The sequence below is a fragment of the Chionomys nivalis genome, chromosome 13 (assembly GCF_950005125.1).
Source record: "Chionomys nivalis chromosome 13, mChiNiv1.1, whole genome shotgun sequence".
Taxonomy (NCBI): domain Eukaryota; kingdom Metazoa; phylum Chordata; class Mammalia; order Rodentia; family Cricetidae; genus Chionomys; species Chionomys nivalis.
The window spans coordinates 64,357,375-64,501,553 of NC_080098.1; the positions used below are offsets into that span (position 1 = coordinate 64,357,375).

The window sequence follows — 144,179 nt, forward strand, 5'->3', positions numbered from 1 at the left end:
TGATCTATCTTCATACAAAGTCATGTGAATATAAGAGACACTGTGCTCAGCTGGGAGGACACTTGTGACTGAGCATTGGCCACTGGGTGAGGCTCTGGGTTCAGTTTCAACAACCAAAGGAAAAGTAGGGAAGAGTAGAGGGAAAAGGGGAAGGAAAGGAAGGAAGGAGGGGAAGTGGGAGTGTGTCTGCAATAAAACATCCCAGAAATATCAATAAGGCTTTTATGTGTAAGGACAGAAGTTGTGTTCAAGTCTTCTATATTCTCAAAGGCAGCCGTGGTCACTCCCCAGACACAGGATGGCTCTCTACCCAAATGCTGTCTGGATATTGAGTGCGGTGACCACATGTACACACACACACACACACACACACACACACACACACACACCCAAGAAGACACAAAGAGGCTTGTTAACCCCTAAAATGAGGCTTTCTAGAACAGGATGCCTTCATAGTAAGTCCCAAGTTGACAGGACAAGGAGAAAATACTGGCTATGGGCTTTTGCAGTGGTCGGGTCAGGGAAAGCTGAGGACATGTAGGAGGGGGCCATATTTGATGGGATCCTTTACTGCTACCAATGGGAGAAACGGTCATGCTGTCCTCTCAGCCTTCCCAGATAGGTGGCAGAAGGAAAGAAGGAAGAGGTGAGGCATTAGACAGTGGGCCAGACTCTTGGTCTGGTGTGACTTCTTCTTGTCCTGTTCATTATTTTTTTTTAAATATTTATTTATTATGCATACAATATTCTGTCTGTATGTCTGCAGGCCAGAAGAGGGCACCAAAACCCATTACAGATGGTTGTGAGCCACCATGTGGTTGCCGGGAATAGAACTCAGGACCTTTGGAAGAGCAGGCAATGCTCTTAACCACTGAGCCATCTCTCCAGCCCTGTCCTGTTCATTATTAAGCTGGAAACCAAAATGATTATCACGGATTTCTCTTTGCAGTTTGTCGGTTTTGCTCACATAGTTGGAAGCACTGTCATTAGGCACCCGGACATTTGGAACTTAGTGAGTTGACCCTTTTGTGATTGTGAAATGGTTCTTTTAACTGGCAATAAGAGTTACTGTCAAAACTGCATTGATGAGAACCACTCGTGCCTCCTCCATTTGGTTAGTGTTAGGATGGTATGACCATGATCGCCTTTTACTTTTGTGTGTCCATCTACCAGAGCCACTTCCACCTCCCCTCGTTGGGATGATGAACCCGTGCTCACCTTTACCTTATCCTTTGTCTTTATATTTGAGGCATTTTTAAAAACTATAGGCAACATGTCTTGAGTCATGCTGTTAATTTTTTAGTTTTCCAGACAGGGTTTCTCTGTGTATCCCTGGCTATCCTAAAACTTGCTCTGTAGACCAGGCTGGCCTCAAACTCACAAAGAACCACCTGCCTCTGCCTCCCGAGTGCTGGTATTAAAGGTGTGCACCACCACCACCACCAGGCTGAATCCTGCTGTTTATTAAATCTAATATTTCTTACAATATATGTGTATGTATGTATATATATATGTATATGTAATTCCAAAATTGGTCATTACTAACCTATCACCTTGCTATTTGATTTTGATGTTGTCTACTCTTTGGTCCCCTTTTCCTGTGGCCCTGTGACCTTAAATTCTAAAACAACTTCTGTAGCCCTTGGTGCCTGTCTGGCCAACTGACCCACGTGCAGCTGGCTGAGTGGGTGACCACTGCTCATGGTCCTGTGTAGTCTATGATTCTGCAGGAAGAAGCTGCATGGACTCCACTTCATGTTCCTATGTGGGGGCTCAGAGAAGTTGTTCCTTGCTCCGAGTTTACTACCATTGGATTTCTTCCTTCCTCCTGTTCTCTTTGTAGAATTGGTTGGTATTCACTTGTTAGCTTTAAGGTACAAGTAGAGACAAGTAAGTACAGATGGTCTCCACCTTACAAAGGACCAGTAAGCCATATTCTATATACTGAAAATTATATTCTTCTAAATTCCTACATTGAGGACCCATTCACCATGTGACTGTATGGGGAGATGGGGACTTTATGAAGATCAAATGCAATCCTAAGAGTGGGGTCCTTGAACTACTTTTACATGGTACTAGTAAAGAGCGATCAAATGAGGCTGCTATTATGTTATTGCATTTTTAATAAAATGAAAACCTTGAAATCTTAAAAAAAAAGTGGGGCCCTCATCTGCTAAGACTAATATCCTATGAAGAGCACAAATGCAATCTTTCTGTGCAGAGAGAGAGGTCATGGGGGTGCAGAGTGTGATGGGCACTATGTACAAACCAAGAGAGCAGCTCTACAATTTAGCTACTACGTAGGCACTTGGTCTCAGATGTCCAGCCTCTGGAACGGTGAGCGATACACAAGTGAGCTAACCAGTCTATGGTATTTTATATGGCAACCCTGAATGACCAAGTCATCATTTGCTTTGGTTTCCTACAAGTCAAGGCGGTGCTCCCAACGCCAAGTTGCTGGTGTACATGACACAGATGTACAGTCTCATGACCTTGACTGCTGGGGATGTTGGCGGAATGTGAAGCTCTGTATGCCGAGGTTTCCTGGCATACTTTAAATCTCAGGAGTGGAGCACTTGGTCATGATGGATGTAAGTGACATCTAGAGATGCCAGAAACATCCTTAATGTCACAGCACTGTTTGTGGTCCCCAGTGGTGACACGTCTGAGTATTGTGAACATACATTCCCATGCTTGGCTGGAGCAGTCCCTGAACTGCAGCTGTAGATGAGCAACACCTGGGTCCAGTTTTGTCGTGTTTTGATGTTCAAAACCCTAGGAGCTCTGTCTGAGGCCCATGTCTGTGGGCTGCTGGGTTACGGAAAATTATCTCCACATGTCAAGGCAACTCAGAGGTCACCAGCACTTCTTTGAGGGTGCACACGAATTCACGTGTGTAGAGGCCAGAGGACACCACCAGGTGTGATTCCTCAAGTCTTCTCCACCTCTCTTCTTGTGTATATATATAGTGTGTGTGTGCGCGTGCACTAGTGAGATGATGCACTTGTGGGGTTAGAGGTCAACTCCGGGTTATCTGTCTCTATGGCTCTCCAGTTTATTTGTTCGGACAGGTCTCTGAACCTATAGTTCAGCATTTTGGGTCGGCCGGATCAGCAGCAAGCCCCAGGGATCTGTACTCAAGTACATAAGCTCATATAAGCAAGCATGTTGCTCACTGAGCCATTTCCCTAGGCCTACTTATCTGTCCTAGGCAGTCTCTCACTGGCTTCGAACTCTCCAAGTAAGCTAGACTGTCTATCCGACGATTTCCAGGGGGTCCTTCTGTTTCCACCTCCATAGAACTGGGATTACAAGGTGGGCCACCACACCTGACCTTTTGAATATAGGTTCTGAAGATTGAACTCAGGTCAAGTATTACTGACTGAGCCACCTCTCCAGCCTGTTTTTCTGATTTTCCATACATGTGAGCTTTGGACAAACCCTGCCATGGGGGAATATAACTCTTTCTGAAGCTAGCGGTCCTGTTCTCCACCCCCAGGAGGCTTCAGGTTTCATGTTGGCTGGGTCCTTTCCTGATGGTACCCACGAGTTCTGGAAAGCAGGCTCACTTTCAGACTTCCACCATGCTCTTCCTTTAATGGGAACGGATGACTTTGGGCCAGAGAAAAGCTGAGTAGGCAAAAGGGACCTTGAATCTGTGCCTGAGAAGGGGCACTGGGTGATGAGCCTCCAGGGCCTGGCAGAGAATGGGCTGAACCCTCCCCCAAAGCCCTCCCCACCCTTATCTATCTCCTGCCTGCCCCCATGACCAGTGGAAAGGAGGAAGTTTGAAATACCAAAGTCCTGTCTCCCCCAAAATATGTTTTATTCTTGCATTACATTTGTGTTTCCAATTGTGAATAAAAAATGGTTAGAAAGTGGTTACAAAACAGCGTGAGTGGGCTAGAGAAGTGGCTGCCCTGGCGTCTGTCAGTTCTTCGCCTGATGATGCAGTGTGGGCCTGGCGTAGAGGCCGGCTCAGTCGGGTTTTTCACTCTCAGGATCTAGAAAACAAAATGGCCACAGCTCACTATAGGCCTCGGAGGCACTGGCCTCACCCAAGGCTGGGCCCTGATGCCCCTGCACACAGCCCTGCCTAGGCACCTTTCTCAGGGGCCAGAGCCATGCCGGGACGAGACTGTGTGTTGTACAGCGTTCTGTTCTCTGCACAGAGCATGGCTGTCACCTGGTTGTCTTCTTCTAAGAACAGCTAGTCACTTAGCAATGATCTAAGTCCGGAAAGACAAGGCCTCACCCCTGTCCCACTGAACCATCCTAGATTGAGCTGGCCTTGGCCTGGGAGCAAACAGTAACCTTCAATTTCTGCTTCTGAATAGGGCCCATGCCAAGATGAGGTACAACGATACAGCTGCGGGGGCCGAGTACAGGAAGGAAGCCTAGAGCTGTGTCTCAGGACAGCCACCTCAGCAGGATGTACCCCTGCTGTCAGGGCCAGGTCTGCAGCGCACCCACACAAGGCTGTCCGTGAAGCACTTGCTGGACAACTTAGCGCAAGTCTTCTCCCTAAACCATCGCCTTCCATAACGCCCTGGGCTCCCTGAAGGCCAGTGCCTCCCTCTCATATGACTACGGTCGGTGCCTGCCCAGCTCTACTCAGCACACCCAAGAGCCTGAAAGAGAAGCCCCAACCATGAGGAAGGTGGTAACCAGGAGCTCCTAGGACTCATACGAACGAGGTTTTCTAGGACCTCGTGACAGCTCTGACAGGACTGGAAATGCAGTCTGCTCTCTGTGAGACTCACCCTTTCTCCCTGCACTTCTGAAAGCAATGCACATGCAGTCTGGCTTGCAGCCCAGCCAATAGTCTGCAGAGCAGGCTGCAATGTCAGGTTTGAGATAACGGCCTGGTAACAGTGGGCCTGGGCCACCCCCAGCAGGCGCAGTGCTGGGAGACAGGCAACCCCACCAGAGGTTTGGCTCTTGTCTCCCAGCCCTATGAGCTCCACCCCTCGGGTACAGGACTATGGCTGCTGGCTCCAAGCAGAGGCCATGCAGGCCCACCTGGACGACCCATACCTATCTTTTACAAGGCCATAGTTTGGCTTTGGTATGAACAGAGGGCAAGAAAAAAGCTGTCATTTCACAGTATTTTCAAGCAAACGTTTATTTTTCTCCTTCGCACATACAGTCTCTTAGAGATCCCATGCCACTAGCGTTCTCACAGTAGGAAAGGACTTGGGCGCAGGAGTGAGAGAAGGCAGGCTCCCCTTCACTAAGAAGTGGGCCTGTGTGGTTTTCAGACCAGACACAGAGAACAGAAATCTCTTATTGCAGTATTGTGGCCCGGCAGATGACTCTGCTCAGCCCCCTGAAAATTCAATTCTAACTGAATTGATGGCATAGTGTATTTAAACCAAAATAACTGAGCTGGTTCTTATGAGTACAGCTTAACTGTACAGTTCACAGCAGGGTCACCCCAGGCAGCCCACCCTCCAATCGGAGGCGTAAAACATTTGTTCAGAGGGAGTCAGGGGCTTTCATCTCCCCCCCAGAACAAGTATCATGGAAACCTCCAGAAATGCTCCACCCCTTAGCAGGCAGGCCTGAGGACGGCCTGGAGAGGCATTTGCAGGGAAGGATGGGCAGATCACAGGCTTCTATGAAAACCATGGACAAGGAAGAAAGTGACTGGGGACCCCTGAGCTGAATGGTGGTGTTTGCCTGTAGGTGCTCCTAACAGCCTCCTGGCTATCAAGGCATTCACCCGTTTGTTTCTTGGCAGGATCCTCACGGCTCAGCAAAGCTGCAGACTCTCCTCAGAGGGGGTGTCAACTTCAGGTGGGCCCTGTGGCTGTTACTGAAGACACCCAGGGTGACCTCACTCTATCACGGACTGAGCAAGGTTCATCCAGCATTTGCAGGTCACATTGTCAATGTTCACTTTAGTTTCTGTTTTTAGGCATTTACACTAGAACTATCTATTTCACATCTGTACCCCATTCTCATCTCTGCAACATAACACAGCAGAGACAGCAACGCAGCAACGCGCATGTCAACCGTAATGAGATCCACCTTTGCTTTTGGATCAGTGGCCTTTTTAAACATGTCTTTCCATCAGGAAACAGAAAAGCTGGAATTCAAGGCACTGGGCTGCTGCAGGGGAATGACGAGGTTCTAATCCTCAATCAAGGACAGGCAATGGGGTGTGAAGACTGCCTGTGTTGACTGCAGGGACCTACGGGTGAGGGGGTCTGAGGCAGCGGGGGAAGTGTCTTGCTGCCCTCTCATGCCCCCTGGGCTGGAGCTCTCTGCCCTGTGCCCATGTGAAGGAGTCATGAGGAGGCCAAACCACAACTGGGTTCTTCCACATGCTTCCGAGTGCTCCATCTGGCCAGGGCATGGCAGAGGGCTACGTGATGTGCAGCCGGGGGCCTGGCGTGCTGATAACAGGTGGCCGCAGAAACACTGGCAGCATAGGGACCTTAGGGGGGCTCTGACTTCCCCAAGTGCCCTGTGAGTTCCCTGAGGCCACCCAGGGCCCCCAAGACACAGGAACAGGGATCAGGCCTCCATACTGACTCAGAGGCAGTGCACAGGGAGGGCCTGAGAGGCTGGAGAGGACAGTACCTGGTATGGGCACAGGCAGGGCTGGGGCGGCTCCAGGAATGGTTGTGGCGGACAGAGGGCCGGGTGCTGGGGCCAAACACGGTGTCCCCACTCCTGCTCGAGGCACAGTTGTCTATGAGACACAGAAACAAAGAGGAAGGCACAGGGGGCTGCAGTCAGTCGGTCTCCTTGTGTAGTCCAAGTGCTGGTGTGGGAAGCAGCTGCCCTCCCGCCCCTGATCACTACACTGAGGGAGAGGCACCTGTGGGCCATATGCTCCAGCTGTCCACAAGCCAGACGGAGTTTGGAGCAGAACCTGCCGGGTGTGGAAGGGTACATGAGTAACTCGCACACTTCCACCCAGGTGACACCATGGCCTAGTAACCACTATGCATCTACAGTAGCCCAGGAGGCGTGCGGGAGCAGGAACTCTGGGGCAGCCCTCTGTACTCCCAGCCAGGCGCAGTGGCCTTAGAGGCAGGGAAAGGAGTGGTTGATGGGTTCCAGAACCAGCATCTCTGATGTCCGGACTGGATGTGACTACAGTGAGAGAGATCAAGAACTGGCAGTCCACAGCATCTACACAGACATAGTTGGGAAACCGAAGAAAGTAACTACAAAGGTTTGGCATCCCAGTCCAGTGGGTTTTGCTGCCTCACAGAGACAGGAGAAGCCCCACTGGAAGGCCTATGCTGGAGTTCCCTGGTGAGCACATATGAGGCCCTGGCTTCTATCCTCTGACCACAAACACATACATGACAACACACACCCCAGCTAGTGTTCTCCACACAAGGCAGGATGGAGACTCATCAAGCCCCACACCCTTTACAGAGGCATGATCAGCAGTGAAGGCCTCCATGGAGCCAGCAGCCGTATCTACAGAGGGGTAATGCTAGGCGCTTCCCCAAAGTGCCTTCAAACTTCTGGTCAACATTGTGAGGGACCCAGCCAAGGTAAGACGAGAAGAAAAAACGCATAATAGCAGAAGACAAGACTATGTGTAGAGAAACCCACAGGAAAGGCTGAACAAGCAAATTTCGCAGGATCACAGGCTTCTAGGCACCAGAATTGGTTACACTTCTGCATACTAGAAACACTCAATGGGGACACAAAGTTTTCAGGACTGCACAGTTAGTAGCACTCCCAATCATCAACCACCCGGGAGGGATCCTACAAAGATATAAAGAAACAGATGCCAAGTTGATGGAACACTCAAGACTGGTAATATGGCGAACCTATTCAGTTCACTGAAAGACTTAATCCACTGTTAAGAGAGGCTCCAGTGGGTTACCTTAAGAACTGCAAACATTTAGGACCCAGAAAAACCAAGAGACTCTTGCAGTTCAACAGTGGATGTCCTAGCCCACCAAATAGTAAGCTTATTGCAAAGCTGCAGCAGGGCAACGAGAGTGTTGTTCCCATGCTGCTGGGACTGGAAAGGAAGGTACTGCAGTAAGTAGATAAGCTATGGCCCAGACAACAGCTAAAACAGCAAAACTCCTAGAAGAAGAAAAAAAAAAACTACGAAAAGACTTTTGCTTCATGCTTAGTACCAAAAAGTAGAAGAGGAAGTTGGAGATCTGTAAGAGTTCCTGTGTAGAAGTGTGGGGACTCGCGCGCAGACTCCTAGTGCCTGCAGTCTGGTGTGGTAGCACACATCTGTGACCCTAGCACTGGGGAGGGGCAGAGAAGGGTGGATGCCTGGAAAGAGAGAGAGAGAGAGAGAGAGAGAGAGAGAGAGAGAGAGAGAGAGAGAGAGAGAGAGAGAGAGACCCTGTCTCAAAAAGGAGAAGGTAGTGAGGGAAAGAGAAAACACTAGATGTTGGCATTTGGTTTCATAAACATGCCTACATATAAGCACGTGCACACATACAATACACTACACACATGCGTGTGCACACACACACACCTGGCCAGGCACTCTACAGAAGATGCCTGTTAAAAATAAGAACGTGTGCTCAAAGACAAATCAAGACAATTAAACTCTAGATCTCAAATTATTTTTATAATTTTTTCCAACACAATATCCTTCACACAATATTACAACCTCACAAGGCGAGACAAGGAACCAAGGAGTGAAGCTGTGGGAAGAAGGAAACCAGGGAACCGGAAGAGACTGTGTAAATGAGATGCATCACTGAGACATTCGGCTGAGAATTTTAAACTTTTTTTTAATTACTTTTTATTTATGTGTATGTGTGTGTATATGTGTCTCTGTGCAGGTGTCTATGAGGGCAGAAGAGGGCCCTGGATGCTCTGGAGCTGGAGTTACAAGCAGCTGTGAGCCTCAAGACATAGGTGCTGGGAAATGAACTTGAGTCCTCTGCAAGAGTCAGAAAGGCTACAATTAGTGGCCCGGCCAATTTAAGAAGTTTTTCTGTTTTACTCTAGTGCTGGGGGCCCAAACCAGGGTCCTCACTAACACGAGGCAAACACTCTGCCAACAATTCCCAGTCAAACCTAAGAATCTTTCTAGAGAACATCAAGCCAGAGAGAGAGAAAGAAATAGTAAGAGTTAGAAATGAAGGAAATATACAGCAAAGAATATCATCAAAGATAATAAAGTTCTTTGAAATGGCTCATAAAATTAACAAAGCCTTAAGATATAAGGACAAAAGGCAGGAAGGGAAGGAAGGACAGACACACAGAGGAACAGAGACAGAAGAACACAGAAAGAAGTGGGGCATAAATCATCAATACCAGGAACGACACACAGCTTTGGGATCGGGCAAACAGCAACAAAAGGCTTACAGTGATTAAGTGGCAACTGATTTGAAAGTTTAGGCAAATTTAGGGAAGAAGTAGTAACTACTAGGGCAGCAGAATTTAACAAGACTGTCAAGACAGAACACTCAAATGGCATTAGGACTGGAAAAGAAACCAGATTCTTAAGGAAAGCCTTCCCCAAGAGATGGACAGATGTGTGATGAGTTCTGCCAGCATCACCTATTGTAGGAGGTAGCAAGCAATATTCACAGCAGGCTTCCAATTCCTTGTGTGTTTGGGAGGATTCAAAGCCTAAGTTCACAGAGGGATGTTTTCCACACTGAAAACAGCACCCACAAGATACTTCAGCCCAGATGGATTCACCCATGAGCTTCAGGAGTCACCAATCTTCCACAAATTCCTCCAGAAAGTTGGAAAAGTGGGGACACTCCGACAGCTAGCTCTCCCAAAACTGCAATGTGCGCCAAGACCTGCAAGGGTGGCTACTTGTCCTGCCTCATGTTGGCCCCAGTTGGATGCAGCTGCCACTTAGGAGTGAGGGGTACACCTGCCCTTCCTATAGCCTGGAGACAAATGGATGTAATGCAGATGGAGGTGTGTCTGTCCACAAAGACGGTGTGTGGCCTACTTGGGACTGCCTAAGGATTCTGCTGTACCTGAGTTCTAGGGTCACAGGCATAGCCTGTCCCTGCTGGCCACAAGGACCACAGGAAGTCACTTTTACCTCCTACTCACCACAGGACAAAGGCCTACTTCTTTTTTTTCTTCTTCCTTCCTTTTTTTTTTTTTTTTTTTTTGAGAGAGGGTTTCTCTGTGTAGCCTTGGTTGTCCTGGAACTCACTCTGTAGACCAGGCTGACCTCAAACTAAAAAATCCACCTGCCTCTGCCTCGTGAATGCTGGGATTAAAAGTATGTGCCACCACCACCGAGCAAGGCCTAATTCTTTTGGAGAAGATGGACCCTGATCATGAAAGTCAAGTCCTTAGCATGATGGCCATCTGGCACACGGGATCCCAGCAATAGCTCATAACCACTATGCCTACCATTTCCCTCCCAGTAGAGCCTGTGCCCCTGCTCACTCACAGCCCGTGCCTCGCCAGAGGCCTCCATGTCATGCAGCTTCTGCGTCTGCTTCAGCTGGTTGAGTGTGGGCTTCAGTTGCGCCGCCCCCACCGTCTTTGTTGTCCACTCGTCCACCAGCTTGTGCAGATCGTCGGTGAAGGTACCTTTCTTGTTGTTGCTGTTGTTCACCTGTGCCTGGACGTGCAGGGTGGGCTGGGGACCTGGCTCAGGGCCTGGGGCCAGGCTGCTGGTGGAAGACCCTGGGGAGTCATATAGGCCAGGATTGGTGACGCCACACACTCACTCAGCACCACTGACAGGCTGGCCGCAGTCATTCTCACATGATGGCTGGGACAATCAATGGCCTCACTCTGGCCAAGCAACACCTTGCTTCAAGAGGCGGTCTGCATCAGTGGGCCTTGCTGCCCAGTGTTAGGCACCATGAGGCTCTGTGTAGGCTATGGGTGACTGGGCTGTACCAGGCAGCCTCACTTGTTTCTTAAGCCAGGCCAGGAAGACGACCCTGAGCAGGTGGCAGTCTCCATTAACAGTCTCCCATAGGCCTACCACAGCATATTCCATGAGACTCACACATGTGAGAGCATGGGGAACTCACGGCACAGCCAGATACAAATGGGCACTGGCATCCCAGGGGCAGGGGCAGAATCTCAGGGTACTCTCTGGCCTACTTTGTAGAATGTTCAGCATGTGAGTGTCACCACCAGCCTTCCAGCACCCCCTGGGCAGACTGTTCATTGTGCTCCTGTGTATTTTAGCTGGAACCCAAGACAAGGAAATGGTGCCTTTTCTTATCCGAGCACTTGGAAAGGTGGTAATAAAAGATACCACACCTAGAGTCCCTCGGGTGGGCTCCACACCCTCCAAGCCACAGCTTAGTGATACTGGGATGCTGGGAGCCAGGAGTCACTCTGCAGACTAGAGAGCTTGCCTGCTTCTGTGAGAGATTGTTTTTACGGCCCACACAGGACTTATTGAATTGCCTCCTCCCTTCCTCCCCTACCCATGCACGTAATTCCACCTAGCAATTTTGAATAAGCCAATTTAAAATGTTTATACACATCACCAAAAAAAAAAACCCAGACAGCTAATGACCATCTCTTCAAACAAGCTGTTCCAAAATGTAGTGAACTTTAGTGGCCAGCAACGGGGAAGCATAAACAAAGGGTTACACATTAGTGATGAGACTCAACACACAACTATTGCTACATGAGGTTTTCAGCCAGGGGGGAAAAAGATGAAGGGGATTAAAAAACAAAAAGACAAGAAAGAGCAAAGGGGTGTGTGTGAGTGGCCCAGGTCGACTAACAACCTTCCAGTCTTGGTCTCACTCCTTGGGAAGCACTCATCATTAACACTTCAAAGAAGCACTGAAGCCTAAGGTTTTGGAAGGACCCAATTAATAAACAGTAATATGCGGACACTGCGGAGAAGGACAGGCCTATTAAGAAGTGACTGGCAAGATGGCACAAACTCTAGGAAGCATGGAGACACAAAGAGGAGCTAGGAAGAAGCAGTTATCCAGACAGGCAGAAGCAAAGCAGAACCCTGAGGGTCAGGGGCAGAACAGGCCACACGTCCGTGGGAGGCCCTGATACGCACTAGCCACGACAAAGCCCATGCGATGAGAGGGGACAGAGGGGGTAAAAAAAACACAAAAACCAGATAATTACTACTGCTGTGTTCTTTGCCTAGGCAGAGACGCTTCAGGGCTGACCCTGTAAGGGAAGAACAAAGGACACAAGACCACAGGGTTAGGCAGAACAGCACACACCACATGTAAGCAAAAGTCATCAGTGTGCAGGGAGGGACAGACACAGGCAGCAGTCGGAGAGGGAGGCCAGCCTGGCCTGGGAGAAGGGGGTGACGTCCCCAGAGTTCGTGTGCAGGCTCTTATGGCCTTCGCTGAGGAGGTAGAGGTGCCAGGGCAAGCCCCCAAGCTTCAGGGAGAAGTGTTTTGTCTCTAAAAGCATATTCCAGAAAAAGAGAAAGAAAAAAGAAAAACCAGAAAAACAAACCAAAAAAAAAAAAATTGCAAAGCACACCGCATGGGTTTCAAACACCAGGCCTTTGTGAGTCCCACTGGTTGAGGCAGGGAAACCCACTGAAAGTCAGCCATGGGGTCCCCGAATGGAGCCAGGCTCAGCCTGGGCTGGCCACCAAGGCCACCAGAGGTTTTCCAAGTGCAAAAAGATACATTGTTTTGCAGGTCTGAGGCCAATTCTGGATCCCAGATGGCTGCCTTGGACTAGGTCAGACGGGCATCTAGAAGGGTTATTAGCGAGTCTATCTTGGGGTTGATAAGGATTTGGGGAGACATCGTGCCTCTTCTCTCTGCCAACTCACTTTCCCCACGGGCATGGGAAGCGGCCTTACTGGACGATCACTAAAATCGTCCCCACTCTAGCCCCACTATCCTGAGTTTGTCTGGGGTCCCATGGGCAACATACAGAATGTGACATCTGGCAGTGTAGAGGGGTAGAGTAACCCAGTGACCCAGGGCCAGCCTAGGCTACAGCAGGTGCTGTGATTGTATCTTAATCTATGGCCACTCTGGGACCCACAAGGAAGAGCTCAGACTTCCCCAAGGTCACTTGGCAAAGCCACACTAGCATAGCAGGTCTGTATTCCAGCCCCATCTCCCCTCTCCGAAACACATGCTCCAGGAAGGGGGTGCTCTCACACAAGGCACTGGCTCATAGGCCTGGTACTCTTGCCCTGAGGGATAGGATAGTGCATAACCGCTGGCCACACCTCAGTCAGAATTAGCCCGTGCATTGTTCCTGAAGCACAGCTGCAATGGATTTATTCATTTAGATTTATTCATTTGGATTTATTAGTTTATTCTGTATGGGTTTCTAAGGTTACAGTGGGGCAATGGGGTATTTGTTGAGTAATTCAATTTTCAAATTGAAAGAGGGGAGATAAACAGGAGGGATTTGGAAGATACTGTGTGTTGTGGGGAGGGAATCTAAATCTACTTTTGGAGGAAAAGGGGCTGTGAATAGAATGCCAGAGGGACTGCTGTGGTTGGCCTTCCTGGATTCCAGACTCAGGTGACCATGGCCATCAGCTCCCATCTTCCATATTGCTCCTGGATTGGTTCTAGATGACCAGAGTAGGCAATGCTAGTCTCTGGACAAATCAGCCGGTGTTTGTCATTTTATGTCAACATTTAGGCCACACCGCTCTCTGGCAGGACTTGGTGCAAAGTCTCAGGGGAACATCTAGGACTCCATGTTGAAAGTCCTGCATATCCCTAGATGGCTCCCAATATACCAACGGACAGGGTCTCTATTTAGGCATCTGATGCACAAGCTTGGCCCCCATCACTACTATGCCAGGATAGGTACTTTGCAGCCTCCTGCTACTCAGGATAGCACTAGGTGAGCAGATAAAACCAGCCAGAGGCAGGATGGTTTCAACCAGTCCCAGCCTGATCTCCCTGGATATCCCATTTGTCCCTGCAGTGAGGTGAGGGCTTTGGTTCAAACCATGAACCACACGGGTCAACAGCACATCCTCTCCAGAGTCTCACAGTCATCACCCTGAGGACCTGAGCTGGCAACAAGGACTTCTCAAGCATGGCAGATATAAAGCTCAGGAGGAAAGACAAGGACAAATACTTAAAAGAGGGGCTCCAGCCTCACATCTCTTCTCTGCATCCCAGTATTCAAACATTGATGAGGTTCATAGAACAGGCCTCCTCGGGGAGTCAGCCCTCCTGGTACCAGGTCCCCTATAATCAGCCCTCCCGGTACCAAGTCCCCTATAGTCAGCCCTCCTGGTACCAGGTCCCCTATAGCCAGCCCAAGTGTTTCAGCTTCATCCCCATCCCAACCTTCCACAGGCCAGCTCTAACTACAGACTACTAGACAACCCCCCCTCAACCTCCACCCAATTCTGATGTCAAGGCTAATATACCCCCAGAGCTGTTTCTATATTGAACAATCCTTATTCTCAAGTGGTGACAATAACTGAAAAAAAACTACCCAGGACGCATCAGTTCAGAAACAAGATATGGTTTAGTCCATCATGAAACCATTTTTACTAGGCCTTGAGCTGTATAGTCCTGGGTCTTACAGAGCCTGGAGCCAACATGCCCGCTTTCACATCCCTCTATGGTAAGCCTAGGCTACAGAGTGTGTAAGGGGTCTCCTGTGTGCCCTGCTGGGGGACCTCACTGGACTCTCTCACCACCAGCAAGAGATAAGAACAATGCAGAGAGAAAAAGGCTGGAAAGGCTTCCGAGGGTTCCCGCACCAGATCTGAGGCAAATGAGAACAGGATGAAGTAACAACACATTGTGAGACCTCATGTTTCCTATGGTACAGAAAGAAACAAGAGGTGCCCATGCCTGCCTGAGCATGGGTAGGATAGGGCACAAAACAAGTGTCTCAATAGGCTGTACCCACAGTTTCTCATGAGCAGACACCCAAGTTCAGCCTTGGGTTCTGACTTGAATTTTTCCTCCTCAGTTCCATGGCCATTGTTTTTTTAGAACAAATATGGCTGACTGAATGCCACTGTCTACCACAGGAAGGGACATGCAAGTGAGTCAGCGGATCTGTGCCAGGACCCTGTCCAGACGGGAGGCGGAAACTGATAGAGGTCCACACTCCCTGGAGGCCTGTGATGGGTTTGAGTAAGAACGGTCCCCACAGGATCATACATTTGAATGCTTAGTCATTGGGGAATGGCATTACTTGAGAAGGATTAGGAGATGGGTGTGGCCTTGTTGGAGGAAATGTGTCCCTGGGAATGGGCTTTGACATTTCAAAAGCCCAAGCCAGGCCTAGTATCTCAGTCTCTTCCTGCTGCCTGTGGATCTGGATGTTAAACTCTCAGCTCCTTCTCCAGTACCGTATCTGCTTGCATGCTACCATGCTCCCCGCCATGATGATAATGGACTAAATCTCTGAAACTATAAGCAAGCCCCCAATTAATGTTTTCTTTTATAAGACTTGCTGTGGTCAATGGTGTCTCAAGAGAGCTCTATGACAAGGCCTTTCCACCCACAGCCCATCTCTACCTGACCCTTGTCTCACGTCTACCTCTGCCTCTGGAGCTCTCTAATGCTCTTCCTGACTCCACCTGAGACAGGTCCTCCTGCCCACCTAGTGACTTGAGCTCAACTTACCCTCCTGGGGCTCTTTTTCCTTCTCTGGGCTTCACAGAAGCCCAGATATTTCTGTACTAAAAGTTTAAGAATGTTTTGTTTTCTTAGTGCCTTCTCTCTCTAGGAAGTAGGGGTATCACACGCCAAAGACATGAACTGATACCGTGTAGGTTTGAACAAGGCCACCCGGATCACACAGCTTCCGAGGCAGGCATACTGTAGCATCTTACCAGCCACCTGTGCACTCTGCCCTGAGGGCCCTTCTCTCCTCTCAGCCTCACGGCCAGGCTCCATCCTTCCACCATTTACCCTCTCACACTCATGAAGCACTGCCCCCTGTCCCCTACTGACTCATACTTCATGCTCGATTCTCACATCTCCTCTTGAAGACACTCTGCAGGTTACCCAGAAACCAGCACACAGACATACAAACGGATGTCTCAACGAGAGGCTAGATCCCTAAAACTCAGAGGCCAGCAGCCTGCAGGATAAAAGAGCCTTTAGGGCTTCACTTCCAGAGTGCGCTAGCCCAAGATTCTCCATACAATGTACCACAGTGAGAGGTGCCAGAGTAGGGACTCACCTAAGCTCTGCCTGACAGCCACTTGAGAACATGTAAGGGTCAGAGGATGCTGAGCCAGCCCAGCCTGCCTTGATAGGCCAGGCTGTAGACCAGCAATCCATGTGCAGGCAGTGTAACAACTGAAACCACCCAGTCAAGCCTGCTCAGATGTCCCCTCCTTCTGGTCCTCTCTCCCCACTGTTTCTTAGTCTCAGGCCAGTAACTCACAGTGAAACCAACGAACACCATTCAAAGACATGACCTGAACTAGAGAAGCTGCCCTCAGGAGGCATGACTGTGCTCGCTTTGACAAACTGTCATGTTCTCTGTTCCAGGCACAGGACATACCCAGAGTTCCAGGTGCTGTCACACCTAGTGACCACCCTCTTATGAGTTGTGTCCCCACCAGCCATAGTCAGAACAGGCATCAGGCAAGCAGGGGCCAGAATGAGGCTAGCGGGTGGGTACACAGACCGCCTTCTGCAGAAATATGGGGGACACACAAAGGGAGCCCTCCCAGCCCTTTTCATCCTCAACTCAGTAACTGACCGGAAGCTAGAGAGACGCACTGCAAGTCAGATGTCACTGTGCCACAGCGGGCAGACTACTGAACAGACAAGAAGATGCTGGGAAGCCCCTGGCACTTCCGCATAGCCATGTGCCCTTGACCCGTCCACCTGGAGGAGGTGGCCCACCATGGGCCTCTGATGCAGGGAGTAGGGAATGGCAATGGTCACCTACCACAGACATGGTCTCTGGGTCCCCACAAGCACAATGTATCTTTATTGTACAAGCAAAAAGTCATGTGCCCCAAACCAGCATCTCCAATCCAATTGTCAAAAAACCTTATTTTCTTTTTTCAGTTAAAAAAGACAAAAACCCTAAAAGCTCTACAACTTTGGGTTGATTTGCCAATCATCGTGAGGGTTAAAAACAAATCGCACCAGAGTGAGTTGGTCCCAGCAGGTGAGCATCCTGGGTACTAGAAACGTGTCCCAGTATATGTGAAGGAGGCTGGCACTAGGTGTGAGTCTGGTGGAAGGGGGAGGAGCTGCCTCACTGGCTTCATCCCTCACGTCACATGGGTCAGCTGAAGACTTACGGAGCAGAGCGCCCCAGCTGGGTGGGAAAGAACAGGGACCCAGGCAGAATGCAGGCTCCAACGTATGAACTACGTGGAATGGGGCAGGTATCTATTAATCTTTCTAGGTTGGCGTGAGCAGAGGGTAGGGAGAGATGGCAGAGAGGACTACCCTGCATGGGAGGGTAGAGGGTCAGGAAGCCCTAGTTGGAACAAGTCCTTTGTTTTGCAGTTCAGGAGATGGGACCCGGGGCCTGTCTTTTGCATGCTAGGCAAGGGCTGTGCCACTGGTTTATACCCCCGAGACCCCTGAAGCACATTATTAGCATCTCCACATGCAGGGAGTGGGAAAGAGGGTGGAGATGGGGCTGGGTGCTAGCCTTTGGCCCTACACAGAAGTCACACCCTCCAGGGATATCAGAGCTGTCATCTGTCTGCTATATGCATTTTGTGGGAGTCCAGGTATGTGTGTAACACACTGGGTATCTGGAGAAGGTTGGGGTTGTCTTTTTGTTGTCATTGGAACTGGGAGACAGCAGACATGTATGCTGGCCACAATTACAACAGAAAACTACGTCCAACATCCAAAGAAAAGAAAAGGTATGAGGTGATGGGAAGGGTGCAGAATGCCCTGGTGTACGTGGTGGAGGGGCCACGGGGGAGGTAGGTATGCTATTGCGCATGGTTTTGGTGCCTGGGCGCAGCCAAGAGCATGCACACAGCTGACTGTAGTTGGGTGACTATGGACACTGTGTACGGTGGAAAAGGCTTGTGGGGTCCACCTTTTTACATGGAGGAGGTGACTTCAAGGGCTGGAGTGGCATCCTATGAAATGTATGAGAGGTAATGAAGACGGGGTGGGGAGGGGAGAAACCAAGGGCCAGGAGGTGGGAAAATACAAAAGAACAAATACAGACAGATGGACACAGATACGGGTCCACTGAGGAATCGAGCACGAGGCTTGCTACTAGACTTATAGGCCCCTCTCTCAGACGTTGGGTGGTAAACCGTCCAGCCTGCAAATGAATATAAAGGGAAGAAAACAGAGAGACACTTATCAAGTACAGGTTGCTGCGATTCCTCCTCCACACCAACAGCCACACCAGCCTTGTAACTTAACATCCATGGCTCCATCTAGCCCAGCCCAAGCACCAAAGCCACTGGCCACAGAATGGGAGGAAACAGTAGGAGCAGAAGAGAAGCGGCCCGGAGGAGGAGGTGGGGTGGGGCAGGTGGGGCACCTTTATCAGTCACCATGATTTCTCTGGACAGAGATGGTGAGGACAGGAAAGCGCCTTATCGAGCAGCTGCTGCCGTCCACGGCAGTGATGAGCAGACATCCCAGCCTGAGAGCTGAGCCCTTGTCCCCTAGCCGTCCTGTGGACTTTGGAAGGACCCGGTGTTTACCACCGTCTGGCTCTGCTGTGGGAAGCGGGCAGGGCAGGGTAGCCAAGGCCTAGGAACAGGCATCGCAGAACACAGCAAGATGCCAGGCCCTGTTCCCTCCCCAGTCATCGGGCTGATCCCTCCTGGTCCTGGCCACTTCCTGAGGTCCACTTTAGCAAACCCATCACCTGCCTCTGAGCCGCTTACATGGCGGGACAATTCCATTCTTTGTGCCCAAAGACTACACCTTTACATTTTTTTTCCTTTTTTTGTTTGTTCTTTATAAAGCTCTGGCCCCCTCTACACACACAGACGTGCTCCTGGGACACCACTGAGGCCCTACGTGGCTGGCACATGCTTGGAGACAGGCAAGCTGGAAATCACCTTGGCCACGCGCTCCGCCTCCATCACTGGCTAAACCGGAGCAGATGTCTGTGGACAGGGAGGCCCGGACGGAGCAGGGCTGCTGGGTCTGAACTGCCTTGGTGCCCGGGGGCGTGCTGGCGTGGGCAGGGTCCTTAGTGGGAGGGCCTCTGCTGGAGTCAGACAAATGACCTGGGCGAGGGGGGGAGAAGAGGTGACAGGCACCATGAGGCGCCAAGGGGCAGGGAAGGAAGGGTGTGGCTGGGGTGGCTTCCGACTCTCTGGCTGGGTGACCTTGAGGAAGTTGAGCCTCCTTAAGAAAACCAGTGCACAGACAAGATCCTAGTCTAAAGTGCTGGGGCTAATCAAAGAAAGTATCCCCTTTACTAACCCCCAGTGCCATGCCAGACCTATGCTGTGGAAGGTAATAGGTGTGGGCTCAAAGTAGCCATTGTGTGAGTCACTGCAGAGCCTCCTCTTAGCTTTGGGACCGGCACTGGGTTTGTATCACTTGTACAGGTGGCTCAAATTAGGGAGCGCTTGCAGGTAATTCACTAGTGCCTTCCCATCTGTCATACTTGGTACTGGGGCTTATGGGTCCTCCCCGCTCAGAGCAGACCCTGAAGCACAGCTCTGGAAGCCTCAAAGGAACCCCAACATGCAAAGGGTATGGACTGGTGCCTAGCCCCTACAGCACCTGGGACTGGGTACCACTATGGCAAGGCCTGGAGAACAACCCATCGTCTTCCTGCCCACAAAGGCAGCCACCTGATATCCACTAAGCAGGAGGTCAGAGGAAGCAGTCACTTCCACCCATTCCAGGCTGTATCCTGCATGGAAGTGCAGGGATGGGGTGCCCTGGGGCTTCCTAGGTATAACGTGGCCCAGGACTGGCTCCTTCCTTCCAAATGGGGCCGAGGCCTGGCTCTGAGTAGCCCCCTATTCTCACATGGGCCTTTCCATCTGGCACTAGTGTGGAGGCCTGGGGCTTCCGTGGGCTTGCAAAGACCCTCAGCTCCAGTAAAAGAGGTGCAGGAAAAAGAAAACCTACACACTCTTGCAAGTTTGAAGATATTGCACCAACCCATAGCTAGCCTCTCAGGCTAACTTGGGGTCCCCGAGTACCCTCCCTCCTCAGCCCAGGTACACCCTCCCCTAGAAGCAGCAGACCTGTGCTGGAGGCCACGACCTTGAGCTGTTGCACCAGGGGGTTCAGTAGCTTGCCAGCCTTCAGTTTGTTCTTGCTGGTTTTTCTCCTGCGGCCCATGGGAGGTGCTGTGTGGAAGAACCCCACATTGGGAGGGAGTGGCTTGCCCAAGCGGCGGTACAGGGCTTCGATCTCCTGCTTCTGCTGGCTCTGTAGCTCAGAAATTTCCTTCAGATGCCTGGAGCAGGAGAGAGGAGGCAGGGCAGGTGGGCTTCCCCTGTGGGGAAAGGCGGGGCTACCTTGTCTGCAGACTTTCAACAGCACTAAGCCAGGTGGGAACAAGGTGAAGGACATAGCTCAAGTTCAAACATCCAGAATCATGACCACTGAACTGTCTCCATAGTCAAGGGAGGCAGGCATTACTCCACACTCACACTTCCACTTGCAATGAAAACCCTAGGTATCAGAGCAGACAGGGAAAATTAGTATATGCCTTGAATCACAACTGCCTTCATCTCTTTCTTTCTTACACAGGTCTCCTGTACCCAAGGCTGATCTCAAATTTGTTATGTGGCTAAAGATAAGCTTACTGACTCCTGATTCTCCTGCCTCTAGCTCCCAAGTGCTGGGATTATGGGTGTGTGGCACCATGCACAACTGGCCTACCCCTGTTTATTGGGGCAAGGTGTGTTATTTCTGCCATGCAAGGCAACTGCAGAAGCAGGAAGCTGACTTAGAGGAGGAGGGACGGCATCATATGAGATTTGGGATTGGCGTATAGTTTCACTGGGCCACTGCGGAGGGCTACCATGATGGTTATGACATAGGTGGAAGGCAGGTAGATTGCTAGTGGAACAAGGTGTAGGCAGGGAAGTCTCTAGGACAGCTGTAGGGAAGGATGCAGTGGCCACCTCTCTTGCTACTCTCCTGAAGTAGCTGAACTTCACTGCACTTAGGAAGCCTGGTACCACCCCCAACATGGGACCTAGACTATGTCTTCCATCTCTTGTGTTGGGGAAATAGGTGTTTTTCACAGTTGAAATTAAGAGGATAACTTCTAACCTCTCTTCTGTATCTTCAACGATGGCCAATCTTTTGTTTTAAGAGGGGGTTTCTCTATGTACTCCTGGCTGGCCCGGGGCTCAATATGCAGCCTAGGCTAGCCTTGAATTTTCAGCAATCCTCCTAGCTCAATCTCCAGAGTACTGGAATTGTAGAAGAGGTGTTAAGCCTAGTTCTCTAATATTTTTTTTTTAAAAAGACTTTAGCTCAAAAACAAACAACAAAAAATCCCACAAAAATAAATATCGAAGATCTAGTCAGTAAAATACGTGAATGAAAAAATAAATACTCAACCCCCACACACAAATAAACAAGCAAACAAAATAAACAAAACATCTAGGATCTAGTCAGTAAAATGCCTGCCATGCAAGCATGAAGGCATGCGTTTGGGTTGCCAGCACACCTGCAATCCCAGCACTGGGGAGAGAGACAGGAAGATTCCCGTGGCTTGTTGGCCAGGCAGTCTAGACAAATTGTGAACCCCAGGTTCAGTGAAATGCTAAGGGGGGGGGGAGGCGTGATCAAGACACCTGATTTTGACCTCTGAGCTATTCCTTTGCACATACACACACTAACACATCCGAGTGCACACACACATGAACACTCACACATACACAAACCAACCAATAAACACCAAGTGCAGGTGGTCTTCTCCCTGCAAATGCGAAGAGAGACAGCAGTATTTCCAGAGGAAGGCTGGATACCTATGGGGCTGCTTGGGTCAGTGGACACGACCCCTTCTTCCAGATTCTGAGCACAGATCTATTCTGGGGTCTCAGGTGGCATATCCGCTCCTCTACTTTCTCACCTCAACAAAAGTTCCACTATGGTCACTTGAGATGACCTTGCCATGAGTCCCAAGACTGCAGTCTCCAAGCCCTGCCCTCCACAAACTTTGTAGGCTTACTGTCTCCTCCTCTCAGGGTACCTGTAGTTCCTGAGCTCGTTTAGACAGCTGCAATAAACCTCTGCTCTTCAGTCATTGGCGGGGTCTCATGGGCCCCACCACAGGAGCTCCCGTTAAAATCCACCTTCCCTCCCCAAAGGAGAGCTTAGGGCATTAGTGATCCCTGACCACAGAGGGGCAGAATGAGTACTTTCTGGGTGAGAGACAAGCAGAGAAGACAGATTATGAGATGGGGGAGGCAAATCAATAGAGAGGAAGGAGGGGAGGGAGGAAAGGGTTTCCTCTTGAAGGTGACAGAGGAAGGAGGGGTGATTTGCTACCCAGAGGAGCCAAAAACCATGCAGGTGGCAGAGCGTGGCTGCCCCATTGCAATGATATCCTAGATGGGGCCTCTTTCCTCAGCTTGGAAGGTGGACAGCCTCTGCACTGTTCCCTTGCTCTGATTAGCACCCACCAGTGAACACTTCATGGCCAGGACTAAACTTCAGCCAACATTACTGACCAGGCCCAGCCTAGCCAGATGAGCCCTTCCTAAGCATCCATCCCTTCCCAATGCTGGCTGGGTGAGCCCCACTCCAGCCAGATGAGCCTTGCCCCCAGATGATGGCGAGGCTCACCATTGCATACTGGTCAAGGGAGCTGTGCCCCTCAAGCTATCCTGGTGAGCTCCCTACATGCACACCTGGCGGGGTGAGCCATGCCCCCCAAAACGTACTTTTCCCGCAGACTGCGCAGTTCCTTCTTTATGTCTGCGTCCTCAAACTCTGAGTCATTGTCACTGCTGATGTAGGATGACTGGGAGTGGAAGGAGGTGATGCTGATCGTAGGGACTTTGACACCTGCCCTGCTGGGTGTCTCAGGGCCCAGCGAGCCAGCCCTTGAAGACCTGTGCAGGAAGGCAGTGGCCTTCTTCACGAAGTCACTTGCCACACCGCCACTACCCGGCAGGGAGGACTGCTTCTGCACCTGGGGCCTCCTTCTCGGGCACTCATCTCCAGAGTCACTGGAGGCAGGCTCCTCAACGCCAACCTCAATGGAGGAGGCTGTCTGCACCCGCCGCACCGCCAGCTTGACATCAGGGCTGGAGGGGATCTCGTCCAGATAGACATCGGGTGGGGCAGAATACCGCAGGCTGTGAGGAGATGCCAGAGTCCACTCATCCTGCGTGCTGACCACGGAGAAGCGGCCCACAGTTTTGGCTGGAGAACTGCTGTCCGGCTGTCCTAGCCTCTTATGAGGGGACCCGGAGACCCGAGCGCCACGCATCTGGGCTGGGCTGCCTTCTGTGACGGTCCCCTGGCAACTCTGCACAGACGCAACCAAGGCTTCTCTGGGAACATTACTGTTCTGATCTTTGGGATCCATGTGTGTAGGGATGGAAGCAGCAGAAACATCCTAGGAAAGGGTGGAAATGAAGAGAGTGCATGAGAACCAGCTGAGGTTAGAAAGCCCTGCCCCCTTGTGGCCAGTGTGTGTTGCGTCACCTTTACCTGGGGGACACTGGGTGCTGAGGGGGAGTCTGAGGCCACCTGCCCTGTGTCACTGTCACAGCCCAGTGTGTTGCTGGAAGATGACTCTGCTGTAGGAACATGACAGCATTACTGAGGGTAGAGAGAGAATAGCAAAGGATGGCTTACAGCCCAGAGGCCCACGCGGTCAGAGTGTGGCTGCTGGGCAGGGAGGGGTGACATTCCAGGGGTCCTGAAGACTGAGAATGCATTGTGGTGCCCTATCTTGGGGTCATCACATCCTGGAGGACATCCACAAGCCTGGGGAAGGGAAGAGGTGTCAGATGGAGCACTCTTGCTTTGGGCACTCCGACTTCGGTGGATGAAACAGTTTCTAGATCTCAGAGGATGCAGTAGAGCAGATCCCAGCCCTACATCTGTGGGGTCTAGCTAGGGAATACCTGCTACATACGTGCACACGCACACACACACACACACACACACACACACATACACACACACACGCACACCCCACTCCCGTTTTCAGAGCGGGACAGTACAATGTTTCTGGCAAGCTTTCTCGGGCTGCTATGAAGAACTATGGAGAGAAGTCCAGAGAGAAGTGTGTGTGAGCAGAGACCCTTTTACAGTAGAGGAAAGTAATAGACAGGGGGAGGGGTTAGAGTTGGGTCACATGCTACAGGGGTTGGGGGGTACACATATGCTAATGAAGCCTCCAGGGGGACTGGGAGAGCCACCACACACCAAGACAGACCATAAACTGACACAAAGACTCACACAAGTGCTTTGTATACTCTATATAGGAACGGTACATTTCTGGGAGACTCCAATCCAGTCTCTGTTATGTCCTCAACTTATAGGCAAGACTTAAGCCTCTTCCTCATCTCTGTATACCTCCAGGGACAAGGGGCTGACTGCCAACTGCATTCCTGTTATGAAGTTCACCTGATTGGACTTGAATCATGAGTCAGTCTTCTGGAACAATCCCTCTACTGCCTACCATGACTTCTGAACTCTGAGAAGCATGTGGATTTGTGACTGGTAACACCCCTTATATGATACAGAGGCTCTAATATCTTCTATAGAAGATCTGGGATGCTGACCTCAGCTCAAGGCTGGCACCAGGTTAAGGGCAACAGAAACGCTACATCTGATCTCTTAAAGCACTGGCCTAGGAATCAACACAGCTGCCCCTTGGGTCCACCAGGTGGAGCTGAACTGCACCTCTCACTACGAAGGCGGTTTAGATCTGAGGGGGCCACCTGGTACCGACAATAACTCTTACCTTGCCAATCCCTAAGAAATCCAGATGAGGAAATTTGGCACCTTAGAAGGTGGATCAGACCCTAGGGTGAAGACTCAAATGTTTGGTAACAAACCAAGAACCATGTGATCTCAGGAACTCGGAAGGCTAAGGCAGGGATCAATGCAAGTTCAAGGCTAGCCTGGGCTACACAGCTATTTCAAAAGAAAAAAAACGCTGGTGAGACAATTCATTGGGTTAAGATACTTGCCACCAAGTCTGATGACCCAAGACTCCCATGATGGAAGGAGGGAAGCCACTGCCACAAGTTAACCTCTAACCTCTATCTATACCACACAAACCATGAACCTAGACAACAGTCCCCCTCAAGGGGTACAGAACAGAGGAAAGCAGTGGGGTCTGGGCTGCTCTCCACAACCTTAGCTGCCCAACTAGCACCCCACTTCCTTATTCTTCTTTCACTTTCCCAGACAGGGACAGTGAGAGCAGTTCCTTCTGTGGGCTATTTCATCCCCCAAAGCACGAAGGCTCTGGGCTCCAGGAGGACTGCGGCACCTGCAGAGTGTAGCTTGCATTACTCTGACCTTGAGTTGTTACCTGTCATTGGAGAAGACGCACCCTGTTCCCGCTGGGTCAGGGCCCATCCTGCAGGGGCCGTTTCTGACTTTTCCAACTGGAAGAAGAAAAATGGAAGAACTGTGAGCTTGGCTTATCAACATCAGGTACTACACCCTAAACCACTGATCTGTGACCCCTCTATGGCTGGAACTGTCCCTCGCCTGCCCTGCCTCTTCCATATGAACAAATTGAGCTGAGTCGTTTGGCACCACACACCACGGGTGCGTCACCAAGAATCAGTCAGGCCCTGCATAGCTGGGATGCCTGCCCACATCCAGTCCTAGCCAGTGAGGGGATATTGGAGTGAGTCAAGCTACTCACTGAGGGCTGGGCCTGCTGGGTGAGGCTTGGGGTCCTGTCACTCAAAGCTGAGGGCAGGTCTCCTCGCAGGGGCTCCAGGGTGAAGTCTCTATCACTTGCCTCCATGGGAGTCCCAGCCGAGGCCGAGGAGGTGGGCACATGCTCCTGATAGAGCAGAGTCCGCAGTTTCTCATCCAGGCTCTTGATGGTGTTGTCCACGAAGCCCACCCTAGGGGGTGGCCCTTCCCCATCTGATTCCAAGGCTGAGGGTGGTGGTGGGGGAGCAGTAGGCCCTAGGGGGGGACTGGGGAGCTGGGGCGCTGCCAAGCTGATAGTTCCCACCGTGATGGGCAGTGAGGGTGGTGGCTGACCCTGTACAGACTGTGTAGCCCCAATGGGGGGGCTGGGCTCTGGCACTGAAGCAGGCAAGGGCTCCCCTAGAGTGCTGACATCCCTGGTTGAGATGGGCTCCCCCAGACCTGCGGAGCAGCGAGAGGCTTCTGGAGCTGGGGTGCAAGGTCCTTGACCAGTACTGAGGGGTTGGGCAGCACACTGGGTATGGTGAGTCTCGACCAGTGGTTGAAGGGTCTCGTGGATACTGGCTGGTCCTTGATGAGTCCCTGGACCCCCTGCCTGCACGGCAGTCCCTGATGCTGACTCTGGCACGGTGCTGGTGGCTGGTGCTACCGGGATTACAGTAGTCACAGGAGGGGAAGATGGGGCCAAGGGGGCTGAGGCTCCACCAGGAGGGTTGCTGGAGCCTGCCTGGCTCAGGAGCTGCTGAGCAGCTGGGAAACTAGGTTTGTCCTTCAAGGACAGCTGGTCTGGATAGGGCGCTGGGTCTAGAAGAAAAAAGGGAATGATTGGCATCACTTACCCTGATCCTATTCAACCAGTCCTTCCCTGCCTACACTGACTACCTGGCTGGGGCTCCTGCAAACTCATCTTTGTTCCAGTTTACCACTCAGTTCCATCATGACCACTGTCATCAGCTCTGAAGGGATGGTTCTCACCTATGGATCTCAGCTCCTACAGAGTAGCCTATGGTGTTCCATAGCATCCCTTTCCCACCATCTGGCTGTAGCACTTGTCAGACATGGTCTTTTCTCTACCACCTGTATGTCCACACTGTTTGTCTATGCTGGACAAAACTGGAACATGAATTTAGAAAGTGAAGGGGTTGAGGAAAGCAGTGAGTTATCCATGCCCCAGAGCAATGTGGAACCCAGAACCTTCCAATCCATCAGATGCCCAGTGTTTGGTACATTCAGAACATAGAATTGGAAAAGAATTTGCGGAGTGAAGGACCTGGGGATTGCTGTGGAACAATCTTTGTACACTGTAAATATGTATTGCTCTTATTGTTAATAAAAAGCTGATTGGCTGATAGCTAGGCAGGATTTTCGGAGCAGAGAGAATGCTGGGAAAGAGGAAGACAGAGTCTGAGAGGTTACCAGAAGGCACAGAGGGAGCAAGATATGCTGGAGAATAGTTAAAGCCATGAGCCATGTAGCAATACATATATTAATAGAAATTGGTTAATTTAAGTTGTAAGAGCTAGTTAGTAATAAGCCTGAGCTATTGGTTGACCATTTATAATTAAGTTTCTGCATTTATTTTGGAGCCGGGAAGTTCCAACAAAAATTCTGCCTACAGGGGATCACATGAAGACACAGTTCACCAGTATTCTGCTAGAGCACCCAAGGCTCTAAAGGCAGTCACAGGGACTATGATGGGAATTAAAGAGAGGGCACATAGTGAGGTATGTCTCAAGTCTATATTGTTTGAAGCTCATCATTTCTCACCTCTACTCACAGAAGCCCTGTGCCCGTTTTATAGACAGGACATAATGTGGAAGACTGTAGTTAAGGAGCTGCCCCCATGGATAAAGTGCTAGTCATGCATAAGAACCTGAGTTTAGATTGCCAGCATCTACCCAGAAACGAGCATGGTGGCATGCACCTATAATCCCAGCACTGGGGGTATGGGGAGACAGGTAGATCTCTGGAGCTCATTGAACAACCAGTCTAGCTGAACTGGAAAGTTCCAGGTTCAATGAGAGATCCTTTCTCAAAAAATAATATGGATGCCTTAAAAAAAAAAAAAAGTGGAGAGTAACCAAGGAATGCTCCCAACATCAACCTCCAGCCTCCACACACAGACATAGGTAGACTCCCACATGGACATGCTCAAACATCATACCTACGCATAGTCTCTCATACACACACAACGAAAATCATAAAAAGGTAGTAGGAGTAGGCTAGTTACCAGGATCCAAAGCCCCTCTCCTGTGCCCAGACCCATGCAGATCCTCCATCCCTGCCCCACCAAAGGTCAATAACTGACAAGTTCTCCTTCCTGTTGTCTTCATGGTACTGGCATGTCTTCTAAAGAACATACTTGTTTCTATGGTTTAGAAGGTTCTTCTATCCATGGGCAGAGATACAGAGGTGCCCTTGTCCAGCTTGGTGCACATTCAGAGATGCTGCTGGCCATAGAGAACCTCTGGTGTCAATAGAGGATGGTGAGATACCTCCAAGGTGGGGGATGGTGTCCCTTCTATGGCAATCTCCCAATGCTCATGAACCTTCCTTCCCTCGTCCCTGAGGCAGTGGAAAGGCCTTCTGATTGTGGTAACCTTAACATGAAACCAACTCTTTCAATGCTCAAATACACAGCATGGTCCTGGTGTGTGTAACCAAATGAAACCTTAGACCTGATGCACAGCCACTGTTTGCCCTGTCAATCTCTACTCTGCTCTCTCGTTCTGACTATACAGAAACCTCCCACAAGTAGAGTCGCAACATATCTGTGCTTCTGTGAATTGCTTATTTCATTCAACATAACACCCCAGGCATATTCATGTTGCCAATGGCAGGATTTCCTTTTTAGTGTCTCAATAGCAGTCTACTGGGTATACACATTTTTCTTTGTTCAATCATCTGCTAACATTCCATTTGTTTCCATGTCTTTGACTACTGCAAACGATGCCACATGAACACAGAAGAGCAGACGCTTCTTCCGGAATTTGTTTTCGATTCACTTGAACACACCCAAATATGGGACTGCTAAATTATGGAAGAGTTCTGCTTTTGACTTCTTGAGGAACCTGCACGCCGCTTCCTATAATATCTGCACTAATTTACACTCTCACCGATTGTACAGAGGGCTTCGCATTTCTCCACATCCCTGCCAAAACTTTGTGTTTTGTTTTTACATCTGGTGCGAGCATGCACACATGCCGTGGCATGAGCAGGGAAGTCAGTTCTCTCCTTCTACCATGTGGGTCCAGGATCTAACTTGGGTCACTGGGCTTGATGACAAGCACGTATAACCACTGAGTCATCTCAAACTGTGTTTTCGTGTGACTAAATGGCTGTCTCAATACCAGTCATCCAGCATCTCCTGTGACATGCCTGCCCATCAATTGAGCTGCCGTGGTTTGCCTTTTCCTCTGTTAGAGCTCTTCATGTCTGCTGGGTGGGAATCGTTGCTGGTCATATGCGCTGCTGGTAACTTCTCTCTGGTTTGTGGATTTCCTCATTTAGAGTAAAAGGCTTTAATTTTGATATTGTCTGATTTGTCTCTTCTTCTTCCCCTTCTTCTTCCTTCTCTGTCTTCTGAGAGGGAGTCTCAGGCTGGCCTTGAACTCACTAGATAGCGAGGATGACCTTGAACTTCCCATTCCCTTGCTTCTGCAGGCTGAGGATTGCAGGGAGCACTACCACATCTGCCTGGTGCATGCAGTCCTGAAGGTTAGCATTCTAGAGGATGATGCTGATCTGCTCAGTGACCTGAGGTTTTTCCCTTTGAGATTTCTTGAAGAGATCTTGTAGAACTGGCGTTACATCTTGCTAGCGTGTGGGGGTGTTTGCCTGGGCTTGAGAAGTCTTTGGGGGAAAATGTGACCTATAGATTCTCTCCTTCTAATAAATCTGGGGTGGTATAACTTTTCCAGAGTAGATGAGTTTTAGCAATTGGTGGATTTTGCAGAATTAACTAGTCCTTTTCATTTCAGTTCATTTGTATTCATTTCACTTGTATTTGCGTTCATTTTAAATGTCACCGACTTCTGCTCTTTATTGTCCTGGCTTCGCTGTCTCTGGACTTATTCTGCATCCACTGTCCTCATTTCTCAAAGCAGAAGGCTGTCCCGTTAACTTTGTAGTGCTATAATATTTCCTTATAACTTTAGCCACATCTTATTCTGTGTTCATTCCAAATTGTCCTGACTCTCCTTAGGACTATTTTTTTTTCCACCATAGATAAACAATCACTCATCTCTCAGTTATGTTCTATCAGAGACGGTAATCAGTACAATGTTGACTTTTTCCATGTTGGATTTCTTTTTTATAATTCAGGGTAATTGCTCTACATGTCCAAGAAAGAGTGCATTCCACCCACACAGAATGATCTATAAAGTCAAGTAGGTCAAGCTGGCTATCACAGCTGTTTTTTTTCTTCCTGAGAGAGGAATGTGGAGGTCTCTACTACAGCGGCAGACTGTCTGCTTCTGCTTTTGGTTCTGGTGGGGTTGTTTCCTGTTAAGATTTTATTATTTTGATTTTTTTGAAGTAGGGTTGCACTACCATATATAGCCCAGGCTGGCTTCAAACTAGTGATCTCCTGTCTCAGACTCCCAGAGCTAGGATTGCCGGCTTGTGTTACCATGCCGGGCTTAGTTCTGTTAGGTTTAAGTTCTGTTACTAGATGCACTTGTGTTTAGGATTCTAAATGTGCTTTGGAAAGCGATCCTTTAATGAATGTGAATCATGACTTTTAAGCACTGATCATTTTCTTTGTTCAGAAGTCTATTTAGTTTGAAGTTAAAACAACAACCTCTTCGAGTTTATCTTCTACCACAACCTTCCTTTTTTTTTTTAAACTATTTTTTAAAGTTTATGTATACATTTGCCCACATGTAACACAGATGTAAACCCCAATGTGTGTGCCTAGTGTCTGTGGAGGCCAAACAAGGCTGTTGGATCTGCTAGAACTGAAGTTACAGGCAGTTGTGAGTCACTGTGTGGGTACTGGGGACCAAGCCTGGGCCTTCCGCAAGAGCAGCAAGTGCTCGTAACCACTAAGCCAACTCTCCAGCCCTCATCCACCTGTTTACCTACATATATATACTATTTAAGTTTTTAGTAGACACAGAGGGCCTGGACTTTATCTCTTCTCTCTAGGTGACACTTGCAACCTCACTCAGACACTCCTATAGGATGGGAGATGCTCTCAGTGGCAAAGGGGCCAAGACTGGTCTTATATCTAATTTCTGTTCCCTACTAACTAGGATCTGATACATTTTCACTATCTTCAGATTTTCAGTGCCTTCAAAGTGTAATTTTCATAACTTATCAAGTGTTTTGGTCCTTCTCTGTGGATAGTTAATTCAGATTAACACATCTGCCACCCATTTCTCTACGCAGCCCCCCCCCCCACCATATACAAACTTGCTGTGAATAGTATCCAGGGTCATTCAGCATGTAGATGAAGGGTGAGGGTTTACCTCTGTGCTCTTAGCCCCTATCACTAGCCATGAAGACATACCATGGCCCACTGAAATTTACCCGCCTTGTAACAGGGCTTTCCTTGGATCAGGGAGTGTGGATAAGGCAAGGAAAATGGAATGTGTAAAGAGACCCTCATTTTGAAAGTAAGCCTTCCAGGTAAGGTCACTAGACCCTGGCTTCTCAGGCTAGGTTGAGCACATCTTCCTGGCCAGAACACAGCTTCTCCCAGCGTATATGTCACTGGATTTTACTATTAAGATGACCTTCTTCCAGTGGTAACAAATCTCCAAAAGTATGAAGGTATTCACCAAAAACTATGATAATGAGAAAAACTGATTTACATATCCTTTTCATGAGTGCATCATGATGGAGAACCAAATTATTTTATGATCAACTCTTTCTTGCCAAGTGATGAAGAATTAAACCTTAAGTTTGTTCCAATGACTCCTTTATCCTTCTAAGTATCATAAAAAGTCAATAGTGCTGACGGGTAGGTTTACAGACATCTGTGGGGATAGGTGCAGGCAGTCTCGGGAGCAGGTGAAGAGTTACCATGACCCAAGTGACAACTGAGAATCAGGTGGTCTCAGAATCCCACCTCCCCATGCAAAGCAGGGTTCCGAGAGCCTGTTCACGTGGATGTACTCTAAGGTGACAAAGACAGGCTGGGTCACTAGGCAGTACTGAGCAGGAAGGGCCCAGAGCCCATCAGCACACAATCACCTGAGTGGTGAAGACAATAGGGCCAGCTCAAGCCAATGCTGCCTGGTGGCTGATCCAGAAGAAAACAGGGAGAAATGGTAACATGGCCCTGTCGTCTGCCCTGAGCTTTGGGGTGACAGTATAGGGCGGTAGCCCCTTGCACAATGCCAGGTACCCAGCATATTCTAGCGCAGGGCTGCACAGGGGGAAGCTTCTAGGTTGCTACAGAGAGGGGTCTGGGCTCTGTGTACTCCTACCTTGGCTGGCTTCTGGCTGCAAAGAGCTTAGAGGAAGTGGGGGTGATGATTCAGAAGTATCTGTTGCTGGGTGTTCAGCCACTGGACAGATGATAAACCACCTCTTCCCCGTGTGTAAGACTGAGAAACAGAGCATAAAGAAACGCTGAGCGGGACCAGTACCTCTAGGCCAGGGAACCCTGCTACTGTACCAGACCCCATTAGGAGCTCTAGGAAGCACACTCCACCTGTGGAGTTTTCTCCAGAAGGAGTAGGCAGGGGGTTCAAGCTCTCATTTATAAGCCTCAATGGCTTCATTCCATGACTCAGGTGACTCTCCAAGCCCCTTAACAATGAGGCCTTAGGGAAGGGCTTCCATCTGCTCCTCTCAACCAGAAGGGCGTAGGGTAGACACCCAGATGAGGGGGCCTCACTGGCAGCTGCAGACTCTCAGAAAAGCCTTATTCAGTCCTTGGGGTGCCTGTAGCCCCCAAGATGGCAGCTAGTAGGACAGGGTAGCCATTACCAGCTGAGAGAGTCTCATTACCACTCCCACAATCCTGGTGCAGTGGCCAAAGTCCTTGTTGTTATGCTCAACAGGGACCTTCAGTCAAATGCCTGCTTCAGAGCAAGAGGGTGCAAGGAAATGAATGGCTCTTCCTAAGGCTGGCTACTAGGCCAGGTACAGCTGTCGGGACAGGCTTACCATTCTGCTGATAGACAGGGGCGTTGGCTTGAGACTGTCCATTCTCCTGCATGAGGGAAAGGGATTGCAGGTCAGCAGCCTCACTGAGAGCTTTTTTTCTGAGCCTCCTGCCTGCTGCATCTACCAGCATGCCCTGGGGACCTGGGCTCTCACCTCCCCCATGGCCAGACCACAGGTACCCAGGTGTGGAGGGCTGGTCCCTGTATCAGAGCCATGATCAGCATCCGTGTCCTCGCTGAGCATGTCTTCCGCTTTGTCCATGACATCCTTCATCTGTTCGATGAATGTCTCTCGCTCAGCAGGCAGGATGAAGTCATGTTCTACCTGCAAAGGGACACGGGACTGCTGGTGACATCCTTCCATAGATCATGGGTATATGGGGGCTCTAACAGAAATATACATACTCTATCCTGCCCTAGATCCCACAGAAAGACATGACAAAGTTTGTGTCCCCTGGTCAGGGAGATAGTTAATGGCCCCAGAGACACAGGAATGATGTTGAGGCTGAAAACGCTACTCTACACAACCAGATAGCCCCATGAGGACTGCTTTCCTGGAGCAAAAGCTGGTCATGGAACCTCAGGCTAGCCCAACAATCTCCAAGAAAGATAGGTGCACTACTACTGGGTCTAGGGGAGAAGGCCTAATTGGAACACAGCACTAGACAATGAGCCACAGCTATTATTTTAAGACAGAGTCTCACTGAGTAGCCTGGCTGTCCTGGAACTCACCATGTAGACCAGGCTGGCCTCAATACCCTGCCTCTGTTTCCTAAGTGCTGAGATTAAAGGCATGCACCACCATGACTGGTTCCCCAGAAATCTTTCCAATTCACCTTCTTCACAAGTCATCTTCACAGAGCTCTTGCCCTAGAACCACACGGCTCTTCTAAATGCTAAGTCCAGACAGATCTTTCAGAGTTGGCCAAGCTGGACTAAGGTGAACTGGCACCCTAGTCCACCATCTACACCTGTGCTTCCCCTGCAGCCTCCTGATGCCTCCATCCCTGAAGCAGGGAGGCAGCAAGGCAGAGAGCCATCAGGAAGCATGGACTACACATGGAAAGTCTGTGCACGCACATCTTGCTTAGCTGGAGAAAAGCTTTCAGATAACTTGACTTTAAAATATGTGATTCAATCCTCTACCCAGTTCATAAGAGAAAGCACAATAGAGAGAGAGAAGGGAGGGTCTGGGTATCCAGAGGACCTGAGATAAAAAAGATACAGTTTACAAAGCTCAACAAAATAATAACTGGCTGGGAAATTGCGTAGGGGCTTTGCCTGTGTGTGTATGCTGGAGAACACATGCACATACACATGGGGGGGGGGGAGATACTGAAAACATGACATAAACACATGGATACATAATTCCTAACCATTGTGCTGTGTGAACAAGAAGGGAACGGCAGAGCAGGGTAGGTGGGCAGCAGGGCAGCCAGGCTGGGGACTTCTGGAGCATCTGCATCATCATGCATCTATAACTCAGTCTAGCAATGTTCTTGCCCTGCAGGTACAAAGACCTGAATTTGACACCCAGGACCCACACAGAAAGAAACAGATGTGATGGCATCCTTGTAATTCCGCTCTTGAGGAGGTGCCTAAGGAATGACACCTAAAGTTGTCTTCTGGTCTTCACACCCAATGTGCACACGTGCATAAATAACACGTATGTACGTATGTTGTGGAATGCTGTCCTCTCAGCGTAACAATCACCTCCATCTTAACAAGAGCGGTTGTGACTACCCACACAAGTCTCTCCATCTGATCGGGCCAGTCTACATCCCACATGTTAGGAAGGTTTTGGGAGGTCATTAGAACCTTGAGATTCTGGCCACTCAGCTTCCTGAATCCCAACCACCACATGCCTTTGGGAGGTGGTGATATAAGGCTAAGAGCCATGGGGAAGCATCTAGTGATGTGACTATTTGGGGATCACCCATTCTATAAGTATGCCCAATACATCCTTCACTTTGCCAAACTAGCCTTGGGTCTGTTGTTGGTACCCTACTGGGGGTATGTTGATATTTGGACATGTCTCCCCATGTGACATATAAAGTCACATGATACACATGTTGAGAAAACCCACCCTAACTGTGGGCTGTGTCACCATGCAATGGACTGGGTTATATTATAAGGAGGAAGCTGAGTGTGGCTTTCACTTCTCCCTATTTTCTGACTGGAGACAGTGTTGCAACCAGCTGCCTCATGCTTCCCCTGTGGTGACTTCCCCATCAGGTAGACTGTACCCTAGAAACGTGAACCAATCAAATCCATCCTTGCTTATGTCATTTTTGTCAAGACCTGAGAAATTCTCTCATACCCTTATTTGTCACAGGTACCCTGTTTGGTGGAGTGTTTGTTAAAGTCTTCCGATAGTCTGTCTTTACCTTATAGTGGGTTTATATGAAGATAACTTCAATGTGAAATTCAAAAAAATCATCCTCATTACAGGATATCTGTAATAAATTTAAGTGAAACACACACACACACACACACACACAAGTCAAGAGAGGTGTGTGGTCTCAAAGTTTGGGTAATAGAGTAAGAAACCAGTCAGATACTTTGTCCGAGGGTCCCTCTCTAACCAAACCAGATTCAGGCATCTCCCACACTCCTCTCCAGGCCTTGGTCCCTTATGCTTTGGGCCTAATTCAGTTAGAACAAGAGTCCCATTCAGTCAGTCAAGAGAGAGACCCCCAGCCGCCATGTCTGACAAAGATCCTTGTCACCAACTTTGATGTTAAAGCCTCTGACACGTCCCCCACAAAGATGAGGTTAATGGGTGTAGCAGGGGTTTTCCTTTGGCTACAGAGTGTCTGATGTCAGTTCTAGAAGACTGATAGCTGTAGAGGCGCCTTTGAAGCCAATGAGATGAAGGCAGGGCTCACCCCAAGTGTTAATGGGCATCTGTTCCAGGCAGGAGAGGGCCAGGTGACCCTCTCTGACCATCCTGGACATCAGTGGCTGGAACATAGGGCACGCATGCTCAGTGTTCTCATAACCTGACCATCCAGTTGGCCTTGGCATTCTGCTGTTTTCCTTACTTTCCTAATCCTCACCCTGTTTCTGGTCGGTATGTCTTGCCCCCCCTGCCCCCGCCCCATTCCTGCTTTGTTCAGAGCAAATCCGTTCTCTGTTGTCTGCTGCAATAGTTCTGGCCGGCCTTCCCAACCATGGTGGCAGGCATCAGAATCATCTTTTCTCTCACCCTGAGGGGACTGTGGTCTGCCTTGGCCTGAGGAAGAGCTTGTCAGAGGAATCTCTGGGGAGCAGACAGCAGGATTTTCCTGAGAAACTCATATCCACACTGAATGAAGCCAGGGCCAGGGTGGCCAGGTGATATAACGGCAGGACCACTTATAGCTGACATCTAACTAAGTTGTTCGTGCAGTAGTCACTAGTCAGTGGGGCTATTTACACTATTTTAAGTTAAATTTCATATTCCCCTACATAGTTACACTATCCTACTAGATATACTTGTATGATGGCCCAATGCCAGCTGCTTCCTTAGGAACACATGAACATATGTGACTGGGGGTCTAGGACAGGTCCTGCTGTAGGACGTCTGTGGTCACAGATAGTTCAGGGAGTCTGGTAGATACAGATGGGTCCTTTCTGCCAGTGTCTTCTGTCTTCATAGACAGTTTGAGATCCAAGTTCCCCTCTTCTGGCAGAGCTAGGTACTGGGGACAGAACAGTATTTCCTGGGAACGTAGGCAAGGAATCTAAAGAAGTCTGCAGGTAAGAAGGAGTTCCCAGGGGCTCTCTCCAGCAGAGAGCTAGCGCCAGGTGGAGGTGCTGGCAAAGTTACAGGGATCAAGGACCCAGGGCCTGGGTCTATACTTCCAGAAGCTGGGGAGGCGGACAGACAATTCTAAGCAGGGAGCACAGGACCTTAAACACAGGGAACATATTTTCCATTTGCTTATCCAGGTCACTCAGCAAGTTCCTCCTTTTCCTCAGAAGGGCAGGAAAAGGTGTGGCTAACATTCCTGAATTGTCCTACACAGGAGCCTGGGGAAGGAACCCACAGAAACCCCCCATAGGTGATGTTCTACCTGGATACCCACAGCTCTGGGGATAGCTGCTAGGCTGTAGGCCTAGCACTGGCCACCCAAACACCTCCATGCAGGACTGAATTCAACATGTTAATTCCTACAAGGGTCTAAGGACCTCAAGGAGGTGGCCTCATCTCGACCCAGCCTTACCATGTATGTGGCGATCTCATCGGGAGCATCCCCATCAAGATCGAACTTGAAGGTCACCATCTTATGGTTATGCGTTTCCAGCTGACACTCCACCATCTTGTCCCCCGTGTTACACACCTGCAGGAAGCCACCATCAGATTGCAGAGGACTTCACACCCATGTACCCCAAACCACAGCCACTCACATTCAGGATAGTGAGCCGAGGCCTGCTGGCCCTCTCCTGCCGGGAGCGTGCACGAGTGGACCTACGGTGGTGTTTCCGGGCAGCCCTGCCCTCCAGCCTGCCCCCTCCAAAGGTGCCTTCAAAGCTATCACTCAGGTCTCTTCCAGAGGTGACATCGGAAGCTCCAAAGCTGAGGGGAAAACCAAAAATTTTAACAGCACACCTGGAGAACCAGAAAATCCGCTCTAGTCAGTCTAGCCTTGGGGTTTTAACTAAAGTTGGGACCTGCAGAGATGGCATCCAGCCTACAAGGGGATCCCAAGATGCTCTTCCTCCAGTACCCACCCTGTACCACCCATACCTTCCCTTTGGTGGGCTGTATGGCCTGATTCTCTAGGCCCTTGGCCTGTGAAATGGGTCTAACATGCCTCAAGGAACCAGGAGCTCTAAGCTGTTGTGAGGATGTGGAGTCTGCTAAGCTTCCTGCATCCACAACATCCCGGTCCCCTGGGATGATGGGATCCATACCCACCTCTGTAAGAATGACACTGCCACCCCAGAGCACAGGACCTAGGCATACCCGAGGGCATTGAGGCTCTGCCCACGGCCTTCCCCTTCCGGAATGTCCTCGGCACGAGGATTAGTGCCAGGACACACAGCTCATCAGGGACCAACAATAACCAGAACTCAACCTAGATTGACATAGATGTGCCAGGCGGCATAGCTCAGCAGGGGCTGATAGCAAACAAGAGGTCCCTGAGTCACTATTGGGTCAGATTTGGAAAAGGGGGGTAACACCTATTAAAATCCCGATGGTGTCCTGGCAAACTGAGCAAAAATGCCAAGCAGTGCTGGGCTGGGCAGAGCTGGCTGCTGAGCCTGCGCCCCCCACAATCCATCCTGGAAGCAAGGGAGAAGAGTACCTCTCACTCGTTGGTGGGGGGCCAGGGGGCTTGTCTTGTGAAGCCTGCTCCTAAAATAAGAAGCGGAGTACAGAGAACAGGGTTACATTGTGCTGACCTACCTTGCCTCGCCTCAGTGAGGTCAGACACAGCATGCAGCTGCTTCCCCGCCTCCTCTGAGGCTCTCTCCATACAGGGCCCAGTGTGTGGTTGCTGTGATTTTGAAAGGCTTAGAGGCAAGCAGATTCCTGAAACCCAGGGTGGCTTCCTTCCACAAATCGCTAACCTACTTTGATCATTCCCCCCAAAAAGAACACACAGAGTTGTGAAAGCCCTGGGCAACCTGTATAAACTCTCTGAGGAAAACCCATTTCTGAAATTCATGCTCTCCCTCCTGATGTGGGCCAATGTAGACAAAGAGGCAGAGCAGCTTGGAGTAGCTGTCCCAGAGCACACTGTGCCTTCCTCACCTCTAGAGCTGAGCCGCCCCCCCCTCGCCCCCCCCACCCCGCCCCGCTGGCTTGAGCAGGGAAAAAGGGCACACACCTCTTGAGCCACTTCCACCGTCAGCTGGACAGCAGGGGAGGGACCAGCGACCGCAGGACCAGTGGGCAGAGGTGGGTTTGTTGGCGGGAGTAGCATAGAGGTCTGGGTGGGTACACTTTGAGAGGCTGCGGCCACTGTGGGGGCCAGGGAGCTGGGGAGCTTGGGCAGGAGCTCAGGGGCAGGAGGCAGCAGAGTGTCTGGCAGAGGAGGGGAAAGGACAGCAGGCGGCAGGGACACAGCAGAGACTGGAGCAGCAGCAGCGACATCTGCAGTGTACGAAGGAGGGTGGCCCAGCAGGACCTGGGGGCAGAAGGGATAAGATGCAGGCTGGGTACCAGGGAGCAGCGGCAGAGGCTGTGCCCAGAGGCACCAGTGAGCACACAGGTTTGGGAGGATAAGGACTATCTCTCTGATCCACACATTCCCCAAAGGTAATCCCTGTCTTAGAGCACATCTGGAATGCAAATCTGGAAGAGGTAAACAGGCATGAGCCTCCTCAGACACCTCCATGTGGGAATAGACAGACCTACACTCCCAGGAACTGCAGAAAAAGCCCAGGCAAACAGTCAGAATGCAACACACACTTAGTAACTAGGCTGGACTCTGGCTGTTTCCCTGGGACATCAGCGTCCTGCTTTCCTGGCCTTCTACCTAGTTCACAGCATGGGGTAGCCATACCCAGTCACCCTGATGGTGCTCAACACCACTTGAAGAGCTCACCAGTCTGTAGCAACCGCAGAACCCAGAAAGGTCAGCAGCAGAAAACAAGGCCCAGAACACAGAGATGGTGCTAGACCCTGCTCTCTTGCTGCTTAGCCTCACCCTACCTAATCAGTGAGCTTAGCAGTCACTGACACCTTCTCGTTCTAGTAGCTCACTCCATGAGAACACAAGACCAGTATGCTTCTTCCCACTGGCTTTTTAGACAGATGCTTTCTGCTGGACAATAAACACCACTCCCACCCCATCTCCAAGCACCAGTGCCTCCAGAAATGAGTTAGAGCACACACTCTGAGTGAGCAGCTCCAAGCTGAGCAGCACAAAACTGAGTCACATAGCACCTGGCACTTGGGTGTTCCCTAAACCCTTCACTCTTTGCAGCAAAGCCAGGAGGAGGAGCTGGTCCACATCAGAGGAACCTGAGGTTCAAGTGGCCGGGGCTATGCCTCAGTTTCAGAGCTGGCAGGGCTTAGAGTTGAGGTGACATCAAGTTCAGAAACTTCCCCCTGCCCAGATAAAACTGTCAGGCAGGAAGATAGATACTCAAGTATGTGTGTTGGGAGGGGCTGCCAGGTGGAGAGAGCATCTTCACCTGGCATCCGGTGGGAGACACCCAAGTAAAGAAGGCCTCTGACGAGCGGACTCAAGTGGGAAGCATCAGGTCTGTTCTTCCTTGCCCTCATTTGGGTTTAAACAGAATAGACCAGGAACTCCAAACATGAACGTCCTGGGCAGGTATGTGAAGCCACAATGGCAGGCCTCCTGACACAAGGCACATAACCCTACACTCCACAACATCCCTTCATTGGCAACTTGGCACCAGGGCAGTTACCTGTCTGGCAAGAATCATCTCCCACCCGGCAGGCAGCCCATTGGCACGTATACCCCCTTACTGCTGTTTTGTTTCCTCTCTGTTCAAATCAGAATATCCATTCTGCCTTGTTTTGTCTTCTGGTCAAGGTTAGCCTGGGATACACGCACGTATCCACAGAGGAGCCACTTCAGGCCAATAGGACTGCCAGCACTGGCACGAGGTGAGGGAGTGTTCAGCCACAAAGCAGAAGCAGGGAAGGAGCATGGAACACATCAGCCATCCTGATGGTCACAGCTCCTGAGAAGGCAGCGGATGCTCAGCATTGACTCAGGCCTCTGTCCCAACATTCTTTTCATAAGAGAAATAACCAGGGGCTGGAGAGATGGCTTAGAGGTTAAGAGCACTTGCTCTTGCAGAGAACCTGGATTCAATTCTCTAGCACCTACATTGTGACTCACAACCATCGATAACTCCAGTTCCAGGGAATCTGACACTCTGTTCTGCCCTCTGCCAACACCAGGCAGACACACAGATGGTACAAATACATCATACATGTAGGTAAAACATTCATACATATAAAATTAAAGATAAATCTATAAACAATTTTTAAAAAAGATTAAAGGTTAACCACAGGACAGAACTGTCCCTGAGTCTGGGTACTAACAGGAGCCATGGCCCTGTAAAGGAAACCTGGCCCTGAGGGTCTCCAGGCAGTGAATGGTAAGTTCACTCCCACAGGTGAATTACCTGGGTACCTGAGGCAGCAGTTGGAGCAGCCTGCTCAGGTAGATGGACGACAGTGGGCTGGACAGGCTGAGGAGGCACAGGTGAGACCAGCTGTGGAGGGGTGGCCCGTAAGCTCTGCACCGTGTGGTGGGGTGAGGGTGGGATGTCTCCAGATGCCATCTGTGGAAAGGCTGCTGGGTACACAGGTTGAGCTGGGAGCTGGGCCGGGATCTGGGCCACTGCTGGATGGATGGACAGTGCAGCCACACCCTGCGGGGCCACAGCCAGCAGGGGGATAGCAGCTGGTGCATTTGGCACGATGGTCTGGCAGGGCACAGTCAGGGGTGCTCCTGGGGGGTGAGGCAGCTTGACAGCCTGCAGAGGCAGGGCCGGTGATGTGGGCAGAGGTGTCGTGAGGCTTGGCAAGATCACAGCAGGTGAGAAATACTGAGGTGGTGGCACGGGGGCCACATTTGCAGCTGGCAGATCAGTGAGGGTCTGAGGGAGGCCATCGAGTCCTGCCAAGGGAGTGATGGGGGGAACCACAGGCATTTGAGGCATCTGTAAAAGGTACAGTGGCGTGTTAGTCAGGCTGTCATCCAGGGGCCCACAGCATCAGGGGGAAATGGCTCAGTCTCTCAAACAGTTGCTGGCGATGAGATGATCCCAACAAGTCACTGTACAGCATTATAAACGTGCTCAAGCAGAATAGGCAACCTGCCTGCTGGACTCTCTCCCTTGGCACCAGCATGGAGGTGCCGGTGTGTCCAGGTTTCCAAGGGGCTGGTGGCTCCGAGGGAGTCAGGAGCGCTCAGTTAAGAGGAACCAGAGAAGTGCCACAGGGCTCTGGTGCTTCGGAGCACTTTCATTTGGGAGGACTGAGACTATCCAGGCTCCCGGGCTGGCCCAGTCACCCAGCGTCTCATCAGCCTGAAGGCTCATCCTGTGAACTCCACGGAAGCCAGCCCCTTGGAGAGCTCTCAGTATAACCTTCTTTGACGGACGCGGCAATGTCACTCCCTGTGGCATTCAGCCTCTCAACAGCAGATAATCTAAAACCTTCTGTTTGCTCTCACAGTATCGGGTGGTTCCTGGCGGGGTGGGTTAAACACTTTCTACTCTATAGCTATCCGCTAAGCAATGCTTTCTTTCTGCTTGCTTACAAGCAGCGTGTCAACTACCCCTCTGTACAATTATGAGGGCACAAACATGTGCAAACCCACTGTGATGCACATGGCAAACAGATAAACGCCACCCGCAGTGACAAGCACACCTGTGAGGAGTTGTCCTTTCCGCTGGATAATCATCTGAAGCAGATTGCTTCTTATGCCCACTCAATGGTCACAAGGAGAGCTTTGTCCTTGGCTTGGACTAGCCCTTCCCCCATCCTGGACGGCAATCCAGTAGATGGCAAAATGACAGCTGTCCCACCCACTCCTTGGGGGACCCTATATACACCACCCTCATACAGAGACATCTCAGCCTGGGAAGACAGCTTGCCAGGGTAGAGAAGAGGTGAAGCCCCAGGACGAGGGAAACCAGACAAAGGAGGCTGTCCCTAGGGTCCCTGGCCTGCTGTAGTAGTTACAGGAGTAGATGTGAAACACTAGACATGTAATATACAGGGTATGACACTATGCTCCAAGTCTATGTCCCTAGCCAGTAGCCCCTAGTGACACACATAAACAGGTCCAGCCCATGTCCTGGTACCCACCCAAGGTGAGCAGGTTATGGGCCAGAAGTACCTGTGGAGGGACTTGAGCGAGAGGCTGCAGAGGTGGCTGCGGCATCTGGAGAGGCTTCAGCTGAGCAGGGGCCACTACCTGGGAGGTTGGAGCCAGGTATGGAGGCAAATGAGAGGGCACTGGCTGGACAGTGCCCACCGGCTGCGGGGCCAGGACTTGTGGCAGGGTAGGTGGTTGGGCCATTGGAAGAGGCTGGAGGAAAAAAGGGAGCCTTGTGCTCAGACACAAAAGAAATCCACAGTGACCCCCGCATGTGTGCTCATATGCTCACACTCACTCATCTGCATATACACTCCCACATACACACTCGGATTTACACGCACAGCCACATCAACTGCATAAACACCACCGCATAACTTCACGACTGCATGTTTTCACACATCACACTCACATACACACAGTGAACTATATTTACAACATAAGTCTACACACCGCTCACACAAACACCATGCAGACTGCCAAGCTCCTGCTAATCTGGAGCCAGCTTATAAAAACATTCTGAATAAGCAGAGTTTTCCATGAGCAGGCCTTGAATTACAAACTATAGATCTCTCTCTCTCTTTTTCTCTTTGACTGACACACACACACACACACACACACACACACACACTAATGCTCGCACAGGTACATCCCTCACCCAAGCCATAGGCTTTGGCTGCAGAACTATCCCTCATAAGGGAACAATTTAAGGGGATAAAATGAAGTGTCACACTTACCTGCTGGACTGGGGGTGCTGGCTGGCTTGGGCCCATGGGCACAGGGGTACTGGGTGGTGGTAGTACAGGAGTGAAGCTCATGGAAGGTTCTGGAAAATGCTGCTGAATGAGTGGAGGGCGCGCAGGGGGTGGCACAGGGCCTACTGACAGGCCAGGCTGCAGAGAATATAGAGGCCATATTCAGCGGCTGCCCTTGTTCCTTCTTGTCCCTGTGCCCAGCCCCCTCCCCACCAGGAACCTTGTTCCCAGGAAGGTGACTCAACAGAAGCCAGGCGTGGTGGCCCTACAGTGCCATCAACAATACTGAAAAGCTACATATGGCCACAGTTCCCAGCCAGGGAATGTTCTAGAACACAAGCCCATGGAGTATTATACAGCCATGTAAAAAGATCATCATAGAGGTTTTTCAGCACTGTGGAGAAAGGCTCCTTAGGCTATAGTCCGTGGGCAGCTCATTTACAGTGACGATTAGGACTAAGAAGGATGAGCCAATACGTGTGGAGAAATGGGATCATACAGTTTGTGGCTGCTGGGGAGGACACACAGCCATGGGAACAAAACTAGAACAGTGAGGCAAGGAGAGGCCCTCTGAGACCCAGTCACAAGGGGACAGAAACAGGGAGGCACACGGGGAGGGCACTGGTCCATACAGCTAGCAAAAGAACAGGAAATCAGCCCAAGAATGCCGAGGTTAAGGAATGGCTGCTACTTTGTCAATATTCTGTGGGGGTTTTTTGGAATTTGTTTTGTTTTTTATGTATATGATATTTTGCTTGCATGTATGTCTGTGTACCACACGCATGCCTGGTACCCAAGGGGGCCAGAATTGGGTATGAGAGCTCATAGGACTAGAGTTACAGATGATCGGGAGCCACCATGTGAGTGCTGGGAACAAACCTCATGTCCTCCGCAGTCCCACGTTACTAAGTTCAGCTCTCCAACCATATTCATTGTGCAGAGACAGACCCTGTAGTACTTATGGGAAAATCTCTGATTGTCCTGGATTTACTTCACAACACTGGCAGTGGAAGGCTGTGGGGAACATATCTGAACACAAGTTCAGGTTCGGAAGAGGGACTGATGTCTACTGCTCTCCAGCGGACTTCTCTAAGATGTGCTGCATGGCACAGAGGCAGGGATCTCTAAAACACACTCTCGCTTCCCCTTTCCTGGTGCTCTGTGCAAGAATGTGGGGAGCAGGCACGTTTGGGATCCCGTCTCAAAGCTGGGTTCACCTAAAACCTAGACAGATGAGTTGGTCCAACTAGACCAGGCCAGGACAGACTGTCCACTTATGAGCTCCGGCCACTATCCATGGTTCAGGAGCTAAGGCAGGGTCTAGTGACCTCTTACTCCTGATGGTCTTCCATTTCCTCCTCCTCCCGACACATATCACCATAGTGCCCTTCTCCAGAAACACCAAGAGGTCGGGATGTACCCTCCACGAGCCATCCTTCCTGTGTAAGTTGTCTTTACATCAGGAGGCAGGGAAAGGGAACTAAGAACCCTGGCGTGAGTCTGCAGTTGTGATCTCTCTGCTCAGTTTCCTGATTAACATGTGGACAGTAAGATCAGCTAGGTCGATAAGGGAGCATAGGACAGACAGCGTGGGTGGGGTGAGGACCAGGGCAGTTAGTACATCCCAAGGCCTAAGGTAGCACTAATCATGACTGAAGGTGAGAGAGGCAGGCAGGACATTCTGGCTCAGCCCTAGCCGAGCAGCCTCTGGGGCAGCAAGTCCTATTGCATGAGGTCTTCTGGCCATTTAAAATCAAACCTCATTTCATTCTGGGAAATGAATAAAATTACAAATAAAATTGCAAATGTGCGCATCACGGTGAATCCCAGGGCTCAGAGAAGCAGAGGCAGACACGATCCACGGTGTCAACTGCTTTTCCAAAAGGCCTGTTGGGCCTTTTAACTGCTCAATCCGATGTGGACATGGGGAAGAGGAGTGCCTGCGTGTGCAGAGGACAGAGATCTCAGCACTAGCGTTCAGACCGTGCCAAGAAGCCACCACAGTCCAAGACTGTGAGACAACAGGGGCAACCAGCTGACCAGGTGGGGGCTCCCAAGTGACCCTGGAAGACAGAACCCACCCAGGAGGGTCTAAATCACCCTCTGAGGACCCAGATCCACCACCCAGGTTACAGGCATATTCTCAAGCTGAGCTCTAAGGGTTGTGAAACAATCATTTTTCACTATTTAGAAAAAGGGCAGCAATTGCAGACAGGGCCTGCCATGGGAACACAAGAACTTGAGTTTGGATCCTCAGCACCCAGGTAAGAGGGCAGGTGGCAGAGTACACCTGTGCTCAGTGCTGGGAGGTGGAGACAGCAGGACCTGCTGGCCAGCCAGTGAGCTCCAAGCTCAGTGAGAGACCCTGTCTGAAAAATTAAGGTATAGACTCCAGACATGGGTCTCAGGCCTCCACGTGTACATGCAAGCGTGTGTGTACCTGCATATGCCACAGACACAAACATAAAACAGAATAAATGTCCTGCTTGACCCCTTCTCCATCATCCACTTCCCAGATCTCACACACTGCCTGTCAGACATCCTCAAAGCCTGAGCCTCTGGTGCCCTGTGCAAATACTGAAAATACCTCCCTGCTTCAACCCCATTTTTATCCCCAACTTTCAACAGCTCCGCTACCTGAGGGAGACATGCCAGGGGGTCTCGGCTATTCCTTAGGAGAATGGACAGAGACAAATTCCAAAGCTCCGTTATCACAAATGATACATTTCTGTCATCTCTGGGATAGGACCAGGAAAGACCCCAATGTGCCAGCATCATGCACCTGTGTGGTACCGGTGACAACCTCAGGATAAGGTCGGTTGGTTCTACCACAGTTCCCCAAGTCACGAGTACCCTAAGGTCTGTTTCCAGATATTCCACACTCTTTATTCAGGGGTTCTTCACATCTAAGACCCCTCAGCCTATAGCTCTTCAGCTCCCAGCAAAGATGGATTGCATCTTCAGGTCTCCAAGGGAAATGTGGCTGGGAGTCGACCATAGGGCACTCTAACCCGACCATAGCACAGTCCAGACAAGAGGCAAAGAGGACAGAGCAGGGGTGGCTCTCAAACTTACCACAGTGACCGGCTGCTGGAAAGCCCCTAGTGGTGGCAGGTTGTGGGTCAGGCCAGGCCCCTCACTCACAGGAGGGCTGCACACACACGAGGCTGGGGTTGGAGTCGTGTCCACAAGGGAGCTGAGCACCATGCTCTGCTGGCTGCTCTGGGAGTCCGAGTACACAGTGGAGCCCTGGCCACTGTCGAAAGTGCTGTCCGCTGGGAGGACCAAAGTAGAAGTTAGTGTGTACACCTCTAAATGCCACCTCCCTGGCGCTTCAGGCAAGTGGGATGGCTTGTTCCCGGATTCCTTCATCAAGACTAGGTCTGGGCTGCTTTCATGAATACTGTTTAAACTGTTACCTGCTAGGCAGCAGCATGAGGTCTCAGGCCTCCTGTGCTCCTGGCCTGACCCTGGGGTAGGCAAGGTTAGCTAGCTCACTGGAAGCAAATCCTGTCATTCCCTACCCACTCTGGTTTGCAGGTGCAGGGGCTGCCCTTCTTGGATGGTACTTGGCCAGACAGCCTGCCCACATAGTCAGCCAGTGAAGAATGAAACCCGGAAACCCAACTGAAACAGCACTTTGAGGTTACTGCTTCCAGATTCCAAAAGCCACAGGCTTTACAATTTGCCACCAAAACACCCAGCTATTTGCACAAGGGGTTGCCTTTCAGAGTGAGTACTCTGTCCACTGATAATTTAAGCCAAGTGAGGGGTGAGTCTTGTGGCTCTGCACTACCAATTTTTCCAAAGAGTGATTTTAACTTAAGAAAACATAAGGAAGGCTGATGCTTAATTGGGCAAAACCAATTAGACAAGCAGCTCTAGTTTTTAATGAGCCAACTGCTCATTAGAGTGACCATTTCTACTTAGACAGACAGGAAGGGAGCGGGGAGAAAAGGGAGTGGAAGAGGGAGGAGGGGAAGAAAAGAAGGTGACCCTCAGGCTAACAAGATTCAAGAGGCACCATCTCCCGCCATGTGTGCAATGCTTTAAATACTGCAAGTAATTTGTACAGATGACTTGTATAATTAAAATTTCATTTTTGGAGATGGCTACTGCCCTCCACAATAGCTGTGCTGGCAGGGTCCTCAACACAAGTGTTATGGCAGTAGAAGCTACCTGCTCAGCTTAGGTGGGGCCGCTGGTGAAAGAATATTGAAAGTTCATGTACCAAGGTACTGCCCAACACAGGTGTGTGTGTGTGTGTGTGTGTGTGTGTGTGTGTGTGTGTGTGCGCGCGCGCCTGTTAGTGCAGGTCCTGCTCAGTCAATGTGTTGTCTGGTGCCCTTATCAGCCATGAAGCACAGAATGGTCAGCCACTTGCAGGAAGGTCAAACTCTTGTAGCCAGGTGAGAAAATGCAGACAGAAAGTGCAGAAGAGCATTTAAGGGTGCTGTCTATGACTGAAGAAATGGGAATGAGGGTGTGCATGTATGTGTTCGTGTATATATCTTCACATCACATATGCAAGGACAGACGAGTATATTCATTTTTGTTTGTTTTTATTGTTTGAGGCAGGGTTTCTCTGTGTAGCCTTGGCTGTTCTGGAACTTGCTCTGTAGACCAAGCTAGTCTCAAACTTAGAGATTTGCCTGCTTCTGCCTCCTGAGTGCTGGGATTAAAGGTGTGTGCCACTACCGCCTAGCAAGTATATTCATGTATGTCCACATGTATATTTCCATGTGTGGAGGTGCACACATATTCTCACCTGTGTATGTGAATGCCTATATACTTATATCTACCTGTGTCAGTATGATGTGTGATATATGTATGCTTTTATAAGCGTGGATTATCTGTATAGACGGGTATGCACACTGGGTATGCATCTGTACATACATGCTATCTGTCTGCCTGTGTGTGTGTGTGTGTCCACATGTGGATGATACATGCAAATCATCTCTGGAAGGCAGTGAAAAGACTTGCAGCATCTGTTGCCTCTGGGAGGGTAAGTGACTTGCCTGCAAGCCCTTAGGGGTTTAAAATTCTGAAAGATAAGCACCAGCCTTCTATTTTAAATTCTGAAAGATAAGCACCAGCCATCTATTTTAAAGAAAATATAGTAGGTGAGCCAAAGCCCTCTGAGAAGGCCAGCCATGGCCTCTGTGCTTAGCCCTTGAGTGTCCTGAGTCACATAGGAAAGGGATCTGGCGGCAGAGAAGTCCTACACCTAACATGAACTCATCGCCTTCTCTCTCTCCATCTCCGTGGGATTTTCTCATATTGGGTCACCCCGACCTTCAGCATCTGACCACAAGAGGGACATTGTTTAGAGATCCCAAACTGGGTATGAGAGGCAGAGCTCAGCTTGGAAGGGAGTAAATAGTGGGCAAAGCACTTCAAAGTGAGGGCTGCTCATTTGCATCTCAGTAGTCGTCTTGGAAGCTATTGGAGCCATGAATGAAGGGGGCTGCATATTAAATAAACCAGGGTCTCAGTCTTTCCACATGAACAATCTCAAATATTGGCCTGGGCAGGTCACTGGGCCCTGCCGATCTGTTCCAGGCTGGTTCACAAAGTGGGCAAAGCCATGTCTCCTGTCTCAGCTCATTGCTGAGTTTTCAAACACGGAAGGCAAGCAGGGCACTGACCGCCTATCCTGAAAAAGTCCTGGATCCTCTCAGGATGGCCTCCGATGAAGCCTGCATCCAATCTACCTCAAGAAAAACAACGTTTTGTAGAGGGACAAACAGTCTCAGAGGTTTCTATAGAAGATACTAGCAGAGATACTCTTATCTCTTATCTCTGCTAGTATCTCTGCTAGTATCCTAATGATAAGCACCCTAGTTAAGACAGCCACCCACTTCAAAGACTGGGTGATGGTACCTCACTTGACCTAATGAGGCCAGAACTGATCCTCCCAGAGAATAAAGAACCAGTTGCCAGTCCACAGATTGACAATGTGAAGCCGAGGTGGAAATGGCTCCCTCAGAGTCTACGAGGCCATGGACATCTGACCTGAGAAGCCAGACTCCAGCAAGCTTTAACCCCTCTGGTCAGGAGTCACTGAGGAATGCACTGAAACCCAATCTTTTCCCTGAAACAACCATCCACACCCTAAAGGGCAGGCAGGGGGAACAAGCCTGGCCTTGCCAAGGACCAGCACCCATGTGTCCTAGCACCTAGGGGCCATCTGTTAGCCCTACATTCCCCCTTAAAAGATCACTATGTGCCCTGGCACCAAGGTGGCTAGCAAGAAGTGACCTTGGAACAGGAGACCAAAGCTTCAGGGGACCACCTATAGCTAAAACCAACAGACCCAGTTACCTGAGAACAGACTGGGGCTCACCAGACTGAGGCAGGAGCTTACCAGGTACCTGCCTTTCTCACAGAGTTTTGTAAGAAAAGATAAGGACTCTGTTTGGTTTTGCCCTGAAGTTGGTTATGCTGGTTGTGGTAGAAGGAAGGACATACTTGGCCATGGTGACCACATTCCAGGTACTCACAGGCTAAGGAGGTAACGCTAGCTGGCAAGGTAGGGGGTAGGAGATGCTGGTCAGCCTCAGGTTCCTCAGGTTCTGGCAGTCCAGGCTGACCACTCTGTGCATGGTAGGTCACCTGGACCTGCAGGGGTGCTGGTAGACCCTTGGCCTTGTCAGGGCTGCCTGAGTCCTTTGGCTCCTGAGACTGCAGCGCAGGCCAGATCCTCTCACGCCGCCACTGAATTAGTGCTACCCGGTCACGGATGGACTTGGCCACAATCTTCACATCACTCTCATGGAAAAATCCAGAATCAATCTGCAAAGGTAGACACACGGTCAAGCATCCTGGGAATCAGCCATCCTGCACACACCACTTACACACACGTACACACCCTACTGCCTAGGATTACCCTACTGTCTACCGTCGTTCTCAGTTCCCTCATGAGTGCCAACTCCCAATGCCTGCCTTTGAAGCTAACAGGCTCCAGCTGCGGGGTGGCAGTTCATGCCCAGCAAATATTCACTGACCTCATAAACCCTGACCTGGGAAGAGGAGACTCATTTGGTCATTGGAAAGCAGTATGGGGACCATATGGGCCTGGCAAAACCCTAAACCCCCTCCACCAGCAGAGTATTCCATGATCTCCAGGAAACATGGTGAAGAAGACCAGAGTTCACAACCGCACAAGAATTCCAGCTCCAGGGGATCCACCACCCTCTTCTGGACTCTGGGGGCACTGCACACGTGTGTATTACCACTACTGCCACCACCCGGCCCCTATACACATAAACTAAAAATAAATCTTTTTTAAAAGAAAAAAAATAGATTTTTTTTTAAAAGACAAGGTTTCACTATGTATCCCTAGTATGTGACCTTGAACTCAAGAGATCCACCTGCCTCTGCTTCCTGAGAGCTGGGATTAAAGGTGTGTACTCCTATGCCCAACAAGAAAAATAAATTTTAAAAGAGACTAGGTGGGCTCTTGACCGGAACATTGCAGGGTAGGGAAACAGGGGTGTCCTAGTGTGGGAACTGGGCAATACAAAGAACAAGTGTGATGGGCAGCACAGTCAGAGGGCGGTGACTGCGTGAGACAGCCAGGCTCCTCCCAAACAGAAAGGCCAGAATGTGGAATAGACCCATGGTACTGCTTGGTCCCCGCACTATCAGTGAGACAGTCATGGATGAACCCAGAGGCACACGATGGCACTTGTGTATGAACATGCAGATAACATGTCCCCGTCAAGTGTGTCTACCCTGAGGGCCCAGTAACAACATCCACAATCCTGAGAGGCCACAGGAAACCAGAGCTGCCCCTGGCACCGTAGCTCAGGGCTGGGCAGGTCAAGGAAGATGAGCCAACTGCTTGGACATGCTCAGGGAAGGACAGGGACGTGCAAAGTGGCATGGGAGCTGGTACTGGGGCAAATCCAGGACATCGGAACATCAGAATGAGCAGCAACACAGTGATGCTGTAAAGGGCATTCCTGCAAATCCCAGCACACCGCCTGTGGGAGCAAGAAGGACATCTACCCTATGGAATAGGTAGGGAAGTACGGAGGGTCTCACTCACCCCTTCTGTTTCTTTCTTTCCACAACTGTCTCTTTGCATGTCCCTAAACCTCCTACACCTCTTTTCTCTCCGGCATTACTGCTCGGGGTGAAGCAGGGAACTCTGCTACACGGGCCACCATCCCTGGCTGACACCTGACTGTGCCTCATGAGAGGCCCTAAGCCACCCGCTCCCCCCAGACTGAGGACTGCACAGGCTGGAGAACTCTGAGCAGTATGGCTGGGGTAGTCTGCTGTGAGGTTGCCAACATGCCAGTAGAACTGTACGTGTTCCCTCAGAGCAAGTATCCTCCACAACAGAGTGAACAGAAGCATGTGCCCCCAGGCAGGCCGCAGTGACAAAGATTCCTAGGATGTATCACCTATCCCAGGGGGCATCTGAGTTCTTCCCAAGTGTCAGGCCACAGAAGGTAGGGGACTGAAGAGCTGAGGAGCCCCGTAATAGTGGCCTAACGCTTGGACACCAAAGATCTGTGCAGCCCGGGGAAGGGATGGTGGTGGCGTGCTGATGACATTTAGGTTCTGAACACAGGAAAACCCCTGCTTCATAGGAAACAACAGGCAGAAATGCACTCGGGGTGATGGGCGCTAAGCAGCAGCTCACTCTCAAACAGTACGTGGTAGAGGTGGGAGTCCTCCCAGGGAGCTAGTCCAGATCATCTCAAAGCAGTTTATTTTGAAAGACAACTGTGCTGGTGAGAGAGATTCCATATGAAAATGCCCCAGGTGAAAGCCTCACTGACCCCAGCATGGGCATAAGCAGTCTAGGTATGTGGCCAAGGAAAGGGTCCAAAGCGGGGAGGCCAGAGGACACAGAATCCTCTGTGGGATCCGCCTACTCTCAGGGCCTGTGGTTCAGCCGCCATCTTCCCAACAACAGGACAGTCCATACCCCCAGAGATGAGGCCCCAGAGGAGACCAGACGAGGGGTCTTCTGTCCTTAGAACTAGCAGCAGCCTCTTTCCAGGGACTTCAAGTCCGACCAGAGACCTTTGTGAGGCAGCTGGGGCTGGACAGGCTAGAATGACCCAAGTCAGTTGTGATCCAGAGTGAGTGGCCCAAGGCAGGTGTAGTAACTGTTGCTGATCCCTGGAGCAGGTCTACAAAGGGGCCAAGGGCAGGAAGCATGCCATCTGTAAAGTCCCAAGCAGCCTCAGTTCACATTAAAGACAGGTGGCCACTCTTGCCATTTTGTAGGATGCTTACTCTGAGGTTCCATGCCTCTACTGGGCAAGGACTACCTGACCAGGGTTGGCAAAGAGAACACCCCTCACATATGCCATAGTTTTTCCATTTTCTGCAACACTTCCGTCACCCCTAGAACCTGCCATACTTAACCTCATTTTGCCATGCGGACCTACATCCCCACCCTATAACACATCTTCATCTTCATCCCCCTCCTGGTGGCTCCAGGAGGTCTCATCTGGATTCTAGGGTGCCTGCGGCACCTCACACCTGTGTAGCCTCTGGAGTCTAGGATCTTAGCCAGACTCACGTGTTGCTAACTGGTGACTCTCTCTGCAGCCCAGGGAGGGACTGGTGGCCTGGACAGTAATGACTTAGGGTTTTAAACACGCAAAATGAAGAAGGGCAAAGTTGGAACCTTGACAAGTTTCCTAGGGTCCAGGACCCATCCTAAGGCCCAGTAAGAGCATAGCAGAGCTATGAGATGGGCCATGTGTGGCTGTTCACAAAACAGAGCCCTCACAGGGAGAATGTAGAGCTTTCAATTTGCAACATGTGGCAACAAGGCTTGTCAGAGTGGGGATACACACTGATTATTATTATTATTATTACTATTACATTATTTTTTGAGACAAGGTTTCTCTGTGGAGTCCCAGTTGTTTTGGTACCTGCTCTGTAGACCAGGCTGGTCTCAAATTCAGAGATCCGCCCGCCTCTGCCTCCCAAGTGCTGGGATTAAAGGTGTGTACCACCACCATCTGGCATTTATTATTATTCTTTAAGTTGATACAAGTCATATCTTTTCTACATGGATGCCCTTTTTATAGATGCCATGCCTTATAACAGAAAGAAAATACAGTTCGAGGCAGGAGACAGAGATAAGGTGTGGGAGGGGAGAAGATTCACGAGAAGGTGCTGGGCCCAGGGACTTCCCTGGAATTAATACAGGAACATAGCCTGGGACTTCAGCCAAAAGGCAAGGACCAGCTAAGGTGACTGACCCACAGTAGCCCTATCATGCGGGAAGTCCTGTCCTCCACCTGATGACAAGCAGAGACAGGATAGAGTCTTGGGTGTCAACTGCTTCGGAAGCAGTAAAGCAGCATCCAGGCAGGGTGCACAGGGTTCACCTGGGTTTAGGACACTGTCTTTCAGGGAACTGAATACAAATGAGAAGCTGAGGTCTGGGCAAAGCCCAGACACTCAGAATCTACCTGCTGGGGATCCTGGGCATCATCCTGGAAGAACCATCCATGCTGAAATCAATTACACTGAGCCCCAACAGCCCCTTATCACACTGTAGATATCCTGTAGCCCCTGATCCAAGGCTCTGCTCCCAAACACCTCATGCCCTGCCTGGCCCAGTCCAGAACAGGCAGAAGCACATTTGTAAAGCAGCACTGGCCTCATTTATGAAGGCAAGCGTGTTATTTTACCTAAGGAGACTTTGTCATATTGAAACTACAATAACCAATTATGATCCCCGTTCTTACTCTAGTGGCCTCAACAGACATTCCTTGCAAGGCCAGAACAGTGTGGTTTCCCCAGGATTTCTTCCTTCGACACACACAGGAGACTCTCCCTCCAATCCTCCTTCCCATGTCTATCATTCACAGGCCAGTACCAAGGACCAGCACAGTGTCCACAGTAAGCTCTCAGGAAGTAGCTGACACTTAACTCCAGCTGCCACACTGTCTGTAGGGGGCATGCTACTTCACACGAGGCCTACTGTTCTCAATAAAAAGCATGGAATGACAGCCGTTAGCATCAGTGAATAGAAACGTGTGCTGGTAGCCAGCTGAATGTATAGTCACTCTTGATGACTGAATTGGAAAAAAATGTGTACCATATCTAGATACTACTGGCTACCACTGTGAGCCACCGAAGACCTCCAAGAAGCATAGAGCTAAAGAGTCCTGTGAGATGTGTTCACAGCAGAAGCTCTTCTGCCTGGAATGGGATCGGAGGTGAGCTTTGAGAGAGTGGCTCGGCCTGGTCACACGGGTGACTGCTTTGTGTATCTTGAGATGATGGTACAGCCTGCCCCAGAGAAGCCAGCCTAGACCTTCAGCTCAGCAATAATGTGTCACATCCATCCTCATCCTTACTACACCACACAGTTGCTGCACAGGGGAGATACAGCCCTGTCTAGCACACTGGCAGCCCTGGAGGTCTGTTTTCCCTCCAGAAGCTGGAAGTGAGACCCTGCACTCAGTTGTACTTCAGAAGACCACATCGAGAGGGTTCACCAGGAACACTCCAGCCTGCGGCTGTGGCACCAGGACCTTAGCTCATCCTGAGTGTCTCCTTTCCACCCCAGCTCCCCTGGAGTCACGGATGCCGAGGCCCTGCTGCCAGGCCATTTCTCCTTCCTACATTGACCTCTGTCCAAAATTTAAACCCACCATGTACCCTGGGCCACATGCTGTAGAAATGTAGTCTTAAGGCGGAGTGGACACAAGGCCCATGGAGCCCCTCCCTCTCGTCTGACTCTGAGCACTCACACTTCCAAGGAAACCAGCCTCACAGGGACGTGCCCACTTCTAACAGGAGAAACAAGGAAGCCATCATTCTGTGACTTGAATTAAGTTTTCAACAGATGTGCTCTGTTCAGTAGAAAGCTCATTTAGGAGCTGGGCATAGTGGTGCAAGACTATATACTCCCAGTTGCTTGGGGACTTGAGACAGACGGATCAAAAGTTCAAGGCCTGTCTGAGATAGAGTGAGTTCAAGGTCAGCCTAGGCAAACTAGTGAGAAGGGTTTCAAAATAAAATGTCAAAAGGCAACATGGCACTGTAGTAGAACACTTGCCTAACTGGATTCTAAGGCCCTGGGTTCAAACCTTAGCGGGGAGTGGGGGGTATAAAAGTAAAAGGGGGGCTGAAATACACTTTAGAGGCAGAGTGGCTCTAGGTTCAGCCCTCAGTACCACCAAAAAAAAGAAAAAAATCTTATTTTAAAATAAATTTAAAGAACACCACCTCTGTGACAGCCATGTGAGGGTCTGGTTCATGCCTGCTGTCTTCCCTCTGGATATTAGTGGCATCCTGACTTCTATTTGCCCCCTCCTTTACTGCACCTGGAGGCCTTTCTGGACTCCCGTCCCCTGTGGAGTGCTTTTGCTGCTTACACCGTCCCCACACAGTTCGTCACACCTGCATCCTTCTACTCTTATCTAAGTTGATTCATCCTTTGTAACCAACAGCACTTATGTTGGTCTCCTGGCCAAGCATGGTGTCCTCAGCCTGTTGTAAGCCTGAAACCAGGCGACCAGGCACTCACCAGCAAACACATTCCTCAACCTGGTAAGGACAGACACGGACACACACACACACCTCCCCCGCCCTGACTTCCCTCAGACCCAGAGCAGCATGTCAGTGGCACAAGTTTATAATGAAAATGTCCCACGTTGTTGAAGAGCCACCCACCCATCTTGTATGGTATTAAACACTTGAAATGTGGCCAATGAGACCAAAGTTTAAACTGCAATTGAATTTTAAACTACCTAAATCTTAGCAGGTACTTGTGGGTCATGTCTACCATTCTGGATACTGCTGGTCCAGAGAACTGAGTAGAACAATCTAGTCTGGCATCCAGGCCCTAGAAATCCCTACGCCCTGGCCACTCACCTCTCTAGATGTTAGGGTACTGCAGCAGTGCTGCAGAGCCTGGGCCTGAGCTACGCCTTGCCCTGTAAGGGCTGTTCTGTTCCTTCTCGTTCCCTGGCACCCCGCCAGGCTCAATGTCCCTTCCTGAGGCCCAGTCTGACATTCCAAGCAGAAAAAGGGGTCTCCCCTCCTCACCCACAGACAGGTAGTGGGACACACCTGTGTTCTTCTATCACCCCTTGAGGTGTTAAAGTACCAAAACCCAAAACAAAACAAGAATATCCCCAAAGCAGGAGGGACAAAACCCCATGTTCAAAGCTGCAGTCCTGGAGCAAACTGGCAGAGTTTGGTCAAGGCAATCAGGGCCTATCACTCCCCCCTTTGCATCAGATGCCTTCCCTGGACTGTGTCCCAGATGCTCATCTTGTCTCCCAGGGCCTGTGCAGTGGAGATCCTTAGCCCTCCCACTGTGCACACACACCTGACCGACCACAGGGACCCCAAACCCTTTCTCAGGACTGCCTCCAACCCTCCCATGATGCTGGCCATTCTCCCGGGGCACATGCCCTTCTGGAAAAGCCATTGATTTGTGATTTTTTAAATTTATTTTGTTTTATCCCAAATTTGTCCATGGGTATTCTGAGCCCCTTTGTATGCACATTACCATTTCCTGGGCCACCTCATCAGGGGTCTCCTTCTCCAAGTCAAAGGTAAACTCTATGGCTCCATTGTCTTTGGGCTTGCCCTTTAGCTTCTTGGGGTCTTCCACCCAAAGCCGCAGGGCGATGGTAGACTTCCTGCCATGGTCCTCCTCCGCAAGTTCCACCCGGACGCCCGTGTCCTCCGCGAAGAAGGCATGGCTCAGCAGGTCCTTGATCTCATACCTGGAGAGAAAGTGACTCCCAGGCAGGGCTCAGGGACAAGGGGCTTCCACACCCATCTACAGGTACAATATCGGGTCAGCACCCAGCCCGCTGAGCAGGTTATGCTACAAAGTTCTTCCACTTCATTCCTGGTTGGTAGCCTCTGCCCCCTGGGGTAGGACACAGGTGTGCACATGAGCATTCCTTAATCCCCAGGAGATTCTGAGAAATTAGGATCTGATATGCTTTTGTTTCTTGTTGCAATCATGTTTTAAGATAGCCCCCCCTTATAAAAAGAAATCACACTCTGTGCCAGGCCACCTGCTAGGCTAGAAACGGATCCTGCAGGTACAGGTGAGTGTTCAATCCTCATCAGAGACTCCTGGCTCAGGGTAAATGAGAGGAAGTAGAATCCTCCACACACAGAGAATCCATGGTCCCTGAACACACAAAGAATCTATGGTCCCTGAGCCTCATTGCAGCAGCGAGGTCAATAGGGAGGAAGGGGTGTGGAAGAAGAGAGGCACACAGAAATAAGTAAGGACTTGCTAGACCTAGGGGTTTGGAGCCAGAACCCAGCCAGCCAGGTCATCTGGCAGCTAGGTGTTGCTACATGATCATTTCTAGGCCCAGAAAGTCATGCCTCCCAAACACATGTCCCTAACCACTGGGTCCGGACTTTTCTCCAGTAGAAATGCAGTTAATCATACAGCATCCTCTATCATAAATCTGGCTTCCTCTGGGCATCGTGTTGATGGCAACGAACACCAGCTACCCACCCCTACCAACCCCTGAGGATGTCATGTGGATGGGTGAGTACATCCCAGATTGTTTTGAGGGCTAGGAAGGCTAAAAGGCAACCCTAGCTTCCTGGCTGTCCAGCTGGAAAGGCCAATCCTGTTCTGAAGAGGAATTGGGTTTGTAGAACAACTCGGGGGTCCAGAGGTGAAATCTGCAGCCTGAGAGACGGCTGTAACAAGTACACTCCCATGTACAGCCTGCTGTTCAGAAGGGCTGACAGGGCTGAGGCTCATGAGGAACCTGAGTATGAAGATGTTCCTTAAGGGGACGTGGGGACAACTAGAGAGAAAGCAAAGGACAGAAGGACAGAGCAAAGGTCTGGGTGCCCCAGCACTTGAGGCTGGGTTAGGAGTCAGGAAAGGATGTGAGTGCTACACAGCTCACAGCAACTCTCAAGCTCGGTGTCACATAGCTTGAGTCAGCCTGCCTGACCTGGGAAGTTTGCACAGAGAATGTGGCCCAAAACGACAGCTGGAGAACCCCCGAGCCCAGGGTGCCGGAGCTCACCCGAGTCCACGGTGCTGAGCTCACTCAAGCCTATGGTGCTCACCTTTCCTCTTTGTTCTTGCAGATGCACTCGCCAATGATCTCCTTGATCTCAGGATCATGCACCTTCTCAAAGCTGGCTGGCTTGATGCCCTGAGAACAGAGCAGAGTTATCTGGCATGACCCAGAGCTGGAGGAACCATCAACACAACCCAGTGCCTCCCCTGGCTCAGCTTGCTACCCAGGGCACTTCTCAGCCTGAGTCCTGAGACCCAGTAGAGCCTGGGGCCTCAGTGAGTTGAGGGTGGAGCTATGTTCAGGGAAACTGAGGAGGCTATGAGGCAGAGTTCTGGAAAGGAAAGAGTGATAAAGAGCCCATATGTCTACAGTCTCCTCAAGCTTTTGCTTAAAACCAAGATGAGTACCTAGTCAGCACCACAGATCTTGGCAAAGAAACATCAAGGACCTTCAGGCTGAGCCATCCCTACAGCTTACACAGAGCAGGGATGCTGGAATGGTACAGGGTGTCACGATCAAACAGAAACTAATGGAGATGCTAGGATGCAAGAAAACACTAACTCCTCACACAGCAGAAAAACAAGTCAACAGAAATGAGAGCATACTACAAGCTGGAGACATGGGGCCGGGGTAAAACTCATAGCATCTGTGCAGTAGATGAAAAAAAAAACATCTGGTGACAAGCAGAAATTATTTATACAAAGGACCAACTAGAGATGAAAACCTCACAGAAGAGAAGGCAGGGCAATGGGAGCTATTGGGCATGGAGCAGAGAGACAGACAGACACACAGTTCTGTTCCCTTCCCTTCAGCATTGGTGACACTAATGAGGTGCAGGCTGGCACATACTACAAATAAAAGCAAGACCCCATAAGGACAGGATGGGAGGCAGTGAAGGAAAATGAGACGTGCTTGAAGACAGATGATGGCTTAGGCAGTAAATGATTGCTGGGGAAGCACATGGACCTGAGTTCAGATGCCCAGCACTCAAGGAAAAGTCAGGCATGTTGGCACATGCCTATAACCCCAGCACTGGGAGAGGCAGAGATAGGCATATCCCGGGAACTCATGGGCCAACCAGTCCTCAGATCTAGGTTCAGTAAGAGACCCTGTCTCAAACATAATGCGGGGAGCCAACTGAGGAAGACACATTGGTAACTTCTGGCCCCACACACGCCTGCATAGGTGAACACACACAGAGGAGTGGGGGAGAAACCATAGGCTTGTAGATGCAACACACTCAAGCCCTAGGCTTGAAAGCAGAATAGGGAAAAGCCTTATGACCCTCTAAGCTCTTCCCTTCAGCACAAGGTCAGTAGCCATTGTTCCTCCTACTCGGGTCTGAACAGAGGACATCTTGGGGGTGTAAAGCATCCCCAGCTCAAACTCAGGCCAAGGCCCCCATCCGTGTTGTCACTAGGATCACCATTTAGCAAAAACATGCAGCACAGCCTTTGCCTGCCCTGTAGATGCCAATGCTGATGCTTCAGATCCAGCAGTGGGCATCCGCAAAGCTGTCCCTCACCTGCCCTGTAGATGCTGATGCTTCAGATCCAGCAGTGGGCATCCACAAAGCTGTCCTTCGGCTTGGTTGCAGAGCCTCTGGACAGAGCCCCCAGGCCCTATCATACAAGCTGCCCCTCCCCCTGGTGAAGACCCTCAGCTACAGTGAATTCCACACTTCCCAGAGTCAGGCCTTTCAACCCACACCTGGGCTTCTTCTCTACACCAGCCCCTCCCCCAGGGAGTCAAGAATACTGTTTATGGCCACTGCTTCTGGCCACAGGCCAGGAAGAGATTTGCAACGGAGAGGGAACCAGTGGCCACTCAAGAAAGCACAGATATCTCCCCTATCAGAAGCAGGAGCTGGCAGGGTTACTTTACAATCTCCTCAGTTGCAGGGGGAAGGAAGCAACTAATTACAAAAAATAAAATATACTGAAAGCTTCAACCCTCCCACGCTTCATCCTTCAGCAAGATTCAGCCTTTAAAATCCCTGTCCTTTTTGTTTTATCTGGAGAATATAAAACAGAAAGAAGGAAGGGAAGAGCGGAAGAGGGGAAGGAGAGAGGGAGAACTAAGGGGATGAGAAGAAGAAAGGACAGAAATACTGCTCTGAACCTGGTTGCTGAAGTCCCATTTGGGGCAGACAAGAGTAAAGAAGCCCAGAAGGACCAGCTCTCTGCTGTCTGCTATCCAGAATGTGCAGTTTTCTGCCTAAGATGCCCCTTCCTGTCCCCAGGCCAGAGGATAAACCACCACCTACTGTGTACAGGACAAGCTTGAAGCCCAAGGTTCCTTTCCCATATGCCACACAAATACCACCAAGATCTCTCAGGCCTTCAACACCCTGCTTGGCAGATAGCCCCTGCCTCCCTGGAGTAACTTTATACCTGTGTGGGCTTCTGGGCCAGGGCTCTAGCCAAGAACTCTCGCCTGTCACCACCTATCTATAGTGCACACAGGGGAGGCTCAAGGCAGCTAAGTGACATACGCTGGATCTAAGGGCAAAAGGCAAGAGCTGCTTACCATCTGCAAAAGGGCTCATTAAGGTGGCTGGGCCCAGGATGGAGCTACAAGGGTGCCTAAGGCCATGCATGGCTCCACACACACCTGCAGAGGTAACCTCTGCCACCCAGGCACCTGGAGTAGAGACAGAGCACAGGGTCCCACTGGGTTGCCTGAAGAGGATGCAGGAAGGACGGGGTATCACAACAAGCAAGGTCAGAGAATACCCTGAGGGCCTGCTGGCCTCTCCAAGAGCACAGAGATGACACACCATGAGAGCCAGCACAGCAGAGCCCTGACCCAGCTGCTCCACCTCAGAGGCTGTGTTTGTTCCACCAGCCTAAGGGTCACCAAAGAGAGAAAGGACAGCCCAATCTGTTTGCACAGCTGAAGCCTTCAAATCAACTCAGAAATCACAGTGACAGCAAAACAGGGATTGAGGTTCCAGGCTGCCCAGTGCTGACAGCTGCCCAGAGACGTGCTTGGCTAAGACGATGGTTTGGCAAAAAGGAAAACAAACTGGGATTCTAAGATAAAGAAGATGGGGCTTGCTCCCTGAACGGAGGCCTCAGCAGAGCTACGGTCTCTCAAGTCTCAGTTTTCTTCTTCCTGGGTCTCCTGGTTCCACACAGGTAACAGCCTCCAGGGCTAAGCACCCCCCACAGTACCATCCTTTCACTGGACTTCTCACCCAGGCAAGCCTGGGGTCCCCACTCTAGGGTGCCCATGCTCACCCTTTCTCTTACACAACTGCCCAAAGGACTAACCAAGGCTGTGTCCTTACTAACAAGGTGGCTGAGTGGACTCACACAGGTGACCTTGCGATAGATCTGGGCGGCGTTCTGGCACTCCGAATAGGGGTACTCTGAGGTGGCCATCTCCAGCATGCACATCCCGAAGGCGTAGACATCGACCGACTCGTCGTAATGCTCCTCGTACATTTCAGGCGCCATGAACTCAGGGGTACCTGCATCAGGAGCAGCAGACAAAGCGATTACTGATCAGACCCCTTGGCCACACAGATGCTCCCAGCCTCCTCCTCATCTGTCCTGTGGCACATTCTGGACACTAGAAAGGTTGACAGCCCCCAAGGATTCAAGCAGATTTTCTCAACAAACTGAAGCGTCCAAAACCTCACCGTATGGCTAGGGCCAACCACCATCTTTCAGTGCCGTTGCAAGCCATAGGGTTAGAGAATATAGCTTCGGGGGGGGCATACCTACTCTCTGAGCACACACTGGCTTGTGTGTGGAGGTTGTACCTCTGTAAAGAGGTCAACATCAGCCATTTCTCAAGACTCCCCAGAGATGACAAAAACCTTTGGTTACCCCAAAGCTGCCTCTAACTGCAAACACCCAGGAAGGCCCTGAGGATCCCCAGAGAGGGGAATGACTGGGTCTTCTGGATCTAAGTATCAACAAGTGTGGCATGCAACTATCACTTTGGCAGTGAGCAAACGGCATCCATCTGACACACCCCACAGAGACGTTGAGATAAGGACTACTCGTAACACATCAAACACAAGGAAAGTGAAATGGTGCCTGTCGTGGCCACCATGTGCATGAGCATGTATGTACATGCATGTGGAACCCAGAGGATAATCATGGCGTCATTCCTCAGGTGCAGTCCCCTGCATCTGCTTTTCTCCTTTACCTTTGAGTCAGGGTCTCTCACGCCTCTGGAACTGAGTAAGCTAGACTAGTTAGCCAGTGGACCCAGAGATAGACAGTAACCAAGTATTTGTTTCAAAACAGTTTCGTTAAAATTCACCTATCTGGCTAGCCTGCACGCTCTGAGGATCCCATCTCTGCCTCGAAGCTAATGGGATTACAGGCAGGTTGCCACTCTACCTGGCTGTCACTGTCAGGTTAGGGACCTGACCTTCAGTTCTCAAGCTTAGGTGGCAAATGCTTTAACCTCTAAGCAGTTTCACGTTGGGGTCTCTTGCCCATTATTTCAGTTTAATATGCATTGTGAGTCTACCTAAAAACTACATGTTTGGGTTTATGTAAAAGAACAAAGAAATGTAGAAAAAAATCCATGAGAAATGACAAGAGACCAAGACGAGACCTCGTGCTGAGAACTTTGATCCTCTTGTCTCTTGAAAGTCTTTGGCACTGCTAATTTTTAATATTTTTAAGTTTTGTTCCATTCCTTGTCATAGGGTAGTGAATGAACCTCTTAGGCCACAAAATGCACGACAGAGAAGTCCCAGACAGGGGTAGCCTACAAATGGATCAGAGCCCAGGCCCTCTCCACCCCTTCATATGTCTTTGGGACCCCAGCACATCCTGAGGGGTTAGTGAGCCTAAAACACAGTGACCACTGAGGAGGGTCCACCGTGGTGGCAGCTGGAACACAGTGAACAGGGCAACTGACTTGGCCGGAAATCAATAGTTTCAGGAAGGAAGGGCTCCCTCCCCAGGGCCACCTCTACTGCCTATAATGCCCCCCCCGTGATGCCTCTGCCAGAGACTGTGTGGGACAAGCTGGATGTGATAACAAGGGAGAAACCACAAAGCCCTTTCCTGCTAGAGGGGCCAAAGAGACTGCAGGGTGTGTCCTGGGCCCTAGAGAGGACTGACAAAAGCCAGGCTCCTAGGGCTTGGAGCTGGGCCAGCCATTTCTTAGCACATGCAGGGACCCCAACTCTTCTAGCAGAGACTCTACTTATTAGCTGGCCACACGGCAGCTATCCCTGGGCTTGAACTCTGTAGGGACCAGCAAGAACCAAGGACCCCAGACAGCCTGGCTCTGGGAATCCGGTTGAGCTGGAACTAGTCCTGATCCAGGACAGGAGGCCCCAATAATTCCTGAACATTGGTGCATTTTGACTCATTGTTCCTTTTCGTCTCACTAATTAGATCTGAATTTTAGGAATAATTAGTACGTGTGCTCATGCACATACACCTGCGACTGTCCAGGTGTCTGCCCCACCCACCCATTTCACGCCTAGCTGCAGAGAACCTACCTCACCCTCGGCCCAAGGCTGCCTTGCACATCTGCCAGGAATCCCCTGGTCCCCACCCCCGCCCTGGGCCCAGCTGTTTTGCCAGATGCTAGGGAACTTTCCTATACCACTGTTCTCCAAGCTCCTCAAGCCAGAGTCAGGCAACACCCCTGTGGGCACAGCCCCTGGCCACCTTCTCCTTTCCAAAAGAGAAGTGACTTCGGCTGTGGCTTCATGGCATCCCTGCCCCCTAAGGAACAGGAGAGCGTATGCTGAAGCCTGGCAGTGGTGGAGTAGGTAGGGACCCACTTGAGCGTAACACTATAATAGTCCTATAGCCCATGAGAACTGTACCCTGAGTCTGTAAGGAAAGACAAATTATTCCCTTCATGGGACTCAAAAGCTCTATTTCCTAGATTTCCTTTATTGTCTTGGTTTTTTTTCTATAACAAGAACAAATTAACAACTGACCCTTGCCCATCTCCTCAATGGGCAGGCAGAATCCACCTCCCATCTCCTAGGTGGACCCTACGTTGCCTGGAACTCATAAGTACTTGCTGTTAAATCCACATGGTACCCAACAGCCCGGCCTCCCTTCTCTCCACCTGGCATGCCATGCCCATACAGGACTGGCCTGAGGCTCTTTTGAGAATGGCTATCCTCCGTTCGCACTGGCTTCTTTCCCATGTCACTCTTTGAGGGCAAATTTACAAAACCTGCTTGGAAACTGCCCAAAGGTCAGGACCAGGGTGTGTCCCCAGAGGCCTGAGCCCTGGTCTCCAGGATAGAATACCTAGGCCTTCACCTGGCTCCACTATTTCAGAGATCAGCAAAGCAAGGGCTCAGTCAGTTCCTGCTCCCTACCACCTCCAAGAAGGCCCCTGTGGGTCAAACACCTCTGCAGCACCAGGGCTCTGCCTGGGACAAAACACAGGCACTACTGTATCTGCTTTATTCTCAGACCATGCAAAGGGACCACGGGGATCTCCAGCCCCACCAAAGCAGCAAGAAATGCACTGTGAGGGTGTGAGCCCATGTAGCCTGTAGTGCTGGGTTTACAGATGCACTGTGAGGGTGTGAGCCCATGTAGCCTGCAGTGCTGGGTTTACAGATGTATATGTAACCAGGTCTGGCTTTTTAAAACTATATATTTAAAAAATACAAAATAAAGACAATAGTAGCCTGAGGTAATCGCAGTCCTAAGCTGAGGATGGCACCTGGACTTAGGGACACATACACAGTGCTCCCAAAGGAGCAGGCAGCCACTGGCCCCAACCTGAGCACTCAAGGGAAAAACCAAGGGCCTGCAGGGGGAAATGCCAAAGCCCGCAGCAGAAACAGGTCCACAGCACCAACGGCTCCAGGGTGACACACACACATACACACACCCGAGACAAACTCTAGCCATGTCTGTGAAGAGGTTTCCGAATTAAGTTCACTGAGTCCGGCCTACTCTAAATTTGGACAGCACCGTCCCATGGGCTGGCACCCTAGATTATGTAAGAGGAGAAAGTGACCTGAGAACCAGCATTCATCTCCTTCTAACAGGCCGAAGGAGAAGCTCCAGTGAAGAACCTGAGGATACCTGGGTAACAAGCCTGAGGGAGCCCCCACCGGGCCTCAGCCTGCCCAGATGCTGGCACTTGTGGGGAACAGGACTCCCCAGTCGGTGTCCATGGGAATCCCCATAAGCCTTGCTTCCCCCTGCCCCACAGAAGCATCTGAGTACCCTCCTGATCCTAACCTCTCTAGCTTCCTGGACTCCGATAAACAAAAGCCAGGGTGACAAGGGACGCCCCACACGGTCGCATACTCGTGAGGCACTTTCCTGGTCCTGCCAGAAATACACGGCCTTCATCTCAACTCATTCTTATCACCCAAGAACAGGAAGGAAGCCTTGTTTCCAAAAAGGCAAAGAGCTCACAGGGACATGGGGACTCAGCTTCCTTAAGTGGAGCGAATCTTGCTCTGAATGTTTACTTCTGAGGTAGGTGACCTGAGGGGTCCTCCTGTAACCTGTCAGAGTCTAAGGCCTGCAATCAGGAGTCACATCCAAGGCAAAACAAAACCTGGCTAGAAACTCGGCAGAGCTCAAAGCCAGGGTTAACATCCCCACAGCCCTGAGCCCCCACCCATTTCTCTTTGTATGTGAAGGGAAGCATATGTGCGGCGTCTGTGGTGTATGTGTATGGTGTATGTATACATGTGTACATGCATGCGTGCGTGCATGTGGTGTATGTATATGGTGTATGGATATACACAAAAATAAGATGATGTCTGGTGTGCTATCCTATCAGTCTCCAGTATGTGTGCGTGCGTGCGTGCGTGCATGTGTGTGTGGGGGTGTATGTGTATGGTAAGAGTAAGATGATGTCTGGTGTCCTACCCTATCAGTCCCCACCTAGTCCCTTGAGATGGGATCTCTCACTGAACCTGGAACAAGGCTGACGGCCAGAAAGTCCCAGCAATTTTCTCACATCGCTGAAGTGCTAGGGTTATAGCTGTACGTGTAACCATGTCTGGCTTAAAAATACATATACTATTTATTTTAAATCGTGTGTGTGTGTGTGTGTCATGTGTGCGAGGGTGCTCACAGAAGCCAAAGCCTCTGGAGCTGTAGTTACAGACGGTTGTAAGCCATCTGGTACAGGCGCTGGAAACTAAACTTGGGTCCACTGGAAGAGCAATACATGCCCTTAAACTGCTGCGCCATCTCTCCAGCCCAATGCCTGGCTTTTTATATCTAGCTTCTGGGGATTTGAACTCGCATCCTTATGACTATGCTTCAAGGGCTCTTACTAGCTATCTTCCCAGCCTAGCCCCACCTATTTCACTGACAGGAAACCCGAGACTTAGGTCAGTCCAGCTCCCTACCATTCTACTCTTCCAGGATAAGGAGACCAGAGATCTAGGTTCCAAAGGGCCACTGCCCAGAGAGCTACCCTAAATATTACATTCCAAAGACACTACTGCAAATAAAGCAGTTCTCCAAGAACTAAGGCCACCCTAGCTCCCCAAACTATTCATGGGGCCCTGAGGCCAACCACTCCTTATCCTGTTTGTGTGGGTAAGCAGCCTTAATGGTAATCAGCACACCTGATTTCAAGACAGTTAAGAGTCCCAAAGCAATTGCTACTGCAACCCCTCTACATGTTCTTTCTAACGACCACGAAACCCTCCCTAGTATCTGGTAGATACTAGTGCCAGGCCAGTCACTTCAAAGTTGGGGACACATGATTCAGAACCCCTTATCCTTGCATGCAGCTATAGGCTATTATCCTCAGGACTGAGAGCACCATCCCCCAAAAGTTGGCCAGGGATATCTCTCAGAGGAGGAGAGGCCTGGAGCCAAGGACCCAAATTCCCAGCATCACCTTCTAACACCACGTAGACACCATGCTGGGCCTCTGATCCATCTTTCTGTTCAGACATACTAAGTTGTCATTTCTTTGCATTGCACAGCCTTGGGGTACTCCTCTCCCTGACTGCTGGGAACAGCTCCAATGCCACCTGCCACAAGCAGTGTAATTCCTCTGTGGCAATACTACTTCCTTCTCCTGAGCAGCCACTGCGTCCACCACAGCTCTGAAGTTGGCATCTGGCCCACCACCCTTGGCGGTACCCAACACAGCCAGGAATATGGTGCAGAGACCGCGCCAGCCTTGAGTCTGACAGAAGGGGTCTCAGTGGGAAATAGAGCCAGTTATCTCCAGGCAAGCTGGAAGCGTGTTTCCCACCAGGCAGGTCCTCTGGCTGAGTTACCAGAATCCTGGGACTGCTTAGAGAGTCTGTCTGTACCAGGTCTGAGCAAAACCAGGTAACAGTGGCTCCTCAAATGCCATGTGGTTCCCCTCTGGGTCTAGGGAGAAGAAATAGGCTCACCTATCACACTTTTGGCAAATGATGCTCTTTTAAGGGTGGCCAGGCCTAAGTCACCAATCTTCACAGAGCCGGTGGGTCCAGTGATGAAGATGTTGTCACACTTGAGGTCTCGGTGAATGATGGGGGGTGTCCTTGTATGTAGGAACAGCAGGCCCTTCAGGATCTGCCGGCACCAACTTCTCAGTACCTTGGGCTTCATCACCTTGAACCGCTTCAGGTACCTGGGGGAAGGGTAGAGCTCACTGAGCAGCTCACCTGCTGCTACCCTGGGAAGCCCCTGTCTGGCAGAGCCCAGCCACATGCATTTGGCAGCTACGTAGGACAGACTGCGAAGGAAAAGGGAAGACGCCAACAGCTCTTCCCCTACCCAGGGTGTCTCAGTGGGATCACCGCCCTCCACTGGCCCTTTGCACTGAAGACCTTGCTACCAAACTCATGCCAAGCACAGCCCTAATCTCCTGGATGTGATAAGAGGCCACCAGACATGGCAGGGTCCTAGACTAATGTATGAGCGACAGAGGAATACCTACAGTCAAAGGTCAAGAAGGCCAGGCTACAAGGTACCTGTAATAAGCCTGGCTTCACTCAGGAGGAAGTGATAGGTGAGGGTGGGAACTAGGATTTTCCTTACTGAATCTTCACATGAGAGCGACGCTCTCCAGAAGCAGGTCCTACTTAGGGCCTCAGGATTAAAACGACTCAGAGGAACCCAAGCTATGGCCACCCAGAGGGGACATCCCCTACCCCCATAGAACAGACATCAGGGAAGAATGACAAACTGACATGGCCACCTAGCTCCCAACCCCTTGCTGTATTGTGTTTGGCCCTTAATGTCGGCATTATGCTTCCAGGACACTGGAACGTGCCAGGCTGGCCTCTAGGCAAACAGACATTGGCCAGAAATGAGGTCCCAGACAGAGCAGACAAAAGAACCATGTCATTGGGAAGTAAACAGCCTTCCAGTGTCCCACACGGGAAGGGAGAGTGGGAACAGTCATGTGGTCATGAGAACCAATCTCATTTGTCACGAGAAACCAGAGGGAGCCAAATACCAGGAAGACAAATCAGTTTGTGTCTTCTCACTTGGGGAACAGGCTTCCCATGGCCCAGAGAAAGAATATCACTCAAGAGAGACACTCTGAATGGACCCTGGGTCATAGACACGGTCAAATCGGCCCAAGTGTTCCAACACCTCTGCCACTCTAGTTGTTGCAGCTCTGGACCCAAGGCTACCCCAGCCCACATGCGTGCAGCACTTACGTCTTCAGTGTCCCGGAGGTCATCAGCTCTGTCACCAGCACGATACATCGCTTGCCCTTGGCGCTGGACTCCCAGAAGTCATAGAAGCGCACGATGTTGGGGTGCTGCAGGCCTTTCAGCATCTCCGCCTCCTCTTTGAACCGCTGCCGTTCAAGCTTGGTGAGCTTCCGGTCCTAGAGCCAGAGACAGGTGCACTGGGTAGGTGGAGCTATGGGCCTTAGCTGCCACTCTCCCTCCTACCAGGAGAGTGCAAAAGATGTGTGTGGGGAGGGGCAGCAGGAGAAGCCTCAGACGCATGGCGTCCCCCAGCAGTGACATGTAGCAGAATCCTTTCTACCCACAGTGACAAGTGGCACACCACTGATAGCCCCCAGAGCCCCACAACCCCAGATTCAGCCCCTGCCTGGGGCCCCTTTGCTAGAGATGGCTCCAGGAAGCCAGAAGCAGCTCACGACCCATGCCGCCAAGCTTTTGCAGTTTTTCCTTCCAAACACCTCGGAAGCCTCTGCTCTCTGCAGTGATCACTCATTCTCAGGGTACTTCTTAAAGGGATGAGAGGTCAGTTTGCTTCTAAAGTATACACAATGGGGGGAGGAGGCCGCAGTGGACGGGAGATGACACATGCCAGAGACCAGCACCAAGATGATGGAGAACCGACTTGGCAAAGCCAATCCCGAGAACAGGCAGCCAGGCCCTTGGAGCAGGAAGAAACACACTCCACCTGGCCTTGGGCCACGGTGCCTGGCCAAGGCATCAGAACTAATCTGCTGTCCCAAAGTTTACAACAGAGCAGTAAACACATATCACTGTGGTCTAGGGATGGAGCTCAGTGCACACAGGGCTTGCCTGCCATATACAAAGTCCTGTTGTTAACCCGCAGTACTCAATGAACGCAGCCTGATGGCCCACACAGTACTTGGAAGCTAGAGGCAAGAAGATCAGAAGTTCAAGGTTATCTTCAGCTACATAGCAAGCTGGAGGTTAGCCTGGGCTAAGTGAGAACCTGTCTCCAATTAAAGGAAAAATGAAAAACAAAAACAAATCTCATTGCTATCTTGGAACTTTCATCAAGTGTGTGAGTTCTGCCCTCTTAGCTCCTGCATCATTAGCTCCTGCAGCTTACCTAGACCCTGGCCTTTCCCTTCCCCAAATCCATCAATGGATTCTTACCTTGGGGCACTCAAAACAAACCCAAAGAGCTCACAGGCCCCTAAGGGCTGATCTTTGCATCCAAGATCATCTCATAAGATGCCACTGGCCATGGGCCTCAGGGTGACCTCTTCCTACTCTATAAGCACAGTGAGATCTCAGCTCCACCTAATTGGTGCCTAAAGTCACCTTCTAGTCCTGACTCCCCGGGCTCACACCCCAGAGCCACAGGAGTGTGAGAAGAGAAGCGTTTCTATTTCCAAAGGAAACTGTTAACACAACTAAACACAGAAACCTGGAGGAATTCCAGGAGACAGGAAGCAGGTGGTTTGAGATAGACCAGGGATGATCAGAGCTGAAAGGAAATATAAACAAAGATCCCCAGGATCCTTTTGGAAGGCCCCACAATGTCATCAGAGTCCAATAGAAGCAGTGGCCCATCGGGTCATGACAAGGGTCACTGTGTTAAGAAATTATTCCCCACATGGCCGCTGTACCCATTCAGTCAGACCCCTGCCCCACAGCACAGACCCTTGCCTGACCCTTGGCTCATCAGTGGGACTAGAAAGTAGCCATCATCAACAAAGCCAAACAGCCAAGAGACATCATCACTGCAGCCAGCATCAAAAAGACAGAGATGTCAAAAACATCTAATCCATGCTCTTCCCATGAAGACCCAGGAAGCAGACCAGCATATACAAGAGCAAACTTCTATTTTAAAAGGAACCATCCAGAAAGGAGTTCTTATAAATTCTGAAAGCTGGGCTGGCCTTGTTTAATATATAAAGCATCCCATAATCCAATGAAATGTAAGTAGAAAAAAGTTAATCTCTAATCTAGACAATAAAATGGCAACCTGTTCTGTTCATTAAAATCAATGTTTGTCTAAGATAGGGAAAGCAAAGCTACACTCTGGGAGAAACCATACCCAGTACACAGCATCTCCCCTGCATGGAGAGAGAGATTCTACAACTGATGCCAACAGACAGATGCTTCACCAAATAACCTACAGAAATGGTCAAGATCCCCCAGCAGCTTCCTACCAGCCCTGGGTTCCATCATCCCCTCCTAGAGAAGATCCACAGAGAGAAAGGAAACACGAGTCCTCAAAAGATGGGCACACAGACAGCTTCACCACAGCCCCACCCAGATTTGGCTCAAGGATCCCACTAGGTGAACAGAAATATATTGGTCCGTACTCCAACAGTTTACACCTCAACAACTGGAAGGAAAAAAACATTGATCAAAAAAACCATTCTGTGTGAATCTCAAAAGCGTCAGCCTGAACTAAAGAAGTCAGACATAAGCATGTATCTGGTGGGAACCCATTGATAGGAAACACTAATAACAACTTTCTGTTACCTTCAGAACAGGGGCTGCCTTTGGAGTGGCCAGGATCTGGAACTGAGAACCTGGGGGGTGGGTGGCAGGCGTGGGGTGGTGAAAGATGCTTTTTGTTAGTTTGGGAAGAACTGGAGATGGAATCATTCCCAAGAGCAAGCCTTAACTTGCTACTCAGGTGCCCCACCACTCAGCTACAGCCACAGCCCAACTCATGCTTGTATAGCATGTATATGTACATGTGTCCAGGTATGCAGGCATATGAAAACCATCTGCTTTCTTTTGGGAGTGGGGTGGGTTGAGACAAGGTCTCTCTATGTAGCCCTGGCTGGCTTCAGGCTCACAGAGATCTACCTGTCTCTGCCTCTGTGAGCACTGGGATTGAAGGGGTGAGCTACTACACCCATCTGGCCTTGGCTGTCTTTCCCAATCAGGGTCTCTCTCTTAAACCCAGCGCTCACTGATTTGCCTAGTCTAGCTAAGCAGTTTGCTCCAGGGATTCTGTCTCTGCCTCACAAGTACTGAGATTAAAAGCAGGCTGTCCCACCCACCCACTTACTAACCACTACACTGCAGATGTAGATTCCTTTCCTAGCGCTTCCAGGACGAGTATTTAAACGACGGAGCCATTTCCCCAATCTCCAGCTTGAATTTTAAACATGAGTATTTCACTGTTTATAAACTGCGATTCAATTCTTAAAATGTAACAAGATATTAAAAAGTTTAAAACTATCCAAAGACCAAATGAGAAAAGTAAGTCTTTCAGGAAGAATTTTTAAAACGAGAAATATTAAGAGCCATGCAAGAATTACCTGGGAGACGATTATATAACTGTGGCTCTAAGAGGAGACGTCCTGAAATATACACAGCGGAATAGCATTTCCCCGAATTAAAAGGAGAATGACTTAGGATGAAAGGGCCTACTGAGGCCAGGTCAGTAAATGAAAACTGACCCACCCTCTAGATCTGTCCCAGTGAAACTTCAGAATCCTGAGGCCTGAAAAATTTCCTATCTGCAAAGAAATGGCCCCGGCGACAGCGAGTGGAATCAGCGATACTGGTTGTGGGGAGGGCAGCAGCGTCCTCAAAGTGCCGAAGAGGAATTCTAAATCCAGCCAAAGGCACACCTATCCAGACTCACTTTCCCACGTGCAGGGACTCAAAGGTGACTTCCCATGCCCTCTACATGAACCGAGCGACTGCAAACAGAAATGGATGTGTCCGGGTTGGGGAAACAGCTCAGTAGGCAAAGGGGCTTGCTGTGCAAGCATGAGTTCAAATCCCCAGCACCTATGTAAAAGGATAGCTATGGTTGTATGCATCGGGGCCCCTTACACACCGTGCTATGGGAGGGTTAAAAAGCTTGTTTGTCCATCAGCCTAGCTCCAGGTTCAGTGAGAGATCCTTTCTCAAGTGAATAAAAGAGAAGGATAGAGCAAGACACCAACATCCTCCCCCAGGCTCTACAAGGGCATGTGCACCTGCATGCAGAAACACGTGCAGAAACCACCACTCACACATATGCAAACACATACAAAAGGAATGCAGCCGAATTGATCTTTGGGGTCACTGATGAGGCAGCTGAGAAGACGATAGATCCGGGGCCAGCTCGAAATCCCCATAAAGCCTTCTCAGGGCAGCAACAGTCTGTCTCCAATTCCCTTCCCATGGGCCTAGTTAGTGACTTGAGAGAAGCCTGAGAGCACCATTAAAGTCTAAGTTATCTTACAGTATCTGACATCGGCCAACAGCAGCATATGGCTCAAAGTAAATAACGAAACCAACACAAATAGGAAGTGGGAGACGGCTGCCTCGCGTAGGCTACAGTCTCCATTGCTGTCTTCCCCATGTGAGTGTGTGCATGCATGTATGGATGTTTATGCATGTGTGTGCATGCATGTGCTGCTAGTTATAGAACCTAGAGCCTGGCACACTATTACTGATGCCAAATAGCTAGAAGCGATAAATTAAAGACACCTAAGTCAAAGGCTGTTAGCCTGGTGCCTCTAGGAGTGAGACAGGAAGCGGGACAGAGACCGTATTACACATTTCACACCACCAGCAAGTTTTACCAAGGTGCTAAATACCCCTTGGTCATTTAAGATTGGGTCTCACTGGTCTTCTGAGCATGGCCCATTCTCAATGCATTATGCAAGTCATCCTCCTCCATTGCTCCGCCACTGGTAGGCAAAGCAAAGGAGAGACAAAATGGCAGTCTCCAAGGTGGGGAGAGGGCCATTCAGGGGTGCTCAGGTCTGATGGGCTTAACCCACACTTCAGGGCAATCTGGAGACACATACCAGAGGGGGCTTTTGGTATTAAGAAGGTCAGAGGTTATTGGCAAACACCTTTAATACTCCAGCACTTGGGAGGCAGAGGCAGGTGGATCTCTGTGAATTTGAGGCCAGCCTGGTCTACATAGCAAGTTCCAGGACAGCCAGGGCTACACAGAGAAATCCTATCTGGGACGTTGTTGCCTAGAAAGTACAGTGTCTACAGGGCCACTCCTGCAGCAGCAGCCCGGGGCCACAGTGCCATCACAATAGCCCCAGTGGGTAATGGCTGAGGGAGTCAGGCCCAAGAGGGACACCTCTGCTGTTCCTGGAAGAGCACAGTGTCTTTCTGTAGCAAGGGAAGAGAACCAAGCCTTCTGAGGACCAAGAGAGGGTGAGAGAACCATACTCAGGCTGTGTGGCAGGGTGCTGGCTAGCCCTGGCTAACACTAGCTCAGTGCAACTGCTGGCAAGCTTCTTTCCAAAGGATGTGCTTATGGTCTGAGTCAAACCAAAGGAATATGAGAGGATTCTTTTTAAGCCATACAGAAGAATGAAGGTATGTTATTTGTAGAAGACTGATATAATTAGAATAGTCATAGAATTATGTCTTCACAGAAAGACAATATTACAGGTTTGCTCTCATTTGTGGGTACTCAAATTCATGCAGACGCATAAAATCATGTACACACAGGTGAGAGAAAAGGAGAAGCAAAACTGTCTAGGAGAACAAAGGGAACCACTGGGAAGAGAAGGGGCCCCAAAGGGAAGTATGGGGGAAATAAGCTCAAAGCGTATCATATACTTCCATGAAAATGACCTCACGTAACCCAGTACAATAATTTTTAAATTTTAAATTTTTAAATAATTTCTTCATTTTACATGTGTGAGTATTTTGCTGTGTATGTTTGTCTGTGTACCATGTGCAAGCCTGGTACCCACTAAGATCAGAGGAGGGTGTTGGAGCCCCTATACCTGGAGTTACAGATTGTTGTGAGCCATCATGTGGGTGCTAGGAATTAACCCAGGTCCTTTGCCAAAACAAGTGCTCTTAACTGCTCAGCCAACTCTACCGCCCCAATAATTTTTTTTTTTTTTTGAATTTTTCGAGACAGGGTTTCTCCGTAGCTTTTTGGTTCCTGTCCTGGAACTAGCTCTTGTAGACCAGGGTGGCCTCGAACTCACAGAGATCTGCCTGCCTCTGCCTCCCGAGTGCTGGGATTAAAGGCGTGTGCCACCACCGCCCGGCCCCAGTAATTTTTTTTTAAGCAAATAAAGGCTCTGGAGTCTGGGTCTAGAGCTATCCTATGTAGGGAGATTGGACCCCGTCTGGGCTCCAACTAGTTTCACAAATAGGGTTGGAGGTCCCTGAAAGAGCTTCAGGCCTACTCAAAGATCCCTCTCCCTCAGGTCACTAAGTGTGACACCCAGTGGTGCCACCATCCTGGCGCCAGCAGGCTTCTGGTCAGATAGCACAAAGCTGCTACCTGTGTCTCTTCTGCCCCCTCACTTCCTGAGGTACCCAGGATTCCAGAAAGGCTCAGTGTCCCTGCCCACTCCACATCATCCTGGAATACGGGGGCCTTCCTCCTCTGAGGTTCCCAGGGTTTGAACCAGGTCTGCTACCCCCGCTGGGGCCAGGGCATGCTTGCTTCCCTCTCCCGATCTGAAGCAGGTGAAGGTGTGTGATCTAGAAATCTGTGTGCTGGGTGAGTGCAGAGGGGACAAGGTCTGAGGGGCGAGCCACTCTGTCCTCCTAGCTCTGTTCTAGGCCAGGATCTAGGCAAGCAAGAAACCTGAGGGGAAAGTCACCAAGAGGGAGAAAATAAACATGCAATTACCCACTGAGACAAAAATACGGCTGAAGGGACAAATGGTCAATGCCAATTAGGGAACCCAGGCCCCCAATAGAACCCTGTCTGCAGGCAGCCTGGGAGAACTGGGATCCCCACCGTATGTAAGGCACTGGCAGGGGCAGAGTCTCAGCAGAAAGAGGCCTCTGGAAGGACATGATAAGAAGCCATATTGCAAGCAGGCTGGGGACAGGCTCTGGACAGCAGTGGGTGCCAGCTTGTGGATGGCTCAGGAAACTAGGCTCATACTCCCGAGGGTTGGTAGCCAATATCTGGTACTCCTACAGCCAGTGGAGAAAGCTCCTGATTCTGCTCTTCCCTATACCAGCTGCAAGGGTGAACTCCAGCCCCTCTTAGCCTCGTCCTGGCAACAGTCAATGAATGTATCACCAAGGAGCCAGAGTGTACCTCCCAACCCACATTTAAGAAACGACAGTGCCATCAAGGTCAAAACATTCCTCACAGCTACCAGATAGAAACAGAGAAAATGGGCTATGACCCAGAAATCCAGACAGTGGGTGATATGTACCTAGAGTCAATCTTTCAAAGAGATGCCAGCCATCAGTGCCCGTGTCCCACTATCTACCCTGTGAGTCCAGCATGTGCTCAATCTGAGGGTTCAAGATTCAGGAAAGGCACCAGTGGGCACTTTACAAACTTAGCCTTCTTTGTCAAGAGCACCAAGAAGTTCGGTTATCTGATGCAGAAACTTGTACTTGGATGTCTGGCGTCTTGCTGCCTTTGGAAATAATGCTATTTTCTTCAGAAGAGAAAGGATAGGCAGAGAGAGGATGACAGGTGTCGGGTGACTTGAGGCCTGGCTCTCTCTAAGGTCAAGCTCCTGATCCTAGGACTCCAGACAGCCACTGACACCTGAAAGAAGCAAGCCATACTGTAGAGTATTTTGGATTAATTATGAATATTATACAAAATGCCAACTTATTAAGTTTACTATTTTAAATGACTTATTGGTTCATGCAACAATAAATCCAGAAGTTTGGGTATCAGGAGCGGCTTTATCAAGGTCCCTCTCCCATTTCCAACATTCTGGAAACACCAAGTCTGTCTCGGTGTGAAATGTCTCCCGCGGGATCAAAGTGTCAGAGAGCTCCCCATCAGCCACTTCCTGAGTTAGTCCATTTGCAATGTCACCTCCCACTCCATTCAACCCACAGTTTCACTTCTGCAAAACCTGATAATGCAGCGTTTTCTGAATCTCTTCTGACCCTCTCCCAGCCCTCTCAAGCACAAAGCTGTAGATTCTGAGACATAGTTCTTCAAATAAAACTCTTGTGTACCTACGATTCTGGGGTCCGAGGAGCTTCTTTAGAACTGGATGACCACTGTGAATTAATAGTGCACAGGTGAGCAAACAGAAAACAAACTTTATTTTTAAAGTGTCTTTTCTGTACCGTGGAGAGCGTTTCCCAGCTGTACCTGGCACCTACTGGGGAATTTTAATTATCTCAGAAGAGAATCAAGGCCTACCACAAGTCTGTCTTCTGATCTATGTCCCCAGATTCTGAGAACATCTCCACTCAATTAGAAGACAGGAGGTCTGTAAGCCATGGAGGGGCTTCACTCTCCTTCCCAGAACTTATGAGACCTGGAACCTGTATTCCTACATCCTACGTCAGGATCAGTAGTCACCCCACCAATCAAGAAGCCCCATCCTTGCCCTGAGCACAGTGGGGCAGCCTGAGGGCAGGTTCTGTGAAACCTACATTCCCTACACCGAGGACAGGAGGCCACCATCTCCCAAATTAAAGTTGTCACAGGACAGAGAGGACCACTGTGGGTAACAGAAGGCCCGTCACCATCCAGCATGGAAGGAAAGGTCCAGAGAAGGACACACGAAGACCAGGAGAACAAAAGTTAGCAGGGGAAGGCATATGACATAGATGGTGATCTAGACACAATAGCTCTTCTGAGACCTGGCCCATGATGTGGCTCAGGTGATGAAGCTGTATGCTGTCTGGACCAATTGCTAGACCACAAAGTGAGTGGATGGGAGATATGAGCCTTCTTCAGGAGACAGACAGGCATGGTTGACTCCATACACTTCCCTAGTGGCCTCGGGCCTCACAGAGGCAACAGTGAATACCAGGCCTTTCTCTCACAGATGCCATCTGTGGAGGTTCTCTACCTACACAGGGCATCCCTCTGTATACCACTCCATACAATCTCCATTCCATAAGCAGGTCAAGTCACTATGGAGTCAGGGCAGAGCCGGCTGCAGTACCAAGCGCTTGGGAGGACAGGAAAGAAACAGACATTTTCATTGATCTATAAGCAGTCCCTGAAGGGAGAAGCAACATTCAGGTGTTATCTGAGTAACTGGGGGCGGGGAAGCAGAGGGAGGCCAGAGGGCCTGTGGGTGACACCACCTAGTCACACGTCCAATACATGCTGCCGACTTGGGCTCCCAATGAGTCTGAGAGGTAGCTATAAAGCCTAGACACAGCCTTTCATTTCACTGTGACCTTCTCAAATGGTACAGGTGAGTGGTTGAGGCCACACTGGACAGAGCAGGTAGAGAAGCTTGCCATCCTTCATCCCCTGAATACCAGACAGCTGATGCTAGCTATAACACTCCCCGGTGAAAGGAGGGTAAGGTGGCTAGCTCAAGATGCACCCAGCAGTCAGAGTGGACCAGAGTTCCAAGGACTCCCTACCTTCTTTAGAAATAAGAGATACAATACCATGAGATACTCTCTGTCAGATCAAAGCCCCCATCCAATAGAACAAACCTCAGTATGTGCCCTGGACCAGGTTTCTCCCTCGCCAAAGAAACCCAAGAGACCCTACAAACAACTCTTTTAAACAACTCTTTTCCTGCAGTCAGAAAGCAGATGGGGTAACAGTGACTCATCAGCTCAATCCCCTCAATACCAAGAGATGAGCAGTGACCTCACATCTAGGAAGAGTATAGCACTAGCTGGGATGAGGCCACTCTTGGGGGAGGGAGGGCAGGTGCCAGTGGGGAGCCTGTGCACCTGCGCTTCAGATATAACAGAGCAGCTGAGCAAAGAAACAGGTGGACACGCCAGGAACAACAGGTGGAGCTGGAGACAGGGCATGTGGGCGTTTCATTTCCAGGTAAAGGTGTTACAGTTTACAGAGTCGACCTACAATTCCAGAGAAAACTAGAGCGCGTTCACATGCAGCCTCTCTCACTCCTGGGGACAGCACCTAAAGGTCTCCTCTCCACCCGGTGGCGGCACTACAGGACGCAAGCCACAGCCCATACTTCACCCTGAGCAATGCCACCTGGCCACCTTCCCAGGGACTGGCATCATCAGTGACGAATACAAGCAGAAAGCCTTGAGCCAGCCTAGGAGTGACAGTCACTTCAGAAGTGAAAGGTGACTCTGCCATCCACAGCCACTCTTTCTAGAAGAAAACATCTCTGCTGCCCTCAGAAAAAGTTGCCAAGCATTTACGGTGCTGTGTGCTATTGTGGAGACAGAGGATGAGGAGAAACTAACCCTACTACCACCAAGAGCTACCTCAGGCCCTCTGGGAGAGTAGTCAGCCCCACCTGCAGTGTGTTCACCAATAGGGACCAGGGTGTAAGCAGACATAAGCAATCCATCCTTGGAACAGATAACACAAACATGTTGAAGAGGCCAGCTAAGGGGCAGAAAGTCACCTCTCTGGAAACCATCCATCCTAACCCTGCCTGCAGATGAAAGGGACACACACACTTATACTGCAACCCCTAAAGGGACATCTAGGGACCCTTCCTATCCAGGCTATTGTGAGAAAGGGATTGAGGGCACTGATCTCTAGCACCACCCTGATCTCAATGAGACTCAGTGCTCTTCAAAGCTAGACTGGAAGTCAGCATAGCTGTCCCATCCTGAATGCTGGCCATAAACTGCCCTGGCCATGACTGGAAGCCCCACACTGAGGGCAGGCAGCTGACAACAGAAACAGACACTATACATGTGGGCCACCATAAAGGGAGGTTACTTCAAAGGAGGGCAACTGTGAAGGGGGGCATCACAAAAGAGGGCCACCATGGAGGAGGGTCACGCATAGAAGAGGACTTTACTTTTCCCGAGGGAATGTCAGCATTACGTTCAAAGTCAGTAAGCAGCTTGGAACCCCTGGACACTGCTTAGACCAGGAAGGTCATAAAGACAGGGACTTGGGAGTACAAGCAAGACATGAAAAAAAATTTCACAGACGCCCCCTGTCCTGGAAACCCCTCCTGAGGACCATCCTGCACCTCGCTGATTAATACTTGAGGGGCTCGGTCCCCCTCGAGCTGACCACACCACATATCATATATCTGATTTCTAGAAAGGGGAGGCCCCATCTCAGAGCCTCTCCCCTGCAGGGTCACCTAAAGATAGATTTGGATGGCATCACAGCCACGGGTCAGCAGGATTAGCACAGCTCAGTCAGCAGGGACAGCTCCTTCAGGGTGAGGCTGTGGAATTCTGCTCAGCCAGTTTCAGACGCCAGGCTGGCAGGACTGCCCACTCCCTTGGGGGTTGGGCTCTGGCAGTCTACCTTACCAGGCAGCTGCCCCATCCTTATACCAGGTCCCAAACTTCAGGGCATCTCAGGGTGAGTGGAATAGGGTTTTAACATTGTACAGAAAGCTGTGGAGCTCCAGCTAGAATGCAGAACACCGCCAACACCATTCTATACTAGCTGATGGCCAGACATAGGCTCTGGGCTTTTAAAAAGGCTGGGAAACGTTGTATCTGCAGCTGTGGCAAGCCCAGTTCTGGATCACTTCTCTAAGACCCCACTTCTTAAACTGTGTGACAACTCCAAATGGGGCAGCTGAAGAAGGATTGAGGAGGCAGAAATCTGGCAACAATAAAAGGTTTATGAGGTCAGTGAGATGGCTCAACAAGTGAGTTCCCTGGAACCGACAGCAGAAGAAGAGAACCACCTCCTCCAAGTTGTCTTCTGACCTGCACAGCCACGCTCTGGCATGTGTGTGCCTGCATTTAGCACACACACAACAAAAATAAATATAACTTAAAAATAGGAAGATAATTTTAAAAGGCTTATAATGCACTGGCCATATACTGATTCAAAACCAAATGCCCAGTGAATCGGTAGTGCGTTTGCTGGTGTTAATTCACAAGACTTCACTGCAGCCTTGGTCTTGAACACACTGCACAAGCACTATGCACTGTGCCTGCTGCTACAACCACCAATTCTATACACAGATAACAGGCTACAGTTATGTTTTGAACTGCAATGTTTTTCCTGTACATACAAAATTTTCTGCTCTTGTAGAAACACAACGGTTTAATTATGGAAAATAGTAACTTTAAATATTTTCTGTCACTCCTTAGCATATAAGTAGTATCAAAATAGCATCTTTTTGAATCGCATTTTATTTGAATGCTTGATTTTAAAATTTTTGTTTGAGTTGCTGACTTGTATTTCTTTCTTTCTTTTTTTTAAAATAAAGAATGCAAGAGTCAGAGCATAAAGAGGTTGGCTGTGAGATTGTGTTTCCAGCAACGTCAGAAGCTACACCCATGAAGTCTCATCAACGTGGCCACCCAACCAAGAGCTGTACAAGGACAAGAGACATGCCAAAGTTGATGGGAGAAAGACCACAAGACTTCACACCTCCACAAAGGACTACAGGCAACTACAGAATGCTGAGACAGGGAAAAGGGTCTTCTCCAGGGAAGATACACCAATTAGTTATCCAATACCAAATGGTCAGTCTTGAAAACATGCTTAGAAGTCAGAGGACACAGACTGAGCAGGTTATAGTTAGGAGTATGTATGTATATGCATATATGCATGTAACAATTGATAAAAAAAGAAGCTATGAATTTGAAAGAGAGCAAGGATAGGTACAGGGGAAATTTTGAGGGAGGAGCAAGAAGGGAAAATGATATAATTTATGTTATAATCTCAAAAATAAGAGAAATAATAAAATCATTCAATGAATTCTGGCCTGGGGTTAAAACAGAATTTCTAACAATTTCTGAAAAGGCCATAGGCATATTTCCATAATTTTTTACTACATATTTTTGTAAAATAGTGCTTCTCAGCATCAATAATTATAAAATCATATTGGTCAAGTCTGAGAAGTGTTGAAGGTGCTCTGTATCCTGCAGTATCAAATATTCATCAAGACTTAATTAATTATGTAAAATCAAACAAGTACATCCATCTCATCAGGGTTTAAGTATGATTTTTGTCATTGATGAATGGCAAAATTATAGGCATACCAAAGATTTTAGAATCATTTTTTTTCTCTCTCTCTCTTTCTCTTTTTGGTTTTTCAAAACAGGGTTTCTCTGTGTAACAGCCCTGGCTGTCCTGGAACTCACTCTGTAGAGCAGGCTGGCCTCAAGTTCCCAGAGATCCACTTGTCTCTGCCTCCAGAGTGCTGGAATTAAAAGCGTGTGCCACCACCACCAGGCTAGAAGAAATTTCTTTATAAATTATTATATTTGATTCATAGACCTGTTTTATATATTTATGAATCTAGGGTAACAAATATACAAAATTTAATAAGCCCTGAACAAAAACACCCCCCCAAAGGAAGTTGACTGTGTTCTATCTCCTCTCCAAAGTTCCTGAGAGGTCTCAGTGAGCCCACCAATATCTAAGATGGCTGTTGAAGGTCAGGCAGCAAGGACCCAAGCTGGACGTCTTTGAGCATGACCACCCAAGGTGTCCCTCTAGGCAGACACTGCCCTAAGATGCAGGCAGATGGCTCCAGCAACATCAATCAGGATTACAGAAGCCAAAGAGGGCCTTGTGGGCTGGGAAAGGACCCACTACCCATGCCTGCTCTCCAGTCTTGTAAGAACCGTGAGGTCCAGAACCCAAACAGCAGGTGTCAGTACATGAGCATGGAAGATAAGCCATCAGCTCCACTCATCTTGATGTCATAGCTCTGACTCCTGGAGGGAAGGATGGTCCACATTTATCACTGTTCATCCTCTGAACGTTGTATGTCCCAAAACAAAACATACATGTGGATAGTGAACCCTTGAAATGAGGCTAGTCAAACCAAGAGGTATTGTAATATGCAGTAGCTAGAAATAGTGTGGTTTCAAAAGAATTTCTTTGACTGGAGAAATGGCTCCCTGGTAGATAGAGCACTTGCCGTAAGTGTGCAAGGTCCTAGGTTTGATGTCCAGTATCACAAAAGTGGGGAGAATAAATTCTTAATTCCACTTCATAATTTCATGTTGATCATATGTTTAGAAGAGACTATTTTGGGTGTATATAACAAAAAGCATTCTACATGTTCTTTTTATGCCTTTAACGCGGTCGTTAAATGAAAATGGCACAGCCCATACTCCAGTTGCACAGGATGGTGCCACATCAGAGCTTCTACACAAAGGCAGCAGGTGGAGGCCGAGGGGCTGGGCTTAGACTAGCCTACAAGGGCTGAGAAGGCGAAACCAGAACCCGGAACCTCTCAAAGAATGGAAGCCTTGGTAAACATGCAGATTTGCCCTTCCAAAGGACTCCAGTCAGGAGAGAACGGCCCTCACAGAGGCTGAGCTACAGCCTTGAACAGTTCAATTCTAGGTTGGACTAAGATGATGGTTTCTTCTTCTAACTATCTCGAGAAGCAAAGGAAATCTCTAAAAAAGAAAAATTCAGCCAGTGCTGGTGGGACAGGCCTGCAATTCCAGAATACTGGAGGTAGAAGCAGGGGCCTCGGGAGCTCAGGGTCATCCTTGGCTACCAAAAAAAGTACGTGGCTAGTCTGAGGCACAAGATCCTGTCTCAAAGAGGGGGCTTGGGAGATAGATCACCCAGAGCTTGAGTTTGTCTACAATTTTTAAACAAATTAATAATATGTGATCATACAGAGGAACAAGACCAACTGACAAAACAACAAAAAATAGTACTAATAATCCCAAATAATGGACACAGACTTTAAAAAGAACCAGGATTAGGGGCTGGAGAGAGTTCAGTGGTTAAGACCTCTGGCTGCAGGGCTGGAGAAATGGCTCAGAGGTTAAGAGCACTTGCTGGTCTTCCAGAGGTCCTGAGTTCAATACCCAGCAACCACATGGTGGCTCACAACCATCTGTAAGGAGATTTGGTGCACTCTTCTTCTGTGCAGACATACATGCAGGCAAAACACTGACTACAAAATCAATCAATCAATCTATCTATCTTCCATTAAAAAAAAAGAGCTCTGGCTGCTCTTCTAAATGACTAGGGTTTGATTCCCAGCACCTGCATAATGGTTCACAACAATCTCTAACTACAGTGTCAGGCTATCGGTAGGCTCTTCTGACTTCCTAAGGCACTGTATTCCATGGTGAACGTGTACGTGTGTGTGTGTGTGTGTGTGCGTGTGCGCACACACGCGCACACATATGGGTATTTTGCCTGCGTATATGGCAAAGAAAATACAGAAAATGAATTATTAAATCAGAACTAAGACCTGTAGAAAAAGAATCTAAAAATATAGAACTAAAAACTAGAATTAGGAATTCAATACATAGGTTTTACATTGATATGGGTAAGGACAGAGCTAGCAAACTGGAAGATGAATCACAAAAAATACACAGACTGGGACTGAGGTGATGGTTCAGCAGGTAAGGAGCTGGTTCCACAAGCATGGAGACTCACAGAACCCATGTAAAAGTTGGTGGGCAGGGTGACCTGTCTGTAATCCCAGAGTGTGGGAACCAGAGACTGGGGACCCCCAGAGCAAGCTGGCTTTCCAAATGTGCTGGTTTTAATGAAAACGACCCCCCCCCCCCCCCGGGCTTACAGGAAGTGGCACTATTAGGAGGTATGTCCTTGTTGGAGTGGGTGTGTCCTTGTTAGATGAAGCCTGTCACTGGGGGTGGGCTTTGAGGTTTCAAATGCTCAAACCAGGACAGTCTTTCTCTGCCTTCTGCCTGTGGATCCAGATGTAGAACTCTCAGTTCCCTCTCCAGCACCATGTCTGCCTGCGTGCTGCCATGCTTCCAACATGACGATAATGGACTAAACCTCTGAACCTGTAAACCAACCCCAATTACATGTTTTCCTTTATAAGATTTGCAGTGGTCATGGTGTCTCTTCACAGCAATAGAAACCCTAAGACACCAGACCAGCTGAACCAGAGAATTCTGGGTTTAATGAGAAACCCAGACTCACTACATAAAGTGGAGAGTAATCAAGGAAGACATCCAACATCAACTCAGACCTTCACACATGCATGCACATACATGCATCCGCACACATGAACCTGCATACATATACGCACACAACACATATATACATATGTAAAAGAGAAAGAAAATACATAGAGTGAAATCTGGACAGAAATATGCAGAAAAGATAAATGACTCAGAAGACAGTGGGCAATGTCTAGCCTATTTGTAAATGGGTTTCTGGAAGTAGGAAGCATAAATGAAACCAAAGAAATATGCAAAAATCAATGCCCTCCAAAAATGACCATAATTTAAATACATACACACACACACACACACACACACACACGGAGATTAGATAAAAAGAATATCACACTAGAGCACAGTACCATTTAAAATTTAAAAAAAAAAAAAATAAACTCAGATCCAAAAAGACAATCTTGGACTGGGCGATGGTGGAGCACGCCTTTAACCCTAGCACTCAGGAGGCAAAGACAAGCAGATTTCTGACTGAGACCAGCCTGGTCTACAGAGTGAATTCCCGCACAGCCAGGGCTACACAGAGAAACCTTGTCTCAAAAAACAAACAAAAAAGAATAAAGATGCTTTTAGACATAGACATCGCTGACAAACGGATACTAAACGAAACACAAAGGAGAGATCTTCAGGTAAAGAATGAAGAGTCTCAGGAAACTGCAGGAAAGATTTAAAAGCAATGGACAGGACGAACGCATCAGTTATTCATAACTAATACTGAATACGTAAGAGAACAACTCTGTCACAGAAGAGACCAGACAGGTGTGCACAGCTGCAGGAGGAGGCATGATTTACTTGGTAAAGTGTGAGCACGAAGTCCTGAGCTCTGTCACCAGACACTACATGAAAAACTGAGGTGAACAGAGCTGGCCCTGGTGATGTGACCGAGGGGGACCGGGATCTGAGGGTCCAGGAGCAGGAGAAGTGGCCCTGCTCCTTGCTGTAGGCTGCACTGGGTGAGCTGGCCAAGACAGCTGGAGAGCTCGCCCCGTAGAGGCGATGAGGGAAGCTAAGCAAGATGGCCAACCCAGCTACCACCCAGGTCCAGAACCAGGGCTATGAGTTCCCCAACATCCACCTCATCTAGGAACTGTCGCACGTGAAGAGGACGAACCTACAGATCCAAAACAGCAAGATCTCCATGACACAGGACAACAGGATATCCAAGAGGAGCCCCAGTGAGAGACCATTATTAGTGATACAGCAGAAACCAGAGGTCTCAAGCCAGACCAATGACTCGATGCAATGAACACTTGCAAGATGAATGGACTAAAGGGTGATCTGTGGCTCAATGGACCACACTACAGCTTCCATGACAAGATTCTCTTTTTTGTTTTAGTTTTTATTTTTGTTTTCTTTGTTTTGTTTGGTTTTTGGATTTCTTTTCAATTTGGCTTTGATGGGGGGGTGGTTTGCAAGGGCAGATGTGAAGAGGTGGGGAGAGAAGTGAGATCAGAATGCATGATGTGAAATTCACAAAGAATCAATGAAAAGTTTAAAAAGGAAAGGAAGAGAAAAATGGAGGTGGAAAAAAGTCATAAATCTAGGAAAGGGACTAAGGAGGAGAGGAGAAAGGCTTGACAGGAAGGAGACAAGAGGGTGGGGGAGAAAGTAATTAGAATTACATACATATAATGTGTATGTAATTGCCAAAGAACAAACACAGTAAAAATAGTTTAAAAGCCAGGTGAACGGCACACGCAGCACCTCTCCGACAGTGGGCAGGTGGAGACAGGGGGATCTCTAAGGTTCTCTGGCCGGTCAGTCAGTCTACCCTGTAGGGCCAGCTCTAGGCTAATAAGTCCTTGTGGAAAAGTGAGGTAAGATAGGAGAGGCTCAGCAGGTAAGAGCACTTGCTACTCAAGCCTACGGATGAAGAGTCTGGATCCCCAGTACCTGTGTAAGAAGCCATGTGTGCACACGCCTGGGTCTAGCGCTATGTAGGGCAGAGACGGGAAGATCCCTGGGGCTTACTGGCTGCCAGCCCAGCTGCAGGCTGAGTGAGAGACCCTGTCTGAAGGGAGTAAGAAAGAGAGTGACAGCAGAATACTAGACACCCTCCTCTGGCCTCTGCATGCAGAAACAGCACATGACGCACACATGTGCATATATAACACACACATATCAACATGGCTCCTGGGCTCCCAAGGAAGCCAGGAATGAGACCTGACGCTGACTTCTGGCTTCCATATGCATGTACATACGTGTGCACACATTAAAAGAAAAAAACACATGGCAGATTAAATATCCCCCAAAACCTGGGAGGTGCCTACAAAGTGTGAGTTTATACCAAGCCTTGGGAGGTTCTGGAAATGGCATGTAATCTCTAATATAACTGCAAAAAAAAAAAAAAAATGTAATGACAGATGCACAACAAACTAAAGTACAAACTCGGAACTTCCTGGGGCCCAACGCCCCAAGAACTGCTTGTTTAATTAAAGGGCATCCAGGCCTGTGAAGACAAAGTGGTTGTGAAGCTTGCCGCTGCAAGCGTGTGCGAGCATGTGATGAAATAATGACCCCCAAATTGCGCAGACACAATGAATGAGATGAGACGACAGATGAAGTCAGCACTGGCTCTCAGAGCCACCATGCCAATTACCCTGCTGTACTAAATTGCCCGTCTTCAGCACTTGCCTTCCCCAGGGCATGCCCACAGCAGAAACACAGACGTCCCTACTGCTCCAGTCCTCTCTGGAGAGCATGATTTCCCTCCTCGGGATGCACAGTAACTAACTGCACATGTGCTGTAGAGCTGGGCTCTGCCGACGTCCCCTTCCTGGAAGGAGGTTGGTACCTGAGTGACCACAGACCTCCCTCCTTTACCTCCAACTGTATCTGAGACTCTGGAAAGGGCTGCTCCTCCTCCGGCTAGGACATTTCACATTCTGATACCCAGGAGCGAAACTCTCAATCTAAACATGACGTGACTGCATGTCAGAAAAACTGGGTTAGGGGACTCTTTCTCACTCAATGGCCCTTCCCCTGTACCTAATTTCTCTCTTACTTTAACGGTTTATTCAAGGTCATGCATGCCCTGGGACCATTAAGTGACCTGGAGATAGGAATCTGCTCTCAGGACTCAGCCCTATGTGCAAGCTGATGCTGGTCCCAGTTTGAGAAACAAGATTCAGACTCAACAGCAGGTGTCAGGCCAGAACCTGAGCCCTGCAAACTCACTCCAGCTGCCTGTACCACATGTGCAACAAGACAGTCCAGAGCCCTGCATGCACCACTTCCCCAGGTCTTGGAGGTGTGTTTCTGGCTGTAATGACATCTTCAGCAAGTATAAAAAACAAGAGTCCAGCAGCCTTACATACAGGGCACACTGTCCACACGGTCACACAGGGCAGTCTCTCTGGGACATCCACAGTCATTACGAGCCATTAGACAGGAATGCCACACCAATCCCAAAGAATGAACGGAGAGAACCTTTCTTTATCCCAGTTGCTGATTTCACTGATGCTTACATGAACCCAGGAAGAAGAGTTCAAGACCTTTCCATTTCCTCATTCCCTGCTCGGTCTCGGGGTGCCTCTTGCATCTCAGGAGTGAGAATACATGTGACTCAGTGAATGAAGACACCATGAGTGAATGAGCCAGTAAACATGGAGGCACGACAGAAGAGAGAATGGAGAATAAATGAGATGGCACTGAATGCCATAGACATGGCGGAGGAAATGGAGAACAAGGAGTGAATGGCTGTCAAGCGGATGAAGCTGTGTCACAATGCACAAGGAAATGACACGTAAAACAGATGAGTGAACAAATGCTCACTAAATACACAGGTGACTGAATGAATGAATGAACGAATGGGCAGACGAATAAGTGAATGTAGCGAGTGAAGGAATAGTAAATAATGAGAAACTGAGTACTGGAGGAGTAAGTGGGTGACTGAAAGAAAAAGAAAGTGAGTGGGCGGGTGACTGAGAAGCTGCGGAGCCTAGCCCCCTCCCTAAGTACCCTCAGGCGAGCACAGACCGAGCAAGGTTTAGAGTCAGCACCTAGATCCCAGACTCCCCTCCTTGCAAACGAAGGCTCGAGAACACTAGGCAGCCATACAGTCTGGAGCCTCCGCAGCTGCCTACCTGTCCTGCATTCCAAGTTCCATTCTACACACATGTCACAACTCACACCGCGTGGCATATGTCACGCACCAGGGCTTCTTAACCCATTTCTACCTGAGAAACTGTTACGTGACTACAGGAATGTGGGTATATAAAACAGGCCTGCAAATCTTTTACACTGACTGAAAATAAGTCATAAGAAATTGCATTTTAAAGCAGTTCTTTAGAGGCCAGATAGATGGTCCAGTTGCTAAGGTATCTGCTGCACAGGCTAGAGGACTTAAGTTCGAATTCCCAGAACCCAAGTAAAAGCGAGGCATGGCGTGAACATCTGTAATCCCAGTGTTGGGGAGGCAGCAACAGGCAAATCCCTGGGGCTCATCTGCCAGCCCAGCCAAATCAGTGAGCTCCAGGTTCAGTGAGTGACTTTGTCTCAAAAAATAAAGTGGAACATGACTGAAAGACTCCTGATGCGGACGTCTGACCCATAAATGCAAACACATACATGATTGCCTGCACACACACCCCACATAAATATGTATACATAACCTTTGGTTGGTATGTCTATGCACATACAGTGTATATGTATGTATGTGTACATATTACAAATATATTATTTATTCAAAAAAGCACATTTTCATACTAATGAGATGGGTGCTTGTTTATTTTTACACATAGAATTAAATCTTGGCTGAAGATTCTATGCTACGAGGGATAGAGTATCTTCAGCATTTTTCACAGCAGATATTTTGATTTTATAATTGTCAGTGCTGAGAATGCCAGTTCACATAACTCCACAGTGCAACACGGCAGAAAACGGTTGGCAATTCTACCCCAGCCTGAAGCCAAAATTCATTGAACAATTTTTTGTGAAACTCTTATCAGTAACACAAACAGCACTTTTTTTTCTGTTTTGTTTTTTGTGTAACAAGGTCTCCGGCAGCCTGTGCTACATTATATCCCTACGAGAGCAAAGACTTTGTACCACAGAAAAGTCCTGCAGCTCAAGAGCACAGTTGAACCAAGGGACTTTAGGTGGGCTTTGCTCGATTTCCTGACGTGAAAGCATCAACAGTACAAGACTACTTGATACAAAGGTGAGGACTGCCAGAAACACCTGGGACTCCTGTTTTATTTTGAATTAATTTTTTTGTCACTTCATGTCCAGAAACCTCTCACTGTTACCAAATTTCCCCCAATCTAGTAAGTCACATCTACATGAGGCCACAACCCAGTTTAAGAAGCTCCATCAAATACCACAATGTCACATGCTTCCACTCTATGCCACACAGCATACAACAGCACATGTCTGGCTGCAGTCCTGGGTTACATACCACACATCGGGTTACATCCCCACCTCAAGCACAGTTAGCTTCCCCATAATGGTAAAATCAAATCTTTGGTAAGATTTGGTAAAAATTAGAGCTGGAGAGGTAAGGTCACTTGTTGCCAAGCCTGATGACCCGAGTTCAATCCCATGGCTCTATAATCAACTCCTATAAATCGTCCTCTGACTTCTACATGTATGCACACACACAAAATAAATAAATGTGTAAATGTAATTTTAAAGACTTTAAAGACTTGGTATAACAGGCACTCACTCAACTCCACCTTCACCTGAGGGATCCAGGGGTGACCACAATGCCCAGACTAGCTGCAGACCTTGTGGTTGGACACAAGGGCCCCCCTTTTGTCACAATGCAAGTTATCCCTTGACCTAAGCACAACCCACTGGTAGGAACAAACCAAGACCAAGAGGACCCCAGGCTGTTCTCAGCTGAGGTCCCCAAGGCTTGGAGCTGACTACAAAGTCTGCTTCCAGAGAGTGAAGCCCAAGGGTGATCATAAGGCCAGTATTACCCACCACATCCCAGGTCACTGGCAGCAAAGTACAGTAGAGTTTAGTCAGGTCATCATCCGTCCACATTCCAAGTGGGCAACGGGCATGAGAACCAGCATGTCCTGACCCAGGCTCAGGTTCATCCTCCACTGTAGGGCAAACACAACCATGGTAACAAATGACTATCCTACAGCAGTTAACACCATCCCACCTGGGACAGACCTGGCCTCGTGGCCAGTCTCCTCAGATCAGAGATCTTCACGCACACGCCAGCTCTCCAGAGCTTTTCCCTGGAGGCCACTGGAAAGAAAAAAAAAAAAGCTACTTCCAAGGGGCCACATTTTGCCTTCAGGCTGCTGCAGCTTTGGGTTAGCAAAGCCAGGAAAGTTCCAGAAGCAGGCTGGCACCAGGCTCTCCAGAACCACAATCACTGCAGACTCAGTTAGTGGGGAGCAGCTCACCAAACATCTGTGACAAGAACACAGAGCACACACCGCAGGGCGAGGAACCAGCTCAATGGCCAGACACTTAGGCAGAAGTCCTCACTTTTGACAACGAGGGCAATGCATTTCCTCTACTGTTTTCAAAAGTATTTCTCAGAAAATTACAAAGTATCAGATAATGTTAACACAAAAATGCTACCTGCAAGAGAAAACCTCCCATCCTAGTCCAAGGTAGGGGTGCTTGGACAAAGACATAAGACATTTATCGCTAAGGCATACCCTCACCTGGGACTGTCAGCCCCAGGCTCATCTGGGAAAAACTTCAGGCCCCACGCTGCTCTGGGTCTTGCCTGGGAATTGTCCCTGTAGTGATACTTAAAAGAGCAGAATGAACCAGATACCTAAGAGGGCCCAACAGAGAACTGAGAAAGGACCGTGGGACCCTCATGATGCCCCTGGATGGGGAGTCAGACAACAAGCACGAAGGTGCAGGGCAAGCTTCACCCATAAAAGCAAAGTCACAGTCGAGCTTCCACAGATGCACGGGGCTTCTCTCCCACGTCTCACCAATTCTCTGCCATCTGCAAAGTTTGGTGAAATCTAAGACAGCACCTGGTGAGCGGGGGAGCAGGCGTCTTCCAGTGCCTCAGGAGTGTGAGGACCCAGGCCATGACCCAGGCAGCAGAGGACTGTTTACAGCGAGACTATTTTCATTTCCACCGCAAGGTTACCATGGAGTTTAATTCCTCAAGTGCTCCCTTTGGCATCTGCTCTATAAATGGCTTCGGGTTTGTACCGATATACTCACTGGAAAGAGAATTGCCATTTCTGCGAAGCGTGACCGCCTCTCCCAAAGTTTCCGCCACCTGTCAGGCTACTCCTGGAGGAGCTGAGAAGGAGGGGGTGGCCTCATCTGCCATGAGCATAGACTGAGCACCTGCTTCCTACTGAATGGGTTGTGAAAGGCAAGGGACATGCCCCGTGAGGATGCTGAGCCGGGGATCCCCTCCTTATGGAGGAACTGTAGGCGAAGACAGGCTGAACCCATCATTCAACAACCAGATGGTGTTATCTGAGCTAAGGGTCTTAGGACAAGATAGAGGTCTACAGGCCCAGTTGCCAACAAGGGGTGAATGTAAGCTCTGCTAGATACTTCTGTTTTCTGCTCTTTTTAAGGAACTTGTTGCCCAGGCCCTTAATTAGCTCCTCATTTGGCTAGTCTCCCTGATTTAAACAATCCATGTATGGACAGCCTCTCAAGTCTAGGGAGGGTCTGGAAAAGGTTGAGTTGGGCTGTGAATATCTCTGTTGCCTCCATTCCAGCAGAATAACAGAGAGGACTAGGGGGTACCTCATCTTTCCTAAATCTGACACAGCTCACTGCTGTTCCCAATCCCTACCCTGGGATGCACAGTTCTTGTATCCCAGGCTTCTACTAAAGTCAACTGCAGCCACATGCGTCTCCCAGGGAGATGAGGAAGAGAGGCAAAGGGAGGCCCCAGGACAGACTCTTCATGTCTCTTCAGGAGGGACAGCCCCTTTTGAGACCTTCCAGGGGCTCACCACAGGGCATAGTAACATAGTGGACTATGTTTGGGGCCAGTTTCTCAGGGTGGGCAGGCATGCATCCACCTAGGACCTTGTAGGACATTTCACCTATTCCTCATCAGCCACAAAGCCATCATCCTCACGATGAACCAGAAGCCAGAGCTAGGCGGTCACTAGCAACTCAGATGAGGAGAGGAACCAAGGTGGTCTTGCCTAACCTTGACTCTCCCAGGCCAGTGTACATGTGATGTGGGGTTCCCCCTCTGTATACTGTGAATAACATTGGTTAATGAAGAAACTGCTTTGGGCCTATAGCAGAGCTACAGGGGAGGAGTGGGGTAGGGGAGAGGGAAACTAAACTGAATGCTGGGAAAAGGAAGGACGGAGTCAGAGAGAAGCCATGTAGCCCTCCAGAACTTTAGCTGGTAAACCACAGTCACGTGACAATACAACAGATTAATAGAAATGGGTTAAGTTACTATGTAAGAGTTAGCCAATAAGAAGCTAGAGCTAATGGGCCAAGCAGTGTTTAAAATAATATAGTTTCTGTGTGGTTATTTCAGTTCTGGGTAGCCGGGACAAACAAGCAGCCTCCTTCAACATACATGGAGATTGGAGGGTCCCAGATCCACTGGCCCACATACACTTGCTGGTGGCTCAAAGGCATCTTTTGACATCCCCTCTCTTCTCGCTCCATCTGTCAAAACTTCCACCAATCTCAACAGAGCAGCTCTGCAGAAATGACCTCCTGGTAGGGGACAAAGAGCAGCACCACACAGAGCATGCCTACAGGAGCCCTGCAGAAGAGCAGGGAGGCATCAGAGCAGCTCCGAGATCTGCCTCCCCTGCAGGATGCCATTTTTCATGGCACCCGTATTCTTACCTGTGAAATGGGCCATGACCCAAGGCTGTGGTTGCTCCAGGGATCAGACCCACACCGGTGCCTCTTTTCATCAGTATGCACCCATTTCTAGTGCCACTCGGGTCCTCTGACATATCTGGGGCCCAAGACCTCCAAATATATCCATATCAACCTTAGAGACCAGGCCTGTGCAAGTGCCACAAAAGGGGGGGGGACTCCAAGACCAGATGCCCCCAAATCAAGATGCCTCCAGCACTGCCCCAGCTCTGTGCCACCCAGAGTAAAAGTCAACACCAAAGATAAAATAAAATCCCTCAGCAGTGCCAAAAATACCTCCCCACGGGATGAGACTCAGCGGGCGCCAGCTTCCACAGCAGCAACTGTTGCTATGGAGACCAGGCTCCAGACAGGCCGCAGGGAGGGCCAGAGGGACAGAGAAGGGCTGGTCAGAGCAGTTAGAGAATGGAGGGGAGGGGAATCAGCATGTTTGACAGAGGTGGGAGAGGCCTGGGTCCTATAGCTGAAGGGGTCAATGACCTTCAGGCAGTCACCCCAAGTGACAAGGGTTCTAGGTAGAGCCTGAGTGTCAGTCTTGGTCCATCACAGCCATTCACTTTTCTGACACAGGGCTTCATCCACGCCATCTTCATCATAGCCCCAAGCGCCGGAGAGGCCAAAGGGTACAGGCCTACACAATATGCTGAGGGCCCCTGACCCTGGGAAGAGGAACAGAGCCCTCTTGACCATGACTTGTATCCCTAAACAATGGTATAAACAATCTGCTAATGAAGCCATGGGGAATCGGCTCTGCACTGAATCTGATGGCCAAGTAGCAGGAGGGAGACAGGATCCGGGGATGGAAGGGCCAGCACAATGCTCATCTGTCAGCACACTTCAGATGGTAGCCTAGCAGGTCAGGCTTCTCTCAGACAGCCCTGCTCCCTTACCCACCAAGCCTTAGTTGTCCTAAGCTGTCCTAACCTGCTCTGATTTGATCTCGGCCCAAGGCAGGATCACAGCTCTGCAGTCCTGCCTGCGAGAGTTGGAGGGAAGGTGGGCTACGCCAGCCAGCTGCTCAGCCCTACAGCCCTGCTACACTGGTCAGACATGCCTACCACATGCCGTGCCCTCCTGGTGGCACTCTCTGGGCCCTGACGTGGTGCCACTCCCAGTCCATGCCACAGAGCATATGCTATCACCCATCATCATCTTCTCTACAACACTCAGGCCTCAGGCTCAGGGAAGGTACTTGCCCTCCGGGAGGTTGCCTTGCTCTTGCAGCTTCCCTGTGCCAGGCCTCTTGCTGGGCTTTCTGTGCATTTATGTCGACCCCTGAATCCTCAGTCAGCTACGTTAGCAAAAGCCACTCTAGGCTCCCAATCTGAGTCAGATGGAAGCCCTGTATCCAAGCTGCCCACCAAGGACACTGCTGCCCATGACCAGGCTGGGAAGTCTCAAGCCTCAGCCCCCACTTTAGCACTGTGCACCAGGACATGGCCCTGACAGTTGCCATTTGAACACCAGCTTGGACACCTGGCAAATGCCATCAGATATGGTCCTTGGAGACAAGAACACAGTTCCTATAGGAACCCTACAAGAGCAGAGCAGCCAAGAACCGTCCCCTTGATGTTCCCCAAAGCCCGGAAAACCTTCCTGCTGAGCAGGGAGGACATGCTGGCTGGTCATTCACAATCACAGCTTTAACCCTTGTGATTCAGCCGCCACCAGGAAGCCTGCCAAAGGCCTGCCAAAGCCCCAGCCGCAGATGAGAGAAAAGACGCAGAGGCTTTTGTCTAAAGACTGTCAGCTGTGTAAATGTCGCCTTCCCATTACAGCCAGGGCCAAGGAGTTCCAGCTCCTCCCCCACACAGTGTCCCCTGGGCCCCTGGGACAGGTGGCCCCTCCATAAAGCCTCCTGAAAAGGCTCCTCATTACTACGGAAGCACCCCGAGGCAGGTCTGTTCCCAAGAAAGCTAAAGAGAGGGCATACACATAGATGTGTGCACACATGTGCAAGCAGCGTGGTCCATACACACAGTCACATAGGAGGCCAGTACAGGCCGCAGAGCAAGAGCCTGTGCTATGCTCAGGTCACCATTTCTTTTCCTAAACCTAGCCCAGTGGGCAAGGCCAGACCGTCAGAAGAATGAGACCCTGAGTGAGGCCCAGCCCCTCCCCACCCAGTCAGCACTCCAGGTGGGAAGTTGGCAGCTGCCACTGCTCGCCCTGGCAGGCAGAGGGGCTCTCCTCTGCCTGGGGTGAACAGACACAAAGAACCTGCCTGAAAACCATCCACAAGCCATCAGGGAAGCAGCCAGTGGGGCTGGAACGTTCCAATGTCACCATCTCATTCCCCTGGAGGGAACAGAGCCGGTCTTTGTCTTTCTATCACTGCGGTCATCAAATATTTACAGAGGTTGACAGGCCATTTCAGACAGACCAGAAGCGAACCTCGCAGGCTCTTCCTAGGGCAAGGGGAGACAGAGCTGGGGGAGAGGGGAGCAGTAAACACAGATGCAGGCAGCCACGGAGTGGAGAAGGGGGAGACTCCAGCTGGTGCTTTCTCTGGGCCTCAGCCAACATCTCACCTGGGGCTTAGGTCCTAGCTCTCAGGAGAAGGTACCCAGCCAGGGCTATCAGCCAGCAGGGCAGGCACTCTGGCCCTGCTCCCATGAGTTCTGCCACAGAGAGGAAGTGACAAGGGCATAAACCACCTGTAGAGAGCACTCAGAGGGAGCACCTCCCCCAAAGGTTCCTGCAACACTTGCTCCTCAATCTATTACAGTTGCCTTATCTCTTCTGGGAAGGAAGGACCACCCTAGGAACACTTTTTTGGGGGGATGTGGGACACAGGGTCTTATGTATCTCAAACTGGCTTCATATTCATCATGTAGCTAAGAATGACCTTGAACTTCTGATCCACCCGCTTCTACCTCTAGTGCTAGGATTACAGGTATACACACCACACCTGGTTTACTCCATGCTAGGGAAATGAGCCCAGGACTTCTCGCATGCTAGCCAAACACTCTCTTAACTGGGTTACAACCCCAGCACCCACCATTCTCTTTCCCCTTGAACTTCCAAAGATGAACATTCATTTTCAGATGGGATAGGCTATGGGCCACCACTACATCTCTCCCCAACTCCACAAAGAAGGGCAAATGATATAGAAACCCCAGGACAAACTTCAAACCCCTGATGGTGTCCCAACATCCACCCGACTACCTTAACTTGTCCATATGAACTTCCTATAAAAGGCAGTAGCACCTCCTCCTGGGGTGAAGGCCCACACACAGCACCTACCACACCCACAGGCCAGTACAGCAGGCCAGCAAGCAGAAGGCAGACCCTCTTCCCACCTCCCAGCACAGCATTAGTGAACCTTGGCTTTCTGGAGACAAAGGTGCCCACACGGGCGCAGCAGGCAGAGTTCTCAGCATGCTTTCTTAGCCCCACAGTCTCTCCATAGAGAAGCAACCTCACTCAGCAATGACCTGTTGGCTCTGGCACTTGCCCAGCCCCTGACACTGTCCCAAAGGCTTGGGGATCACAGGGCTTCTGAAACTCTACCCCAAGGGTGAGGGACAGTGACACAGACCCCTGTGCCTCCTCACTCCCCACCAACCTTGTGTTTTCCACACTCCATCCAAAGAGGCCAAACTCTCTCCTCTGCCAAAACTAACTACTAAAGAGAAGAAACACTCGGGCCTGTCTGAAGTGATGCTGGCAGCTCGCTGCTGACTGGCCCAGCAAGATGGCCTCCTGAAGTAAAGATGTAAAAGCACCGCACAACACACCCTGACTGCCAGAAGCACAAACCCTGCTGCCAAACGGGAGTGATGGGGTTCAAGGTTAGGCTCAGGCAAGAGAACAGGAGCTGCATTGAGACCCTGAAGACATGAGAACAGCTGGGAAACACCCCAAACTCTAGACATTAGCCATCTTCCCAGAGGCACAGTCAGGCAGAGATGAGGAAATTCTCCTTGTGTCCAGGCCCAGCCTGGAAGAACACAGAAGTTTGGGTCAGTTGAAAAGGCAGAGGTAGGGGCTAAGCACAGTCTCTAATCACCCCTGGCCCCCCAGCAAGGTGACAAAAGGTACAGCTGGCCCAGGCATAATTTACAATGTAGTGGACCTGGGCCCACATTGCTCAACCAACCTCAGGTGGGAGGTGGGGCTAGGGTGGGTGGAGATGGCCCTGAATAACTGATGAGACCTCTGTGTATGTCAGCAAAGATGCAGTAAGCATGACCCGGAAAGACTTTCCAGGAGGATGACATCAGACAACCGTCACATCAGAGCAAGGAAGGAGGTCGTAGGCGCCAAAAAACAATCCTTCCCTAGAGAGAGCCCCTCTTGGTTGTGGCTCCTCTGTTAGGGTTGGTTGTGGCTCTTCTGTTAGAGAGTCATCCCAACGAATGTCATCATTCCAGGGATGACAGAAGAGGAACATCTCAGACATATTCTGCCCTGATCAGGTGGGTCAGACATCCTGTGAAGTCACAGGGTTGCTACCAGTAGTCAGAGGACCGGGATAGGTAGCTCTCTCATACAGGGCTAAAAGTGCCAGGAGGCTAGCAGCACCCTAAAGTCAACGCAGAACAGAGCGGCCCCAGAACGGCAGCAGCCCGCTACCCAGCAGGCTCCATCCGTCTTGGGTTCAAGGCAGGTGCCTGAAGTGAGACTGAACAACCATCCTGATGTCCCTCTGCTTCCTCCTCAGAAGGGAAAATGGAAGCCCTCCCTGATGGGAGCTGCTCAGTCTCTAGGGTACAGGGCGTCCATGGGTGTCAGCACGGCTATTTCTGGGCTAGAAGTGTTCAGGTCTCCGCAGGGACAGCAGCTTGGCCAGCCCTGTGACCTGCACGTGCAGCACCCTGCGGCAGCTGCTCCAGAGACATAAAGTCCAACTCCACTGAGCAGAAACACCAGACAGAACCAGAGGAGTCTCTATACACTGAAAGGCTAACTGGGGGTGAAAAGGGGGAAACCAGTTGTGGTTCTCAACCTGTGGGTCACGACCCTTTCACAGGGGTCGCATATCAGATATCGTGTATATCAAATATTTACATTACAGTTCATAACTGTGACAAAATTAGTTATCAAGTGCAACAAAATAATTTTATGGTGGGGGGGGTCACCACAACCTGAGGAACTGTATTAAAGGATCATATCATTAAGAGGGTAGAAAAGCACTAATCTAGATTAAAATAGATGTGATAATCTAACACTACACCAGTTTCTTCACAGATAAGGTTCCAGGAGCAAACAGGGAACCCAAAGAGAGCAATCATGAGAATCACAAAGTCACACACCAGACACATTCAACAGATCCACCCATCTGGGCCTTGGGCGTGACCCTGCAGAGGCTCTGTGGGGACCTGTCCCTGTTCCTGTCAGGAGAGGCTTGCCGAAGTATTCAAGGAGGAACCCAAAATGGGTCAGATAATACGCACAGAAATGCAGCGGTGGAGACTCTCAACACTCCACTCCTAACTCCACTCTGCCAGTAGCTAGGAATTTTCAGAAATTGAAAGTGAGAGACAAATGGAAACTAGAGTGTTAGGAGGAGGAAAAAGTTGCAATGGGGCCCAGACGAAGATGAAGAACAAGAAGCAGGGCATGCGGGAGAGAGCAGCAGCCTTAGGGCCTACAGATGCCCACGGCAGCCATGTGTGCTTAAGACCAGACAGACAACCTAGCAGGTACACTGCTCTGTTGGGGACCTACCCAGGTGGATGAGGGCTCCTTTGCACACAGCACCAACACTCCTATAGAGGGAGAAATTACTCACAGCCTGCTACCCCATCCTGGGCATCCGGGGTACTCAGTCTCAGGTAACAAACCAAAAACAGGCACGCAAATCAAGCCTTTCCCAGACACCCTGCAGCAGTGAAGACCACAGATTCTCCTGCAGCCAGAAAGATCAAAGAAGATACCTATGAAGATTTTCCTGTGAGAATTAAAACACCAGCCAGGTGTAGTGGTGTGTGTAGTGGCGCAAGCCTTTACTCCCAGCACTCGGGAGGCAGAGGCAGGTGGATCTCTGCAAGTTCTAAGTCAGCCTGGTCTACAGAGTGAGTTCTAGGGCAGCCAGGGCTGTTACACAGAGAAACCCTGCCTTGAAAAAAAAAAAAGAAGGTCAAATGTCAATGTGGATGAGGAGAGTTAAAGAGAAAGAAATGTCTTGTGTCCCCTACCAACACTGGTGAGCTGCCCTTGTCCTTAATCTGGCTCTTAATCTGGCTCTCTCTAGCTTTCAGATTCCAGGCATGGCCTAGGATTAGCATGCAGTAGGCTCACAGCTGAAAGTCTTCCCAACCCATTCAAAAGCATATACACTGAGAGTCAGGCACGAAGGAGAGTGGAGGGAGGCCCTTCCAGGACATCTGGCCTGAGACACACAGAGGTCACAAGGCCAAGGCATGCTATCAACGACACCACTGACTCGTGCAGGACAGCCCACACTTGCAGAGATGCAGGGAAATATCACGAGAACACCTCCAACACCAGCCCCCTCCACCGGTGCATACCTCCCCACCCTGGCCAGGAGACACCCTGCACAGAAATGGAAGCCACACTCTCCCAGACAGCCCAGCACTTCACAGCACAGTGGGCATTTTAAAGGCTCTGAGAAGTTCTGCAGTAACCATGCCTGGCTGACCCAGAACTCCCCGGGCCTCTCTCTGCAGCCACACTTTGAATACATGCAAGACATTCAAGCAACAGAGATACTGTGGGCCATGCCATCTGACACTGCTCTGCCAAGTGATCTTTCACAGGGTCCTTCCAACTGAGCCTTTCTCATCTCTGAAAGTGGAGTTTTGTCAAGACTGATGGGTGCATAGGTGGATCTCTGCACCCAAGGGAGTTCCCATCGAATCCAAGCCTTTCCTTCCTGCCTGTGACCATGCTCAGCCTAGCTGGTATGTTCAGATCCTGTAGAGCTGAGGCCTGGGCCAAGGGCTCCCCGCTGAAGAAAACCCTGGAGCCATCCTGAGCAAAGCCTCCAGGACTGCAGGCTCTGAGCCTCTCTCTCACACCACCTTCCCTCACCCTCCGGTGGGGATCGTGCTCCTGGCCAGAACATCGAGGTCCAGGGACTCTAGGACATAGCTTGCCCTCAAACATTAAGGTGAGGGCCACAGTTGTTTAAGAGAGTCCCTGACCCAGGGCTGCCTTGCTGGTCCATCTACCTACCCAGAGAAGAGTTGAGCTACACTCTCAGGAAACAGCTCCTCAGGACTGGGGCAGTATCCCTGAGCCAGGTGAAAATCATGGAACAGCAGAGGCCCTCAACAGCAACAAATCAAGAGAGACTTGACAGCTGTCAACCCTGCGTGCCTGCAGAGCACTGGAAGGTAAAACAATCAAGGCAGCTGTGTTTGTTGGACAGTAGGTGGCTTTTTATTTCTGTGACCTTTTATGATGTAGAGAGGCTCCTCTCTCTTCATAAACCCCATTTCGTAGAGAAGTGCTGGGTTCTGGAAGGTTGGAGTTCCCTGTGCTGGAAAATTTCCATAGGAATGGCACACTTATTACAAGCAACAAGCCAAAATAGACATGTCATTATTCCCTGGAAACACTGGTCAAGGCTGACAGTTCCCGTACACCCTGTACCCTCAGACAAGTGAAGCCACCTGCAGCCAACACCGTCACACTGAACAGCCTCACTGTGTTCTGGCTGTCCCCACTTATCCCTGCTTTCTATCTTTATTTTACCTCCATGACTTTGCCTTCTTTGTTAAGCTTATTTTTTTTAATTATATTTGTTTATTTACTAGAAGGCACACATAAAGAGGTCAGAGATCAGGGGTCAGTTTTCTCTGTAAATCTGGATGCTTCACTTGCTGAGTCACCTTGCCAGCCTTGGTTTTGCCTTTTAGAGCATGCATGAGGTTGATCCATCAGAGGTCAGTGTCTTCATTACCCATACGCATTTGAGATTCTTCCCTGTCTTTCGTGGCTTGACAGCTCCGCTCTTTCTGGTGCTGAGGTATACTCCACTTTCTGGACATACCACAAAATATACTTACTCATCTTGGGGTATCTTGGGGGCTTCTGTGTTTTAACACTTACAAACACAGCTGTCACCAACATTCATGAACAGGTTTTTAATGTGGGTTTGTAACTTTCAATGCTTCGAGACATAGAGTAAATACTGAGAGGAAGATTGCTGGGTCGCCACTTTCCATTCCCATGATGATGAGGGAGTCTTCCATGTCCTCATTAGCAGGTGGTGGTGTCAGCTATTCTGGCTTTGGCCATTCTAACAGGGGTTCGGTGTGTTCTCACTGGGACTTAAGTTTGCCTCTCCCTGGCAACACACGATACTAAGCATAATTTCATGTTTAGTGACCATATGAGCATTCCCTCAGACAGGTGTCCATTTAGGTCTTTAGCCTACCTTTTTTTTAAATTAATAAAATTTATTTATTTATTTATTTGGTTTTTTGAGGCAGAGTTTCTCTGTGTAACCCTGACTGTCCTGGAACTCATTCTGTAGACCAGGCTGGCCTTGAACTCACAGAGACCAGCCTGCCTCTGCCTCCTGACTGTACCACCAACACCTTATTATTTTTTTTCAGTCTGGTTATTTTCTTATTGCTGAGTTCTGAAAACTTCTCTGTGTGTTTTGGATTCCTTTACTGAGGTATTGGTCAAAAGTCTCTTCCAGTTCGTGGCTGCTCTTTTCATCCTCCTGACTGTGTATGTCACAGACGAGATTTTAATTTTAATGAAGCTCAGCTTATCAATTATTTGTCACGGGCTGTGCCTTAGGTGAGGCATCTAAAAGGTCATGGCCAAAACCAAAATCGCCTGGGTTTTTGTCAAGCTTCTGAGCATTTTCGACTTAGATGTGATCCTTTTTAGGTTGATTCTTCAGAAGGGCATGCACTCTAGGTTCTGTGTGGCTTGCTGTTGGTCTCAAATGTGTATGTTCTTTCTTTAACTTTTGTTTTATTTGTGTCTTTTTGCAGAGTTGAGATGGATCCTAGCGCCTCTCACCTGGCAAGCACTGTTGAAGGCCCACCTGTCCCCCGCACCATTTGTTGAAAGAGCTGCCTTATCAGAGCCATCACCTTTCTCTCTCTTCTATTCTTCTCACCTGTCTACCCTTCTCTCAACACCACACTTTCTTGGTTGCTTCTCTTTTATTCTTTTCCACAGTTCTAATATATATTTGTTGTGGGATATTTGTACACTGTGTGACGATGTACGGCTGTGCTGGGATTGGTGTAATAAAAAGCTGAACAGCCAATAGCTAGGCAGGACTTCCGGGCAGAGAGAGAAACGGGAAGCATCATCTAAGCATGCAAATTACGTCAGCAAGATGCCAACGAGACTTATATACAGATATACAGAATGAAAGAAAGGTAAAAAGTCACATGGTAAAGCAGATTAATAGAAGGAGGCTAATTTAAGTTATAAGAGTTAATGGGACAAGTCTAAGCTAAGGCTGGGTTTTCATAATTAATAAGTCTCCGTGTCATTATTTGGGAGCTGACTGGCAGGACAGAGAAAGACTTGCTACATATATTTAACGAATGCTCCCTTGGAAGTAGTAATCCAATAGTCTGGGAACCAACAACAAAACTGGACTTTAAAAATGCTGGGGAGCAGGGAGTTTGCAGCCACCCGCCCCAGCCTGCAGAAGCCTGCAGCCCTGGGTATCAGGGGCCATATCCAGGTTCTGACTTGCCTTTGGAAACCCCAGCTGTTGTGCTTCATGCTCCAGCCTTTATCTGCAACCTGGATACTGAGGCTGGTATGTCCCAGCGCCCCAGGCTCTGTTCCCCCACCCCAAGGTGGGAACTGGGGCTCAGCCTTGCAGGATCAACTCGCTCTCCATAGCTACAAACTGTTGTTTACTATGAGGGTGGGAAGAGAGTCACTGCAGATCCATCCATATGCTCTATGGGATGCAGTTCTGAGAATTGGCCAGCATCATGCCCCTACCCCAAGGTAAAAATACTAAGGCTCTCAGAAGCAGGTACCCACCAGATGGCAAGCCCCCCAACACACACATACACACACACACACATTATCTATGTGTATAGGGCCAGAATCTTTGGTCGCATATCTTACCTGGTTATATGTTCCCAAAGCCCCCTTTCTACCATTGCTCAGGGCAGCACTGGCTGAGGCTCTAGGATCTATCTCAGCTCTGCAAAAAGACACAAGGGTTTCACCGCAGCTGCTGGCCCAGGGCAGACCACAAAGGAGACGAGACATACACCCTAAACCTCCGCTGGACCAGGTCAAGTTCTCCTCCATTACTGCAGTAACCTGGACCCTGTGCACTCACACTGAACACATTGCAGCCTCGGCCCAAAGCCAGGTCCAAGCCACAAGCCCTGAGAGACACCCACAGGGCACAGAAGAACCACAACTAAGACTGAGCTTTCTGGAAGGTGAGCAGTCAGCACTGAACACGCCAAACAGCCCAGCACTGCTCAGACTGTGAAGCTGTCTTGGATAGCTGGCTAGCAACATAGAAGGCTCGAGAATGACAACAGAGGTCACAGTATATGTACTTCCTTATTGTGACAGCACACGCAGTGAGGAAACCCTTTCCCCTCCTGTATGACAATGGACAGAACTCACACCTGTCCTGGGGCACCACCAGGACGGCAGGGCCTCTAAGAAACTCCCTTCAGGCCTGGCCTCCACTAGAGCTCAGACACCCCACACATACCACCACCACCTCCCACCTCCCACCTCACGCTCCATGACTGCATCTACACCTGAAGCTCCCAAAAGCAGGTTCTGCCAGCAAAACTTGGTCCTGTATTCTGCTGGCCCAAGTCCCCGCCATGTCCTCCGCTCCCACCTTCCCCACCTTCAAATCGTGCTCTAACACAATCAAGTACACCAGAGTTGAGCCTGCCTTCCGCCCTACCCTCCTGGCTGGCTCCCTGCCATGTACTCTTGCCCTCTCCTCTGCTCAGAACACCACGACAAAAGTCCTGACCACGCCTCCAGGCCGCCCTTGCGGCCCATCTAACTGCCTTGCCATCTATGCAAGGACTCCCGTTCTGGGCCTTTACTCAGGTGTCCAGTCCAAACGATTCACTTCTCCCTCCCAAAAGTCTTCAAAGTCCCCACCACAGCATTCTCAGATCTGCAGACATTTCTCTGTGTTTCCCGGATCATGACCTGATCCATTTGCTGGGGTGGTCCCAGGCCTGGAATCAAGGGCCAGACTGAACAAAAGCCAACCTGAACAATGAGCATAGAAGCCTGCACTACTGACCAGGGTCATTCAGATCCTTTAGAACAGTGGCTCTCAACTTTCCCAATGCTGCAGCCCTTTAATACAGTTCCTCATGTTTTGCTGAACTCCAACCATAAAGCTACTTCATAACTGTAATTTTGCTACTGCTATGAATCGTGACGTAAATATCTGATATGTGACCCTCCCAAAGGCATCATGACCCATAGGTTGAGAACCACTGTTCAAGACCATCATCTTCCCTTTTCTTGAGGTTATCTCCTGGGTAGCAACTCATCCGCAGAGCCTTGCCCTACCTGGCACCCTACAAACATGAAGCTTCAAAGCCTGCCCGATCCTCAAGTGGCCAAGTACACAGGAGCCATCCTTGCCTCAGACGTCTCTGGACCCTGCAGTCACCAGTCCAATCCTCACTGCAAGCACGCCCACACCCAGGCTCTGTGGCTGTTCCCAGTTCAGGGCCCAGCCAATCACACATCACCTTGAGCTCCTCCAGCCCTCAGTGGCCCCTCCCCAAATCCCCACCTGGCCTATCTGCTATCTCAGTAACTACCTTAGGTTTCCTGGGCCTCAGTCTTAGGACTGCACACCCTGTCCATGTTTAACAGGAGGAAATTCCAGGGTGCAAGCACTCAGCAATGTCCTAGAGGGCACACGCAGACAGAACACAGAGAGAGATGTGCCTATCTGCACAGAGTGTCCCAGGCCAGCGCCACGGGAAGTGGATCTAGCTGCCTCACAGGCATCTGGGTAACCAGAACTGTAGCAACACCAGCTCAAGGACAGAAGGTCAGACAAATGACACGTGCTGTTTTACCCTCATGGGTGAGATGGGTCCTCAATGGGGACTGAGAAGAGAAAGAGCCATCATGCCTGAGTCACATGGAGATCTGGTCTTAAATCAGACTCAGCCGGGCACCTGCGAAGGCCTGAGCCTCTGAGAACACCCATCAGGTTTGCATCCATCTGTCGAAGCACCTGCCTCTACGGGTGCCTGGCCTCCTCACACTCCAGGAACGATGGCCGCAGCCTGGACTGCTGTTCACTGTAGCCGACCACATGGCTTGCCGCACACACCTCACACCACCACTCAGGAGTGAGGATGGGGGGAGGGGCCCAAGTACAGGTGCCCACATTTCTACACTTGATGGGAAAGCCATACCCACAGGCCATTCAGGCAGCCAGAGCCAACCCTTCCCACCAACCAAACCAAGGCTGCGGTCAGCATGCATGAAGGAGGTGAGTTCAGCGCTAACACAGACCAGTTGTCAATTATAGCTCTTTGAACAAAATTAGGCACTCAGGGGATAAAAAAAAAAAAAAAAAAGAGAGGAAGAAGGCCAGGTGACCGCCAGCCAAATCAGGCCAGGCTGTCTCGGAGTGTCCTCTCCCTACAAGCACCACTGCCCGCTGGTTCGATGGCTCACTGCCTCCAGTTCCCACACTATGGGGCCAGGGATGAGAGCAGGTAAGTTAGCAGCCAGGCCTCTTGCACAAGGTTATCACAGCACAGCATGACCCTGGGGGCTTTCCCAGCCCTGGGCCTGGGACTTCTATCTCACCTAGATGCGCCGTGAAGGCAGAGAGGACCCTTTAAAAAGTCTCAGGGGTACCTGAGTTGTCTTCCAAGGCATAAGCCACACAGGATGAGCCCTTGGGTGTCACCTGCTCCCAGCGCTGGCAGCTGAGGACACTCTACATCTGGCCAGGGCATGAGGTGGGAGCACACAGCTCTTCTAGGTGCCCATAACACACAGCAGGACCCACTTAGGGGCTGGAGCACCCTGAGGCTGTCTTCTCCCTGCTTAGCAAGCAAGGCTTAGGCAGGGCTGAGAAGACAAAGCCTCCCGCCCCCACACTTTCTCCTTAGGCCTCATACCATTCTGCTAGGGGCAAGCTGGGCTTACCAGGACCAAGGGATGCACACCCCCACCTCACAAAAGGACCTACATCTGGCTCAGACCCCTCTTAGAGACAGTTCCCTCCCTGTCATAGCAGCACGCAGCAGGACTTCTGTGGCAGACTGGGGCACACAGCAGGGGACATTGAGTTCCCAGAAAGCAGGGGAAAAGGATGAGGAAGGAGGATTCTGGGCATGATTTTGCTTCCTCCGTTGCCACTGTAAGGAGCTCTGCTAGTAGGAGTAAAAGTGCATTCAAACAATAGACGACAGGGTAAAAATATTTTTAAATGCCTCCCCACCCCCAGCTTAAAAAAAAAAATCCAGGCTCCAGCTCCGCATGTCTGCAGTTGAGAAGGTGGGCCATCTTCCTGCCCTTGATGTGGAACAAGCACATACCGCTCTCCCTGTCAAACCCTTTCAACACGGAGTCACTAAAGGGAACCCAGTGTCCTCTAAGCTACTCACAAGGCCTGTGACTGTGTTGATTCCGCCCCTTGGCAGGGAACCCTGGAAAGAGACTTCCAGCAGTTTACCACTGTGGAGGCCTAGCTAGGCCCACCACTGGGGGTGAGGAAAGGAAGCAGTCACTCAGCAGGCACCTGAGTAAACAGCCCGAAGCCCTTTGGGTGTCCAGAGAAGGCAGTGGAGGCTAACCTCCCCTAGAGGAAAACAACATCCTGGCAGACCCTCCCTTCACCATGCCACCCAAAATCCAGGAACCCTCCCCAACAGTTGGAAACACTGGAGACTTCAGAGGTTCGGGAAGAGCCCAATACATGGTGGCGGATAAACAAGGCTCCCTCCTGGGTCCAACGCCAGGAAACCTATAGCCCATACCCTGCTGGCGTGCTCTGCATATGATGGATGGGGATCCCACCCCCACCCAGGACTAGGACTCTGGTTCCCCTCTCCTAGCCTGTACCCTGATCTGGGTATCTGTAGAATCCTGCTGCCCCACTATCTCCTCAGCCCAGGACACCACACAGGGGCAACTGGGTGGGCTTCTCCCATGGCTCAGTCAGGCTTCTGCCATCCTCCCAAATCCTGCGACATCCAGCCACCTCCTGGTTGGTATCAAGCAGTCATTCAATGATCCCATCATTGATATGACTTAAGATGTGGGGGCTCTCATCTAGAGGGCTCTAAGTTGGTCGAGGTCCCTGTCATGTGAGCCTTCCCAGGGTGGGTCAGATAGAGGAAGGTGACCCTGTACCATGCATGGCAGCCTGAGCTGAACATGAACAGCATCACTCACTGAAACAGGTATGAGGACAGTTTCTCTCCCTACTGGGGGTTCCAGTCTCCCCAAGCAAGGGACAGCACTAAAATCCAAAAGCTACCCCATTTTTACCCAGAGCCAACTATCCAAAGACCCTAGGCTACCAGTCAGGTCCCACCTTCTGCTGCCCCACCCACAACAAGGTCAAGACTGACATGTCTTGCTTTAAAGGGAAGGGGAATTAACAAGAATCCCCCACCTCTGCAATGCCCTGGTCAGATAGGCAGGCTTGGACTATGGAAGTCTATCTCCTATCCAGCCTGCCGTAGCACCTTCTCTGACCTCTACCCTTAGTGACATTCCATAGTAGTGGCACCAGCAGGTGCTCAGAGAGCCACACCGGTCATCTGCCAAGAGCAGGAAAATGGGGAGCCAAGAACCATGCCGTTCTCCAGAACAGAGAATCATCTCCCCTTCTGAATCCTCTCCTCTGTGCCTCTTCAAGTGGCAGGGGCACTGGGCACACTCCCAGATCCTGGGCCATGCTCCCCACCACCCACACCCATTCTGCACCATCAAGGCTGCCTCTCTGCAAAGTCTAGGACATGCCAAGCAAAGGACGGGGGGTGATTCTCATAGGAACCCTGAGAGAGAAAGAACCTCAACTCTTGCTGAAAGTCCCCAAAGACACCACAGACTCTCTCATGAAACGCCATATTGTCATGACAGAATCGAAGAGCCGTGAGGAGACAAGGGCTTTGAATGACATAGTTCAAACACCTTCGAAATGAGCCCAGCTCGTACACGCATGCCGAGCACCCTGCAGGTGCAAGAACACGGCACCTGAATCCCATTTCTGGGCCCAAAGTGCAGGCATCCTGCAGTGGATGGCAGCCCTGGCACCAGCTCACCCAGGCTTGCTCAGGATGCACCAGCCCTGGAAGGCCAGCTAACTTTACAGGCCAGCAGGGTAAGCTTACACCGCCAGCCAGTACTCTCCCATCTGGCCCCTGCCTGACAGCTGCCCCTCCCTCCCAGTAAGGGAGGGACTGTAAACACCCCTTGTGACAGGAGCTGCCTCCTCTTCCAAGGCTGGCCCCAGGACGGCTAGGGTTGCGGTTTATATAATCTTCAGGGCCAGGCCTGATACAGCTAACGTGAGGGCAAGGTTATGAAAAATGCATGCTGAGCCTCTGCTTCCAAAAAGAAAGGGAAAAAGAGGCAGAGATAGAAATAGAGATGGAAGGAATAAAAGGGGGTAGGGGAGAGAGGGAAAGGCAGAGGAAGGGGGAGAGAAAAAGAGAGAAGGCAGGCATTTTTCATGGTTTTCACTCACACATCTCATTTGCGAACAAACCAGGCTCTTAGAGCACAAGGAAGCTGCTGATGGGGCTTCTAGGCCTTGGCCAGCAGGGCCCCAAGCCACCAAGCATCACTCCTGAGTCAGAGGAAGCCCTTGCAGGCATCTGCAGCTATCACACCTACATCTTACAGGGCAAAGGAAGATGCTAATCTGAGGACAGCTGGGAGCTTCCAAGCCACCTAGAAAAGGGCCCAGACACTGCCTTCTCTCTCACGACCTCCAGTCTCTACTGAGTCAATAAAAGTGGGTTCTGAGAACCTCCAAGGGGCAGGGGCTAACAGGAACTAGCTCCACTGCCCACTACAGTGTCTTTGTCACCGTGGGCACAACGTGGCATAGCACATAGCCAGCCTTGACCTCCAAGATGACAAGCCTCAACCTGTGCACAGGTCCAGAAACAGCACCAACAGGGTTTCCATACACACGACACATGTCTTGCCGGGCACCCACACAGAGGGTGACAATACCAGTCACCACCATCCCCAGGGCTGCTAAAGCCCTGCGCAAGAGCAAGGACACACCCAAGGACGCATTTGCGGACAGCCCACCTGTGGGTGCCGACACTCACCTGCAGTTCACACCATGCCACCTCCACCCACGTCTCTGTGTCCAGTCCCTTGTAGACCGTCTTGAAGGAGCCTCGGCCCAACTCGATGTCGAACTTGAGGAAGCGGCCATCCAGGGAGGTGGCCACGGCCTTGAGGTCGTCCTCATCGTCCTCCTCCACCTCAGGCTCATCCTTGCGTGCGCGCCCGGGCTCGGGCTTCGCCTCGGTAGCTCCAGCGTCCTCCTGGGTTGGGGCTGGCGCCTCCTCCTGCCGCGGACCGCCGTCGGGGGCCGGCTCGGCTGTGGCTGAGGCAGTGGTGGGATCCGGGCTTGGCTCCTGCGTGCCCGCTCGCTCCGGACCGGGGTCCGAGGGGGCACCCGAAGAGCCAGATGGCGCTGCGGGCGCGGCTGGCGCGGGCGCGGCGGGGCGGCCCCGGGCGCGCTCCGCGATGAGGCGGCGCGTCTTGCAGAGTAAAAGCACTCGGCGCTGCAGGGGTTGTGGGGGCTGCGCGCTCGGCGTCTCGGCCGCCTCCAGGCCCGGCGGCTCCTCCTGGTCCGACTCCACCACGCTTCGCCGCAGGAAGCGCTGGGGCCCGAGCCGCGCCGCCCTCGCCCGTGGCTCCGCCATGCCCGCCGACCCCGTGCCGCGCCCGGCCTCCATCAGCGCGCCGGGGGCGTCTCGGCGGCCGCCATCGCCGTCCATCTCTGCGGGCCAAGGACACACGGGCCCCGCGTGAGCGCCAGTTCCGCAGCACCTGCCTGGGCCGCGGGATGAGACAGCGCCGCCCCTGGGCCCGCGCCCTGCCCAGCCCCGCCGCAGAAGTGGCCTGCCGGGCGGTCCCCTCCGGGCTCCGGGGAAAGGGACTGCAGACAGGACCCCGAGACGCGGATGGCAAGGGGATGCCCTGCTCTTCTCAGCCCCAAGCCACGAACACGGCCTGATTCGGGCTATCCCGGGGACTCCAGGAGGGACGACCTGCTAGGTGTCCCAGAGGGCCCACAGGAGCTACGGAAGGGCTACAGAGACTGGAGAAAGGGGTCAAGGCCACCCCGGGAGCGACCCTGCTGGGCTGTCCCACGGGCGGCTGTGGAAGGGGCAAGGAGGCCCGGGGCAGGGGGGAAACACCGGATAAGAGCGGGTTCTACAAAGGACGCGGGCCCGGGGCGCGCGGGGAGGGGGCTGCGGTGGCGCGGCGCGCACACAAAGGCGGCGGGCGGGAGGGCTCGATACTCACAGGGCGAGCGGGCGCTGTCCATGCCCGCAGCCCAGGGATCCGGGCGAGCGAAGCGGGCGAGGCCGCGCTCCGGGGCCAGAGTCCGCTCTCGAGGCCTCTTTGCGCTGGGGCGGGGTCCTCGCTGGGGCGGGGGTCGCCAGGCCGCTCTGCTCCTGCGTGCTGCTCCCTCGGGCCGGGCCGCTGCGGGGCCGCGCTCCCGCGTGCTCCTGCCGGCTCCGCGCGCCTCCGCTCCCGCACCGGCTCCGACCAAGAGCGCGGGAGGGCGGGGCTTCCGCTCGTCCCACCCTCCCAAGGCCTGCGCGCGGGGCGGGGCCAGACACGCCCACCTGGCTGCGCCTGAGCCCCGACACCTGCGGGATGCTCCCCAAGGCTTCCACCTGCGGCTCCGGCCCCAAACAGACGCCTGGCCCTGGAGATCTTTGGAAATCGTCCGCAGGACTGTTGACCCTGAGGGGCCCTATTTTCTCCGCAGGTATCAGGCTGGGGCAGAGGATGGGTGAGGACCTTTACATCTTCCCTAAGGAGGCTAAAGATCCCAGCATTGCCTCTCCTAACCTGAGCCTACAGAATGGACTGCCCAACCCCTCCAGGAAAGTCCCTTTGAGTCCTGGCCTGTGCAGAGAAGGTATATGGAAGGACTATGTAAGAGAGATCACAGTAGAAGGATCTCAGCTCACGTTGGGGTCAACGCTCACTAGTCTGCCTGTCTCCTGCTTCCAACAGAACACAGCAAAAGCCTGCGGAATATATACCTGCTGGGTCACTAGCGATGAAAGCAACCATCCACTTACAACACACAGAAGAGGCATGGTGGTGCATGCCTATAACCCTAGCACTCAGAAGGCAGAGCCAGGAAGATCACTGCAAGTTTGAGGCCAGCCTGGGCTACACAGAGAAACCTCAGCCATCTCTACAGCTGCTGCCCCCCACACCCTCATAGATGTATGTGAAGAATTAGGACCCTATCCACAAACCTGGGGCACAATCCAGGCTGAGACTGGTCAGTGGGAGCCTGGGTCTGACTGGGCACCATGTGTTGTCTAACTCCTGGGGGTGCTTTTGCACAGCCATGTTTATATACCTCCTATGATGAAGAACTCATTCCCTATGCCAGCCCTTGGTCTTCAGAGTTCACAGCTATGAAACTACTGGATAAAGCCATTGATCTCTTTGCGAGGACTCTCAGATGGTGTCACTAACAGGCCCTGGAATTCCAACATATAGAATCAAGGGGTCCCTTGTATAGAATTTAGAAGCCAGGGGTTCTCTTTGTGCCCTAAGTCAGGTCCCGGGGCATCTCTGAGTCTCTGTCTTCCTGATCCTACTTCCCACTGCATTGCTGGGTGTCCTAGGGCTCACAAGTCAAGGTCATGGAGGCACCCTGCAGAAAGCATCTGCATGGGGCCCTAGATACAGCTTCTGCTTTCAATGCTCGATGAGAACTGTATTCGAGGTTCCCTCCCCTTGGAGATGAGGATTCAGAGGCTGCCCCCAGGCTGTCTCCCACCTTTATCACTGCTCAAGACACAAGAAGGACTATAGTGACTCCGCTCTGTAGTTTTCACCTAAGCCTCCTCAGCCCTCATGACCTCAGTGCCTAAGAGCCCCCAGGTGACAAGAGCCCCCAAGGCCAGACACCTGAAGATACATCTGCCCATGCAGAGGACATGCTGTCTGCTCGCTCATGGGTGAGTGCAGTGGTCATATCCTACACTGTCAGCACACAGTAAGGGCTCAACAAACTCCAAATGTGGGAAGGAACATAGGGGGACAGGCCAGTCCTACTGTCCTTTTCATACCAGAGCCCATGAAGCCTTAGCTAGGGAGAGGAGTCGGTGTTGCCAGTGGGAAGCTGGTCCCTGGGTCTGGGGCAGGTCTCACTGGGCAGGTGTAGCAGTCTGTCTAGAACTCAGGTCTAGCACAGCCAATTCTCTAAGTCTTCCCTGGGACCATCTCAGAGGACACCCTGGTAGTTGCAACAGATGGGAGGAGACAGTTCTGGAGAACAGATCCCAGAAAGCCAGAGCGAGTGGCCAGGGGGTACCAGGAAGTCCTCCCTGAGATCTGAGGAGGGATGAGGCAGGACAAAGAACAACCACTGAACAGTGAGTGGCCCAATATGGGGGCAGGTAGGCGCCTGACCTTCAGTCTGGGGGATGATAGCAGGGGCATGGCCATGCCACAGTGTTGTTCGGTCCTGCATCTCCCTCTCCATGATAGGCATTCTTCCTGGGAAAAGCCTTGGGAAGTGGACTGAATGGCACAGGGTCACCTACCACTTCCGCAATGACCTTACCCTGCTACAGGAAGGAGTGAGGAATGGTGCTTCCTGCCAACAATGAGGCACCCTTAGAATTCTCTGAACCATGGGTTGAGTGTGTAGCTCTGTTGGTAGAAAGCTCACCTAACAGGAAACGAAGCAGTGATGGCTTATTTTGGCAGTCCACTGTGGGCAGTGCCACTCCTGGGCAGGTAGTCCTGGGTTATATAAGAATACAAGCTGGCCAGGCTGTGTAGCGCACGTCTTTAAGCTCAGCACTCGAGAGGCACAGGCAGGCGATCTCTATGAGTTCGAGGCCAGCCTGGAATACAGAGCAAGTTCCAGGACAGCCTCCAAAACTACACAGAGAAACCCTGCCTTGAAACAACAAACAAACAAAAAGAACACCGGCTGAGCAAACAAGAAGTGTTCCTTTGTGGCTCCTGTTTTGGTTCCGACCTCCAGGTTTCTACCGTAAACTCCTGCCTTGGCTTCCCTCCGTGTTGGGCTGTAACCTATAAACCACATAAACCATTTCTTCCCCAACTTGCTTTTGGTCGGTATTTGATGACAGCCACAGAAAGCAAAGTAGAATTACACAAACCAGATATAGTGATGCCTACCTGTAATCCTAACACTCAGGAGATGGAGGTACAGACCATCAGAAGTTCAAGGCTATTCTTAACTAACATAGCAAATGGAGAGCAGCCTGGGCTACATGAGGCCCTTTCTCAAAAAATCAAAAAAAAAAAAAAAAAAAAAAAGAAAGAAAGAAAGAAAGAAAAGAAAAAAGAAAAAAAGAAATGGAGACAAGGAAAAATAAAGTTCTAGAATAAGGCATATAAACCAGAAAATAGGCCAAAAGTCTTCTGAGTAAATACTGATTACGAGGTGATCCCAGGGGCAGGTGAGTTTCAGGTGACAGCTCTGATGGGCAGATGATAGAGTATAAAGCAGGACTGTCAGGCATGGGGTGGAGCTCAGTGGTAGGATGCTTAGTTGATGAGCACAGAGACCCGGACTTGCTCTCTAGTACTGCAAAAATAAATAATGATCTATATTGAACACGCTGAGAAAGAAATAGAAAAAGAACCTCACTCACAGTGGCCCCAAAGAAACAAGATACCTAGAAATGAACCCTACCAAGGAGATGAAAGAATTCTCTAATGAAAGCTGTAAAACACTGAAAATGGCCAGGCAGTGGTGGCGCATGCCTTTAATCCCAGCACTCGGGAGGCAGAGGCAGGCGGATCTCTGTGAGTTCGAGGCCAGCCTGGTCTACAGAGTGAGTTCCAGACCTAGCTGTTTCGGGGGCAAGGGAGGGGTGCGACAAAACATTGAAAATGTCTATATTATCAAAAGACATCTACAGATTTAACATGATCCTCATCAAGTTCTAATGCCATTCTTTCTTCACAGCCATAGGATAAACAATCCTAAAGTTCATACAGAAACACACACAAGCCAAAGCCATCCTAAAAAAATTAATAATGGCAGGGATATCCTCAGACTTGATTACAACAGGGATATCCTCAGACTTGATTAAAAACTATACTATAGAGCCAGACAAAAAAACAGACCAGCACAGTGCTGAGATAAAATCAGACATACAGACCAATGGAATAGAATAGAGGATCAAGAAAGAAAACAAACCCACGCGGCCATAGCCACTTGATCGTCTATAAAGTTGTCAAAGGCATGCCCTCGAGAAAAAAGTCTCTTGAACAAATGATGCTGGGAAAACTGGATAGTCACATGCAAAAGAATAAAAATGGATCTTTCATCCTGCATTAAAAAAAATCAACTCAAAATGGATCAAAGACCTTACTCTGAGATGCGAAACTCTGAAAGTAGCACTGGAAAGTATATGGAAAGCACCCAAAGATACAAGCATAAGCCAAGCGCCGTGTACACACTTACAATCCCAGCACTCCAGAGGATGAAGCAGCAGAGCTGTGTCTGAGCCCAGAGGAGAGAGTGAACCCCAGAAAAGAGGAAGCTCCAGGTGTGTTGTAGTGAAAAAGGATGTGAACCTGGCTTGGACTGGTTCTTGTGACTAGGGCAACCTGTGGGTGGAGTCAGTGACTGAGTCTAGAGGGAGAGAGAACATTCTAGAACAGGGGCTTATTTTCTCTTTTTAAATGTAATTTAAAAAGAAAGTGGAAGGGTAGGCAGAGTACTTGTCTCATATACACAAGTCCGATCCTCGGCAATGCGTGGACTAGATCTAGTAGGATTCCACACCTGGAATCCCAGCATTCCGGAGGATCAGTAGCTCAAGGTCATTCTCTGCTACGTAATGAGTGGGGGCTATCTTGGCTTCTGAAGACTCTCCCATCCCCCTCCCCAAATAAACGTGTTGAGAGCTAGGAAAATGACCCACTGGTTAGAGCATTTGTTCTTCTTGCAGAGGACCCGGGTTCAAGTCTCAGCTCTTACATAGTGGCTCACAATCATCTGTAACTCCAGTTCTAGGGAATCTGATGCCCTCTTCTGGATCTCTGTGGGCACCAGGTGTGCACATGCTACAAGACTCACACACATAAAATAAACCAATCTAAAAAAATAATTTTCTCTTAACACATTAGTTTTAAAGCAATATTTTATCCAGAGAAACAGAGAGAATGTGAAGGGGGAGAAGATGTGTTAGGGGTGCTCGAGAAGAGTGGGAGGGAAGTTTGGGAGGTCTAAGGGAGTTGGAAGGGGCTTTAAGGTCATATGATCAAGATGCATTGTTTACATGTGTGAAATTGTAAAAACATAAAAGATTCTATTAAGAAAATAGCGCCATTGTCACACATGTGGTGCATATACATACATGCAGGCAAACACACATAAAATAAGTGAAAATAAATACATGCAGAATTTAAAAATGGCATTATTGAGATATCAATCAGATACTGTCATTCAGTTTTCATGCTTATACATCAGGGACTTTTAGTACATTTACAACATGGTGTAGCCAACACCTCTGATTCCAGAAAATGCCATTGCTCCACAAAGAAGCCCCGTCCTGTTAGTAGTACCCTACCCTATGCTGCCCCCAGCCCTCAGCAATCTCAGCAAAGGCTGTCTCAAGGGATTTCTCTCCTCTGGATGCTTTAAGTGGACTCACAGCATTTGGCCACTTGTCCTTCCTTCACTGAGCACAACGTCACCAGGCTCATTAGTGCTGCAGTACTCATGGCCACCTTCCTGCTTGAACAATATCTGAGTATTATATAGGGACATATTGATTTTTAGTGTTTTACTTATTATATTGTGTATGTGTGTGCAGACACACACAGTGTGTGTGGTGGAGGCTCACATGCCAAAGCACATGTGTGGTCAGAGGACCACTCTGTGGAGCCTGGTCTCTCCATCCATCTTGATGTAGGTTGCAGAGATGGAGTTCAGTTGTCAGGTTTGATGGGCCGTGTCTTACCCACTGAGCCATCTCAATGGCCCTCTGTTGTTTTCCTTAAACATTTATTATGCTTATTTGTGTGTGCACCCTGTAAGGGTCAGGGAATAATTTATGGAAGCCACGTCTCTTCTTCTATAATATGAGTTCTCAGGATTGTTCCACGGGTGTCTGCCAAGCCATCTCACCAGCTTCCTGTGTTGATTGATTTTTTTAAATTCAAAGTATGTGTTTTTGGTATTTTTAATATATATGCCCTTGTGGGAGTAAATACACAGGCGTGGATGTGCCCTCAGAGGCCAGAAGAGGATGTCAGATCTGCGGGAGCTGGCGAGCAGTCCCATGAGGATGCTGGGAAGATCAGCGAGCACTCTCAACCACTGAGACATCCCTCCAATCCTGGTCTAGATTTTTTTAAGAGCACATGTTTATTTATAGTAAATCAATAAAATAAAAATGTTTTGGGGGCTGGGGGTGAGGCACAAGGGTAGACTATTAGCCTATGCGATGTTCCCGTGTCCATCCCCACCACTCCCCCCCAAAAAAAATTTAAGCAGTGCACAGTGTCACTACCCAAAGTGATTCCCACTGCATGGACTCCGGTGGCCACTCTATTTGCAGACAGCTTGTCCCCATGGGCGATGCCCAGCAAGTGCTTATCAAACAAGCAAATGTAATTGATCTCTTTTCCCCAAGCACAGAGGTATTTAATTTTGAGCTGATGAGGCACACATTAAATCTAGAACCATCCATGTGCCCAGCCTCACCCTCAGTATAGAATGAAAGACCTTAACCCCTAAATGACAGGATGAGCAAATGTTTCAGGTTCCTAACCACAACTCTTGCTGAAGGGGCACCTGAGGAAGGTAGTGTGCTCCCATCCTCCACTGACTATTCCCAGGATGCACCAGGCAGCTTCTTTTCCCAGGAACTGAATCCAGAGATCTTGAGCCCAGGGGGAGTGCTGAGAACCCAGTGAGTCTTGCAACAGGGAATGAACAGTTATAATAAATACAGCCAACACTCCCCGGACACTCAGACGGGCCAAGTGATGAACTAGTTTCTTCTTCTTTTCTTTTTTCCGGGAAAGCCTTCATATCACCCTGAGGGTCACTTAGAGACGACACAGGTATAAGGAGGGAGCAAGGCACTGAGTAGATACCCACCTATAAAGAACACCACCCAGCTGGTATATACCTGAAGGACCGAGGGCTTGCCACACCACCCTGAAGCTGCCACAGGGCCCTCCCCAGTGCTGAGAGAAACCCTTAGCTCCCTGGAGGCTTTGTTTTCAGTGCTCTCTCCTGAAGACAGGCAGACAAACGATGGTGACCCCTCTGTCCCATTCTGACTGCAGGCGACTCCACCTGCTCACTGCCTTTGAGAGCGTGGTGCTGCGTTTGTGTGAGTTCCCCTTAGCCCTGCCGCCTGACACAGCCCTAGCTTGTCATGTGGCCTCTGTCTTGTCCCACTGCCCTTAAATGGAGGCAGCCGTGCAGACTGGCACAGGCCTTCTGGAAAACAGTTTATAGCCGGGGCAGCAGTCCATCCGAATACGGTTCTTACCGTTTAAGTCAGTAATTCCGTTTGCAGAATTTGCTCCGGTGATGCACAGTGATGGACAAAGGCATTCACAGGAGGATTATTTATAATAAGCCCTGGAAATCATCAGGAGTCACAGCTGGAAAATGGTTCACACGATCAAGTATGTCCGAGCCCTATCAGTGCTGTCTGTGGAGGTTTGCGATGAGAAACTGGGACATGACCAGCATGGGATGGGGAGCTAGGAGGGATTACAGCAGCATACTGCCCAACAATGCTTCCGATCGCTGCACTTTGGGCCAAAGCAGTACTAGTCTGTGTCTCAAGAAAAGGAAAATTCGGCCTCTCGCCGGATGTGAAATGCAGTAGGGTGTTCTATAACAGCAGCGGATACACCGAAGACTGGAGTGGAGGCTCGTGAACCAGATCCCGGCACCCATTGGTTGTGACTCTGGATATCTTCATCAATTCCTCTGAACTTCTGCTTTCTCATTAATCAACAAGGACAACTGAGGTTGTGTGTGATCCGACCCTCACCCCCTGGAATTATGTGCACCCCCTAAAGGGGTCAGAACACGAGGGAGGGACTAGCTGGGGTATGTGGCTCTGATGGTAAGTGCTCACCTTGCAAGCGCAAGGACCTGAGTTCAGTTCCCCAGCACCCTAATAAAAATCCCAGACGTGTGGTTTATTATCCCAGGGCTGGGAAGATGGAGAGAAGAGGGTCCCCAGAACTCACTGGCCATCCAGTCCAATCTAATTGGTGAGCTCCAGGCCAATGAGAGACCCTTCCTTAAAGAGGCAGGCAATGTTTCTTCAGTGTTGTATATCTGATCTCCACATGTAAACACACACACACATGTGCACTCATTCCCAACCCTCTACACACATGATAAAACAAAGAAATAATGATTTTGGCTGCTGCTGAGATGGCATCCTGTGTGATGAGGACAGCATGGGGGGCACTGGAGCAGGCTTTCTTTTGGACTCCAACCAACTCCCAAATCGCCACATGGAGACTTCTTATTAGTTATGAATGCTCAGCCTTATCTTAGCCCTTTGTCAATCTGTTTCTCTTTATCTATGTTTTGCCTCAGGGCTTTTTATCTTTCATTCAGTAATCATACTTTCCTGTTTCCTCTGTGTTTAGCTTGCTGGAGGCTGCTTGATGCTTGACTTCTGCCCCAGGACAAACGTCTTCCTTTTTTTCTCCTTCATTCTCTTCTCCCCCACCCCTCTCTTCCCGAAGTCTAGCTTGCTCCTCCTATTTATTTATTTTTCTGCCAACCAGCACCACCTAGCCCTCTACTGCCTAGCTACTGGCCTGGCCATTCAGCTTTTTATTAGACCAATCAGATGCCTTAGGCAGGCAAGGTAAAACAGAAACACATCTTTACATAATTAAACAAATGCTGCATAAACAAATATAACACAGCTTTACACAGTTAAAGTAATATTCCACAATAGTCCATGCTTACTGAGTTGAACTCATTTGACTGCAAACTCAGACCTTGGCCAGAGCACACTGGTTCTCTTGCCCTCATCTTCCTGGCCAGGTCTACTCACAAACAGATGATTAGTCACTAATTCAGAAGAACTATCCACTATACTAGGGACAAATCTTTATCTCCCTGTTTCTGGAAGATGTGGAGACCCATGGAGACTCTGGTGTACATGGTCACCACAAAGCCAGCAGAGTGTATGTACAAAACAGAAAAGGCCAGGAAGCAGCAAGTCTCGGCACCTGCTAAGACAAGGTCTATTAATCCCACTGGGCAAGAATAAGACCACTACCACAAGTTTTGAGCCAAATTTGAAACAAGCTTTATTAAATTACTGGCCAGGATGATGGACACTGACCAGGTCCATTCCCAGGATTCTCAGAGAATAGCCTCGGATTACATTAGTCTGGGGCTTATAAGGGTAAAACCCACAGGGCTATGTATTCCCTGCCTTCATTCAATCAGAGGCAAGCATACATCCTGACGTACTTCCTGCCTATGTACCTCCCTCCTGTGGTCAAGCACATCCTGTGCAGCTGCAACAACCGACCTTGTTTACAGAAGTGAAGACACTGGGTTTGTTATCTCATGTGGGCATCAGTCCCCAACATTGCAGGAAGTTACCTGTCCGTGGGCAAGTGGGGCTCACAGGCTAGAGGTGGTTTTGTTTTATAGCTTTCTTAAGCACAGTAATTAAAACTGAAAACATAATTTTAGCCATAATCCAGACTGGCCTGAAACTACCTGTGTAGCTGAGGATGACCTAGAATTCTTGATCCTTCCGCCACCATCTTCTAAGTGCTGTCTGTATGATAGGTGTGCACTATCTCCATTTACCCCATGCATTTCCCCCAGGGATCAAACTCAGGGCTTCACATGTGTTTGTAAAACACTCCATGGACTGAGTCACCTCCTCCACCCCATTTGTCTATTTTTTTAAAATTATTATCTACTTTATTAGTGTTTGCTGCCTGCATGCCTGTGCACACGTGCAGTGCCCTTGGAGGCCAGAAAAGAGTAATGAGACCCTCAGAACTGGAGTTACAAATGGTTGTGAGCTGCCATGCGGGTGCCAGGTCCTCTGGAAGAGCAGCAGCCAGTGCTCTTAACTGCTGGGCCATTTCTTCTATCCTCCCACTTGGATCCTTTAGAAAAGGACAACTCTTTATATCTTCGCTGTCTCCCAATCTGGGGCCCCAAGGTCTTCTCTGGGCAGCATGTCTGCTGCCCCAGGCAAAGGATGCCCACCAAGTGATCGGTCATATGACCTACTCATTTACCTTGGTGAGCCCCTGGGTCGGGTGCACAGGAGACCTGTTGGTGTCTAACAAAGGCCTCATGTTCACACATCTTTAGCTGAGTGAGCTGGGGGCTTCCAGAGACAGACACGGGCACTTGGGACTGAACCTGCTGGAAAAACACCAGAAGCCAGGCAAGCTACACACATGCTAAGTGGAAAAAACCCCTCTGCTTTCTTAAGGAGGAGGATGCAGCCCTTGGAGGTCGCAGGATTCTAATTGGAAACTTGGGCTGAGAGGCCCCTGCTGGCCCAGGTCTGAGTCAGCCTCTCACAGCTGGGGCGACAGCAGACCTGGGAAAACTGCTCTGGACAGTAAGACAGGCTGTGTGTGCTAGGAGGACCTGTGAGGGTCAAAGTTGTGTTTTCAGTTTTAATTACTGTGCTTAAGAAAGCTATAAAACAAAAATGCCTCCAGCCTGTGAGTCCCACTTGCCCACGGACAGGTAACTTCCTGCTGTGTTGGGGACTGATGCCCACATGAGATAACAAACCCAGTGTCTTCACTTCTGTAAACAAGGTCGGTTGTTGCAGCTGCACAGGATGTGCTTGACCACAGGAGGGAGATACATAGGCAGGAAGTATGTCAGGATGTATGCTTGCCTCTGATTGGACGAAGGCAGGAAATACATAGCATTGTGGGTTTTACCCTTATAAGCCTCTGACTAATGTAATCCGAGGCTATTCTCTGAGAATCCTGGGAATGGACCTGGCCAGTGTCCACCGTCCTGGCCAGTAATTTAATAAAACTTGCTTCAAATTTGACTCAAAACTTGTGGTAGTGGTCTTAATCTTATCCAGTAGATTAACACTGTCTCAGAGAGATAGAGAGGATGGAGAGAGAGAATTGACAGGATATGAGAGGCTCCTAAGCATTGACGTTTTAAAAAGTACAACTTTAACCATGAAAGGAAAGTTACACACTGAACCTATAGTGGGTGTCTCCACGATGCTGTGTTCTAACTGCAGTGTTGAGCAGAGAGAGCGCACACTGGGAGAAGGCTATGATACACCCATCCTTTGCTGGGAGAGGGGAGGGGCAGTAGTCACCCATGAAAGTCACAAATGACGCCCCCCCGGCCTTCAAGGCCCCCATCATTTAGAAGTGTGTTCTGGAACCTGCATATCTGGGCTCAGTGGAGGATTCTACTCCAAACCTTTCCCAGCCTCATCTTGTCCCAGGCTTCACCTTGTTCTCTGAGTTCTACATTTGGGGCTTCCGTGGTCTCCATATCTCACTTTGCAGGCTCTGCTCCATTGCCAGTGGCTGTAACAAAATACCCAAGTTTGGGTATTTTAAAAAGAAGTTTATTTGCCTCATAGTTTTTTTTTTGTTTTTGTTTTATGCAGGGATATTAGCGGGCATGGCATCTACAGATGCTGGCCTTGCTGTGTCATAACATGTGGCAAAACTGAGCAAGCTAGCAAAAGACAGTGTTTTTCTAACTAAGCCACACCTCTGGCAATCCAGTCTCCATTAATCCCTGAGTGATTAAACCTTGTGTAAACCAGAGCCCTCAGGAGCCATTCCATCCGGAAAGCCCCATTCTTCCTGCTGTACCGGAGACTAAGTTTCTAGCCCACAGACTTTGGGGACAAACACTAACTTTGGTGTCTGGGCAGTCAAGTCCCCAGCATTTGACTTGTCGGGTGGAGCCAACACATTACTGTCAGGCAGTCTTAACCCACTCACCTGGGAGTCTCTAGTGGAGAGTGGGGTCCAGTGACCCAGAAGGAACTAACCACAGGTGTGCAGCGGGGGAAGGGACTGGTTCCAGAAAGAGGCTTTTTCACGATGAGCTCATTGCCCTGAAGCCAGGGTAGGGTGTGCTTTCTTCCACCCAAATGTGAAGTGATAGGGTCCAAGTCCTCCCATCTGGCTCTGCCTGTAGATTAAGGAGAGTTCGCCCAGGTGCTCTGCATCCAACCTGGAGGTCCCAGTCAGATGCCAGGTCATAGGGGGTATTCTAATGTCCAGCAGGTCCTGACCAGCACCGTCTAGCCCAGGGCTGCCCAGATCTGGTTCCTGCACTGACCTAAAGTCCCGCAAAAGCCACATGAAGTAAAACCTCATGTCTGCCTTCTAGATGTGACAAGGCCAGATTATGTGACAAGCCATCACCACCCAGGTCACATGCTGGCACTCAGGGAGCAGACAAAAGCTGAGGGCATGACTCTGAGTCAGGCTCTACACATCACCAAGCTCCTTGGGCCTCACAGGTTAGGGAGGAACTGAGCTCTGACAAGTGAAGGCTGCTTAAGAGTGACTGTCAGTGTGGGGCAGGACTCCTGAAATAGCAGCCCTCCAGCCCCCCAACAAGATTCTGTAGAGTTAGCAAAAATGAAACAGAGCCACGGTATTGACGCTTTGCTTCTATTTTCCTCAACCTTCCTTTTGAAGGGTTTCAAACTTGCAAGAAAAGTTGCAGGTTGGGAGAGACTGCTCGGTGCTTAAGAGTAGGAACTGCTCATTTCCCAGCACCCACTTGGGTCGCTCACAACTGTCTGCAACTCCAGCTCTAGGGGATCCAATGCCCTCTTCTGGACTCTGCAGTGACCTGCACGTGTGCGCGCATGCGCGCACACACACACACACACACACACACACACACACACAGAAATAATAGTTAATAATAATTGTTGTGAATATTACTTTAACTAGGCAAAGACGTGTGTTACATTTGTTTATGTTGTGGAATATTACTCTAACTAGGCAAATATGTGTTACATTTGTTTATGTTGTAGAATATTTAACTAGGCAAAGATGTGTGTTACATTTGTTTAGGCTGCATTTGTTTAATTATGTAAAGGTGCATTGCTTTGCCTACCTAAGGCACCTGATTGGTCTAATAAAAAGCTGAATGGCCATTAGCTAAACAGTAGAGGGATAGGTGGACTTGCAGGCAGGGATAATAAGTAGGATAAAGAATCTAGGTTTGGGAAGAGAGAACAAGAGGCAGAGGGAGAGGAGACACCAGGGAGATGCCAGGCAGATGCCAGGGAGGTGCCAGGAAGACACCAGGGGCCAGTCAGTCAGACAAACACAGAGAAAGCAAGAAAGCAGGATATGCAGACTGAAAGAAAGGTAACCAAGGCAAAACATAGATGAAGAAAAACAGTTATAAGAGCTAGTGGGACAAGCATAAGAAAAGACCAAACTTTCATAACTAATAATAAGTTTCCATGTCATGATTTGGAAGCTGGTTGTTGGCCCAAGAGAAAGCCTGCTACAAAGAATAATGATAAATTTCTTTTTAAGAGATATTGTAAGATACTTAGACCTTTTGCTCTCTTTTTCCAAGTTACTCCCGTATCCTGCAATATTGTAGTAGGCTCCTGAACTATAGTTATGTCATCTCAAGAAAGTATTCCTAAGAATACTTTAAGTGCTAAAACTATCTTGGGTAAAACTGGTTTTTGGTAACTTAGACCAACCCTAAATTTCTAAGGTAAATCTATGTAATTCCTATACAAGGTGATGCTGAACTAAAGGTTAACTGCCTGACCACCAAGGTACTAACTCTCAGCTTCAGTAAATAATACTTGCCTGCTGCAGGTGTCCAGAGCTGCCTTTCTGTATCCATCACAATTACTGATTTTCCCTTAAGAACTAGAGCTGGAGGGCCAGGCTACTTCCTGCCAATCTGGCTACTTCCCGCCAATCTGCTTGGAATAGTCCCTTCACTGACGGTTAATAAAGACTCCATTCAATTTATTCAGACCTCTTGGGAGTTCTTCTCTTCAGGAGTCCCATAACAATATCATGACTATCTTCGGATGTCCCTGCCTCTGTCCACTGTGTCTCCAGCTGGCCTCAGTTGCTCCTCCCATGGAGACGGGCCTGAGTCAATATTGTGCCCTCCTTCAAAGGGATACTCCTTGCATATGACAAAATACTGGCTCAAGCCAGCTGAAGCTAAAAGGGGGACTTTCTGATTCATAGAGACTCGAGGAAGCTGCACTTTCAAGAACAGCTGGATCCAGGCACCTAAGCGTAGCTCCTACAGCTACTGGACTCTGCATTTCCTTCTCTCTGTTCCAGTTTCTTTTGCAAAAGGGCACAGTTCCAGTGACTCCTGCTAGACACAAATCTCACAAATGCCCCTCCATCGGCCATGCAGCAGAGTAGCCCCGACAGAGAATTTCATTCACTGACTTAGATGAAGTGACCATCCCTGAGCCAATCACCATTAGCAAGTCTCAACTGCTTTGATTGGAAGAATGAGGCTCACGTGCCCTGGTGGCTCAGGACTTACGAGTGGGTACTGCTCTTGCAGAGGATCCAGTTACAGTTCTTAGAACCCACACTGCTGGTCTCACAACTACGTGTAATGTCAGTTCCAGAGGGATCCGATGCTCCTTTCCAGCCTCTGCAGGCAGAGGAAGGGGTGGGAAAGGGTGCTATCACAATCTGTAGTTCCTGTGACTCCACAGTGGAAACCGGAATGCCCGATGAAGGACATGCACACACAAGCTCCACAGTCACCGTGCCCTGGAGACAGCGCTGAGATCTCACAGCCCTACGGTCTCACCAGGTGCTGTTCCGAGGCCAGGTGGCTCCTCAGTGTCTTCACCAATGAACTCAGCATCTTGTTCTAACAGGGCTGGGAGCTACCTAGGCATGCAAGTTCATTAGGAGAGCCATTTGGTAAAAGCCACGCCTGCTCTTTTCACCATCTAGCGATTTACCTCAGAGAAGGCAAAGATGTAATCATAAGGGTGAAACCTAAGTTATTCAAAGGATTGGAGGGTGGGGAGTGGTTTCAGGCTCCAGGGAAAGGAGGAGCTATCACGTCCCGTAACAGCTGGAACATGGAACCTCTGAGTTCTCAAGGCCAGGGAATTGGTCGGAGCACAGAAGGCTTGTGATTTAAAGAGCGGTAATACGCTGGACTTCCTGCTCCCTGAGTCAGAGTGGCTGACTGCCCTGCCTCCGGGGGGGGGAGGGGGGTGTTGTTTATTCTATCTTGTCATCCACCCGTAAGCTGCCCCTCTCTGAGACAGATGCTCCTCAACTCAGCAAAAGAGACAATTAAGACCCTTACTGTTCCCTGCAATCTGAGTGTTGGAGGCTGTGCACCCAGTTCTATAAGAGCTTATGACATCATTGGCATTTATCTCAGTCACTGTATTTAGACTGGGCTCTGGGATGGGAAGGTACAGGAACAGACGGTGGCTATCACATGGCCCTTCGGTAAAGTGTACCAGAAGTAAACTGTTCCTGCCCTAAGTCACAGGTGTGTGTGACATTTGTTACACAGCAAGCACTAACTGATACACTCTGAGTTGGGCTCTTGACACTACAAGAAAAGCTCCATGGGGGAAAAAAGTCAAAGGGGCAGATGAAAAAAATTATCTCAGGCCTTTCATCCCAGAACTCAAGAAGCAGAGGCAGGTGGATCTCTGAGTTCAAGGCCAGTCTGGTCTACAGAGTGAGTTCCAGAACAGCCAGAACGACATAGTGAGACCCTGTCTTGAAAAAAGAAAAGAAAAGAAAAGAAAAGAAAAGATGTCAGGGTTAAAAAGATGGCTCAGCTGTTAAGGGTGCTTACTGCTCTTTCAGTGGACAGGAGTTCAGAACCCAGCACTCACATCAGATTTACAGATGCCTGTAAGTCCTGCTTCTGGGATCTGATACTCTCTTCTGACTTCCATGGGTAGCTGCACACATGCATGGCATACACACAGAGAAATAAAACAAAGTTAATATTAAAAAAAGAATGATCTCAGAGACAAGAGCTAGAGGACCATGCACTGAATGTCAGCAAGGCTTGTTCCTGTGTGGGGGGGTTCTATTTTCTTCCTGTGTGCTATTCTGGTGTTTACAGACAGCCTGCCACAGCTGCACCTTGTTCTGTGTGTTCATAAACAGCACTGAACATCTGCTGTAAAATTTCCCAGAGTCCAAGAGAAGCTGGGAGAAATCTTCCACTTATCACTGTCACTGACGTTAAATTTCTAATAGACATTGATAGTTCACATGACTCAAAGTCAAAATACAAAAAAGGGTAATAGAGATTTCTTTCTGGCACCCCCCATCCAGTTTGCCACTATATATCCATGGGCAGACAGCACCGATTCTGGTTGTTGTTTTCATTTATTTGTTTAAAACTTTTTTTGTCCTTATTGGACTCACTTAGTAGGCTGCTTGTTCTAAAATTCTCTCTGTAGACCAGGCTGGCCTTGAACTCACAGAGATCTGTCTACCTCTGCCTCCTGTGTGCCTACTGGGACTTACAATTATTTTTTTTTCCAGGAAAGGGAGCTAGAGTCTCTGGAAGAGGAGTTATAGACAGCTAAGAGCTGTCTCACATGGATGCTGGAGATTAACAAGCTTTTTCAGGCCCCGTCTCTGGTTCTTTTGGGTCTTCTGAGACAGGGTTTCTCTACACCTTTGCAACTAGCTCTGTAGACCAGGCTGGCCTCACAGAGATCCGCCTGCCTCTGCCTCCCAAGTGCTGGGATTAAAGGCGTGCGCCACCACCTCCCCAGCTTCACCTCTAGTTCGTTCTTAATTGCCTCGTTTTGTTTACTGGAGAGAACAGGCAGAATTCTCGGCTTGTCCTCCTGTTGCGTTCTCCACTGTGAATTCCAGTTCTTTGGATGGCTGAGAATATTCTGCTGTCCAGAAAGACAATGGTTTAAGTCACCCGCCTGTCTGCAGTGAGTCTGTGGCTTATGCATGCTGAGTCCATCTGAGGAATTCTCAGAAGCAGGGTTATTGAGCTGAAAGCTTGATGCAGCTGTATTTTGATAGATTTTTCCCAAACTGCCCTTTGGGAGAGGTTATACCAATTGGCACGTGTGCCAGCAAGGCGGGGAGTATCCGTCTCCACAGCACCTCCCACAGAATGCGAGAATTGGGGATTAGGGGAAGAAGTGAGCTCTGGACTCCAGTGAAAGTCTTGGCCATGTCGGGGGAGAGCAACAACCAGAACACAGAAGTTCACACTGGACACAGCACCTTCCCACAGGACAGGTGACAGCCATAAGCTGAATGTAAGGCCCCTTCCTCATGTGCTGAGAATGCAATCTATGGTCACTCCTGATTGGGCGAGGAGGGAGAAAGGAGGTTTTGGGGTCCATGTGGCAAGTCCTGGCCCCTCATCTTGCCACACTGGATGGGCTCCTTTCCCACCCGTTATGTAAGCTATTGCAGATATACAAGGAATCTGACACTGAGGGTGTTGCTGGAACCTTGAATCTACCCCTCTCTCTTCTCTCAATGCCCTCCCTGCTAGTTGCCTCAAAAGCTACCCCACACACAGAAGATCCCTCTGTGATCCCTGTAACCTCTTTGGCCAAAGCCTTGATCCCATACCCTCACCACTACCACAGAAACATTACGATACCCCAGGCCATGCCAGGTCAGACAGAGCACCTAAACCCAGGTACTTGAGCCAACTAGAGGCAAATCACTTTGGCTCCACCTTCCTGGGTCTCAGCTATGTGGAGACCTAGCTGGCTTTTCAGATGACCTCTGAGCCTAAGTCAGGATCAAGTAGCGGCCTTCCATTATGTGCCCTCCCTCTGGGCCCAATGGCCCTGATCTAAGTCCTAATTCGGGGCCAGGCCAAGCTAGCTACACTTCCCTAAGGAAGAGATGCCATGGAGCCTCAGTTTACCCTCTGTATACAGAACCTGGGCTCTGCTCACACACAAAGAACAAAGCAATGTCTGTAAAATTTGGGACCAATGTCTCAGGTCAGGCTGTAGCCTCAGCCATCGTATCTCCATGGAGCCAGGACCTCCGTTCCCCCGAGTCTTCCCCTTCTGTACCCAGACAGCTGAGCACATGAGCTAACCACCCTTTCCTTCCTTGTCTCCTGGACTATAGTGATGGAAGAAGGCCTGATGGCCTCTTAGTCCCCACTGGCCACTGCCCTACTCTACTGGCCACCAGGCACTTTCTAGGAGGCCCAACAACAAGCAGCAGGCAGCAGGGTACCCAAGCCTGCCTGCATCCAGCTCCATGTTCATCATGAACCAATGCCAATGGAGAGCACCCCTGGGTGCAGTATTCAGGTCTAGGTATTCTCAGGAATCTCAAGGCTCCCATGAGTGCTGAGGGCCAGCCTGGTGTCATGGTGCAATAATACCACAGTTCCCAGAACACACGGGCTGCGACTGTCCTCTCATGGTGGCCTTTAAAGCAGGGCAGGGGAGGGCAAGAGCGGCAGGCATTATTGTCCTATAGGCGACGAGCAGTTAGCTATCATAGACAATATACCGGAGACTGGTTCTGTGTGTCAACTTGATACAAGCTGGAGTCATCAGAGAGGAAGGAGCCTCAGTTGAGGAAATGCCTCCATGATTTCTACCTGTAAGGCATTTTCTCAACTAATGATCACTGGGGGAGGACCCAGTCCATGGTGGGTGGTGCTATCCCTGGGCTGGTGGTCCTGGGTTCTATAAGAATGAAGACTGAGCAAGTCCTGTGAAGCAAGCCAGCAGCTCCCCTCCATGGCCTCTGCATAAGCTCCTGCCTCCAGGATCCTACCCCAATTGAGTTCCTGTCCTGACTTCCTTTGGTAATGAACAGCAATGTGGAAGTGTAAGCCAAGTTAACCCTTTTCTCCCCAACATGGCATTCAGTCGGAGCATCAGAAACCCTAACTAAATAGTCAGTCTTGGCCAGGCTAAAGTGTGAACTCAGGGGCTGAGGAGATGGGTGAGGATGCTGCCCTGAAGGAGGCACAGGGACACTCATGGTTCAGTGACCACAAGAAGCTGTCTGATCATGCAGCCCAGGCTATCTCATGGGTATGTTCCCAACCTGCTGATTGACCGCTCTAGAACAAGATGGGAGAGCTGAGCCCCCTGAACTCACACCTCCTATCCATGGGGAGGCCTCACCACGACTATGAGGAGAATCCCTCCTCATCTGCAGAGCAGGATCTGAGAGAATAAAAGGACCAGCAATGTGCTGAGGGACAGAAGAAAGAGAGAAGGGATGGGGAGGGGAGGGACCAGAGCAGCATGAGTGACCTACCGAGATACGCTAGGGGTCAAGCCCAGATGCCAGCAACTTCTCTCATCTCCTGCCGTCACCTGTGAGGCTCCAGCCCTGGCACACTATTATGGCATACTCTCTTCATGGTCTCGGTCCCCAGGACTAGTCCTCACAGGCTTCCCTTTGCCCTAGCGAGGGTCATGCCAGCGATGAGGCAAAATCCATCAAAACTGTTGAAAGCTGGTGTCTTGGGTGGGCCTGCAGGATGGCAGGCTGCAACATGGGGCGTCATTCCTTTTGGGGATTTGTTTTTCCGGCAGCCCTCATGCATGCATAAGCACCCTGCCTCTGAGCCCCTGCCCGAGGCTCAAGGGCATATATTCATACTCCAAGGCACACTCTCAAACTTTGGCGTTCTAAGAGCCTGCCCATGTCAGCCTGAGGAGATGGCTCAGGGGGTAAAAAAGGACTTTCTGTGAGAGTGCAAGGACCTGAGCTCACATCCCCAGAAGCACGTAAAAGCTGGCTACTGAAGCGTGTATCCGATCCAAGCACCCATGCGTGAAAATGTTGGGCAAAAACGAGAGAATCCCTGAAGTGCCAGGGCCAGCTAGCCTGAAGTGCACAGCATAGCAGCAAAACAGCCAAAAGACCCTGCTTCAAACAAAGCAGAAGGGAAGACCACCACCCAAGGTTGACCTCTGACCTCTACAAGCATGCCATGGCGCGCGCTCGCACGCGAGCACACACACACACAAACAATACACACAGAATGTGCCTGTGTCGTGTGAGCATGAAGGGAAGTTTAGACTCTAGCACAGTGGTTCTCTATGAATCCATTTGGGGGTCGAACAACCCTTTCACAGGAGTCACCTGAGACCATCAGAAAGCACAGATATTTACATTACGATTCATAACAGTAGCAAAATTATAGTTATGAGGTAGCAATGAAATAATTTTATGGTTGGGGGTCACCACAACATGGGGAACTGTATTAAAGGGTCACAGCATAGACAGAACCACTGGTCTAGCAGGTGTGCGAAGCCCCTCCCAGACCCCAACACACGGCTGTGTGTGTTACTACCCCACATCACAGCCCTAAGACAGGGAACGGCCCTGTCCCAGATGCCCTGTCAGTCCCTGGCTGCAGCCTGGTATGCTGCAGAGAGCAGGCTTCGGCTGGAAAGAAGAACATGCCTGGGAATGGGACAGAAATGCCGGCCATCATACTGGGGTTTGCCAGAAGTCCTGTGTGGCTCGGAAATGAGCCAACATGCTCTCACATTAAACAAGTCTTTTTAGGATTGTGACGCAATTCAGACATCATAAAATAGACCTGACAAGGAGGCCTTGCTATGTAGGCCAGGCTGGTCTCTAAATCAAAATCCTCTTGTCTCACCCTCCCAATCCCTGGGATTACAGACAAGCAACCGCCACACCTGGCAGCCTGTGTTTTTTCAAAGAAAGGAATTCGCTGGGTTATAGGACATTCACAAGGCCGAGGAACTATCACCACTGTTTAAGACCAAAGCATGTCACCCCCCAAAAGAAGACCCTGTAATCAGTAGGTATCCCGCCCCCCTCTGGCTTCTGACAGCCACTATCCTGCTTCCTCAATGGAACTCTCAGTTCTGAACATCTGTGTAAACAGACCACATAACATAAGTTTTTGTGTCTGGTTTCTGGTAGGTCTCAGACTGGGGACAAATGGCTAACTGAGGTGTCTATTAACATATCCAAGTGGTCACTGGCCACCAGGTTCTCCCAGCATCCCTCCGCCCCTACCTCTTACAGGGTATGGCTGGCATACCTTGCCCCCTACCCTAAACTTCTCCAGCCCAGGGGTTGGACTTCGCTGCAGCTGCTCTTCCCTATAGAATCCAGCCATTTTTGTTTCTTGGCCTTTTTTCCTCTTGTCTGTCTCTCTCCTCCCCACGCTTCTCACATGACCCAGCTCAGGGTCATGTCCACTCTGGACGCCCCAGCTCTCTTCCCCTCTGGCTTGCTCTCTCTTTTATCGACAACAAACGTTCTCCTCCACCACATCTAGAAAGTCGTGTCCTTTCTTTTTTATTTCTTTTCTTCACTCAGTTTCTTTCTTTTTTTTCTTCACTCAGTTTCTTTCAGCTCACATGATTTCAAGACCTCCATATTCATCCGCCAATAAAACATCAAAATGGCAGCACTTCTCATGGTTGAATAATATTATAACGATGGCTACGCCACATTTTGTGCACCCGCGCACCAGATGATGGAGATTTTCAGTTGTTTCTATTCCTTTTTTGATGCCTTATGAATAAATCTGCAATAATTTGTTTTTGTTTTTCAAGACAGGGTTTCTCTATGTAATAGTCCCGGTTGTCCTGGAACTTGCTCTGTAGACCAGGCTGGCCTCAAACTCACAGAGATCTCCCTGCCTCTGCCTCCCAAGTGCTGGGATTAAAGGCGTGTGCCACCACTGCCTGGCTTTATTTACATTTGTATTCTGGCCATCCTGCCTTCTGTGAAGTGATACCATTATGCTTTTGTGTTCTTTGTTCTGTGACTAATGATACCCAGCTTCTTCTCCCTACCACACCCCAAGCTGGTTCAATTTGCAAATCTTTGTCGGAGCCATTTTTATTTGGCTCCTATGTCCACAAGTGGATTTGGTTCTTAAGGTGTGTGTGCACATGAGTGTGTGTGTATGTACATGTGCCCATGCACGAATACATATTTCATTAGTTTAGATACCATCGTTTATTATAAGAGCAAGGCATGAAAATTATTTACATGATGAAAGATTTCAGAATGTCAGCAGAATGAGCAGCTTTCCATGATGCTATTTTAACAGTGAACTCTGTCTACATATTGTCCAACAATGTCTCCAGCTCCAGAGACAGCCCTTGTAGGGACAGCCAGATGGCTCAGCAGAGGAAGGTAATTGCTGCCAAACCTAAAGACTTGAGTTTGATCCCAGGGACCCACATGGCAGAAGGAGTGAACTGGCTCCACAAATTGTCTTCTGACAGCCACATGTGGCATGTAATGTGTCCCCATACTCCCCTAAAAAGAAATGTCATTTTAGCTGGACAGTGATGGCGCATACTTGTAATCCCAGCACTCCGGAGGCAGAGGCAGGCAGATCACTGAGAGTTTGAGGCCAGCCTGGTCTACAAGAGCTAGTTCCAGGACAGGCTCCAAAACCACAGAGAAATCCTGTCTCAAAAAAAGAAAGGAAGGAAGGAAGGAAGGAAGGAAGGAAGGAAGGAAGGAAGGAAGGAAGGAAGAAAAAATGTTATTTTAAATTGTTAATTTCTGAGTTCCTTGTAACCCCTGCTATGAATCCTTATCAGATATTATATTTGCAAATACTGCTACCCTTCTTTTTCAAACGTTGTAAATTTTTATGGAGTCCAGTTTATTTTCCCAACCCACCCCTTTGATTGCTTGTGCTTCATAAGCCTTTTGCTTAGTTTCTCCACCCCTGCGGAGTCCTCCCATGCGAGTCCTCAGAACCCGATGCGCCGCGACCCCTGCCGGCAGCCATGGGTATCGCAGACCCTGCCGTCCCATCCTTGGAGGTGGGGCCTGGCTTCCTGCCCCTGCACTGCTGTAATAGGGCTGCCTAGCTCCAGGCCATTCAGGTTAGGACTTGACAACGTGGCCTCTGTTGCTCCCAGATGGGAAAGAAAAGCAGTGTGAACTCTATATGACGCCTCCACGCCACCCCCAGGCCATTTCACATATCATGTCCCCATTCTACAGAGGAAGCTAAGGCTCAGGAAAATTAAAGGCCTCAGGTCCCAGAAGTACTAAATGGGACTGAGGGGTTTGTTCATCTATCCACTCAACAACCTTTGTGAGGATGCACACAGACAGACCTCTGCTTTGGAAAGAAGGACAGAGGCACTGCCCTCCCTAGTGGACTCCTGGGCTCCTGGAACCAGGTCAGCTGAGTCAGACAGGGTCCAGGTCAGTGCCTGAGGCCTTCACCCTGACATGCAGGTCAGGGGTTTGAAGGTGCAAAGGAGGAAAATGGCAGCCACCCTTCTACAGCAGCCAGCTGGGAGCTGACGGGTAAGAAGGGTAAGAGGGGACTGTGAGCTGCCTGGTCCCATCCTAGTGAGGAGGACCTGCAGCAGGCATCCGGGTAGCCGCGTAACCAGACAGAGGCACCCGGGAAGGACTCAGAAGTTAGGAGTGAGGAAGGCCTTCCCTCCATCCGCGCACATGGAAAGAACATTTCTCTGTGTGTTTGTTTCACACATTGGCACAGACAGACTCTGGGAAGAAGCAGACCCGAATACAAAAATAAGAGTGCTTGCCTGGGGGAGGTGCGGGCTGAGCAGGTGGAGTCCTTTTAGAATCTGAAGAGTCACTTGACATGGCCATTCCAAAAATGAAATTGCACTGGAGGATGCTGAGCACATCCCGCGACTGGTGGCAGACACAGCTCAGTGTGAACACCGAAAGCCGTGCAAACGGACGCTCTGCGTGGGTGGACTCTAGGCCATGAGTTCCGCTGCAACTTGGCTATTAGAGGGAAAGGAAGGGGCAGGAGCCGGGCTCAGTGGGACAGCACCTACTAAAGAGCCCCAGCGAGGGGCCGGGTTGCCTTGGCAACAGGGCATCTGCCCAACACATCCCCCAGAGAGAAACTAGGGTATAGTTCAGAGGTAGAGCACCTATCCGGAATCATCCAGTGAGGGCTTAGGGTGTGGTTCAGCAGTGGAGTGCTTGCCTCATTTGCAGTTCTGGGTCTCCAATACTGTGAGCAGAAAAAAGAAAGAAGGAAAAGAGATAAGGAAGGGGGGAGGGGAACTCCTTTGGGCTGAGGGTTGTTAATGGGACAGTTGAGGCAGATGGCATGAGCAATGGGTCTCCACGGCATGCTGGGGACCTGGAGAAGGATGGATCAGGTTGGCCCTGGGTAGACCAGGGCTCTCGAGCATCAATCAGTGCTAGAGCTCCTGGAGACTATTGCTGAGTGCACGCTGAGATTCCCAGATGCAGATTTCTGGGGCAACACACATTCTGAACACAGTCCCAGTGATGGTGTCCCCGGGCCCAGTTCATGACCCACTGCCCTCCACAGCCTCTGACAGCACTGGGGACATCAGGAGCAAGATGACAGTTTCACAGCATACCACCAAATTCCATGCTGTATACACTATAATAATATGTATTACAATGTAAGCTACAGAAGTTTCTAGAACTTGTTAAAAACTGGTCTATGTTATAGATATAACCCTCTCTTTGATTCTTCCCAAGATGTAGAAAACTAGACTTTAGTTAAAAATATGGCTGTAATAGAAACTGCATCTCCCAAATTATCCCGTAGCTAGGTAGAACCACCAGGGGACACTGGCCATTGGATTTAAGTAAAGTCATCTAGAAAGTTCCAAGAAGCTCCAAGGGTAGGAGTGTGTCCTTTCTTGATGGCTGGAACAGAAGCAGCTTTGTGGGGGCAGGAGGTGGGGGCTATTTATTGAGACTAACCAAAGCAGGAAGAAAGAGGAAAGTGGGTTTGTGCAGATGTGGCGTTCCCACCCCAGGCCTGTTCTGACCCTAAGCATGGTTTTCACGCTGGAGAAGAAAGCTTGTCATATTAAGAACAGCCCGTGCTTTGGTTCTGTGAGGCCTACAGTCACACTTGGCCCTGAGCGGCAACATGTATGCCATACACTGTATTCCTGGGCTGGGGCGTGGCTTGTGTGGTGTACCAGCTGAGTATCTGGCCACGTCACACAGCTATGATCTAGGCTACATCTCTGGGAATCCTAGGAGCCTAGGAAACAAAGTAACAAGGAAACATAAAATCCTGCTCAGGCCTTGTGAGGTCATGGGCTATTGACCTTCTAAAGTCACACTGCCCACACAATGACTGTCCCAGCTGGCACAGGGCATCACCTAGCAAGATGCCATATGTCGGCCACACGCCTTTCTGACCACAGACTCTGCCCATTGCATTTGTTTTTCCTCTGGGTGATGTGAGCACCAGCCCCCTTTTCCGGGCCATCTGGTGTTTGGGTGGCAGGCAAGCCCTCTGGGTGCCAACAGAATGGCAGCCAGTGGTGGGAAGAGCTCCACAGGAAGATGGGCTGTGTGTGGGAGGCCCAATGCTGGACTGCAGCCTCTGGGGTAGATGGGGTGCCAGGTATGGGGACTAGAGCCCCCTGTTTCCCAGTCCAGGGTCTGACGCTCTTGTCTTGGGCTCTCAGAGTGAATTCTTTGTTAAAACAGGTTTACGCCAACCAGTAAAGGAGAGACATTTGAAAGCAGGGGAGATGGGAGTCAGGAGCACAGAATCACAGCCTGATGCTACCCCAGGCCAGCACCAGCAACTTTCGTACCAAAGTCCATGGCTTCTAAGTATGTGCGCAGGCTCTGGAAGGTTCCATCCCCAGTCACTCTGAGCTTCACTCTGTCTTAACGCTGGGTAGGTGCCAGGGAGTAACACCCTCGCTGTCACCTCTGCACTCACTGAAATAGCATGTCTTGTCCACCCAGTGTTCATGACAGAGTCAGGAAATGCCTACAACTCATGTGTCCATCAGCAGATGGCGAGGAGAGCAAGGTGAAAGGGTATAGAGATAGGCTTCCCACACACAAAAAAAAAGGTAAAATGATAAAATAAAATAAAATACTTGGTAAGTGGTAAACACACCCGACACGGAGCCTCATAGAGAGGCCACTCAGAGGGGCATACAGACTGGGAGGAGTTCACTGTGGTTCTCTGCCAGAGGAGGCTGCAGCCAGCCAGGACCGCTCTGAGCACCGCTGAGCATGGAAGCCCTGGGAAAAGGCCCCAGCCTAGCGTCCCGCAGCACCCCAGCGCCCTCTGCTGGTCGAGCCTGGTGAAGCGCTCAGCAGGAAGTAACTGTAGTACCCTGGAACCTCCCAGGAGGACTTGGGCCAACTGGCCTGGAACTGAGCCGCCTGCAGGAGAAAGAGGCCTCCGGAAAGGGCAACTATGAAATGTGGTTAACTGAACTTCATGAAATTCAAGCCTCAAGTTATCAAAAGCCACCATTAAGAAAACGAGAAAAGGGAGGCAAGCAAGCTGCCAGTCTTAGCCTCTGGCACAAGGAGGGTGGGATGGAAGGATACAGGACTAGAAAGAGACTTGTCAGCAAAGTCTTTAAGAAACCACCAGCACAGAATAGATGGAAAACAAAGATTTTAGACTTAGGCGCCACAGAGAGACGTGGAAGTTAGGCCTGCGCAAACACCTGTAATCCCAGTACTCCAATGAAGGCAGGAAGCTCATGGGAGACCCGGACAAGTTGGTAAGAACTGCCTCAAAATAGGGGTGGAGGACCTGGGGATATAGCTCAGTGATACAGCCTCACCTAACATATACGAGGCCCTGGGTTCAACACCTAGTAACAAAAAGGAGGTGGAGGAGGAGGAAAAGGAAGAGGAGAAAGAAAAGGAGAAAAATGAGGAGGAGGAGGAGGAGGAGGAGGGAGAAGGAGGAGGAGGAGGGAGAAGGAGGAGGGAGAAGGAGGAGGGAGAGAATGAGAGAAAGAAGAGGAATAGGAGATGGGGCAACTGTAAGAACAGCTAATGGGCTGAGAAATGACTCAGGGCTGCTCCTCCAGAGGACCCAGGTTCAATTCCCAGCACCCACATGTCAGCTCACAACCATCTATAACTCCAGTTCCAGGGGATCCAGTGCCCTCTCAAGGGCTCCGTGGGCACTAGCAATGCACATGTTACAAAGACCTGCACACAGACAAAAACACCCACACATACTAAAACAAACAAATGAACAAAACAGCAAAAACCAAGATCTAATGCCGAAGGCTTGGTGTCGTCTGCCACCAGGGAAGTGCTAACTGGAGCTCATCTAAGGAGATGTAAGGCCATGCAGAGCAATGGGGACTCTCCTTTCTGGAGGCTTTACAGATGTATAGCCACTTTGGAAAGTGGCCTGACAATGTTTTATGAAACTAAAGACATGTTTCTATTAAACCAAGAAATGTTACTCCATTTACCCAGGAAAAATGGAAAACTATGTGGTGTGACTATGAAATGCCCCCCCACCTGGAACCTTTAGGCAGTGGAGGAAGTGTCGCTAGAGACAGGCTTTCAGGTGTGATAGCCAGCTCTCACTTCCGGCCCATTCTCTGCATGTGGCCATGCTATCCAGCCATGATGGACTGTGTACTTAGGTTGTAAGCTTAAATTAACCTTCCCTCTCTTGAGTAGCTTTTCAGGTACTAATACACTGTTTGCACATGAACTTACACATAGGTGTCTTAAAATATGCTGTTGGGACTGGAAAGGTGGCTCTGTTGGCTAAGTGCTTGCCTTACATGCATGATGACCTGAGTTTGGTTCCCAGGATGCATGTAAAAAGTTGTGTGTGGCAGAGCGGGGTGGCACGTGCCTTTAATCCTAGCCCTTGGGAGGCAGAGGCAGGAGGATGGCTATGAGTTTGAGGTCAGCTTCGTCTACAAGAGCTAGTTCCAGGACAGGCTCCAAAGCTATAGAGAAACCCTTTCTCAAAAAACAATTCAAAACAAAATTAAAAAAAAAAAAGTTGAGCATGTTGGCACACTCTTGCTCACATGGAAGTCTGAGCAAAAATGGCAGCCATCTCCCAGGAAGTCACTGGAGCCCAGGTTCTTTCCACCTTATTGCTCTGCCTCCTAAGACACAGCTTCTATCTCATTGTCCAAAATGGCTGCCTCTGATCCTGCCACTGCCTCTTCCTAGCAGTCAAAGGAAGAGGGAAGGGCAATGAAAGAAAGTCATGCATCATTTCTGTTCACATCTATTAGCAGAATTTAATCATATGGAAATGCCTGGCTGAAAAGGAGGCACAGAAATGTATGAATTTGGGGCAGCCACCAACACACATAAAATTTTAGAATTCAGCTACTAAAATCGAGAGGGGAAGATGAGCAAGGAGGTGTAGGAGAATCCACCTGCCTCAGGAATGTCCGCAGGAGCCTTCCCCAGCCCTTCACTGTGAAGGGCAATTGACCAGTCCAGGAGACCTCACTTGTGTGGGAGTTTGTGGCCACCAGGAAGGAGGTAAGCCCTATTCTACAGAGCAGTGAGGGGGTCCTTGCCTGAGAAGAAGGTGACCTAAACCCTCCTGTCCTTTTCCCCCTCCTACTCCCCTCCCCTACTCCACATTTTCTTGTTTTCATTCTCCTCCACAAAAACTTTACTGATCTGTTTTTCTTGAACCAACAAGACGGCTCAAAGGGTAGAGATGCTTGTCATCAAACCTGATGACCTAAGCTCAATCCCTGGCCCTTACACAGTGGAAAGGGAAACCTGACTCCACAAAGTGGTCTCTGATCTTCACACCCATTCTGTGGCATGAGCATACTCACCCAGGTGCACATACACATATAAATAAATCATACATACATACAAGGAACGTCTTAGGGATTTATTGCTGCAAAGAAACACCATAACCATAGCAACTCGTATAAAGGAAAACATGTAATTGGGGCTGACTTACACTTCCAGAGGTTTAGTCCGTTATCATCATGGCGGGAAGCATAGTGGCATGCAGGCAGACATGGTGGTGCTGGAGAAGGAGCTGAAAATGCTGCATCCTGATCGGCAGGCAGCAGGAAGATGCCATAAGCCCCATGCTGAGGACCATTTGCCATGTCCTGAGTCCAGGTGACAACTACCAGGTCCTGCCTGGCTTATTCGTCCATGCTTGGAGGGAAGCATGAGGATTAAGAAAGAAACAGACAAGGGACAACTGGCTGAGTCGGGAGGGCACCCAGTAAATACCTAGATTCGCCCCGGGTTTATTTCTGATAGGCTTTATATACCCCAATCCAAAGTGAGGGAGGCAAGAGGCTTCTTTTCCACGATACAAGGAACAAAGTAATTACCTGCTTAGTACCCAAAACACCAAGTAACCACACCCTAGGAAAAAACGTCCTGGTACAGGCACACCTTGGGTCAAACCTCCTGTCAGAGAACCTTGAAGGAGCAAGAATAGGTCTGAATTCTCTGACCTTTCGTCAGGGTGGAACAGATCCACCTCTGTGGGCTCCACAGGAAGAGGCTGAGACACACTGGCCAGGCTTGAGTATCTGCGACCTCAAAGGCCACTGTTAGTGACACACTTCCTCTAACCAGGCCACACCTCCTAATAGTGCCACTCCCTATGGGCCTATGGGGGCCATTTTCTTTCAAACCACCATGAGGGACAAATTAAAGATTTAGTTTCTTAGTGTCCTTGACAGCAAATGCAGGTAGTGGCAGAGGTGGTAACAACAGGTTTGTGTGTGCGTGTATGTGTGTGTGTGCATACCCCTAAGCACATACATATATACCTGCTTATGCAGTGAGCAGGTTACAGACACACCCCAGCAGGAAAAGGATCCAGCCACTGGAAGAAGCCCTCCATAAGCAGGAGGTCCCTCTGCTGCTAGCTTCCACTGGGGTTGGGGACAAATTCAAGAGCTGCTGCAGCAGTCTGCACCTGCTCCCACCCCTCAGCTACCTGGACCCAGCTGCTAGCTAGCAGAGGCAGCCCTTCATCCCAGCCTAACTCTCTGAGGCCTTCACAGGATGCTGCAATGGCCAGAGTCCCACCACCCCCTGTAGACATAGGGCAGTAGCAAGTACCTGGACTCCAGAGTACTGAAGGAGTATACATGTCCAGGTTGAAGTCTTGAGGATGAGCAAGGAAGCCCTCTTACCCATGCTGTGACCCACGGGTCACATGGTCCTGGCTGTCTCACTCACAAAGAGTCTAGATTTGCTGGCACTCCAGCTGGCTTGGCTTCCTTCCAAGCCAACACCCACTGCTTTCATTATCTCTTGCTGCACACTCTAAAACCATAATCAATTACCACCTCTAACCCTTCCTGTGGGTTGGGTGGTTTAGAGAGACTCAGTCCAATGGCTTTGGCTAGAGTCCCACGGAGGCCACAGTCAGTCAGCCTTGGGCTAAGCACCCAGGAGTTCACAGGAACTCTTCCTCGGGAGAAGTTAGTGCTGCTGCTGGCCCCAGCTCCTGCTCTGCTCACTTGGGTGCCTCCTCAGGGCTGCCTGAGTCTCTTCCCAATATGACAACTCATCCTGCCAGCACCAGTGACTCGGGAACAGAAAGCAGATACTGTAGCACACTTCACGGTTCAGCATCTTGGGTCACTCATTGTCACCTCTGCTGCAATGTGATGGCCACATAGATCAGCCCCAACTTACCCCAAGGGGAGATGCTGCGGGTGTGAACACAGGAATAAGGACAACCGGCCACCCATTCAAAACTCCGCTTCTAGAAATGAATTCTTAAAGCAGTCAAGGATGTGTACAAAGAATTAGCTACCAGAAGATAGCCACTACATCATTTTCAGAAGACAAACAAGATACAAAGAAATGCTAACAATGACAACCAGGCTGGATAAGCCAGGAAATGACTGTAAAATGGAGTTGTCTGTGGTTGTATGCCACAAACAAAGTTTTTTGACATGCGAAACCACCATGGTATTCCCAGAATCCCTCTGAGAGGATGAGGCCAGGGGGTTGGATCTTGAGTTTTAAGTCCACTTTGGTAACACAGTGAGATCCTGTCTCAAAACAATAAATGTTATGGCTTGGAATGATGCAGTCACATGATGTGGTTTGGGGAGAGAGTGGCATCTATGGAGGGACTCTGGTGTTACAACGGATCCTCACAGGAGGCATGGGAATTGGGCAGGAAAAGGTGTTTCTGGGTCTGCTGGCAGAACAGCAGGTATCCTGCCTCTTGCCCTTCAGGGAAGGGTTTTCTCAGCTCACTGGTCTTTCTGTGTCAACTGAGAGTGGGCATCTGGTTCCCAGTTGTGACCACACTCATGCTCCGCTTGTGTTTCTATGAGCTTCTGTTAGCCACTGTGGAAAAAAACATGTCTAGGATGCTGTGGTCCAGGAAGCAGGAGGAGCCACCTGAAGAACAGCAGCCAAATGAACAAGCACCATGGGGCCCAGTGCACCAAGAACAGTGCCGTTCTGGCCAAGCCACAGGGCAAGAGTCAGACATAAACACTGCTGAGGACGCCTCCCAGGCCCAGGTGCTGGTTACTGAGTTAGGACATCTGTTATTTCTGGGCAGGAGTAGTCTTTTTCCCTCACTCACTTTTGTTTTCTAAATATAAATCAAGCTCTAGGGGAGTTTATAAAGAAGAGAAGGTGGGTGGTTAAGGAGAGAGAGCTCGAGTGGATGAAGCACTCGACTCACAAGTATCAGGATCTGAGTTTTGATCCCCAGGACCCATGTAAAGTTGGTGGGCTGTAGCTCACATCTAGGATCCTAGTGCTCCTATGGCAAGACGGAGGCAAAGATGAGAATCCCAGAAAGGTCAAGAGCCAGCTAGTCTAATGTATGCAGCAATACACATGCAACAGATCGCATCGCAAGCGAGTTAGATGGTGAGGACCAAGGAACACTCAAAGCTTTTCTCTTACCTCTACTAATCACTAATGCTCTGTGGTATACATGAGCCCTCTGAACACACACACATACATACATACATACACACACACACAATTATACACATATATACAAATAGAAAGACAGAAAACTTGGCCAGGTTTGGTGGCAAGAGACTGAGGTAGGAGGATGGTGAGTTTGAGGCCAACCTAGGCTACATAATGAGATCCCATCTGAAAAAAATATAGATGGATAAATAGTTGATTGATGGGTAGATGATAGATGGATAGAATATATAGATAATACATAGACAAAGAGATGATAGATAGATAGATAGATAGATAGATATATAGATAGATGATTGATAGATACATGATAGATTAATAGATGGATAGGTAGATGATAGATAGATAGATAGATAGATAGATAGATAGGTACATGATAGATTAATAGATGGAATAGATGGATAGGTAGATGATAGATAGATAGATAGATAGATAGATAGATAGATAGGTACATGATAGATTAATAGATGGAATAGATGGATAGGTAGATGATAGATAGATAGATAGATAGATAGATAGATAGATAGATAGATAGTTGATGGATTGATGATAGACAGATAGATGCTAGGTAGACTTATAGATAGATAGACAGACAGATAGATGGATGACATTGGAAACAAACCCTTATCCTATCCATTCTCAGTCTCCTACAGACATCTGTAATGCAGCAGTAACCACAGGAGTTTGGATAGCCTGTCTTTTCCCTGGAGTCTTCTGTAAACAGTCATCTACACTGTTGCCTGTTCTCAATGGCCAGCACTTACAGTAGCTGTCATGACACCCACCAGGAGAATATAATGTATAACTGAGGCTTCTTATGTCACCCCCACTCTTGAGAACCTAAATTATTCCCTGGTTGTTATGCCTAAGGCTACTTTGAGGGCAGAAGTTAAACTCTACAAAAGTAGAGAGAAGAGCCCAGATCTGGGGAGAGGCTTATCACAAACCTCTATTTGTACAGAAGAAAAAGAAATTCTGAACCAGCTAAGCCTTTAAGTTTTCAGTCTCTGTTTCTGAGAACTAGAGAACTTATTCATCTCTCGGGACACTGTATCAGGACACACGCTGTATCAGGACACACACTGTATCAGGACACACGCTGTATCAGGACACACACTGTATCAGGACACACGCTGTATCAGGACACACACTGTATCAGGACACACACACTATCGGGACACACACTGTATCAGGACACACGCTGTATCAGGACACACGCTGTATCAGGACACACACTGTATCGGGACACAAACTTTATCAGGACACACGCTATATTGGGACACACACTGTACCAGGACACACACACTATCGGGACACACACTGTATCAGGACACACACTCTATCAGGACACATGCTGTATCAGGACACACGCTGTATCGGGACACTCGCTGTATCACCAGGACACACACTCTATCGGGACACACACTCTATCAGGACCTGTATCATTACATAGATGTTATAAAATCCCTACAGATAGACTATGGTTTGTCTGTGGTTGGGGTGTGTTTCTGGGTTGCATGTGCCGAAATCTAATTGTCATTGTGTGGTACTATTGAGGGTGGAAAGAGCCTGGGGACATGGCTCAGTTAGTAAAGTTGGTAAAGTGCTTGCCTTGTAAGAACCAGGATCTAAGTTTGGTCCCCAGAGTCCAAGCAAAAAAGCCAGTGGTAGTGATATGGATTTATAACCCCAGCATTGAGGAGGCAGAGACAGGTGGATCCCTGGCTCAGTATCAGCCAGTCTAGCCTACTCCGCATGGTCCAGGGATGA

General features: G+C 49.9%; 1 protein-coding gene across 10 annotated transcripts; it reads right to left on the bottom strand.

Annotated features, from left to right (window-relative positions):
- Nucleotides 1-3,814: 3,814 nt before the first annotated feature.
- Wnk2 (WNK lysine deficient protein kinase 2) lies at nt 3,815-111,144 on the bottom strand. Of its 10 annotated transcripts, XM_057788119.1 has the most exons (30): nt 111,006-111,144; nt 109,793-110,475; nt 68,982-69,154; nt 67,722-67,942; nt 61,699-61,856; nt 58,428-58,516; nt 56,878-57,097; nt 49,871-50,162; nt 46,443-46,642; nt 43,350-43,505; nt 42,634-42,825; nt 40,910-41,449; nt 38,629-38,928; nt 38,104-38,153; nt 37,202-37,370; nt 37,018-37,134; nt 32,964-33,134; nt 32,811-32,856; nt 32,126-32,245; nt 25,675-26,495; nt 25,333-25,408; nt 23,493-23,581; nt 22,718-23,397; nt 20,057-20,271; nt 18,908-19,078; nt 18,055-18,153; nt 12,049-12,093; nt 10,379-10,617; nt 6,589-6,700; nt 3,815-4,004 (listed from the first exon to the last, which is right to left on the bottom strand). In XM_057788119.1, exons 2-30 carry the CDS (start codon nt 110,471-110,473, stop codon nt 3,979-3,981), a joined length of 6,468 nt encoding a protein of 2,155 aa, XP_057644102.1. In that variant the 5' UTR covers nt 110,474-110,475; nt 111,006-111,144; the 3' UTR covers nt 3,815-3,978. The 10 variants fall into 10 exon arrangements, with proteins under 10 accessions (XP_057644102.1, XP_057644105.1, XP_057644099.1 ...); XM_057788117.1 differs by lacking the exon at nt 3,815-4,004 and having other exon boundaries at nt 4,092-6,700; nt 23,493-23,578; nt 25,774-26,495; XM_057788115.1 differs by lacking the exon at nt 3,815-4,004 and having other exon boundaries at nt 4,092-6,700; nt 25,774-26,495.
- Between the last annotated feature and the right edge of the window lie 33,035 nt (nt 111,145-144,179).

Bases quoted from the DNA above. Each gene is read 5' to 3' on its own strand.
- Wnk2 (XM_057788113.1), bottom strand. From the start codon at position 110,473: ATGGACGGCGATGGCGGCCGCCGAGACGCCCCCGGCGCGCTGATGGAG. The intron at 18,154-18,907 runs GTGATTTCCAGC...ATTCATTTGCAG, and splicing joins AGGCGGAGCGCGTGGCCAAG to GCTGGACGGTTTACCACCCA. The intron at 6,701-10,378 runs GTGAGTGAGCAG...TGTGTCTCATAG, and splicing joins CCTCTGGCGAGGCACGGGCT to ACAACTGTGCCTCGAGCAGG.